The sequence below is a fragment of the Salvelinus fontinalis genome, chromosome 12 (genome assembly GCF_029448725.1).
Source record: "Salvelinus fontinalis isolate EN_2023a chromosome 12, ASM2944872v1, whole genome shotgun sequence".
Taxonomy (NCBI): Eukaryota; Metazoa; Chordata; class Actinopteri; order Salmoniformes; family Salmonidae; genus Salvelinus; species Salvelinus fontinalis.
Window position 1 is genome coordinate 38338753 of NC_074676.1, and position 121709 is coordinate 38460461.

The window sequence follows — 121709 nt, forward strand, 5'->3', positions numbered from 1 at the left end:
CAGATTTGTACCTTGTCAGCTCGGCGATTCGATCTTGCAACCTTCCGGTTACTAATCCAACGCTCTAACCACTAGGATACCTGCCGCCCCGCTTACGCGATCTAACGTTGCCCCTCCGCACTAGATTTAGCTCGAGGGAACAACATGGTCACTTGCGTGGTTGATACTACCCACAATTCAATGCAAGCTCTAGTCGCATGTCAAATTAGTGATGGGCATTCCGTCTCTTTTCAGTGAGCCGACTCTCAGCGCACCTAAAAGAGCCGGCTCTTTTGGCTCCCAAACGGCTCTTGAAAAAATACAAAACATGTTTTTTTTTAAGTCAAACAGTTTGCGATAGTTTGACTATGATTGGTGTTAAAACAATTCTAATTAAATTATTAAATGAAATCATACTCTACCTTACTACCTTAACCACAATGTATTTAAAAAGGCATTGGTTTGTTATGATACATAAATATTAAACATTTGCATTTAAAGTATAATTTTTTAATGTATATAAACAAAGTGCATATAAATCTAACCATTCAAAACGAATACAATCTGAACAGCATAATAGAATATTGCACCATATCAAAGAAAAATAAATAACAATTTGCAAAACTGCAGCATCTCATTTAAAACATTAAACTGGTCCCACTTTTTTCTCTCTTCTTGATTGCCATGTTATAACCAGCAGCACACAGCAATGCTGACCATATTTTGCTTTTATGAGAGAGTTTGCATTCAGAAATGCAAGCTGCCTCACTTCGAGGGGCTGATGCGGTTTCTTCGCTCAGTAATTATTTGTCCTGTTTTCGAGAAGACACTCAGAAGGAACGGATGTGGCCACTATGCAGAGTCTCCCTGTCATGACTTTAGTAAGCCGTGGGTAGACAGAGGCCTTGTTCTTCCACCAGCTCACAGGATCTCTTACAATCAGGTTGATTGTTTGGGCAAGACATGGATGATGGGTCCATTTTAACATTTTCATGGCTTTTCATGGCTCTGTTAGTCTGTTAGCTGCATTGTCGCTAACACAACAGACCACTTTTCCATCTACTTGACATTCTCTGGCCACTCTCAACAGTTCCTCTGCCAAGTTCTCTGAGGTGTGTCTGTCGCTGAACTCAAAGCAGTCTAGAAGACAGCTAGACATCGAAAAATCTTCAATGGAGTGACATGTAACCGACATACAAGAAGTGGTTACCCTTGATGTCCAGCAGTCAGTGGTAAGGCAAACTGCAGTAGCTTTTTGGACTCTTCCCCGCACTGAAGCTTGTGTGCTCTCGTATAGTTGTGGAATAAGTGATTTTGAAAGGGTTTTCCTGCTTGGAATTGTGTACATTGGATTTAGACTGTTGCTATAATTTCTAAAACCTCTGTTCTCCACGATCGAAAATGGCTGGAAATCGGTGGCAATCGTTTTAGCCAATGCAATATCAATTTGGCCTTGTTTTGCTACAGACAGACTTTGGTATAAACTGACCATAAAAGACTGCGTTGCTGTGGGTTACGGAGTAGGCCTACTAGACTGAGTGGATACATCTCCACGTGTGGAGGTGCTGGCTCCACCACTATCACTAGCAGGCCCTCTAGTTTCTCGAAGCTCCGCTACAGCTAGCTTCACAGTTGGGTGCACAGTTCGCATATGCCGGTGTAGGTTGTGGGTAGAACCGGCTTTATATGAGATTTTGTTTTGGTAAATTCTACACTGTGCTCTACACTGTGCTCACAGCTTTAAGCCAATCAGTCAACATTATTAAAATGCATCCAAATGCTACTGTGCTTCCGACTCTTTTTCCAGCTGTTGTTTTCACAGCTGTCCTTCCTCTCTCCTCGGCTGCTAAGTGTGTGACTGACTGTGAGTGAGTTGGCTCGGCCCTCCCACATGCCTCTTTAGTTCATTGATTGACATTGCGTGTCTGACAGGAACAACAGGTGAGGCTGTTAGTCTGAGCAAACAGTCAGGATGAACTTGAGCATTTAGGCGTATATATATATATATATATATATATATACACTGCTCAAAAAAATAAAGGGAACACTTAAACAACACAATGTAACTCCAAGTCAATCACACTTCTGTGAAATCAAACTGTCCACTTAGGAAGCAACACTGATTGACAATAAATTTCGCATGCTGTTGTGCAAATGGAATAGACAAAAGGTGGAAATTATAGGCAATTAGCAAGACACGCCCCAAAACAGGAGTGATTCTGCAGGTGGTGACCACAGACCACTTCTCAGTTCCTATGCTTCCTGGCTGATGTTTTGGTCACTTTTGAATGCTGGCGGTGCTCTCACTCTAGTGGTAGCATGAGACGGAGTCTACAACCCACACAAGTGGCTCAGGTAGTGCAGTTCATCCAGGATGGCACATCAATGCGAGCTGTGGCAAAAAGGTTTGCTGTGTCTGTCAGCGTAGTGTCCAGAGCATGCAGGCGCTACAAGGAGACAGGCCAGTACATCAGGAGACACGTGGAGGAGGCCGTAGGAGGGCAACAACCCAGCAGCAGGACCGGTACCTCCGCCTTAGTGCAAGGAGGTGCACTGCCAGAGCCCTGCAAAATGACCTCCAGCAGGCCACAAATGTGCATGTGTCAGCATATGGTCTCACAAGGGGTCTGAGGATCTCATCTCGGTACCTAATGGCAGTCAGGCTACCTCTGGCGAGCACATGGAGGGCTGTGCGGCCCCACAAAGAAATGCCACCCCACACCATGACTGACCCATCGCCAAACCGGTCATGCTGGAGGATGTTGCAGGCAGCAGAACGTTCTCCACGGCGTCTCCAGACTCTGTCACGTCTGTCACATGTGCTCATGTGCTCAGTGTGAACCTGCTTTCATCTGTGAAGAGCACAGGGCGCCAGTGGCGAATTTGCCAATCTTGGTGTTCTCTGGCAAATGCCAAAAGTCCTGCACGGTGTTGGGCTGTAAGCACAACCCCCACCTGTGGACGTCGGGCCCTCATACCACCCTCATGGAGTCTGTTTCTGACCGTTTGAGCAGACACATGCACATTTGTGCCCTGCTGGAGGTCATTTTGCAGGGCGCTGGCAGTGCACCTCCTTGCACAAAGGCGGAGGTAGCGGTCCTGCTGCTGGGTTGTTGCCCTCCTACGGCCTCCTTCATGTCTCCTGATGTACTGGCCTGTCTCCTGGTAGCGCCTGCATGCTCTGGACACTACGCTGACAGACACAGCAAACCTTCTTGCCACAGTTCGCATTGATGTGCCATCCTGGATGAACTGCACTACCTGAGCCACTTGTGTGGGTTGTAGACTCCGTCTCATGCTACCACTAGAGTGAGAGCACCGCCAGCATTCAAAAGTGACCAAAACATCAGCCAGGAAGCATAGGAACTGAGAAGTGGTCTGTGGTCACCACCTGCAGAATCACTCCTGTTTTGGGGGGTGTCTTGCTAATTGTCTATAATTTCCACCTTTTGTCTATTCCATTTGCACAACAGTATGTGAAATGTATTGTCAATCAGTGTTGCTTCCTAAGTGGACAGTTTGATTTCACAGAAGTGTGATTGACTTGGAGTTACATTGTGTTGTTTAAGTGTTCCCTTTATTTTTTTGAGCAGTGTATATATATATATCCCCGTTCTTTGAAATAGTTAATTTTATTCATTTAAATCTTTTGATTATTCATATCTTTATTTTTTTATAAATAGATTAGACTCTTCTGATATGCGAGCCGGCTCCCAACGTTCACCTACAAGAGCCGGCTCTTAGCATATGCCTAAATGGCAGTGGTGGAAAAAGTACCCAATTGTCATACTTGAGTAAAAGTAAAGATACCTTAATAGAAAATGACACAAGTAAAAGTGAAAGTCACCCAGTAAAATACTACTTGAGTAAAAGTCTAAAAGTATTTGGTTTGAAATATACTTAAGTATCAAAAGTAAATGTATTTGCTAAATACTTAAGTATTAAAAGTAAAAGTATACATCTTTTCAAATTCAAATCCCTTATATTAAACAAACCAGACCCTTTTCTTGTTTTTTACATTTACAGATAGCCAGGGGCATGCTCCAACAAAGCATGTGTTTAGTGAGTCTGCCAGATCAGAGGCAGTAAGCATGACCAGAGATGTTCTCTTGATAAGTGTGTGAATTAGAAAATGTTTTTGTCCTGCTAACCATTCAAAATGTAATGAGTAGTTTTAGGTGTCAGGGACAATGTATGGAGTGAAAAGTTAATAATTTTCTTTAGGAATGTAGTGAAGTAAAAGTTGGCAAAAATATAAATAGCAAAGTACAGATACCACAAAAAACGACTTAAGTAGTACTTTCAAGTATTTTTACCTAATGGCAGAATTATATCGTGATTATTTCAATCAATCCAGTGACCATTTGTTTTGCTAACTCCATTTCATGTGCTACAGAAGCACTTCTAAACAAACAGTGCTAAGTGGCTGCACACTTTAATTAAAGGGTCACTACACTCACTTGTTTTGTGTGGTCTCCTGATATGGTTAAGCATTGTTATAGACTTACAACATCCAATGTTGTTGTTTTACTATCAAAAAAGGGACTTGGAGAGCAAAAACCTGAGAAAAAAAATGGAAAACTCTGAAATGTATCTGTTTCAATAGTAGGCCTACTATTAGACTACTTGCACAGTACAGCTTGGTTTGGCCTGACTGTGAAAAACCAATACGGAATTTGTAATTTTAGGTCATTCAGTGTATCACTGTTTCTCATAGAATTTTTCACACAGGGGGCCTTTCCTTCACCTGGCGAGCCGTTTGTAAATATTTGGGCAAAATTAGAGTATACCCACTTCTCCAGGCACCACTACACCACTGGATAGGTGAATGTGTTCTATTGATCTAAAGTTGTGCTGTTGCAACTGCCTATTAGCTGTACAATTGTAATGTTATACAGGGGGAAATATGATAAATTATTCACATTAACACGTAGCATCAACAACGAATGAAAACATTTTTAGAACTGTATTGTTGGCATTTTGATAGCTTTGGGACACAACATCAGGAGTCTGTGTATTGGTTGGACTCCCTGAGTTGTGCATGGTGGTGGTTTGCGACTGAAAATAACCATACCATAATATAACCGGCTGGCTTCACCAACATTAATGAAATACGTCACGATGTAAGCAGGGCATAACCCTTCAACATTACTGCCTTCTTCTTTGGTATCATGGCATTGTGCATGCCCCCACTAAATGTGTGGTAGTGTTTGTTCATCCTCTTACTGTCAAGATCGTGTTGACGTGAAAGAGAGGACCAAGGCGCAACATGACTTGAATACATCTTTTTTTTATTTTTAACGACGAAGATGAACACGTAACACTTATACAAACTAACAAAAACGACAAACGATCGTGAAACTTAAAACGCAAGTGCACACACAAACTACTTACGTACGACATATACAATGACCCACAAACAGCTAAAGCCTATGATCGCCTTAAATATGGTTCCCAATTAGAGAACCGAAACCAGCTGTCTCTATTTGAGAACCCATTCAGGCAACCATAGACTTTCCTAGAAAACTCCACACAACCATAGACACAGCTAGATACATACACTCAACACAAACCCATACACTACCACCAACACCCCCTCTACCATATAATACCCCAAACACACACATACCCCATGTCACACCCTGACCTAACTAAAATAATAAAGAAAACAAATAATACTAAGGCCAGGGCGTGACATAACCCCCCCCTTAAGGTGCGAACTCCGGGCGCACCAGCCCATAGTCTAGGGGAGGGTCTGGGTGGGCGTCCTTCCACGGCGGCGGCTCCGGCACTGGTCGTGGTCCCCACCCCACCATAGTCACTACCCGCTTACGTAGCCCCCCCCAAATGACCACCCTCCACATTAACCCCACTGGATTAAGGGGCAGCACCGGACCAAGGGGCAGCACCAGGATAAGGGGCAGCACCGGACCAAGGGGCAGCACCAGGATAAGGGGCAGCACCAGGATAAGGGGCAGCACCAGGATAAGGGGCAGCACCAGGATAAGGGGCAGCACCAGGATAATGGGCAGATCCTGGCTGGATGACGGCTCTGGCGGATCCTGGTTGGACGGCTCATGGCTGGCTGACGGATCTGGCTGCTCATGGCTAGCTGACGGATCTGGCTTCTCATGGCTGGCTGACGGATCTGGACGCTCATGGCTGGCTGACGGATCTGGACGCTCATGGCTGGCTGACGGATCTGGACGCTCATGGCTGGCTGACGGATCTGGACGCTCATGGCTGGCTGACGGATCTGGACGCTCATGGCTGGTTGGCGGCTCTGGCAGATCCTGTCTGGTTGGCGGCTCTGGCAGATCCTGTCTGGTTGGCGGCTCTGGCAGATCCTGTCTGGTTGGCGGCTCTGGCAGATCCTGTCTGGTTGGCGGCTCTGGCAGATCCTGTCTGGTTGGCGGCTCTGGCAGATCCTGTCTGGTTGGCGGCTCTGGCAGATCCTGCCTGGTTGGCGGCTCTGGCAGATCCTGTCTGGTTGGCGGCTCTGGCAGATCCTGACTGATGAATGGCTCTAGCGGCTCCTGACTGACTATCGGCTCTGACGGCTCGGGACAGACGGGCGGCTCAGACGGCGCTGGGCAGACGAATGGCTCAGACGGCGCTGGGGAGACGGATGGCTCAGACGGCGCTGGGGAGACGGATGGCTCAGACGGCGCTGGGGAGACGGATGGCTCAGACGGCGCTGGGGAGACGGATGGCTCAGACGGCGCTGGGGAGACGGATGGCTCAGACGGCGCTGGGGAGACGGATGGCTCAGACGGCGCTGGGGAGACGGATGGCTCTGGCCGGATGAGGCGCACTGTAGGCCTGGTGCGTGGTGCCGGAACTGGAGGCACCGGGCTAAAGGCACGCACTTTCAGGCTAGTGCGGGGAGAAGGAACAGGGCATACTGGACCCTGGGGACGCACATTAGGCCTAGTGCGTGGGGCCGGAACTGGTGGTACCGGACTGGGGACACGCATCTCAGGGCTAGTGCGGGAAGCAGCAACAGGATGCACAGGACTCTGGAGACGCACAGGAGGCTTAGTGCGTGGTGCCGGAATTGGTGGTACCGGGCTGGAGACACGCACCATAGGACGAGTGCGTGGAGGAGGAACAGGGCTCTGGAGACACACTGGAAGCCTGTTACGTGGTGTAGGCACTGGTGGAACTGAACTGGGGCGGGGAGGTGGCGCCGGAAATACCGGACCGTGCAGGTGTACTGGTTCCCTTGAACACCGAGCCTGCCCAACCTTACCTGGTTGAATGCTCCCCGTCGCCCGACCAGTACGGGAAGGTGGAATAACCCGCACCGGGCTATGTAGGCGAACCGGGAACACCATGCGTAAGGCTGGTGCCATGTATACCGGCCCGAGGAGACGCACTGGAGACCAGACGCGTTGAGCTGGCATCATGGCACCTGGCTCAATGCCCAATCTAGCCCTACCAGTGCGGGGAGGTGGAATAACCAGCACCGGACTATGAACACGTACAGGAGACACCGTGCGCTCTACCGCGTAACACGGTGTCCGCCCGTACTCCCGCTCTCCACGGTTAGCCTGGGAAGTAGGCGCAGGTCTCCTACCTGCACTCGGCCCACTACCTCTTAGCCCCCCCCAATAAATTTTTGGGTATTACTCGCGGGCCTCCAGCCTTTTCCTCCGTGCTGCCTCCTCATATCGCCTCCTCTCGGCTTTCGCTGCCTCCAGCTCTTCACGAGGGAGGCGATATTCTCCCGGTTGTGCCCAAGGTCCCTTACCATCTAAAATCTCCTCCCATCTCCATGAATCCTTAATGCCTTGATCCTGTTGCCGCTGGTCATGTTGCTTGATCCGGGTTTGGTGGGTCATTCTGTCAAGATCGTGTTGACGTGAAAGAGAGGACCAAGGCGCAACATGACTTGAATACATCTTCTTTTTATTTTTTAACGACGAAGATGAACACGTAACACTTATACAAACTAACAAAAACAACAAACGATCGTGAAACTTAAACCGCAAGTGCACACACAAACTACTTACGTACGACATATACAATGACCCACAAACAGCTAAAGCCTATGATCGCCTTAAATATGGTTCCCAATTAGAGACAACCGAAACCAGCTGTCTCTAATTGAGAACCCATTCAGGCAACCATAGACTTTCCTAGAAAACTCCACACAACCATAGACACAGCTAGATACATACACTCAACACAAACCCATATACTACCACCAACACCCCCTCTACCATATAATACCCCAAACACACACATACCCCATGTCACACCCTGACCTAACTAAAATAATAAAGAAAACAAATAATACTAAGGCCAGGGCGTGACACTTACATTAGTGATATAAAAAGGGGAACAATTTTTTTTTTAAATTGCACACCCAACCCTACACCTATATAACACTATTTAAAAAAATAAACATCTCAAAACATCTTAGAACTCATCTGCAGTAAAATCTCGAACACCTAGGTACTTCTCTGCAGCTGCCACCTACACTCATTAAAAACCCACTACCCCATTCCACTACTTTGACCCTATTTGCTCCTTCACCATGCCAATGGCCTGGCAGGATGGGACGTCACCCCACAACACACCCTGTAACTCTTCTGTCAAATCTCATATACCCAAATACTTCTCTGCAGCTGCCACCACAAAATACATTTTCTGTGATTTACGTTCCATTTCTGCAGTAGTTGATAACCATTGCTATGAACGCTAAGAAGCCAACCATACTTAAGCAATAACGCTCGAGGGGGTGTGGTATATGGCCAATATGCCACGGCTAAGGGCCGTTCTTATGCACGACGCAACGCGGCGTGCCTGTATATAGTCCTTAGTCGTGGTATATTGGCGATATACCACAAACCCCCGAGGTCCCTTATTGCTATTATAAACGGGTTATCAACGTAATTAGAATAATACAAATAAATGTTTCGTCATACCCATGGTATACTGTCTGATATACCATGACTTTAAGCCAATCAGCGTTCAGGGCTTGAACCACCCAGTTTATAATGAAGCATATATCAGTCGTTGTTCTATCCCTCTGCTGGCTTAAATCCACTACTCACTGGGATCCTCTCAGGATCTCTCACCCTTAACCCAAGCATATGACACCTTCTGCACTATACTCTGACTCTGGCCACTTCAACCTGCCTCTAGCACTTTCGATCCCCAGCAACATGGGCAGCCCTACAGTTGACACACACAACTTTATCCACCGAAAACTACACAATCCTCTGTCCCATGCCCTTCTGCACAAGTCCCACATCTTGGAATCTCCCTCCGACACACTGCTTCAACATGACCATAAACGTTCCACCTGAAGCAGCGCAGTGAATTCGACAAAAAAGCTCTTACAGGATAACTGATGTATCCTAACATGACTTTGTCCGGTAGAGACTGACTCAACACTAAAAAGGACTGACAGTGACTGATCTGATGAAGATTCTCTGGTCTGATGAAATCAAGATTGAACTCTTTGCCCTGAATGCCAAGCGTCACATCTGGAGGAAAGTACAGGGAGATCCTTGATGAAAACCTGCTCCAGAGCGCTCAGGACCTCAGACTGGGGCAAATGTTCACCTTCCAACAGGACAACGACCCTTAGCACACAGCCAAGACAATGCAGGAATGGCTTCGGAACAAGTTTCTGAATGTCCGAGCCAGAGCCCAGACTTGAACCCGATCGAACATCTCTGGAGAGACCTGCATTGTTTCCCACCCACCACCCGCCAACCCCCTCTTTTATGCTACTGCTACTCTCTGTTCATCATATATGCATAGTCACTTTAACCATATCTACATGTACATACTACCTCAATCAACCTGACTAACCGGTGTCTGTATGTAGCCTCGCTATTTTTATAGCCTGGCTTCTGTATACAGCCTGTCTTTTTACTGTTGTTTTATTTCTTTACTTACCTATTGTTCACCTAATACTTTTTTTGCACTATTGGTTAGAGCCTATAAGTAAGCATTTCACTGTAAGGTATACATACACCTGTTGTATTCGGCGCACGTGACAAATAAACTTTGATTTGAAATAGCTGTGCAGCGACCCTTCCCATCCAACCTGACAGAGCTTGTGAGGATCTGCAGAGAAGAACGGGAGAAACAGGTGTGCCAATCTTGTAGTGTCATACCCAAGAAGACTAAAGGCTGTAATTGCTGTAGCAAAATGTGGAAAATGTCAACGAGTCTGCATACTTTCCTAAATCACTGTACACATACAGAAACAGAGAGGCAATGTTTCACTCGGTTGGATGCTTTCTCTGGTGAGACAATTTTTATTTGTCACATACGCATGTTTAGCAGATGTTATTGCGGGTGTAGAAAAATGCTTGTGTTTCTAGCTCCAACAGTGCAGTCATATCTAACAAGTAATATCTAACAATTTCACAACAATACACACAAATCTAAAGTAAAGGAATGGAATTAAGAATATATAATTATTTGGACAAGCAGTGTCAGAGCGGCATAGACTAAGATAAAGTAGATTAGGATAGAATACAGTATATACATATGAGATGAGTAATGCAAAATTATTACATTACAAAATTATTACATCACATTATTAAAGTGACAAGTGTTCCATTATTAAAGTGGCCTGTGATTTCAAATATATGTATATAGGGCAGCATCCTCTAATGTGCCAGTAATAGCTATTTAACAGTCTGATGGCCTTGAGATAGATGTTTTTCAGTCTCTCGGTCCCAACTTTGATGCACCTGTACTGACCTCGCCTTCTGGATGATAGCGGAGTGAACAGGTAGTGGCTCGGGTGGTTGTTGTCCTTGATGAACTTTTTGGCCTTCCTGTGACATTGGGTGCTGTAGGTGTCCTGGAGGGCAGGTAGTTTGCCCCCGGAGATGCGTTGGGCAGATCACACCACCCTCTGGAGTGCCCTGCGGTTGCGGGCAGTGCAGTTGCCGTACCAGGCGGTACAGAAGTGAAATTATAAAAACACAGAGACGAAAGAGTTCCTTTTATTCTTGGTACATTTCTTGGGGAAACCTTGGCATTCATGAATACGCGCCACTGGGTGAATGTGCTGCTAAAAAAGCAAAACCGAGCGAACATAAAGAACAAACCACTGTTCATGATTGCACTCGTTCGCAAAGAAGGCAAGGGTGATTAGAACTGTCAGATTAAGAATATAAGCGTTCTGAGCTTTGATCATTGCTGGGAGCAATATTTAGATGTTGACACGTAATTGATTTTCTTTACAAAATTTATATTTTGCACTATTCATTAGTTTTTCAAATTAGAAAAAAATGACGAGATCCGGACCTCGTTGTCCTCATATGTAGTTATGGCTATGAGAGCCCTTTATTGCAATAGAAGGCTCTGGTCCATAAACTATACAGACAGTCGGACCTATTTTATGAGGCAAGATTCTCTGACACAGATTAGAGACATGGTTCTGTGTCAGGTGATAAATTGTATAAACAATATAATATGTCATGTCATCTTATTACATGAATTTGCATTAAAAGATGGCTTGATGTCTGATAGGATGGTTATTGCTTGAAATACTATTTAAACAAAATTTCACCTTTATGGCTTGATCATGTTTGACAGAAGAATACCTTACATCAGTGGCTCCCAAACTTTTTATAGTCCCGTATCCCTTCATACATTCAACCTCCAGCTGCGTACCCCCTCTAGCACGAGGTCAGCGCACTCTCAGGGTATAACAACACAAGGCGAGATCCAGATGCAGACACAGGAGGCAGATGGTTTAAACTCTGATATTTATTATAACCCAAGGGGTAGGCAAAAGGCAGGTCGGGGAGGGGCAAGAGTTCATAGCCAGGGCAGAGTCAAAAACGGTACAGGGCGGCAGGCAGGCTCAAGGTCAGGGGCAGGCAGAGTGGTCAGGCAGGCAGGCTCAGAGTCAGGACAGGCAAGGGTCAGAACCAGGAGGACGAGAGAAAAAAACAGGAGCTAAGAGAAAAACACTGGTTAACTTGGTTGAACTGGCACAGACAGACAGAAAACACAGGTATAAATACACAGGGGATAATGGGGAAGATGGGTGACACCTGGAGGGGGGTGGAGACAAGCACAAAGACAGGGAAAACAGATCAGGGTGTGACACAGGGCCCAAATAATAATAACATGATAATAATGAGTAATGTTGCTCTTTATTTATCCATCTTACATATAAAACCTTATTGTTTCATGAAAAACGGTGAATAATTCACCACAGGTTCATGAGAAGGGTGTGCTTGAAAGGATGCACATAACTGCAATTTTGGGTTGTATTGGAGAGTCTCAGTCTTTAATCATTTTCCACACACAGTCTGTGCCTGTATTTAGTTTTCATGCTAGTGAGGGCCAAGAATCCACTCTCACATAGATAAGTGGTTGCAAAGGGCATCAGTGTCTTAACAGAGCTATTTGCCAAGCCAAGAACCTCTGAGCGCAGCCTTATCCAGAAAACTGGCAGTGGCTTCTGATTAAATTCAATTTTCACAGAACCGCTTGTTGCAATTTCCATGAGGCTCTCTTGTTCAGATATCAGTAAGTGGACTGGAGGCAGGATAACCAATCCAGTTGTTTGTGTCATCCGTTTCGGGAAAGTACCTGCGTAATTGCACACCCAGCTCACTCACTTTTTTAAAAACCTTTATTTAACTAGGCAAGTCAGTTAAGAACAAATTCTTATTTCCAATGACAGCCTAGGAAGAGTGGGTAAACTGCCTTGTTCAGGGGCAGATCAACAGATTTTCACTTTGTTGGCTCAGGGATTCAATCTTGCAACCTTTCGGTTACTAGTCCAACACTCTAACCACTAGGCTACCTGCCTCCCCAATTTGACATAGTCTATAAGCTTGAGTTAATTTGCACACAAAAAATCATACAACGATGACCTGTGTGTTGTCCTTGTTAATGCAGACAGAAAAGAGCTCCAACTTCTTAATTATTGTCCAGCACATTAAATATAGTTACGGAGACTCCCTGTAATCCTAGATTCAGATCATTCAGGCGAGAAAAAACATCACGCAGATAGGCCAATCGTGTGAGAAACTCGTCATCACTCAAGCGGTGAAAATTGCTGTGAAAATTATGGTAAGTAAAGAAAACTTTAAGCTTGTCTATCAATACATAAAAAATGTGTCAATACTTTGCCCCTTGATAGCCAGCGCACTTCTGTATGTTGTAAAAGCGTTACATGGTCGCTGCCCATATCATTGCATAATGCAGAAAATACACGAGAGTTCAGGGGCCTTGCTTTAACAAAGTTAACATTTTTCAAAACGTCTTTCAAGCTATCAGGCATTCCCTTGGTAGCAAAAGCCTCTTAGTGGATGCTGCAGTGTACCTAAGTGGCGCAGGGAGCAACTGCTTGCATTCGTGTTACCACGCCACTATCTCTCCCTGTCATGGCTTTAGTGCCATCAGTACAGATACCAACACATCTTGACCACCAAAGTCCATTTGATGTCACAAAGCTGTACAGTACTTTAGAAATATCCTCTCATGTTGTCCTGGTTTCCAGTGGTTTGCAGAAGAGGATGTCTTCCTTAATTGACCCCCCATAAACATAACGGACATATACCAGGAGCTGTGCCAGGCCTGCCACGTCTATTGACTCAACCAGCTGTAACGCATATAATTCACTGGCTTGTATGCGAAGCAGGAATTGTTTCAAAACATCTCCTGCCATGTCACTGATGCGTCATGAAATAGTCTTGTTTGATGAAGTCATTGTCTGTATAGTTTTTTTGGCCTTTTCCCCCAGCATTGTCCCAGCCATATCCGTGGCAGCAGGAAGAATTAAGTCCTCCACAACAGTATGGCGCTTGCCTATCCTAGCCACTCAGTAGCTCACCATATAAGATGCTTCTAACCCCTTCTTATTAATGGTATCTGTTGCTTTTATACGTCTTACTACTCGAAAGTCATCTTTATTCTCGCAAAAAAACTCCTGTGGCTTATTTTTAAAATTGTCATGTATACGTCTGAGCAAGAGTGAAAGTTTCCCTCGAGAGAGTAATGGTTAATGTGATTGGATGTTAATGATTTGACTAGGCTACCTGTATCTGACATTGTGTTGTTTTTTCGCTGAACACTAGAGGGTTTCATTTTATTTTTGGCAGTGAAATGAGGCTACTCAGGCGAGAAAAAAAACTCACCCAAATGTATAGCCCCGTTGGAAAATATAAATGTACAGTTAGAAAATGTGAAGAAAAAAAAGAAAACAAATATATATATATATTTTTTTTAAATGTGAATCACATTTTTATTTGGCGTACCCCAGTTTGGGAATACCTGCCTTACATCATCTTATATAATGAACATTAACAGCAACCTTCTGGTATATCTGCTTAGTACAACATTTAACAGTGTCACATGTTATGTAAATATATGTTTATTTTTTACATGAAAATAGATACATGAATATACAAGGCATAGACAGTTAGTGCAAACTTGGAACTATTTTGGCATGAAGATTGAGAAGACTACTACTCCAGTCTCATTTTCAGTTAATTTATCACCTGATTTACTTGACAAAAGGAACATATAAATAGGTGGTCCATCAGACCAACCCGTCAAATGGCCTACTCCATGAAGTTTGCACTGGTGTCTAAAAAACTCTAATTTGCTCAAAACATATTTTGGGTACCCTTAAGTGTGTGTATATTACTGTATTTATACGTGGGATATTGTTTTTCAACAAGAAAAGTTGATTTTTTTTAAATAGCTGGAGTGCGCCTTTAAAAAGGGGAGGGGAACTAAAACTAAACACAGTCAATGAGTGCAAATATATGTGAGGTCTGCTTTACTGTATCATAGAAAAATATGCTGCAGACCTTGACCTAGTCAGGTCTGCAGCTTGACCTAAAGTATGCTGCAGACCTTGACCTAGTCAGGTCTGCAGCTTGACCTAAAGTATGCTGCAGACCTTGACCTAGTCAGGTCTGCAGCTTGACCTAAAGTATGCTGCAGACCTTGACCTAGTCAGGTCTGCAGCTTGACCTAAAGTATGCTGCAGACCTTGACCTAGTCAGGTCTGCAGCTTGACCAAAAATATGCTGCAGACCTTGACCTAGTCAGGTCTGCAGCTTGACCTAAAGTATGCTGCAGACCTTGACCTAGTCAGGTCTGCAGCTTGACCTAAAATATGCTGCAGACCTTGACCTAGTCAGGTCTGCAGCTTGACCTAAAATATGCTGCAGACCTTGACCTAGTCAGAAATGTTGCAAATGCAGATTATTGGCTTATATAATAACGGTTTAAGGCATTTATTGAAAAAATAATATTATATTAACAATACAAATAAATGAATGACGTATGCCATTATATAAATACATATTTTTATGTAGACAGCGGCAGTATTCCAGTGGCGCATTTTCAATTCTCAAGTCCAGTTATGTTTGTTTTTCCATATTGGTGGTCCATTACTCCGCAGCAGGCCATGTCTTTTGAGGACTAGTGGGGCTTCGAGTCTTGGTCGTCCCCTGAAAGAAATATACCAATGTTTTCAGCCTGATAGTAATAAAACAGGGCAAAAATCACAATGAACAGTAATAAACTGGAGGGAAAAAATACATGGTGCTTTATAGAATATGCTCTATGGGTCACTACTGCTACACATGTCAAGACAGGATCTTTCAACTAGCAGCCGACATACCACACCCAAACTAAACATTGGAGTGTAGCCGAAGCGCTAAAATTACACACTTCAAATAGTAGCAACATTGCGCATGACACAGATATGTTGTGAGTGCGACCTATACTGGATTCAAAGTCTAACTGGCTGTTTGTCATATAAAAAAAGGCAGGCCCCTCGGCCTCCAGACCAGAGTCTGGGGAACTCACAGCTGTCTGGGCTTTGGCGTAGTTCATGTGTGCGTAAAGCAGCACAGCTGTGTCATTGTGAGAGGCCTCCAGGGCGATGGACAGAGCATTACTGCCGTCCTAGAGAGGGAGGAACACGAAAGGGAGAGCAGGCTTAGCTATAAATCCTCTGAGGCGGGATACACATAGCACTCCTGCCCATTCATAGCCACAACACACAGTTTAGGAAGATTAATAAGCTATATGCCAGAACGTAATTAGAAATAATTTGTAGACGCAAATTGACTTGAAAATCTATGGCAAGACCTGAAAATGGTTGTCTAGCAATAATCAACAACCAATTTGACAGAGCTTGAAGAATTTTGAAAAGAATAATGGGCAAATGTTGCACAATCCAGGCATGGAAAGCTCTCAAGAGACATAACCAGAAAGACTCAAAGCTGTAATCGCTGTGAATACTTTGACCTTTCTGTATTTAATTTCCCCAAATTTCTAAAAATATGTTTTCATTTTGTCATTATGGGGTATTGTGTGTAGATGGGTGAGATTTCTTTTTATTTAATCAATTTTGAATTCAGGCTGTAACGCAACAAAATGAGGAATAAGTCAAGGGGTATGAATACTTTCTGATTAGAGTATTCAACCCCCTGAGTCAATAGATGTTAGAATCCCCTTTGGCAGCGATTACAGCGGTGAGTCCTTCTCTAAGAGCTTGGCACACCTTGATTGTACAATATTTGCACATTATTCTATTTTGAATTTTTCAAGCTCTGTCAACTTGGTTATTGATCATTGCTAGAAAGCCATTTTCAAGTCTTGCCATAGATTTTCAAGCTGATTTAAGTCAAAACTGTAACTAGGCCACTCAGAAACATTCAGTGTTAACTTGGTAAGCATCTCCAGTGTGTATTTGGCCCTGTGTTTTAGGTTATTGTCCTGCTGAAAGGTGAATTTGTCTCCCAGTGTCTGTTGGAAAGCAGACTGAACCAGATTTTCCTCTAGGATTTTGCCTGTGCTTAGCTCTAATCTATTTATTTTTATCCTAGTCCTTGCCAATGACAAGCATATTCATGATGAACATGATGCAGCCACCACCATACTTGAAAATATGAAGAGTAGTGCTCAGTGATGTGATGTGTTGGATTTGCCCAAACATAACATTTTGTATTCAGGACATAACGTTAATTTCTTTGCCACATTTTAGTGCCTAATTGCAAACAGGACGCATGTTTTGTAATATTTTTTATTCTGTACAGGCTTCCTTCTTTTCACTCTGTCATTTAAGTTGGTATTGTGGAGTAACTACAATGTTGTTCATCGTCAGTTTTCTCCTATCACATCCACTCTGTAACTGTTTTAAAATCCCCATTGGCCTGATGCCTGTATCCTTGTAGTGACTGGGTATATTGATACACCATCCAAAGTGTAATTAATAACTTCACCATGCTCAAAGGGATATTCAATGTCTGATATTTGTTTTTACCCATCTACCAATAGGTGCCCTTCTTTCCGAGGCATTGGAAAAACTCCCTGGTCTTGAGGGTTGAATCTGTGTTTGACATTCACTGCTCAAATTAGGGTTTTTACAGATAATTGTATGGGTGGGGTACAGAGATGACGTAGTCATTCAAAAATCTGGTTAAACACTATTAATTGCACACAGAGTGAGTCCATGCAACTTATTATGTTAAGTTATTTAGGCGTACCATTACAAAGGGGTTAAATACTTAACATTTCTGCTCTTCATTTTATTTTAGTACTTTTACCCCTTTTTCTCCCCAATAGGTAGTTACAGTCTTGTCCCATCACTGCAAGCCCCCTACGGACTTGGGAGAGGCAAAGGTCGAGAGCCATGCTTCCTCTGAAACACGACCCTGCCAAGCCGCACTGCTTCTTAACACACTGCTCGCTTAACATCATGGTCACCTAATAATCCCCAGTTTACAATTGGCTCATTCATCCCCCCTCACCCCTGTAACTATTCCCCAGGTCGTTGCTGCAAATGAGAACGTGTTCTCAGTCAACTTACCTGGTAAAATAACGGTAAAATAAAATAAATAAAATAAAAAACATGGAAGCCATCCGCACCAATGTGTCTGAGGAAACATCGTCCCGCAGGCAACCGAGGTCAGCTTGCAGGCACCTAGCCCACCACAAGGAGTCGCTAGAGCACGATGGGACAAGGAAATCTCGGCCAGCCAAACCCTCACCTAAACTGGTCGACGCTGGACCAATTGCGCGCCACCTCATGGGTCTCCCGGTCACGGCTGGCTGTGACACATATTGGGATCGAACCCGGGTCTGTTGTGACGCTTCAAGCACTACGATGCAGTGCCTTAGACCACTGCGCCACTTGAGAGGCCTTCTGCTTTTCATTTGTTATTCATTTGTCAACATTTCTAAAAACATGATTCCACTTTGACATTATGGGGTCTGTAGGCCAATGACACAAAATCTCAATGTAATCCGTTCTAAATTCAGGCTGTAACACCATTTTTGGGGGAAAAAGTCAAGGGGTGTGAATACTTTCTGAAGGCACAGTATATATATATATATTGTCCTCAGAAAACTTGGGGCACCAAATAAAATCACTTGCGGGCCAAATTTGGCCAATGGGCTGCCAGTTGGGGAACACTGGTATATTGTCTATGTGAGGTGTGGCCACTCTTAACCTTTCAGGAGCCTCTACCCCGGGCCTGGGAGCACCCCCCACCCCCCCCCACACTGATTAACATCGCTAGCATAGCGTCACAATTAAATAGTAGCATCTAAATATCATTAAATCACAAGTCCAAGACACCTAATGAAAGATACAGATCCTGTGAATAAAGCCACCATTTCAGATTTTTAAAATGTTTTACATGGAAGACACAATATGTAAATCTATTAGCTAAACACGTTAGCAAAAATCACCATTTTTCTTTGTCCACCATTTTCTCTCAACACCAGTAGCTATCACCAATTCGGCTAAACTAAGATATTGATAGCCACTAACCAAGAAAAAACCTCATCAGATGACAGTCTGATAACATATTTATGGTATAGGATAGGTTTTGTTAGAAAAATGTGCATATTTCAGGTATAAATCATAGTTTGCCATTGCAGCCAGCATCACAAATCTCACCAAAGCTCCTAGAATTACTACAGAGAGCAACGTGTATTACCAATTTACTCATCATAAAACATTTCTTAAAAATACACAGCACATAGCAATGGAAAGACACAGATCTTGTGAATTCAGACAACATTTCAGATTTTCTAAGTGTTTTACGGCGAAAACACAATAAATCGTTATATTAGCATACCACATATGCAAACGTTACCAGAGCATTGATTCTAGCCAAAGAGAGCGATAATGTAATCATCGCCAAAATATATTAATTTTTTCACTAACCTTCTCAGAATTCTTCAGATGACACTCCTGTAACATCATATTACAACATACATATAGAGTTTGTTCGAAAATGTGCATATTTAGCCACCAAAATCATGGTTAGACAATGACAAAAGTAGCTCAGCTGGTCAGAAAATGTCCTGCACCATATTAGACAGTGATCTAGTCTTATACATAAATACTCATAAACTTGACTAAAAAATACAGGGTGGACAGCGATTGATAGACAATTTAATTCTTAATACAATCGCGGAATTACATTTTTTAAATTATCCTTACTTTTCAATACAGGTTGCGCCAAGCGAAGCTATAGCAAACAAAATGGCGGCATAAGCGTTTAACATTTTTCGACAGAAACACGATTTATCATCATAAATTGTTCTTACTATGAGCTGTTCTCCCATCAGAATCTTGGACAATGAATCCTTTCTTTGGTCTAATCTTCTTTTGGTCGAAAGATGTCCACTTGTCCGTCGAAATGCCCACTAACGTACGACCGGGACCCCGAAACGTGCCCGGAGCTTCAAAGTCTATTACAAAGCAATGCCTCAAAATCGCACTAAACGGATATAAATTGATATAAAACGGTTTAAATTAACTACCTTATGATGTTTCTAACACCTATAACGAGTAAAAAGATGACCGACGCTATATTACTGGCTAAACCAAGGCTTGGAAAAAGGCCAGTCAGATATCCTTCTTGCGTTGAGCGCAGTGTCCAAAGGAACGCTACTTCCGGTATTTGGTGATTTATAGAGCCAATGATTGCGCAATCAACTCCATTCAAATTGTCACCACTTACTGACATCTAGAGGAAGGCGTGGGCAGTGTTTGTATCCTCATAGGATTTACAGTGGCTTTAAAACTGATCTGGAACCAGAGGCCAAGAGGTCTGAAAACTCACTCACTGGGAGGAAAAGTGCTGTAGAATGAGTTCTGTTCCACTCAGAGACATAATTCAAACGGCTATAGAGTGTTTTCTATCCAATAATAACAATAATATGCATATTGTACGAGCAAGAATTGAGTACTAGGCAGTTTAATCTGTAGAGAAAATTATGCTAATGCGAAACAGCACCCCCTATAGTTGCAAGAAGTTTTAAGGATCTGCCCCTTTTTTTAAAATTTTCACCTAAAATGACATACCCAAATCTAACTGCCTGTAGCTCAGGACCTGAAGCAAGGATATGCATATTCGTGATACCATTTGAAAGGAAACACATTGAAGTTTGTGGAGAATATAACACATCAGATCTGGTAAAAGATAATACAAAGAAAAAAGCACATGTTCTTTTAATATTTTTTTTGTTCCATCATCTTTCAATTGCAAGAGAAAGGACACAATGTATTATTCCAGCCCAGACGCAATTTAGTTTTTGGCCACAAGATGGCAGCAGTGTGTGTGTGCAAAGATGTAGACTGATCCAATGAACCATTGAATTTCTGTTCAAGATTTTATATCAAGACTGCCCAAATGTGCCTAATTGGTTTATTAATACATTTTCAAGTTCATAACTGCACTCTCCTCAAACAATAGAATGGTATTATTTCACTGTAATAGCTACTGTAAATTGGACAGTGCAGTTAGATTAACAAGAATTTAAGCTTTCTGCCAATATCAGATACAGTGGGGCAAAAAAGTATTTAGTCAGCCACCAATTGTGCAAGTTCTCCCACTTAAAAATATGAGAGAGGCCTGTAATTTTCATCATAGGTACACTTCAACCATGACAGACAAAATGAGAAAAAAAATCCAGAAAAATCACATTGTAGGATTTTTTATAAATTTATTTGGAAATTATGGTGGAAAATAAGTATTTGGTCACCTACAAACAAGCAAGATTTCTGGCTCTCACAGACCTGTAACTTCTTCTTTAAGAGGCTCCTCTGTCCTCCACTCGTTACCTGTATTAATGGCACCTGTTTGAATTTGTTATCAGTATAAAAGACACCTGTCCACAACCTCAAACAGTCACACTCCAAACTCCACTATGGCCAAGACCAAAGAGCTGTCAAAGGACACCAGAAACAAAAGTGTAGACCTGCACCAGGCTGGGAAGACTGAATCTGCAATAGGTAAGCAGCTTGGTTTGAAGAAATCAACTGTGGGAGCAATTATTAGGAAATGGAAGACATACAAGACCACTGATAATCTCCCTCGATCTGGGGCTCCACGCAAGATCTCACCCCGTGGGGTCAAAATGATCACAAGAGCGGTGAGCAAAAATCCCAGAACCACACGGGGGGACCTAGTGAATGACCTGCAGAGAGCTGGGACCAAAGTAACAAAGCCTCCCATCAGTAACACACTACGCCGCCAGGGACTCAAATCCTGCAGTGCCAGACGTGTCCTCCTGCTTAAGCCAGTACATGTCCAGGCCCGTCTGAAGTTTGCTAGAGAGCATTTGGATGATCCAGAAGAAGATTGGGAGAATGTCATATGGTCAGATGAAACCAAAATATAACTTTTTGGTAAAAACTCAACTCCTCGTGTTTGGAGGACAAAGATTGCTGAATTGCATCCAAAGAACACCATACCTACTGTGAAGCATGGGGGTGGAAACATCATGCTTTGGGGCTGTTTTTCTGCAAAGGGACCAGGACGACTGATCCGTGTAAAGGAAAGAATGAATGGGGCCATGTATCGTGAGATTTTGAGTGAAAACCTCCTTCCATCAGCAAGGGCATTGAAGATGAAACGTGGCTGGGTCTTTCAGCATGACAATGATCCTAAACACACCGCTCGGGCAACGAAGGAGTGGCTTCGTAAGAAGCATTTCAAGGTCCTGGAGTGGCCTAGCCAATCTCCAGATCTCAACCCCATAGAAAATCTTTGGAGGGAGTTGAAAGTCCATGTTGCCCAGCAACAGCCCCAAAACATCACTGCTCTAGAGGAGATCTGCATGGAGGAATGGGCCAAAATACCAGCAACAGTGTGTGAAAACCTTGTGAAGACTTACAGAAAACGTTTGACCTCTGTCATTGCCAACAAAGGGTATATAACAAAGTATTGAGATAAACTTTTGTTATTGACCAAATACTTATTTTCCACCATCATTTCCAAATAAATTCATAAAAAATCCTACAATGTGATTTTCTGGATTTTTTCTCCTCATTTTGTCTGTCATAGTTGAAGTGTACCTATGATGAAAATTACAGGCCTCCCTCATCTTTTTAAGTGGGAGAACTTGCACAATTGGTGGCTGACTAAATACTTTTTTGCCCCACTGTATGTCTATGTCCTGGTAAAAAAAAATGTTACATACAAGCTCATGCCATTCGCATTAACCTCTACGTTAGCGCAACCGTCCCGCGGGGGACCCACCGATCCTTTAGAGGTTTTAAACTGCTGGGCTGGTGTGGGTACAGGCTTTTCTTCTAGGCAGCTAAGCAACACACCAACTAAATGAAGCTGGAATCAGGCTGGAACAAAACCATGCACCCACACTGGCCCTTGAGGTTGCCCACCCCCGCTCTAGGTTACACACCAGTAAAGTGTTAACCCACATCTCTGTCTGTCTCCCAGTCCTCAACAATTAGCTGTAACCAATTGTCACAGGGTTGGGGGAAAAAAGCATGTTCCCAAATACTTTCCCAGCCCCTCTCAGTCCAGCTGTGTCCTACTGAAACCCAATCCATGTGCTGTACGGCTAACACATTTTTCCCCAGATATGAGTTTGGACTGGAGGTTCAAAGTAGTCTGAGAAAAATGTATTATAAAGTCATACTGTAGAAAAACACTTGGTGTATAGATTATAAAATGATTCTCTCTTATTGTGAAAATAAAAGTGTTCATACAAACAAGAATTTATAAAATAAATAAATTGAGTATGTGTTTTTGTATTCACTTCTTGGGTGCATCTCAATAATCAATTGTGGTTTCCTCCCCTGCTCTCCTGTCCTTCATCTGCAGCTCTGATGTTAAGATGGGAAATATCGCTAAAGCCTATCAGAGCACTTGCTTTGATCTGCTTAGTTTTTTCAGTTCAGCGTGAAACGGAAAAGAAGTAGAGAATGAGGAAAGTGGACAGGAAGAGGAAGCCAGGTAAGCATATCAAGAAACACTCTGTGAGTGTACAGGGTAAACAGACAGACAGACAGCAAAGGAACTCACATTGTCCACAATGGAGATGTCACAGCCCGGCTGGTCCAGGAGCAGTGAGACAATCTCGGCGCGGCCGTGCTCGCTGGCGCACATGAGCGCCGTGGAGCCTTCGTCATCCTGCACGTTCACGTCAGCCCCGCAGTCTAGCAACGCCCGCACCATCTCCTGCCGTCCATGGCTAACAGCTAGCATCAGCCCCGTCTGGCCAGCCTAAACACAACTTAGCCCAGTTAGCATAGTGTTAGCGAAACACACATAAGCAGTACTGACTGAGGGGATAGACTGGATGTGAAGTGATTGAGAAGGACTTGCCTGGCTGGCCTTGGCGTTGACGTTGCCCTGACTGAAGAGCTTCCTGACCACCACCATGTCATCCTCCTCTTTCACAGCTGAGAGGGCCGCCAGCATGATCGCAGTGTAGCCTGCCTTGTTCTGCTTATCTACACAACACATGCCTGCACAGAGCACACACACACACCTTATTGAAACCCCGCGGCATGGCATAACTAATGTAATTTTATGCCTGTAGTTAAACCATAAATAACCAACCTTCTGAAGATTCATTATAATAGGCCCTCTTCACTAAGGTCATAAACCTTGACCCTAACACAACTTCCCAAAGACAAGTGAGGACTCCTCACTCAAACTAACCCGTGTCCAGCAGTAGCCCCACCACGGTGAAATTGGAGTGGGAGACGCTGTAGTGCAAGGCTGTGTTGCCATTGCCATCAGTCATGTTGACGACGTGGGCCAGCAAGGCAGAGGACACCTCTGTGAGGGCCATCAGGTAGTCTGAGACACGGGGCGGCTGGGCCAGCTTGGCACTGGAGATGCGGAACCATTCCAGCTGCACAGTGTGAGTGCTGGAGATCTATAGGACAAGACAAGGGAGAAGAAGAGAGGACGTGGGATAAGATCAAGGATGGAATACTACTACATAAAGGTTATCATACTAACATGATTATAAACACTTCAAGTCATGGAACTTTAAAATATCACTCTTAATACTGAGAGGGAACACTTGAGAGATTATGTGCATTTTGGGGAAAAACTAGCCGGAAATTGTAAAGGAAATGTAAGATTTCCAGGATATTATCAAACAGAGAAATTAGAGGCATGCTGAAACCCACCACTTCTTTACTCTTCAGTGTTTTGACATCATCATTCAGATGGTTCTTCAAAATGAGACAAGCTTCACGCATTTTTGCACTCAGCTCAAACCTAGGACAAAGGATTACTGCAATTAGATGTGGAAGTTATCTATGGGTTGTGACAAACGGGGATCTAACACTTGTGCAGTTAGCCAATGGATGAGGCTCCTATATAAAGTATTCAACTCATTTTTGTAAACATCTTGGCTATAATTCCTCAGCAATATTATACACATGCATAGCTTCACAGATGATAATGTTGCGAAATAACTTTGACTGCAGTAATATTAGGGTTTCATATGTTAATTCAGGACTGATTTGCTCCAATTACTTTGACATTTATGCAAACTTTTACAAATTCAGGCTACCTATAGGCTACAAACCAAAATAAAGGATTCAAGTTTTACTACCAACAGACTTCTTTCGAGGAAAGCAAACTATCAACAAAATATGAAAATTCTGTTAATTATCCCTTTAAAATTATGTTGAATATCCATTTACATTTTTTACAGTGCATTCAGGAAGTATTCACACTCCTTGACTTTTCCAGATTTTGTTGTTGTACAGCCTGATTTTTTTTGTCATTGTCCTACACATAATACCCCATTAATGTCAAAGTGGAATTATGTTTTTAAAAAATTTAACAAATTAATTCTAAGTGAAAAGCTGAAATGTCTTGAGTCAATATGTATGTTACGGCAAGACTAAATAAGTTCAGGAGTAAAAATGTGCTTAACAAGTCACATATGTTGCATGGACTCACTTTGTGTGCAATAATAGTGTTTAACATGATTTTTGAATCTCTGTACCAGACATACAATTATCTGAAATGCAGGGCAATGAATTTCAAACAGATTCAACCACAAAGACCAGGGAGGTTTTCCAATGCCTCACAAAGAAGGGCACCTATTGGTAGATGGGTAAAAAAAAAAAATTAAAAGCAGACATTGAATATCCCTTTAAGCATGGTGAAGTTATTAATTACACTTTGGATGGTGTATACACCCAGTCACTACAAAGATACAGGCGTCCTTCCTAACTCAGTGGCCTGAGAGGAAGGAAACCGCTTAGGGATTTCACCATGTGGTCAATGATGACTTTAAAACAGTTACAGAGTTCAATGGCTGTGATAGGAGAACACTTAAGATAGATCAACAACATTGTAAAAACTCCACAATACTTACCTAATTGACAGCATGAAAATAACAATGCCTGTACAGAATAACAACATCCTGAGACCAAGGCCATGGAGGAGTACACAGAGGACTCTCTGGCTGCTGTGAGCATTCGTCCTTCTGCCTTCTCTGCCAGCGCAGGGTTCTTCTTCGTGGAAAAAAAGGACAAGACCCTGCGTCCATGTATCGACTACCGGGGCCTCAATGACACCACTCCTCGACTTTCAAACCTCTCCAGGGGGCAACCATGGAGTGGAAGACGGCCTTCAACACAGCTAGTGGACACTATGAGTACCTGGTCATGCCGTTTGGACGCTCCCGCAGTGTTCCATGCCCTGGTCACCGATGTGCTCCGTGACATGTTGAATCGATTTGTGTTTGTCTACCTCGACGACATCCTTGTTTCTCCTGTTCTGCTCAAGAACACGTTCTCCATGTCCGACAAGTCCTTCAGCGCCTCCTGAGAACCAGTTGTTCGTGAAAGCAGAGAAGTGCGAATTCACCGCTCCACTATCTCCTTTCTGGGATACGTCACCGCTGAAGGGAATGTTCAGATAGATCATGAAAAGGTGAGAGAGGTGGTGGATTTGGGATTTCTACCGCCGCTTCATTCGGGGCTACAGCACCCTGGCTGCTCCCCTCTCTGCACTCACTTCTCCCAAGGTGCCGTTCACATGGTACCCAGCTGTTGACATGGCGTTTTTGGACCTTACGCATCGGTTTACTACAGCCCCCATCCTCATCCATCCAGACCCGTCCCGTCAGTTCGTGGTTGAGGTCGAGGCTTCTGACGTTGTAGTGGGGTCTGTCCTGTCTTAGCGGTCTGCCCAGGACCAAAAGCTGTATCTCTGTGCCTTCATGTCCCATCGTCTCAACCCCACTGAGAGAAACTACGACGTAGGAAATCGGGAACTTCTGACTGTCAAGATGGCGTTGGAGGAGTGGAGGCACTGGCTGGAAGGGGCAGAACATCCATTTTTGGTGTGGACCGACCATAAGAATTTAGAATATCTTCGTATCGCCAAGCGCCTTAACTATAGGCAGGCCCGTTGGGCTCTGCTATTCACCAGGTTCAACTTCACCATCTCCTACTGCCCAGGGTCCAAGAATGTGAAGCCGGACGCTCTCTCTCACCTGTATAGTCCCGTTGCCACACCTTCTGACTCTGAGATCATCCTCCCTACCTCATGTCTTGCAGCTACAGTTGTCTGGGGTATCGAGAGCCAGGTTCGCAAGGCACAACATTCCCAGCCGGACCCTAGGGGGGCCCGGCTAACCGGATGCTTGTCCCTAATTTGGTCCGATCTCAGGTGCTGGAATGGGCTCATTCCTCCAAGCTCACCTGCCATCCCGGCTCCCGTCGAACCCTGGCCTTCCTCCGACAACGCTTCTGGTGGCGCACTAAGGTTCCTGATGTCTCAGCCTTCGTCGCCGCATGCACGGTGTGTGCTTAGAATAAGCCTCCGCGGCAAGCTCCGGCTGGCCTCCTTCAGCCACTCCCTGTTCCTCTGGTCCCATATATCCCTGGATTTTGTCACTGGGCTTCCTCCATCTGATGGAAACACCACTATCCTGACAGTAGTGGATAGGTTCTCTAAAGCCACCCATTTCATCCCTCTCCCCAAGTTACCTTCAGCCAAGGAGACGGCCTAGCTCATGGTGCAGCACGTCTTCCGAATCCATGGAGTCTCTGTCGACATTGTGTCTGATTGTGGACCTCAAATCTCGTCCCGATTCTGGAAGGCGCTCTGCACCCTCATTGGGTCGTCGGCCAGCCTGTCCTCCGGGTTTCATCCCCAGTCCATCGGCCAGTCGGAACATGCCAATCAAGACCTGGAGACGACGCTTAGGTGCCTTGTCTCGACCAACCCCACCACCTGGAGCCGGCAACTTGTGTGGGTGGAGTACGCCCGGAACACTCTTCACTGCTCGGCCACTGGGCTCTCGCCCATCGAGTCAATAGGGTATCAGCCCCTGCTCTTCCCAGAGCAAGAAGAAGAGATCATCATACCCTCGGCCCAGATGTTCGTCCGCCGCTGTCGGCGTACCTAGAAGAGAGCTCGGTCTGCTCTTCTCGAGACCACCTCCAGGTATTGTCGACAAGACGACCCCCACCGGACTCCAGCTCCCCGCTATCGTCTCGGGCAGAGGGTATGGCTGCCCACTGCTGTTTATCTTCTGTTGCCCCGTACCCTCCATATACATCCCACTTTCATGTGTCCAGGATTAAGCACTTGTCTCACAGCTCTTTGTCTCCAAGCCCACCCCTCCTCCCCGTCTCATCGACAGCCATCCGCCCTACACGGGGAGACGCATACTGAGTGTTTGACATAGGGGCAGGGTTTTCCAATACCTGGTTGACTGGGAGGGTTATGGCCCGGAGGAGAGGTGCTGGGTCCCCACTAAGGACATCCTGGACCCGGTCCTCATTGCCGACTGTCAACACATGCACCCCGGTCAACCATGTATGCGCCCAGGTAGCACACCAGGTGGCGCCCCTAGAGGGGGGTACTGTCACACCTTGATCTGTTTTACCTGTCTTTGTGCTTGTCTCCACCCCCTTCCAGGTGTCGCCCATCTTCCCCATTATCCCCAGTGAATTTATACCTGTTCTCTGTTTGTCTGTTGCCAGTTCGTCTTGTCTCGTCAAGCCTACCAGCGTGTTTTTCCGTGCTCCTGTTTTCCTAGTCTCCGTTTTCTAGCCATCCCAGTTCCGGCCTATTCTGCCTGCCCTGACACTGAGCCCGCTTGCCTGACCATTCAGCCTGCCCTGACCTTGAGCCTGCTTGCCGCCCTGTACCCTTCGGACTCTGATCTGGTTAACTTCTTGAGAATACAGGGGGTGCTGTTTTCGCATTAGCATAATTTCCTCTACAGATTAAACTGCCTCTTATTCAATTATTGCTCTTATGCATACAATTAATACCATTGGATAGAAAACAATCTATAGTTTCTAAAACCGTTTCAATTTTGTCTCTGAGTGAAACAGAAGTCATTTGACAGCACTTTCCCTGACCAAGAAGAAGAATGCAAGATTCAACGCTCTGCCTATATATGGTCACGCCACCTATGACCCGAAACACACTTCATTCGTCTTCCTCTGGGTGTCAAGAGGACGTCAGAGGAGAAATGTTTTGTTTATCTTGTACTGACGTGAAATAAGACCTATTTCTTTGGCGTGACCGACAACTTCCGGTTCTCTGAATCGCGCGATTTGGAGGTGCGATTGTCTACTGTTTTGCTGCCGTTACGGATGAAAACTATCTCCGTCTCGAAGTTTGTTTGATACATGTGACCATATCATCGTAATGTATGTTTTTTCAATATAGTTTAATCAGATTATTTGAATTTTTTCGGGAGTTTTGCCGTGTTCCGTTCTGTGACTTTTTTTACTTTGGCCAGTCGACCAGTACATATGCTAAATGAAGAGGGAAAGTTGCCATTATGAATGGATTGAACGACTCATCAGGACTAAGGACACCTTGATCAACATTCTGATGAAAGATCAGCAATAGTAAGACCCAATTTACGATGTTATTTCATATATCTGTCGTGCATGTGAACTGGTCGTGGGCGCCCAGCTGGTTCTGGCTGGCGTGGCTATGCTAATTTAGCGCTACATTTTGTTTTCGCTATAAAACATTTAATAAATCAGAAATATTGTTTGGATTCACCAGATGTTGGGCTTTCAATATCTGTACGCTGTGTATTTTTTCTGAAATGTTTTAAGATAAGTAATTAGTTATATGACGTTGGTCTCTGTAATTGTTCTGGCTGCGTCGGCACTATTTCAGATTGCAGCTGCAATGTAGAACTGTGATTTATACCTGAAAAATGCACATTTTTCAAAAAAAAACTATGCTATACCATAAATATGTTATCAGACTGTCATCTTATGAAGTTGTTTCTTGGTTAGTGGCTATATATTTTTTTATTTAGTCAAATTAGTGATAGCTACTGACGCAGGAAAAAACTGTTGGAGTAAAAAAATTGTCTTTTGCTAACGTGTTTAGCTAATAGATTTACATATTGTGTCTTCCCTGTAAAACATTTAAAAAATCTGAAATGGTGGCTTTATTCACAAGATCTGTATCTTTCATTAGGTGTCTTGGACTTGTGATTTAATGATATTTAGATGCTACTATTTAATTGTGACGCTATGCTAGCGATGCTAATCAGTGTGGGGGGGGGGGGGGTGGGGGTGCTCCCGGATCCGGGGTAGAGGCTCGTTAGAGGTTAATGAACTTCTGCATGTCCTCAACCTGCCTATTGCCTGCCCCTTGTATTTTAATAAATATGAGAGACTCTAACCATCTGCCTCCTGTGTCTGCATCTGGGTCTCGCCCTGTGTAGTTATAATTCCAAAACATGCATCCTGTTTGCAACAAGGCACTAAAGTAATACTGCAAAAAATTTGGCCTGAATAAGTGTTATGTTTGGGGCATATCCAATACAACACATTACTGAGTACCACTCTCCATATTTTCAAGCATAGTGGTAGCTGCATCATGATATGGGTATGTTTGTAATCGTTGAGGAAAACCTGGTTCAGTCTGCTTTCCATCAGACACCGGGAGATGAACAGTGCATGGGTAAAATCACCAGGGAAGCCAATCCAGAACAAAAAAAGCCATATTACAACCTATGTGTTGTGATAATTGCATTGTTTGCTCTATAACCTGTTAGTTCATATGCCTTGACATCGTGATATATAGGCCTAAGGCCGAGACAATAAGACGACACAGTGGCAGAATAAATTCAACCACACATGAATTCAACCACACAAGCAAGATAATGTTTCCGACATTTCGGACTATTAAACAACTATTAATTTAGAACCACGGAGATTTACCGCAAGTCGCAAAGAAAACAGGAGCTGCCGCCACTATTCCAGCATGTAACGATGTTCGTCTGAGGAAGAAGGAGTAGATCAAGGTGCAGCGTGGTACGTGTTCATGATTTTTAATAAAGCTGAACACTAGAACAAAAAATAACAAAGCGGAACAAACGAAACAGTTCTGTCTGGTTCAGACACACAAAACAGAAAACAACTACCCACAAAACACAGGTGGGAAAAGGATACCTAAGTATGGTTCTCAATCAGAGACAACGATAGACAGCTGCCTCTGATTGAGAACCACACCAACTTGGTCATTTCCCTGACGACGTTTGTGACAGAACTACCCACCACAAACGGACCAAGCAGCGTCTTGGACATGGACATGGGAGGACATCCTGAATGGGAAAGGATCCTGGACGTGGGAGGAGATCCTGGCGGGAAAGGATCGCATGCCGTGGGAGCAGGTGGAAGCAGTGAGGAAGGCGGAGGCAGCGAGTAAAAGGGCCCAGGATTACACAGGGTCACGGCTGGCACGAAAGACCAAAATGTGGGGTGGCACACGAGGAGATTGGCTGAGTCAGGTTGGAGACCTGAGCCAACTCTGCGTGCTTACCGTAGGGAGCGTAGTACTGGTCAGGCACTGTGTTATGCGGTGGAGAGCACGGTGTCTCCAGTGCGCGTTCACAGCCTGGTGCGCTACATTCCAGCTCCCCGCATCGGCCGGGCTAGAGCCAGCCAGGACGGATGGTGCCGGCTCAGCGCATCTGGCCGCCAGTGCGTCTCTACAACCCAGGATATCCTGCACCGGCTCTGCGCACTGTGTCTCCGGTGCGCCTGCACAGCCCAGTGCGTCCTGTGCTAGCGCCCCACATTTGCCGGGCGAAAGTAAACATCCAGCCAGGACGGGTTGTGCCAGCTCTACGCTTGAGACCCCCAGTGTGCCTCCACGGCCCAGTGTATCCGGTGCCTGCCCCACGCACCAGGCCTCCAGTGTGTCTCTCCAGCCCGGTGTGTCCTGTGCCTGCTTCGCGGACCAGGCCTCCTGTGTGTCTCCCCAGCTTGGTGAGTCCTGTGCATGCTGCACGAACGAAGCCTCCAGTGATGATCCATGGCACAAACTCTCCAGTGGTGATCCATGGCACGAAGCCTCCAGTGATGATCCATGGCCCGAAGCCTCCAGTGATGATCCATGGCACGAAGCCTCCAGTGATGATCCATGGCACGAGGCCTCGTTTCTCTTGGCATTTATGAATACATGCCACTGGAGATGAATTCACCTTTCAGCAGGACAATAATTTAAAACACAAGGCCTAAACTATACTGGAGTTGCTTACCAAAAAGACAGTGAACGTTCCTAAGTGGCCTAGTTACAGTTTTAACTTAAATCTGCTTGACAATCTATGGCAAGACCTGAAAATGGTTGTCTACCTATTTGTCAGAGCTTTAAGAATTTGTTAAAGAATAATGGGAAAATATTGCATACTCCAGGTATGGAAAGCTCTAAGAGATTTTGCCAGATAGACTCACAGCTGTAATCGCTGCCAAAGGTGATTCTACTGTATTGACTCAGGGAGTTGAATACTTATCTAATTAAGATATATTAGTGTTTGATTTAGAATTTTTTTACAAATATTTGAATTTTTCTTACACTTTGACATGACAGAGTATTTTGTGTAGATCGTTGAAAAAATAAAATAAAATGCAATCCCTTTGAATCCCACTTTGTCAAGGGATCAAGGGATGTGAATACTTTCTGAAGGCACTGTATCTGCCACCACTGAGTTCTATGAGCTGTAGTCATAATCAAGCATACTTCTCTTTCACTGTATCTGGAATCTCCTCAGTGGCTCCAGTCCCTGCTGCTAAGGCCACATCATCACTATCGGTGTCATCCATATTCATGTTCCTCTCCTCATCGGAGGTCTCCTCCAGAGCGGCCGCTGCATCTTCATCATCACTACCGTCTGAGCAATCACCTACTTCACTGCCACCTGAGGAACTCCCCTCTTCCTCATCATCGTCCTCCTCTTCACTAGATGTCGACTCATACCTGGACAGAAGCACATGTCTAGTTTGTTATCTTTAAGATTGGTCATAATTTCCTTCAAATATGGCCCGTGTATTGTCAGTGTAATGTGCTATTTGACACATTCATTGATGGCAAAAGCGCCACTTACCCCCCGTTGAGAATGCCAACAAACTGCAAGCTTTTCTTGCCGCTGCTGCGTGATTCACTGGAACTACTCCCATCCTTCTTCTTCATGATTGATTTCAACATACCTATGGCCACAACGGATGTGGCGAGTGACCCAACCAGTATGCTAGTACATTGAATTCTATATTACTTTTCTACCTGCTTTATTAGTGTGGGGGAATCATTTATCTTCTATATGAAGTACTACTGTAATACAGTTAAATAAATACACTTGGCACTCACTTCCAACCATTGTTGCAGTTGTTGGAGATCTGGGCGGCATTTCCTCCTCTTTCACTTCCTTTCCTTCGGGTAAACTGACCGTCTCCTTGCCAGGGTTGACCTTGTACTCCGCGATGGTCGTCTGTCTCCTCTTCAGCGCAGTGACTGGAGCTTTCTGTTCTATGTCCTCCTCCTTGTACAGATTCTCCCATTGACTTCCAGTGCTGACCAGTACTACTGGGGTTGATTCCGCTTCTGCAGGGCTCTCCACAGAGTCAGTCTGAGTGCTCTGGTCGTAATATCCGGCTCTCAAATCCTCACCTACACATGCGTCAACCACCTCAGGACAACAGGAGACTGCAACATTCTGTAAAGCTGGTGTGGACATTGTAGAGGCTTCAGTCCCCACTTTGGCATGGGCAGAGTCTGGTTTGGCAAGGACCCCCTTTTCGGACGTTGCCTTGGGCTTCCTTTCATTCTCCTGGGCTTTGAGCGCCGCCAGGTCCTCGTCAGCCTGGCCAAGTCGCCCCTCCAGAACCGAGATGGACTCCTGCTGGAACTTGATGTTGTCCTGTAGGGTGTCGATCTCCCTCTGGGCATCGCTGCTTAGCCCCAGCTGGGATTCCATCACCCAAACCGAGGACTCCTCTGTCTCCACTACAGCCTGCACCCCCTCCTCGCGGATGGCCGGCGCCTCCGTGGCCACTCCTTTCTCGCAGACGTCCATCTGCGGCGTGCCCTCTGAGGCGTCCTTGGTGCCCAGGCTGTAGTAGAAGACCCCAGCATCCAGCAACATGTCGTCCCCGATGGCCACAGACTTCTTCTCCACAACCTTTTCCGGAACTTTCTCAGAATGTGCTCCATTTTTTTCTGTCTTGCCTTCGAACTTCTCTGTCAGCTTTCTGAGGTCCCCTAATTTACTGGGACTCTTTGGACATCTGGGACTCTTAGGGGATAAAATAGGACGTTCCTGACTCCGTGTGCCTGCGTCCAACGTGGTGGTATTAGTACTGCTGTCTACTGTTGTAGCCTGTTGTTGGGCCACCAAGGTCTTCTTCTCCTGCAGTGCCAGCAGGAGCATGTCTTTCTCAGCCCGTAGCTTGGCCACCTCTCTTTCCAGCACTGGGACACCCTTTACTCGCTCCTCCATCTCCTTCAGTTGCTTCAGGGCAGTGGCCATTTGTTCTCTCACCGTCTGCAATTGGCTGGGGGGCAGAGTAGCCATTCCGGTGCTAGAGGCCGGGGTGCTCTTACCGGAGGTGTGGGGACTGGGTCTGTGCAGGCTACTCTGAGATGGGCTGGGAGATGCAGAGGACAGGTGCAAAGGCTGGCCATCCACGCTGGCTGCTGCACTAGCTGGGGTGGCATGGGTAGGGGCAGTTCTGGGGTTTTGCTTTGGTGGGTCTGAGAGCTGGAAACGGGTGCCATTTTGGTGCTGATGGCTCTGCTCCTGCTGCAGTCTCAGGCTGGTCTCCAGGAGGGTCCTCTCTACTCTGGGGTTACGTAGTGGAGGTGGTGGTGGCACTTTGGCGCCGGCTGAGAGAGGAGGGCTGAGGACAGATAGCGAGTACAGGGGTTGCCCCTCACTGGGAGCAGAGCCAATGCGATTCCGTGGGGGCGGGGGAGGGGGCACTCGACCATCTTCGCTGGCGGGCGAGGAGAGGGACTCTGTGGAGGTCCAGCCGCTGGCGCGTCCCCCCACACTCGGGCTCCGCTGGGAGACTTTGACCCCCCGGGATGACCTGCGGGAGTTGATGGGTGCCCGTCTGACGTGGTGGCCGCTTTCTATTTCCTCCACATACTTGAGGAAGTCCAGGTCCAGCTGGAAGCCATACGGTGTCTGGACCGAATAAGAACCCTGTTGATCCGCCTCTTCCTGACTGGAGTATAGAAACGGTGCGCCCAGATCTGCAAGCCGCAATAAAACATTATAATAACAGGTAGCAATTAGACTATATCCATAATTTGTTAACACATAATGACTTGGTAAATACCAGCTGGAACTGAACGTCTAATGAAGTGAATAGTGGTGAAATGTGCTTACCAGGCAGCTTTGGGTTGACCTGCACAGACTGAGTCATGGTTGTGGACTGACACCTTTCAGCAGAAGCCCCCTGAGAATCTACTCACAACCTGGGCAGAGAATGGACACACAGACTCAGATACCTGTGTACTGTATGTGTGTTTCTGAGGATAGTTTTCAGACCCCTTGACTTTTTACACATTTTGTTATGTTACAGCCTTATTCTAAAAAGGAAATATCACATTTACATAAGTATTCAGTTTGGCACACCTGTATTTGGGGAGTTTCTCCCATTCTTCTCTGCAGATTCTCTCAAGTTCTGTACAGGTTGGATGGGGAGCATCGCTGCACAGCAATTTTCAGGTCTCTCCAGAGATGTTCGATCGGGTTCAAGTCCAGGCTCTGGCTGGGCAACTCAAGGACATTCAGAGACTTGTCCCAAAGCCACTCGTGCGTTGTCTTGGCTGTGTGCTTAGGGTCGGAGCAGGTTTTCATCAAGGATCTCTCTGTACTTTGCTCTGTTCATCTTTCCCTCATACCTGACTAGTCTCCCAGTCCCTGCCGCCAAAAAAACATCTCCACAGCATGACGCTGCCACCACTATGCTTCACCTTAGGGATGGTGCCAGGTTTCCTCCAGATGTGATGCTTGACATTCAGGCCCGTTTGGGGAGTTTCTCTCATTCTTCTCTGCAGATCCTCTCAAGTTCTGTACAGGTTGGATGGGGAGCATCGCTGCACAGCTATTTTCAGGTCTCTCCAGAGACGTTAGATCGGGTTCAAGTCCAGGCTCTGGCTGGGCGACTCAAGGACATTCAGAGACTTGTCCCGAAGCCCCTCGTGTGTTGTCTTGGCTGTGTGCTTAGGGTCGGAGCAGGTTTTCATCAAGGATCTCTCTGTACTTTGCTCCGTTCCTCTTTCCCTCAATCCTGACTAGTCTCCCAGTCAATGCCGCTGAAAAACATTTCCACAGCATGACGCTGCCACCACCATGCTTCACCTTAGGGATGGTGCCAGGTTTCCTCCAGATGTGACGCTTGGCATTCAGGCCAAACAGCTCAATCTTAATTTCATCAGACCAGAGAATCTTGTTTCTCATGGTCTGAGAGTCTTTAGGATGATCAATGGGAAAATGATGCACCTGAGCTCAATTTCAAGTCTCATAGCAAAGGGTCTCAATACTTATGTAAATAAGGTGTTCCTGTTTTTTTAATTTTTTTATTTGCAACCATTTCTAAAAAACTGTTTTTGCTTTGTCATTATGGGGTTTTGTATGTAGATTGAGGATGAAAATGTTTTATTTAATCAATTTAAAGAATAAGGCTGTAACGTAACAAAATGTGGAAAAAGTCAAGGGGTCTAAATACTTTCCTAATGAACTGTACATACAGTGGGGAGAACAAGTATTAGATACAATGACGATTTTGCAGGTTTTCCTACTTACAAAGCATGTAGAGGTCTGTAATTTTTATCATAGGTACACTTCAACTGTGAGGGACAGAATCTAAAACAAAAATCCAGAAAATCACATTGTATGATTTTTAAGTAATTAATTTGCATTTTATTGCATGACATAAGTATTTGATCACCTACCAACCAGTAAGAATTCCGGCTCTCACATACCTGTTAGTTTTTTTTCAGTCATGGCCAAAAGTTTTGAGAATAACACAAATATTAATTTTCACAAAGTCTGCTGCCTCAGTTTGTATGATGTCAATTTGCATATACTCCAGAATGTTATGAAGAGTGATCAGATGAAATGCAATTAATTGCAAAGTCCCTCTTTGTCATGCAAATGAACTGAATCCCAAAAACATTTACACTGCATTTCATCCCTGCCACAAAAGGACCAGCTGACATCATGTCAGTGATTCTCTCGTTAACACAGGTGTGAGTATTGACGAGGACAAGGCTGGAGATCACTCTGTCATGCTGATTGAGTTCGAATAACAAACTGGATGCTTCAAAAGGAGGGTGGTGCTTGGAATCATTGTTCTTCCTCTGTCAACCATGGTTACCTGCAAGGAAACACGTGCCGTCATCATTGCTTTGCAAAAAAAGGGCTTCACAGGCAAGGATATTGCTGCCAGTAAGATTGCACCTAAATCAACCATTTATTGGATCATCAAGAACTTCAAGGAGAGCGGTTCAATTGTTGTGAAGAAGGTTTCAGGGCGCCCAAGAAAGTTCAGTAAGCGCCAGGACCGTTTCCAGAAGTTGATTCAGCTGCGGGATCGGGGTACCACCAGTACAAAGCTTGCTCAGGAATGGCAGCCGGCAGGTGTGAGTGCATCTGCACGCACAGTGAGGCGAAGACTTTTGGAGGATGGCCTGGTGTCAAGAAGGGCAGCAAAGAAGCCACTTCTCTCCAGGAAAAACATCAGGGACAGACTGATATTCTGCAAACGGTACAGGGATCGGACTGCTGAGGACAGGGTAAATTCATTTTCTCTGATAAATCCCCTTTCCGATTGTTTGGGGCATCAGGAAAAAAGCTTGTCAAGAGAAGACAAGGTGAGCGCTACCATCAGTCCTGTGTCATGCCAACAGTAAAGCATCCTGAGACCATTCATGTGTGGGGTTGCTTCTCAGCCAAGGGAGTGGGCTCATTCACAATTTTGCCTAAGAACACAGCCATGAATAAAGAATGGTACCAACACATCCTCCGAGAGCAACTTCTCCCAACCATCCAGGAACAGTTTGGTGACGAACAATGCCTTTTCCAGCATGATGGAGTACCTTGCAATAAGGCAAAAGTGATAACTAAGTGGCTCGGGGGAACAGAACATCGATATTTTGGGTCCATGGCCAGGAAACTCCCCAGACCTTAATCCCATTGAGAACTTGTGGTCAATCCCCAAGAGGCGGGTGGACAAACAAAACCCCACAAATTCTGACAAACTCCAAGCATTGATTATGCAAGAATGGGCTGCCATCAGTCAGGATGTGGCCCAGAAGTTAATTGACAACATGCCAGGGCAGATTGCAGAGGTCTTGAAAAAGAAGGGTCAACACTGCAAATATTGACTCTTTGAATCAACTTCATGTAATTGTCAATAAAAGCCTATGACACTTATGAAATGCTTGTAATTATACTTCAGTATTCCATAGTAACATCTGACAAAAATATCTAAAGACACTGAAGCAGCAAACTTTGTGGAAATTAATATTTGTGTCCTTCTCAAAACTTTTGGCCACGACTGTACATATTCGTCGCCAAACCCACTGGCTCCAGGTCATCTATATTTCTTTGCTAGGTAAAGCTCCGTCTTATCTCAGCTCACTGGTCACCATAGCAACACCCACCCGTAGCACGCGCTCCAGCAGGTATATTTCACTGGTCATCCCCCAAAGCCAACACCTACTTTGGCCGCCTTTCCTTCCAGTTCTCTGCTGCCAATGACTGGAACGAATTGCAAAAATCACTGAAGTTGGAGACTTATATCTCCCTCACTATCTTTAAGCATCAGCTGTCAGAGCAGCTTACTGATCGCTGCAGCTGTACACAGCCCATCTGTAAATAGCCCATCCAACCAACTACCTACCTCATCCCATATTTGTTTTTGTTTTTTCTGCTCTTTTGCACACCAGTATTACTACTTGCACATCTGCGCATCTATCATCTATCACCCCAGTGTATCTATCACCCCAGTGTTAATTGCTAAATTGTAATTACTTCACCACTATGGCCTATTTATTGCCTTACCTCCTTACTTAATTTGCACACACTGTATACAGATTTTTCTATTGTGTTATTGACTGTACGTTTGTTTATCCCATGTATAACTCTGTGTTGTTGTTTTTGCCCCACTGCTTTGCTTTATCTTGGCCAGTTCGCAGTTGTAAATGTGAACTTGTTCTCAACTGGCCTACCTTCTTAAATAAAATAAAAGTATTTTTAAATTTTTTATTTTAAAGCCAAATGTTAGCTTGCTAGCTAACACCTTCTACAAATTAGCTAAAGTTAAGACTTTGTCAGCTATATGATATGGTAATTATTTGAACTGGCTAGCCAGCTAACTTAAGCTAACTGAACTTAACTTTAGCTAGCCAGCTAACAAGCTAGAAACTAACCAAAACATTGTTTAGAAAGTTGCTTTTAGTTGCCTGGTTTGCTAGATTGACATATACTAAATTAATCTTTAAACGGATGGGTTTATTGGTGTTAAAATAAACCAGTTATGCTATTTTGGAACACCAGGCCGCTGATGCCATGCAGCCTGTCGTTTTGTGTTTATAATTTTTCATAAGAACAACGACAAGTTTGATGTCGAACAACAATAGAATGTTAATGATGTCACTGCGACAACTGTCTACAGACATGTCAATAGAGTATAGTACTAGTATAAACCAGTATTGAAATCTATGGTTGTTTAGCACACGGCCTCAAGTGAATCCATAAAGAGACGGGTGGGGCTAAGGCTTAAGAGGGTGTGACGATGCTGAATGAGTGTAGACAAAGAAGAGCTTTCCAGTAGGTGTACCAAAATATTCAATGAACATTTTCTCAAAAGTGGTGTTACAAGTTTATCAACTTTCAAAGCAGAATTACTTTCCAATTGTTCCGCAACTGTTGTGTACGATATACCCACTTTCTAGCTCTGAGTCTTTACTGTTATCCAATGTGAAAAACACAATTTCAAATTTTTTTTCACATATGTTCTCACATGGCTTACAAGTCAGCCTGCTGGGCAAATTAAAAGTAGAGAGAATCCATTTAGCAATATTTCTGAATTCACCCCTTGTTGAAGAGCAATTTCCTACATTGGTCTGGGGTGGGGTTTTTAAAGCCTTCATAGCTAAAGTAGTATGTTTTTTCTCTCACCGACCCAGAATGACAACTCTCGTAGAAAAGCTAACATACACACCAACACATATACAGAGTTCAGAGTTGTGGGTCACATTTCCTTAGACAACTAGACTAAGAAAGAGAGATTGACGCAGGGTCAAAGCACCCTAACACACAAACACACAGATTCTGTTTCCCTATAGCCTCTGGCACATTCCACCACACTTCCCTCTCACAACTTGCTAGCATGGACCAGGCTGGAACATGTAGACCTACATGGTAGTTGTGATAACATAGAAGGATAAATAAAAAAACATCTCCAAATACATGGATTTTCTGTAATCTCTCGTTGTAATTCAAGGAGAAGCTATGCACAAAATGTTGACACTGTGACAGCAAAGCCCAGCATAGCCTACATTAATATTCCACAAAGCAAGGCGTTGGATTAAAATAAAACACAAAAACTGATTGCAGAGGCTAGTCCCTACAGCCCCTTCCCCTCACCTCACCAAGCCAAGCTTATCACAAGAGAATGCCATCCACTGTCACTGGCCATTAGCCTGAGAAGTCAAGTGGAGATTGGTCTGAGGGACTCTGGTTAGCTTCAGACATGCCTGCTGTCACCACTTCCTTCTTCCAGCCAGAGGAAAAACCCTCTCCCTCAAACACAGGGTTCTAAGGCCATCTAGCAAAAACATTTTCCTGGCTAGGGAAAACTCTGGGCCTTAGTTATAGCCTATAACTTTACTAGGGCCAGGATTTCAATTCCCAGTCTGGAATAACTCCAAGGCCTTCTTCACAACATCCAGTCTAATTAGTCAAGGTGCTGCGCAGATTAACCAATCTGTAAATCATCTCAACTTCCAAACAACTCATTTATTTTATTTAGCCAGGATAGTCCACTCAGTAACAATTGCCACTGTTGAACATATCCTTATGTTGGAAGGATTAGGTCATCTACACAGCCACAAACTCAGAACCAACGTTGTGAAAAAGCAAGGGGTATCGAGGCAGGATCGACAACACTTAAAAAACACAAAGAAACCCTTAGTCAGGTATTAGCAACCGCCAAATTCCAAGTGTCTCAGATTTGCCCTAGATGCCTGTTCCTCAGATCAGAAGAGTGTAACATAGACAGACACGTAGCCTCCATCCCACCCACTCCCTCTCCTCAGATTAGAGGAGTGTAAAATAGACATGTAGCCGAGCCTCGATGCCACCCACTCCTTCCCTCACTCCTCCTTACTTAGTGTCACCAGCTCCCACTCAGCACAAGCAGGCCAGTTCAAGATGTTTTCCCAGGTCCTGATGACAGGCACCAAATTACAACACACACACAATCAGGGGGAGAAGCCACATCCCTCTGCCTAGTGGTTAGAGTGTTGGGCCAGTAACTGAAAGGTTGCTGGATCAAATCCCCGAGCTGGAAAGGTAAAACTCTGTCGTTCTGCCCCTGAGCAAGGCAGTTAACCCACTGTTCCCCGGGCACCGAGGACGCGGATGTCGATTAATGCAGCCCCCTGCACTTCTCTGATTCAGAGGGGTTGGGTTAAATGTGGAAGACATTTCAGTTGAAGGCATTCAGTTGTACAACTGACTAGGTATCCCCCTTTCTTTCATCACCAGCAGTGAGCCACAGCCACAGCCATGTCACACACATACACCCGCAGGTGTGACCACACACGCACACACAGACACATGCAAGCGCAACAACAACTGTCTGTTACACAATGTTCTATGTTGTTGTTGCAATCTTGTAGATCATGTCATATGATCCTATAAAGGACCAAAACAAATGCCTATGGCTGTAAGTCAATATAAAACGAATAGAATGGTTTAACTTTGTAAAGCCGTCATTGGATTCGGACACAGTGGAATACTCTACAAATTGAAGCCAAGCAACTATAAACTAAGCAATTGCACATATTTCCAATAGCTGTTGATGGTTTCTATAAAGATTTGGCATCCTGTTTAACATAACGACTCTCTACCATTACCGTCATCACTGAGGTGGCTGTTTCCCCGGCATTCACCATAATTCTAACACTGAAGAATACTTTTCAGCGCTGCTTTTCAACAGGAAGTGTTCTGGACGAGGGCTGCTGGCTACATGGCAGGAGTCATGTTTTGGAAAAGTGACCTCATCCCGGCCACCACCTCCCTTTTCCCTCAACATGAAGGAGAGGGTCAACAGCAAGCCCGGCTGACAATAGAGAAAGCAAGGCTTCTAGCTCTACAGATAGACAATAGTCACTCCAGATCAGCTCACACTTATTAACCCAGATTCGGGTCTTAGTGGGCAAGGCTATTCCTTCATCCTTCCAGCCCACCCCACCACAACTACAGGCTCATTTTTACCATCAGACTACTTAACATAACAAAAGCCCCATTCAGAAGAGACACACACTCATAGGGTAGTGCCTCACTCTCGTCCTTGTATGAGTCAGTGTGGCTCAGCTCAGTACAGCTCAGCTGCTGAGATAAATCTGCAGTTTCCTGAAGGGAAGCAGCAGGGGAAACCTCCTATTGTCTCGCAGTAGGAACTCAGGGCCGCTCCAATCCTGACAGGAAACCCATCGCTAAGGCCAAAAAGCTGCTTCCTGCGACACCAGAAGAAAAATCCAGGGAGAAGACATGCAAAAACGAGGAGCTGAACAAACACACTACTGGTGTATTGCCATGCAGGATTGACCCCTGTGTTTTACCCAAAAGGCTCACTTTTCTGTTTCCATCTACACGGGCCGGTACCCGTGCCTCACTGGGCCAAAGCCAGGCTACTGTTACTTTTCAGCTGTAATTTACATAAATATCTAACTGTGAACTTTAACACCTTCTCACAAAGCAACTATTTTGGTTATGCAGAGGTTGTTGATTCTGCTCTTCACAAGTTCTCACTGTCAGCCCTAGCTTTGGAAACACAATTTCCCTAGTATAAACAAAGGGGATGTACACTAGTGTAACACTGCTGTTACTGTCGAAAAGCAGCCTAAGTTGCTGCGAAACAAGAACGCACACAGGAACGCAAACACACATTAACGCATATCCACTACAGCTCCTGGTCTTTTCCCGGCGTCCAAGCATCCCATCACGACACATAATGCAGAAATTAGACAACATGCAAATGTGTACACAGCATGAAGTGCCTGGTAAGTTTACAGAAATAACCCCCTGCCACCAGATGTTCCCCAGGTATTTAGGGCCACATCCTTATCTGTAACTCTGTCTCGTAAATCATGCGTTGATGTCAATGAGGGATTTCGAGATACACAAACACATTACAGTCCAAAGTTTAGCCCTTACAGTCTTAAATACGCTTCTAGACTAAAACCCTATCTTTTAACTATCAACTTGGGTATCAAACATCACATGCACCCCCCCCTCCCTCACACACATTCAAGCCTCACAATGAGGCATTATGCCACTTCGGTGGTGAGGCTGTTCGCAACAGTTTTCTGAGGTCTCCTTGTTCCTTGTTCAATCTCCCATTCCCGTTCCCCCTCACTCTCCCTCTCTCTCCCCAAAGGGTTCAAAATGTCACAAAGTGAATTCAATCAGGCATTGGGGAAGTCCGTGGCTTTGAATGGTGTTTGGAAGGCCAAGTACAAAACCCAGTCTAACAGGACCTTGTCTTCCCACCCAGATACCATGTTGGCTCCAAGCACCACACTCAAAGTGGAGCTATTTGCATGCAGATTTTACAATGGTCTCAATGTACTGCCCAAGCTCTTTCTAAAATGGTCTGAAGGTCTAGCTCCTCAGCAAGGGTCCTCATATAGGCCTTAGTGGAAAACAGAAATGGTAAGACATTCTGACATGTCCTGTCTGTAATGTCACCGGGGAGAAAGTGGATCAAATTAAAATGAGTGCCATGGTTCTGCAACATCTTACTGTTCAACTTCAACCCTGTACTGAGATTGAATTAACTACTTTACTTTTTCAAATTGTTTATTTTCAAACTGTTATATTGTCAACTAAGAAAACTGAGAAAATGACTTGACTGGACTTGGAATGGTCCAATAAATGATGCAGTAAAAACATAGCCTAATGTCTAGGTCTCCGGAAACATGATCTTATTGACTCATTTGGCAAGCCTAGGAGCTGCATGCAGCATAGAGACTGAACCATTTGAGACTGAACCATTTGCCTTCTTCACAACAGTAGCAAATGAAGCCTCCAGATGTTTTATTTTCATACCTCCAGTAAAAAGACCAGATGTCAGCTAGCCGCAGTTATCTAAAACCACACTCCAAAACCTGTTAATTAGTCAGTTATTTCCTTTACTGGTGCAAATTACACTTATCAATCTGTCACGTGTGCTCCCTCTCTGGCCTCTAGGTCACCAGGCTGCTCGTTATGGCGCACACCTATCACCATCGTTACGCACCTACGCGTCGTCAGACTCACCTGGACTCCATCACTTCCTTGATTACCTGCCCCATATATGTCACTCCCTTTGGTTCCTTCCCCAGGCGTCATTGTTTCTGTTTCTTGTCTCTGCATTGTTCAAGGTTCTTGTTTTGTATTATGTTCCGTTTATTTTATTAAAACACTCACTCCCTGAACTTGCTTCCCGACTCTCAGCGCACATCGTTACACAATCTATATAAAGCAAGCTTGAATAAATTCGAGCCCAGTTACTTTGCTCACCGCATCCTCCTTTGATTGTCTCGTCTGGTTGCCATGAAAAGCCCCCACCTTGGAAACAGTCAATCACATAATTGTGGAGCTGCTGATCTGCACGAAGTGTGTGTGACACTGGCGATGTACTTTGCTGGACCTGCTAGCTGTTCTTGGCTGCGCATCATCACTTCAAACGCATTCCGTCTTGGTGTTATCGGTTGGCCTACTACTACTGGTAGTACCGGTAAAGTTAGTTATGGTAAAGTAAGTTATGAATCGCAAATCACCATACAGCTGACACACTTCAATTTCATCAATCAATTTGACTTCAATTTGGTTGTCCAAAATACTATCAGCTTGCACTGCATCTTTACTGATGAATGCCCTGATCTCTGGTAGGATGGACAATAGAAAGAGTCAAAATTCACACAAGGCTGAAAAACTGCAAAAAAAAACGTTGGCTAAACTGGAACACTTGCGCGAGCCCATAGCAAATGAATGGAATCAAATGCTCGCAGAGCCTGTTTTGACTGGAGTGGTGCTTAGAATTCCATTTCGACTAAATGGCACAAAAAAATGTATCCCTTTTTATTTTACCACTACAATCTGATAGTCGGACAAAACTGGAAAAAAATAACTTTCTAAAATGTAGAAAGTAAACACCCGCACCTAGATGGTGTCAACTGTGCTTATTTCTGCGTAATGAGAAAGTAGGGGAAAAATGAAAACTTCTGACTATTTCTGGTCTAGTGATGTCACGTTCCTGACCTGTTTTCTTTTGTCTTGTATTTATTTAGTTGGTCAGGGTGTGAGTTGGGTGGGTTTGTCTATGTGTGATTTTCTATGTTGGGATGTTTGTGTTCAGCCGGGTATGATTCTCAATCAGAGACAGCTGTCAATCGTTGTCCCTGATTGAGAATCATACTTAGGCAGCCGGGGTTTCACGGGTGTTTGTTCTTGTGTCAGTGTTCCGCCACACAGGACTGTCACGGTAGTTATTTTGTATCGCTTTTTGTTAATTATTAAATCACTATGGAAACTAGCCACTCCGCGTATTGGTCCGATCCGTCTCGCCTCTGAGGAGGATTACAACTGCCGTTACAAGTGATCGATGACAAACGAGCTCGCTGCCCAGACTTACATAATTACAAAGAGGAGAGACCTGATTTAAAATGGTGCCCGACTTGAAAAAATCTAAATATACACATTGTGAGATATTTGGCGAAATTGCCCGGCATGCCTCTCCATAGAAAAACAATGGGGGGAACTCAGCGTTCCAAGGGCAAAAAGTATTTTGGGGCTAGCATTTGATGACAACCGAGCTCGCTGCCCAAACGTACGTAAATCGAAAGAGGAGATTCTCATGATTAAAATGACGTCCGACTTGAAAAAATTAAAGTGTACACATTGTGAGATATTTGGGGAAATAGAAAGACATGCCTATATTTCCCCTATAGGAAACAATGGGACAACCTCAGGGTTCCATAAGTACTTTTTTGTTGTTTACATTTGAACTATAAACAATGTGAGCAGGTCTCATTGCCAACAATAGCGAAGCAGGCATTGTGACATAGAACAATAAGCTTGGAATAGAACGTTCGGAAGGCGAGTTGGTGCCACGGTGCTCAATAGAACTAATAGGAGCTGTCAGGGTGAAAAATGCCCTAAAATAAGGCCTGTTTTTTCGTGATTACTTCAAAACGACGGCAAGCAGCTGGGAAATATGGTCATATTATGAAACTGGTCTCTACAGCGGATGCAATGAACTAGTTTTTATCTGAAAAAAGCGTTGTTAAAAATGTACTGTGTCCAACCTATTTCTGGCCAGTCAATTGGTTCAATGACATTGTTGTTTCGTCTATTAATCGCTTCTAATAGATCTGGAAATTATGCATTAACCATGAATTTAACCAAATATTTGTTTATAACGAGGGACGTCGCACGTTAAACCTGGACACATAAATAGTAGGAATATCCGCTGACCTCAGCCATGACAGCATGAGAGAGAAATGAAGCATCTGCACGTCACCTACAGGTGCAAGTGTGTGTGTTTCACTGTCCAATCTGAGGCTCGAACATGATCTGAGCACGTGATCTGAGGCTGTTTGGTCTCTTGCGCATCAACTTGGGTAAACCTCAAGGGAGAGCAGACAATGCATTATAAACAAAGCACCACATATATTGGCCAAAAAATAAAACATCTGATTTTTGTTTTTGTTTTTTTCGGGGTGTGGAGAAAAGTAAGGCGGGGCATCCGTTAAACAGTAATTCAACTTTGGCCTTAAGGTAAATCATTAAGTTAACTAATATTAAATGTAATATGACATAATACACTTAAAAGTTGGCTTTGGAAAAATAAATCAATATCAAATGTGCAATTGGCAATTTTCACTCTGAAATTGTGAAGGTCAAGGTTTCATACAAGTAGAGCTCCAATTCACCTAATTTGTAAATGCGATTGGAGCTCTGTCTGTGTGTTCATGAGATATAACAGAACACTAACTACTGGGCAATACAGTCTGTATATTCCATGAAATAAGCACTGAGAACTAAGCGATAGCTTACTCCTCAGTGTCAAACAGATCTTTCACTGTGAATAATGTAAATTAACTCAACCAACTGAACATCAACAACCATAGAGTTATGACCTGCATTAAAGTGATAATTCGGCATGTTAGCAATGAGGCCATTTATCTACTTCCCCAGAGTCAGATGAACTTATAAAAATAGTATTCATGTCTCTGTGTCCAGTATGAAGGTAGTTTCGCCATCCAATGCAAACCAGCATTAGTGCAATGACTGGACGTTTATGGGTTTTTGCTAGTATGGGTATCTAGCGCTAGTGTTAGTTAGCAACTTCAAACTGCACTCAGAGACATACAAATGGTATCCACGAGTTCATCTGACTCTCGGGAAGTAGATAAATGGCCTCATTGCCAAAATCCCAAATTATCCCTTTAAATGTTTCCAAAAGTTTCCTTGGGGAAATTGTTAGAAGCAGCTGATTGTACTTTAAGCGAGAATAAACAGCATCTCAAGGCACTAGATTCAATTAGTAAATAGGCTCTCTCCCCCAGACCTTATTAGAAAGTTTACATAGGTATTTTAAGCAAATTTATTCTCACACACTGTATTTTGTGTGGTAGGGACTCAATCTAATATCCAAGATAGATTCAATTTAATGGTGTTTCAGTGCAATGAAAGCCCATTAAGCAGTATGCTCCTACTCATATCAATAAAATCTTCTCTCTAGGACAACCAGTCCTTTTTTAGGATGGTGTGTCAATCTCCAAGTTGGCCAAATGAGGCCGTATTTATTGTAGCTGGGGATTTTAACAAAGCAAATTTGAGGAAAATGCTACCGAAGTTCTATCAACACATTGACTGTAGTACTCGCGCTGGGAAAACACTCAACCACTGCTATTCTCTCATCCGGGATGCCTACAAGGCCCTCCACTGCCCTCCGGCAAATCAGATCACGACTCCATTTTGCACCTCCCTTCCTATAGGCAGAAATTCAAACAGGAAGTACCAATGCTAAGGTCTATTCAACGCTGGTTTGACCAATCGTAATTCATGCGTCAAGATTGTTTTGATCACGCAGACTGGGATATGTTCCGGGTAGCCTCGGAGAATAACATTGATGTATACACGGACACGGTGACTGAGTTCATCAGAAAGTGTATAGGGAATGTTGATGTTGTTCCCACTGTGACTATTAAAACATACCTAAATCAGAAACCGTGGATAGATGGCAGCATTCGCGCTAAACTGAAAGCGCTGACCAGCGCATTTAACCATGGCAAGGTGACTGGGAATATGGTTGAATACAAACAGTGTAGTTATTCCTTCTGTGAGGCAATCAAACAGGCAAAGTGTCAGTACAGAGACAAGTGGAGTCGCAATTCAACGGCTCAGACACGAGATGTACAGTTGTCGGAAGTTTACATACACTTAGGTTTAGAGGTCGACCGATTATGATTTTTCAATGCCGATACCGATACCGATTATTGGAGGACCAAAAAGGCCAATACCAATTAAATCGGCCTATTTTTTTTTAAATGTATTTGTAATAATGACAATTACAACAATACTGAATGAACACTTATTTTATCTTAAAATAATACATCAATAAAATCAATTTAGCCTCAAATAAATAATGAAACATGTTCAATTTGGTTTAAATAATGCAAAAACAAAGTGTTGGAGAAGAAAGTAAAAGTGCCATATGGGCCATGTAAGAAAGCTAACGTTTCAGTTCCTTGCTCAGAACATGAGAACATATGAAAGCTGGTGGTTCCTTTTAACATGAGTCTTCAATATTCCCAGGTAAGAAGTTTTAGGTTGTAGTTATTATAGGAATTATAGGACTATTTCTCTCTATACGATTTGTATTTCATATACCTTTGACTATTGGATGTTCTTATAGGAACTTTAGTATTGCCAGTGTAACAGTATAGCTTCCGTCCCTCTCCTCGCTCCTACCTGGGCTCGAACCAGGAACACATCGACAACAGCCACCCTCGAAGCAGAGTTACCTATCGCTCCACAAAAGCCGCGGCCCTTGCAGAGCAAGGGGAACAACTACTCCAAGTCTCAGAGTGAGTGACGTTTGAAACGCTATTAGCGCGCACCCCGCTAACTAGCTAGCCAACCTAATCTCGTGAGTTGATAGGCTTGAAGTCATAAACGGCGCAATGCTTTAAGCATTGCGAAGAGCTGCTGGCAAAACGCACTAAAGTGCTGTTTGAATGAATGCTTACGAGCCTGCTGGTGCCTACCATCGCTCAGTCATACTGCTCTATCAAATCATTAATTATAACATAATAACACACAGAAATACGAGCCTTAGGTCATTAATATGGTCGAATCTGGAAACTATCATCTCGAAAACAAAACGTTTATTCTTTCAGTGAAATACGGAACCGTTCCGTATTTTATCTAATGGGTGGCACCCATAAGTCTAAATATTCCTGTTACATTGCACAACCTTCAATGTTATGTCATAATTACGTAAAATTCGTGAAAATTAGTTCGCAAAGAGCCAGGCGGCCCAAACTGTTTCATATACCCTTACTCTGCGTGTAATGAACGCAAGAGAAGTGACACAATTTCACCTGGTTAATATTGCCTGCTAACCTGGATTTCTTTTAGCTAAATATGCAGGTTTAAAAATCATCCCCCGTTTGGCGAAGTTGGCTGTCTTTGTTAGGAAGAAATAGTCTTCACACAGTTCGCAACGAGCCAGGCGGCCCAAACTGCTGCATATACCCTGACTCTGTTGCAAGAGAAGTAACACATTTTTCCTAGTTAAAAGAAATTAATTTTAGCAGGCAATATTAATTAAAATTATGCAGGTTTAAAAATATATACTTGTGTATTGATTTTAAGAAAGGCATTGATGTTTATGGTTAAGTACACGTTGGAGCAACGACAGTCCTTTTTCGCGAATGCGCACCGCATCGATTATATGCAACGCAGGTCACGCTAGATAAACTAGGAATATCATCAACCATGTGTAGTTAACTAGTGATTATGATTGATTGATTGTATTTTATAAGATAAGTTTAATGCTAGCTAGCAACTTACCTTGGCTTCTTACTGCCTTCGCGTAACAGGCAGGTTCCTCGTGGAGTGCAATGTAAAGCAGGTGGTTAGAGCGTTGGACTAGTTAACAGTAAGGTTGCAAGATTGAATCCCCGCGCTGACAAGGTAAAAATCTTTCGTTCTGCCCCTGAACAAGGCAGTTAACCCACCGTTCCTAGGCCGTCATTGAAAATAAGAATGTATTCTTAACTGACTTGCCTAGTTAAATAAAGGTGTAAAGAAAAAAAGAAAACATTTGGCCAAATCGGTGTCCAAAAATACCGATTTCCTATTGTTATGAAAACTTGAAATCGGCCCTAATTAATCGGCCATTCCGATTAATCGGTCGACCTCTACTTAGGTTAATTATGTGGATATATTGAAGCAACATCTCAAGATATCAGTCAGGAAGTTAAAGCTTAGTCGCAAATGGGTCTTCCAAATGCACAATGACCCCAAGCATACTTCCAAAGTTGTGGCAAAATGGCTCAAGGACAACAGACAAGGTATTGGAATAGTCATCACAAAGCCCTGACCTCAATCCTATAGAAAATTTGTGGGCAGAACTGAAAAAGCATGTGAGCAAAGAGGCCTACAAACCTGTTACACCAGCTCTGTCAGGAGGAATGTGCCAAAATTCACCCAACTTATTGTGGGAAGCTTGTGGAAGGCTAACCGAAACATTTGACCCAAGTTAAACAATTTAAAGGCAATGCTACCAAATACTAATTGAGTGTATGTACATTTCAGTGTCACGACTTCGGCCGAAATTGGTACCTCTCCTTGTTTGGGCAGCGTTCGGCGGTCGACGTCATCGCCGATCCATGTTTAATTTTCCTTTTGTTTTGTCTTTATCATACACACCTGGTTTCCATTCCATTAATTATGTTCCTTATTTAAACCTCTGACTTCCCTCTCTGTTTTGTGCGTTATTGTTTGTCATGTGGGTTCGTGTTGTTAGTGCTCTGGATTATTGTGTTTTTTCCTTGTTGGAACTTTACTTATATTTTGACTATTAATTTTTGACTATTAATCATATCCGTGTCCTGCGCCTGATGAAAGAAATAAAAGCTGAAATAAATAATTCTCTATACTATTATTCTGACATTTCACATCCTTAAAATAAAGTGGTGATCCTAACTGACCTAAGACAGGGAATTTTTAATAGGACTAAATGTCAGGAATTGTGAAATACTAAGTTTAAATGTATTTGGCTAAGGTGTATGTAAACTTCCGACTTCAACTGTATGTGGCAGGGTCTACAGACAATCACGGTTAACAAAGGGAAAACCAGCCACGTCGCGGACACCGACGTCTTGCTCCCGAACAAGCTAAATACCTTCTTCGCCAGCTTTGAGGATAACACAGTGCCATCGACGCGGCCCCGTAGCACTCACTTCTGTCATCATGAAGTGCTTTGAGAAGCTAGTTAAGGATCATATCACCTCTACCTTACCTGACACCCTAGACCCACTTCAATTTGCTTACCGCCCCAATAGATCCACAGACTGTGCAATCGCCATTGCACTGCACACTGCCCTATCCCATCTGGACAAGAGGAATACCTATGTAAGAATGCTGTTCATTAACTATAGCTCAGCCTTCAACACCATAGTACCCTCCAAGCTCATCATCAAGATCGGGGCCCTGGATCTGAACCCTGCCCTGTGCAACTGGGTCCTGGACTTCTTGATGGGCCGCCCCCAGGTGGTGAAGGTAGGAAACAACACCTCCACTTCACTGATCGCAACACAGGGGCCCCACAGGGAAGTGTGCTCAGCCCCCTCCTGTACTCCCTGTTCACCCATGACTGCGTGGCCACACACACCTCCAACTCAATCATCAAGTTTGCAGACGACACAACCATAGTAGGCCTGATTACTAACAATGATGAGACAGCCCACAGGGAGGAGGTGAGGGGACCGGCAGAGTGGTGCCAGGAGAATAACCTCTCCCTCAACGTCAACAAAACGAAGGAGCTGATCGTGGACTTCAGGAAAAAGCAGAGGGAGCACGCCCCTATCCACATTGACGGGACAGGAATTGTGAAATACTGAATTTAAATGTATTTGGCTAACGTGTATGTAAACTTCCGACTTCAACTGTATGTGTGTGACCAATAACATTTTATTTTATTTGAATGATAACTCCTCCAATGTCAGAAACAGCCAAGTAGAGGCTTTCTTCGCGGAATATTGGAGCCATTTGCATCATCAACAATAAACAATATGGCCGCTGTAGTGAATGATATCACTCTAGTGGTGTGGGGGCTGTGCTTTGGCAAAGTGGGTGGGGTTATATCCTGCCTGTTTGGCTCTGTCTGGGGGCATCGGACAGGGCCACAGTGTCTCCCGACCGCTCCTGTCTCAGCCTCCAGTATTTATGCTGCAATAGTGTATGTGTCAGGGGCTAGGGTCAGTCTGTTATATCTGGAGTATTTCTCCTGTCTCATCTGGTGTCTTGTGTGAATTTAAGTATGCTCCCTCTAATTCTCTATTTTTTTCCTCTCTCTCTTTCTCTCTCTTCTCTCAGAGGACCTGAGCCCTAGGACCTTGCCTCAGGAATACCTGGCCTGATGACTCCTTGCTGTCCCCAGTCCACCTGGTCATGCTGCTGCTCCAGTTTCAACTGTTCTGCCTGCGGCTATGGAACCCTGACCTGTCACTGGACGCGCTACCTTGTCCTGGACCTGCTGTTTTGGACCCTCTCTCTACCACAAATGCTGTCTCTAACTCTGAATGATCGGCTATGAAAATTCAACTGACATTTACTCCTGAGGTGCTGACCTGTTACACCCTCTACAACCACTGTGATTATTATTATCTGACCCTGCAGGTCATCTATGAATGTTTGAACATCTTGGCCATGTTCTGTTATAATCTCCACCCTGCACAGCCAAAAGAGGACTGGTCACCCCTCAGAGCCTGGTTGCTCTCTAGGTTTCTTCCTAGGTTCTGGCATTTCTAGGGAGTTTTTCCTATCCACCGTGCTTCTACATCTGCATTGCTTGAGTGTTTGGGGTTTTAGGCTGGGTTTCTGTACAGCAGTTTGTGACATCGGCTGATGTAAAAAGGACTTTATAAATACATTTGATTGATTGATTGATTGATAGAGATCCAATAGAAAGACCTCTCTATGGGAGATGGACCCAACTTGACCATGGGGATGCAGACCAAAGGAGATCAAAGGAGATGATTGTACAACTAGTGTTCAGGGAACGGTCAAACCTCAAGTGGCCTTGAATGAATAAGTCAATAGTCTAACTCAATCAAACAATGAACAAAACTCTCTGCAGATTGGATATTCAAGGTGAATGAAAGGTAAAGGGAACAGGCAGAGAAGAAAACTAAACATTTACTATGATGGCATCAAGGTTTCGGAATATAAACCTATATATTACACAATATAATATATATTTTCTTGTTTTGTTAGACGCTGAGAACATCCTCAGCATCAGACAGTTTCACTGTCCCCACAACACCCGTCACTACATTTATGGTGGTTCTATTTTTGAAGACAGACACTGTAAGTCATACTCAAGTGTACAGTTGCAGGAACCCGACCGTATCCCCCTGTGAGCTCATCAATGTTGCTGAAAGCTTAACATGTTTCCGTCCAACACGCGTAATTGTTGTGATTTGCTACAATGAATCTCAAGACATATATAGCAGAACAAGACATCAGTCACTGCTCCTCGAAGGGGTTGACAACAGGCTAAAGCAAGTGCTTTAGTTACTGTCAATCTGAGAAGGGCAATTTTATCTCCTATTAAAGCCTTTAAACCCACTTTTTTGTTTTTTTTTTCCCACATTGCGTTTTGGTTAAACATCTAACTGAATGACTGAATTAATACCAATGTGCCAACTGCCAACTTTTTACCATTAATATTTTCTTGGATAGGAGGATGTTCACATTGCTATGAAGCTGTTTCATATGGATACTTACTTACAACAACAAAGGTTAAATATGACGTTTTACTAAAACTTTGGGGTTGTTCAAATAGATCTTCAATAACAGTTTGAAAAGCATTGCATTGTTGGTGGAAAAATGTGGAGGCAGTGAAGTCATGCTTAAACATAAATAATCACACTCCAAAACTTCACATAAAACTGTTTGCATATTTTAAGAGACAACAGAAAAAAGGCCACTTATACTTTAACTCTGGAGGCTACTGTCTAAGGGCACAACAAGTCAATGCAAAGTCCTATTTACAATAGAGGCCTCTTGTTTGGACAGATATTTGCTACTCAAATATGATTCATTCTGTTTTACATCCAACCTTAGCTTAGATAATTTCTTTCCCACATAACCAGTGAAATGTTTAATTATGTTTGTCTGTATATTGTTGTAGAAATTATCTAGCCTGCATCAATGGTTTATGTTCCATTAAAATATAAACAAACAGATTTAGGAATGTACATCATGAACCAGTATGTTCTTGTAGATGCACAACATTTTGTCATCTTACAATTAACATCTACATTTCAAAGAAAGCCCGATAGTTCACAACATGTGAATTCACGATGAAAGCATATGGAAGTTACAAAACAATGATTCAATGAATCCGATCTGGCAATAAGACAGTTTATAGCATAGAATCACATGACAGACAACATGGGGATGGTTAGCAGTCAAGTGGATGAATTACAGTCTGGACAAGCCATGTCTGGGGCACAACTCACCCAACAATAAGAGAATCAATTGTGATCACAACAAGCAAATTCCACGAAGCTGTGATTAATTTTGTAATCCCCATATCACAATGTGATTATCACAATGTGATTATGTGTGTTATTATGAAGCAAGACACAACTTTCTTGTCCTCCACAGAGTGGAGCACCACAGATTGTTGCCCTAATGGGGGATGTACACAGGGGGTGGGGGGGCAGTTCACTGACAATGGAGTATTTTCATACCATGTCATGTCTTACTGTTTGATGATGACTTTGTTTAGCTACAACTCCAAATATTTTTTGCTTGGTGTAAAAAAGTTTTTTTGACTTCCTGGGTGGATTATAATCTCAAATGTACTTGTCTAAATCTAATGTCACTAATCAACAGACATCCAGCCTCATGTAATACCTTTATAACGCCTATGCGTTCAGTAGCCTATACATCTATGAAGTACTACTTTAACAGTTATCTTGCATGGGGTGTGTCAATTTCTCTCTCTTCTCAAGACTAAATTCACTATAAAAATGTATAATTAATTTTAGTTAAATTCAAACAGATGTTCTTGGACTAGCCCAGTTTTGCTCAAATGGGGCTCTTTGTGGACCTGACGATACTATCTTTATGCACACATAGGATATTATTTGTGGCTTTTCATGTGCTGTCTCTGAACAGTGAGCTAAATAAATGCACAACGTTATGAACAATTATTCGTATATAACGTTACTTAATTGGTTATACACAAATACAAACGTACAGTTCATGTTTTAAACTATGGCAGACGGTTCGCTACAGATTTTTCAGAATACAGTTGGTTACAGAAAAAATGTATCGTAGGGATATGATGGGCTTCGTACGGGTCGGTAACATTCACAACTATCTGAGCACTATTTTCAATGCACTAAATCAGAAGCGCACACGATATGTTATGTAGGCCTACGTAAAAAGGAAAAGAGATAGAAATCAATCAAGGCATGGTCCATACGGTTGATAGAGCGGCAACTTTACCTGTAATTTACCCTTTTGCTTTTACGCAAATGTTGAGCCCATTTGATAGAATATCGTTCGAGGAATATGTAGTGCATGCAATAATGTATCATTGAAATGTGTTTGTCTTACCTTTCAGACTTCCTAAGGCTTTCTTTTAACTTTCACTATAATTTCTCCGAGCATTGTTGGTAATAAAGTTAGGAAGGAAAAACATGCCACCCCTTGCGCTTTCCCACTCTTCAACAGGTTTATGAGTCAATGATAGACAGGCGAATCAACCAATCCGTGCAAGGGGATGTGTGCCCAATAGAAGTAGTAGGGGACAGAAACGGTGGGAAGTTCTTTATACCTCAGTGGAAGTGATTTATGCTACGTATTATGATGTTATAGCCATAATATAAATACTTTTTAATATGTTTCGAAAATTAAAATCAACTTTGCATATTTATCACAATATCTAAAAAATAAGTTTGTGGCCAAAATTGAGCAAAAAAAATGTTGTCATGTTGTAGTTGGCCTAGACTATTGCCAGATGTCAATGGGGAAATTTTGTTGCGGTGTCATGTACACTTTAAACATGTACATGACACTGCAACAAAATTTCCCCATGGGGACAAAAAAAGTCAGTACGTAATGAGAAATACGTTTTTATTGTTTTGCCAACAGATCTTCTTTCTACATTTTATAAAAATGGCGATAGTTTCACTACCGCTCTAATTCATAAATGTAGTCTCTGAAGTGTAAAATATACTTTATTTATTTGAACAAAGATGTGTTCATGTTTGCCTTCAAGCTATTTAGTGCATAGTGGAATGTTTTGGAATTAAGTTAGCTTGTGATAACTGTATGAAAATAATTATGAAGAATACACATTTGTCTGGTCAAATACCAATGTAAATCAGAACACATTGGAAAGCCTGCATAGGAAAGGATATTGCCTTGATTTGCCATGAAAAGGATGTCAGTGACGTTTAATATGTTCTGCTCAATAGCATTATCTATTTAGAACGATCATGCCTTCATAATAAAAAATAATACACTGAACAGTAAGGTTTTGTTGCTATGAATTACTTTTGCATGATGTTTTTATTCTATGTGATTCAATTGTGTAAACTTTAAAGCATTCATAGGATGTCTGCTCTATTGCAAGTCATTTTGAGGTGACTGTAATAGGACATTGAATCAGAATCAGGAAACATTACAGCCATGCAACAAACAATACTAGGAATTTATCTTGGTGTGTTAGCTCAGAACAAAAACATCATCAGATCAACATCGATACAGATATACAATATAACACTGTAGAAACCACCATTTACACAATACATTCACAGGAATGTCCCCAATGTGAGGTAATGTAATGAGGTAAGTGATGCATGTGTGTGTAGAAACCACCATTTACACAATACATTCACAGGAATGTCCCCAATGTGAGGTAATGTAATGAGGTAAGTGATGCATGTGTGTGTAGAAACCACCATTTACACAATACATTCACAGGAATGTCCCCAATGTGAGGTAATGTAATGAGGTAAGTGATGCATGTGTGTGTAGAAACCACCATTTACACAATACATTCACAGGAATGTCCCCAATGTGAGGTAATGTAATGAGGTAAGTGATGCATGTGTGTGTAGAAACCACCATTTACACAATACATTCACAGGAATGTCCCCAATGTGAGGTAATGTAATGAGGTAAGTGATGCATGTGTGTGTAGAAACCACCATTTACACAATACATTCACAGGAATGTCCCCAATGTGAGGTAATGTAATGAGGTAAGTGATGCATGTGTGTGTAGAAACCACCATTTACACAATACATTCACAGGAATGTCCCCAATGTGAGGTAATGTAATGAGGTAAGTGATGCATGTGTGTGTAGAAACCACCATTTACACAATACATTCACAGGAATGTCCCCAATGTGAGGTAATGTAATGAGGTAAGTGATGCATGTGTGTGTAGAAACCACCATTTACACAATACATTCACAGGAATGTCCCCAATGTGAGGTAATGTAATGAGGTAAGTGATGCATGTGTGTGTAGAAACCACCATTTACACAATACATTCACAGGAATGTCCCCAATGTGAGGTAATGTAATGAGGTAAGTGATGCATGTGTGTGTAGAAAGCGCATGGAGGGCAGGAGTGTTTTGGATAAAAGCAATTGAAGTACTTCCCACTTGAGAATGCAAAGATGTTGGATGGGGAAAGTCACCTTAATATTTACCATTCCTACAATGCCTGGCCAGCATAGTGTGTGTGTGTGTGTGTGTGTGTGTGTGTGTGTGTGTGTGTGTGTGTGTGTGTGTGTGTGTGTGTGTGTGTGTGTGTGTGTGTGCGTGCGTGCGTGCGTGCGTGCGTGCGTGCGTGCGTGCGTGCGTGCGTGCGTGCGTGCGTGCGTGCGTGCGTGCGAGCGTGCGTGCGTGCGTGTGTGTGTGTATATAGCGGAAGCCAATAAAATGAGAAACTGATTTATTTCATGAGCATCCTTCTTGTACTTGTAGCTGTTCCTTTCTGCTGACCAGCAGTTTTTTAATTACAAACAGAAACAGCTACTACAGATGTTATGTTTTCCAGACAGCAGTAACTATTTTATTGTTCAGTGCTAGTTACAAAAACTCAGTAACTGGGAATAAATTGCAGTCTGCTAGTATATGTTAAAAAAATGTAGGCTGAACTATAATCTATAAAGAATTAACCAAGTCTAGGCTTCGCAGAGTAAGAATTAACAAAGTCTATGCATCGCAAAGTGGGAGGGTCATCTTCAATGCCTTCACTCATCATGTCAACACATCTCACAATTTCCCCTATTGACCTGGCTGCAATCATATGGCCTAACAGTAGAGGGCACTATTGCATTACAGTTACTGTATTTCTCACATTGTACACTGCTCAAAAAAATAAAGGGAACACTTAAACAACACAATGTAACTCCAAGTCAATCACACTTCTGTGAAATCAAACTGTCCACTTAGGAAGCAACACTGATTGTCAATAAATTTCACATACTGTTGTGCAAATGGAATAGACAAAAGGTGGAAATTATAGGCAATTAGCAAGACACCCCCCAAAACAGGAGTGATTCTGCAGGTGGTGACCACAGACCACTTCTCAGTTCCTATGCTTCCTGGCTGATGTTTTGGTCACTTTTGAATGCTGGCGGTGCTCTCACTCTAGTGGTAGCATGAGACGGAGTCTACAACCCACACAAGTGGCTCAGGTAGTGCAGTTCATCCAGGATGGCACATCAATGCGAACTGTGGCAAAAAGGTTTAAGTGTTCCCTTTATTTTTTTGAGCAGTGTACAAAGCACTACTTACTGACCAGTAAAGCCTCTAAGGATAGGGTTAAGATAAATCTGGTCACTGAAGAAAATATTGTTCCATTTTACAAGAGCGTGACAGAGGGAACAGTGCTTGACTAACCACACACGTAGCTGACCAAAGTTTTGTAATGGCTTCCCTGCTCTGTCATGAACATTGAAAATATCTTTGGTTTGATGAATTAGCAGAATGTGTCTTCAAGTAAGAGAGACATCAGCCGTGTTAGAGAGCAGTTGCTGATCAATGATTGAGCAGACTGACTGATCTACAAATAATAATGAGTAGTTATTTAGGATGAAAGGTGATTTGTAGATCATTCAGTCTGCCGTCACCGACTGCTGTGTAGTCGATCTCTGACATAGCCACTATTTTCTAACAGGGTTTTTACTGCGGAAATAGACTGCAAGGAGAAGGCTAAAAGTGGGAAAGGGGATACCAGGGTGAGCACACAGATAGCGCTTCTTCTCTGTGATTTACCAGAGAAACCGAGCCAGTGACACTTACGGGAGATAAATTAAAGGAAAATTTCACCATTATTCAACTTCATATTCATAATCTCCAGCACCACCCCAACATCCATCATATGGGAAAACTGCATGGTTCATTAGTCGTACAACAAAGGGACAGGCAGTGGGGCTGGGGCAAACAAGCACTGATTAATATTGAGATAATTAATAAAGCATATTTTAAAAATCCCTTGGGGATGTCCTGTTGTGTCAACATCCTGAGGAGGAAAAGGAGACTGTTTTTATTGCTCCAATTCTAGGTTACTGTTGACCCTCCCTTGGTATGGGTCCAGGGGTAAAACTGACGAGCACAACATGACATTGACACAATGTAACAACAACAAACACTGGCAGAGACCTTCAAGATCCATGAGAGAATGGCATACGTGATAAATCACTTCAGCTACTAACTTCTACAGTTTCCCATATCTCATTTTAAAATGTCCCTTCCATGTTTAATCACAGTTATGTGTGCCAGTTGAGTAATACAATTAATGTAGGCTAGGTGTCAATGAAGGCCACTGACTAGTTTCCCATGTCTTTTTATTTCCAGGGTTCCTTCTGCCAAGCATTTAGATTAGTTGCGCTTCACGGTTTCATTTGAGCCATAGATATTAAAAGTCCACGTCTGTTTATTCTTATATCTATGCTCAGAGTGAAATGTTTTGAGTGCGAAAATACTAACATAATATTTCTCTCCCAGATCCTTAGTTCATTGACCTCTGAGGTGGAGTGGAGGATGCCAGAGAATGGAGCCAGGATGAGTGTTGTGGGTTTACCTCCAGGTCAGAAGCTGACCCCCGGTTGATGGCCACAGCAGAATAGAGAACTCCCAGGAGATGAAGAGTCCTGGGGTTACTGTTAGACATTTAGCTGAGGTCACTCTCTGACTGATTACCTTTCAGTGAGCCATGATAACATAGTTAGCTTCCACGCTACTGTTCACTGAGAGGCTAAATTACAACAATTACTAGTCATAATAACATCATCAGTTGACCTCTCTATTTATTTTTCCATTCCTGGGGGCCTATCATGTCAAATGACAGGCCCCCTTGCTCTGAGACATGGCTGTAGGAGTCTACCATGTCTCAGGGCAAGCAGACCCTTACAGATGTAAGATCTTCATTTGATCACTCTTTTCTTGCCGAGAATTTGCGATACAAACGTGTAGTGTATTCAAGGTTTAAAAATGCTTCTAAAGTTTGTAATTTACACTTAAAATGTCAGACTTGATTTACCCATAACGAAAAATGCATCAACCCCAACCCTCTATTTCCATTAATTAAAATCCACATAGTAATTCACATCCTGTTGCTGCAGGATTATTGTCATGCTGTAGCAAACTAGCTCAAATTAGGATCCTATATCTGTAGGAGGTTACATGTTAGTTTGCTTCACCAAGCCCATTTCATTAGTTGAATCAGTTGTGTTAGTGCTGGACTAGAACACAAATATGCACCCTCAGGAATGGAATGTGAAACATTGTTCTGTTATGTAAGTCCCTTATTGTCTATACAAGCTGCAGAAGACAGAGATAGGACATTAGAGATAGCCTATCTAAAGGAGATAAAGCTTAGTGTGGGTGAAGGTTGTATGGGGGCTTGCCATTGTCTCAGACGCACACTCTCTAACCCCTCAGGTTGGCACAGTATGTTACTGAATATATCCAAAGTTCTATTGTTTCTCTCATCTTATAACAGTAGTTGACTTAGTTGACTTAGCTCCCGAGTGGTGCAGCGGTGTAAGGCACTGCATCTCAGTGCTAGAGGCATCACTACAGACCCTGGTTCGATCCCGGGCTGTATCACAACCGGCCGTGATCAGGATTCCCATAGAGTGACGCACAATTGGTCCAGCGTTGTTCGGGTTGGGGAGGGTTTGGCCTGGGTAGGCCGTCTTTGTAAATAAGAATTTGTTATTAACTGACTTGCTTAGTTTAATAAATGTTAAACAAAATAAAAAGTTGTTTCAGCAGTGTAAAGCCTATGTAAATAGCAGGTGTGATGTGTTTTTAAATTTTTTAATGCATTTACGTAACACTTCGATTTCCTCCTAATTGTGATTTACAGACGATATATACACATAAATCATGATTACCTAGTTGATTTTGCAAAAAACGGTAAGAGGATGACCATTGGGAACAGTTGGCATAGTTGTTCCCTAACTGACTCAGATTTTCCATGAATGCGCTATCCTCAGCTATGTAATACTGAAACTGCTTGTAAGGAAACCAAATTGAGCAATTACCGGATTATCACACTCTCCCCTGCCATAGGCAGCAACCAAGCTCGCTCTGTCATAAGATTCCAGACTCTAAACTACCAACAACTATGGCCCAAACTTCTTCTTCGGAAAATATATTTTCCATATGGCCTGTAAATTAGCCAAAGGGATGACAAGGGATATACACATATTACTCTATAAAGTTCTTAGTTATAATTTCATCTGCTAAAAGTTGAAGCCTAATGGCAGAAAAAAAGCACTCTGTACGTCACTCCTTGTCCCATCAATAAGTCATAAAATCCTTTGGATGTTGTGTACTGGCAAGAGAAATTGTGTCGTATTCTACCTACTGTAAGATAAGAAACCAGTCATTTTTAAGGACATGCTAAAGTCCAAAATGGAGAGGAAAACATATTTGTTATATTTGTTGTCCTGGTAAAAGGACTCAAAGAATATTGGATTTGACAGACAGAAAGTTATTTTAAATACCTGAATGAGTTGAACATAGTCATGATAAAAAAAACTAGAGTCACGCCCCCTCTGAAATCTAATTAGCATAATATAAAAAGCCCCATCAAAATCTGTCTGTTTAAGAGATATCTGTTATCTTGCATGGGCTGCGTCTCAATCCACCACATCCACCAATGATGGCCTTCCGCATCTGCGGTGGAAGGTGGCCGAGCTACAACAGGGTTTGTCAGACCATGAGACATCCCCAAAATCGGTATTCTCAAAAAATGTCTGTAGCATCTGAATGGTTTGTCCAACAAAACTAATATGACCCCTCTATGGAAAAGTAACTTTCACGAAAAAATACGTGTAATTTGTTTTGCTATAGGACACCCACAAGCCTCATCTGAAGGTAGCCCGGTACCAAAATATAAAAAATATAAAAAATTAAAGGATGAAAGTCAAAATATTAGTTATGTCCAGTCCATTTCACACATTTTACCCTGTGGAAATATCTTTGAGTTGGGATTGGGGAAAAGGTGAATGAAAAATCAAATGACTGTTTTACCACAAGTCCTGGCTCATCAGACCAATGAGGAGTGAGGCAGAGTGATGAACCAATGAACTTTACCTGAGCAAATAGATTCAACTAAAGTTGAATGCAACAGGGGTAAGAGTTAAATACATTTCCAGGATACAGTGACTGAAATTGGGCAGAACCCATTTCCAGGTTACAGTGACTGAAATTGGGCAGAATGTAGGAGAGTATCTTCATGTCACCCCACAGTTGCAACATCATGGGAAAATCTATTTGATTAGCTGATTAAGGTTTGAACATGTGTGTATAACCATTTTTTAATGGTCACAATTTTTAATGGTCACAATGTTTGCTCCAGCAGGCATTCCACTCATGACACTTATCTTTTAAAAGTAAGAAAATTCCAGTTGAATCCAGTAGACACATAATGAGGTATTTGTTACCACATCTACAATTCACTTGGGGTGTACATTGATTTGTGGACAAGTCCATGTATGTATATGTTACCAATTGACCATGTATCTCATGGCGCATGACATTTCTGTGACATTAAGGGCATGGAAAAGTTTAAATGGAATCCTTGGGATGTGCCAACTCTGACGTCCCCCATTGAAGTTGAAATTTAAAACGGTCAAGGTAAGGGTTAGGTAAGGGTTAAGGGTTAATGATTGAGGTTGGGTAAGGGTAAGGGTAAGGGTTAAGGTCGGGGTAAGGGTAGTGGTTAAGGTTAGGCTTTAGGTTAGGGACGTCACAATAACCCTGGATAGCACTAACTTGATAGCATTTGGTCACATCACAAAATAGATTTTTCAATGAAAAGAGGCAACAAGTCAATTAACAGTGAGATAGAGAAGATAATCTAGGACACAGTTCATATAAGGCCTATAGAAAGACAAACAACATGCAGAACACAGGTGCTATACATTTGGAATCTGGGTGATGGGTCAACATGAAGGTGAATGGAATTTCAGTTCCTGCATTGAAAATAACAGCTGTGTGGTTGCTAACATAAATGTAAATTCCCCCACCACACCCCTAAAATAAACAAGTGTAACCATGTGTTTCATGGAATGGCGTATATAATAATGGTATATCTACTGTCCTCTAGTCTTCAGCTAAATAACAATTTGTGCAACTTGATGTTTTTAAGATATTGAATGATCCCTTTAAATCAAAATTAACAATGTGAGCGTACATTAATCAAAAATCATAATCAATCTTACAGCCATTACGGCCAAGGATTAACACATTTACACTTAGAAGCCTGTTTGTGGGTTTATAGATCGGAACTAACCAGTTGTAGAACACTCCAGCTGTGCATGTCTAATCAGAAACAGCCATGGTACTTCCCCAAAAAAATAAACATCCCTTTTTCAGGACCCTGTCTTTCAAAGATAATTCGTAAAAATCCAAATAACTTCACAGATCTTCATTGTGAAGGGTTTAAACACTGTTTCCCATGCTTGTTCAATGAACCATAAACAATTAATGAACATGCACCTGTGGAACGGTCATTAAAGAGGCCTTTCTACTGAGGCCTTTCTACTGACTCTGAAAAACACCAAAAGAAAGATGCCCAGGGTCCCTGCTCATCTGCGTGAACGTGCCTTAGGCATGCTGTAAGGAGGCATGAGGACTGGAGATGTGGCCAGGGCAATACATTTCAATGTCCGTACTGTGAGACGCCTAAGACAGCGCTACAGGGAGACAGGACGGACAGCTGATCGTCCTCGCAGTGGCAGACCACGTGTAACAACACCTGCACAGGATCGGTATATCCAAACATCACACCTGCGGGACAGGTACAGGATGGCAAACAACAACTGCCCGAGTTACACCAGGAACACACAATCCCTCCATCAGTGCTGACTGTCCGCAATAGGCTGAGAGAGGCTGGACTGAGGGCTTGTATGCCTGTTGTAAGGCAGATCCTCACCAGCCATTACCGGCAACAACGTTGCCTATGGGCACAAACCCACCGTCGCTGGACCATACAGAACTGGCAAAAAGTGCTCTTCACTGACGAGTCACGGTTTTGTCTCACCAGGGATGATGGTCAGATTCGCGTTTACCGTCGAAGGAATGAGCGTTACACCGAGGCCTGTACTCTGGAGCGGGATCGATTTGGAGGTGGAGGGTCCGTCATGGTCTGGGGCGGTGTGTCACAGCATCATCGGACTGAGCTTGTTGTCATTGCAGGCAATCTCAACACTGTGCGTTACAAGCAAGACACCCTCCTCCCTCATTTGGTATCCTTCCTGCAGGCTCATCTTGACATGACCCTCCAGCATGACAATGCCACCAGCCATACTGCTCGTTCTGTGCGTGAATTCCTGCAAGACAGGAATGTCAGTGTTCCGCCATGGCCAGCGAAGAGCCCAGATCTCAATCCCGTTGAGCATGTCTGAGACCTGTTGGATCGGAGGGTGAGGGCTAGGGCCATTCCCCCCAGAAATGTCCGGGAACTTGCAGGTGCCTTGGTGGAAGAGTGGGGTAACATCTCACAGCAAGAACTGGCAAATCTGGTGCAGTCCATGAGGAGGAGATGCACTGCAGTATTTAATGCAGCTGATGGCCACACCAGCTACTGACTGTTTTTGATTTTGACCCCCCCTTTGTTCAGGGACACATTATTCAATTTCTGTTAGTCACATGTCTGTGGAACTTCTTCAGTGTATGTCTCAGTTGTTGAATCTTGTTATGTTCATACAAATATTTACACATGTTAAGTTTGCTGAAAATAAACGCAGTTGATAGTGAGAGGACGTTTTTTTTTTTGCTGATTTTATGTTCTGCCTCAAGAAGCTGATACAACACTCCCGGCACATGATATCATCTTCACCATTCACACACAAATCTGCAAAGGAAAAACAATAATGAGAGTTATTAATGCTGTGGTAGAAATCTAGTCTTCACAATCCCACACCATACCAGGGCCATATGGTATTTAAATGCATATGGCTTTGCACAATACTTGGGTCGCTCCACCAATTCGGTGCCTTTTGAGAAGTGTAACTTGGTCAAAAGAGACGTTTGATTTAACCTAATTTTAACATTCAGACAAAGAGCACATGTTCAACTTCATAAAAAACAATTTTGGCTATCTCAAGAGGTTAAATAAAAATAACAAAAAAATTCTAGAAATTAACAGATTTGATCATTTTTTCTTAAACCAGCCATAAATCCCCTTGTGACAGGGGGAATGGAAGCTTGTTGTGTACAACAGGAATGCAAAATTCACACACAATTTTTTAAAATATATATATATATATATATATATATATATATATATATATATATATATATATATATATATATATATATATATATATATATATATATACACACACACACACAGTGGGCTCCAAAATTACTGGCATCCCTGACTGGCAATGCGCAAACAATACTTAAAAAATAGAAAAAAATAGAAACAATATAATTATAGAGATACATTTCAAAATACCAACATGTAAGAAATACTGTACTTTATTAATGTTTCAATGGAACCAACCAAAATCATTCAATTATTTAATACAAAATAAATTTAACCAAAATCAAGGTTTCATAATTATTGGCACTCCTCATTTAGTACTTAGTGCAACCACCTCTGGCAAGGATAACAGCATAGAGTCTTTTCCTGTAATGTTTGACAAGGTTAAGGAACACATTTGGAGGGATTTTGGTCCATTCCTCTATGCAGATCCTTTCAAGATCCTTCACATTCTTGGGTTTGCGCTTATCAACTGCCCTCTTCAACTCAGCCCACAGGTTTTCGATTGGATTGAGGTCCAGCGACTGAGATGGCCATGGCAGAACATTGATTTTGCTGTTACAGAACCATTTCTGTGTGGATCTCGAGGTATGTTTTGGGTCATTGTCTTGTTGGAAGGTCCACCTATGGCCAAGTCCCAACCTTCTGGCAGAGGCAACCAGATTGTCAGCCAAAATTGCCTGATACTTGGTAGAATTCATAATGCCATCAATCTTAACCAGTGCCCCTGGACCTCTGGAATTAAAACAGCCCCAAAACATCACCGACCCACCTCCATATTTCACCGTGGGTATGAGGTGCCTCTCCTTGTATGCATCTCTGTTTCGACGCCAAACATGCCGAATCTGACCAAAACGTTCAATTTTGGTCTCATCTGACCAGAGCACCTTCTTCCAATCATAATTTAAATGACGTTTGGCAAACTCCAAGCGCTTGCATCTGTGTTTTGGGGTCAGAAAGGGCTTTCTGCTGGCAACCCTTCCAAAGAGCCTGTGGATGTGGAGGTGGCGTCTGATGGTGCTTTAGGAAACCTGGTGACCCCAAGACGCCACCAAGGCCTGCAATTCTTTCACAGTGATTCTTGGGGATTTTGTTGATTCTCTCACCATCCTCCTCCCTATCCTGAGGGGCAAAATGCGTTTGTCCTCTACCCGTGAGGTTTTCAACTGTTCCATATCTTTAGAATTTTCTAATATTTGCCCTGACAGTGCTCAGTGGTATATTCAATCGTTTGTGGATCTTCTTGTAGCCATTACCAGATTTACGAAGGTCTATGACCATCTATCTCTTTTGAACTGCTAGTTCTTTTGTTTTTTTCATGGTGTTGGATGACAGCGGGATATTGCATGTGTGTTACCTCGTTTTTATACCCTAGTAAAACAGGAAGTGATGTAATGGCTCAATATAGTTCCTTAAGACTTAGATAAACTTAAATAAGTTGAATTTAATTTGTGGTTTAATTTTGGTAGATGTTATTTACAATAATCTTTCAGGGTGCCATTAATTGTGAAACATTGATTTGGAGGACATTGATTTTTAATTAAATCAAATTATTTTGGTTGGTTCCATTGAAACATTAATAAAGTACAGTATTTCTCACATTGGTATTTTGAATTTCTCTCTATAATGATATTGTTTATATTTACATTCCAAGATGGCATAGCAGTTCAGACGTCTTTTTTGTCCTTGTATTGTCGTGTCCTGTATACATATATATTTACACCTTTCTTCGCATATCTTTATATATTTTATTATCCAAGAACTCAACTACAAAAGCTTTCCTGCAACCCGCCTCACCAATTACAAAAAAAAAAGTATTATTTACCTCAAATCTGAAAATCCACAGTGGAAGCTAGCCAGAGGCTAACCAGAAGCCGGCCGAAACTAGCCAGAAGCTAGCCGGAAGCTACCCAGAAGCTAACTAGAAGCTAGCCAGTAGCTGATCTGAAACTGCCCAGAAGTTAGCCGGTTTGCTGGCTAGCGTTGGTGTTTCAGCTGCCCACGTTTTGTGGTCTTCAGCTATTCCTTTAGCTCGATAATCTATCGGCACTTTTGTGCAACGCGACTCGGACCGGAGCATACCGGGCCTATTTTTCTCAGTGTCCCCGGATTTCAGCCGCAGGCTCTGGACGTTTGCACCTTGATTTCGCAGCTAGCTAGCTGCAAACCGTGTGACTATTGGCTTACGTCGATCCCGGAGCAAACTTAAATTATTCCGGAGCTAGCCAGCTGAGGAGTTCCATCAGCCATTCCTGGGCTACAGTCACCTATCCGGACCTGTTTTTTTGTTGTTGTTGTTGTTGCTGCAGATGCGGAGCCCCATCGGGCCTTCACGACTGACTGCCGACATTATCTGCCCGATGGAGTTATCCAACTGGCACCTCCGTCGCAACGTTACCTGAACGCTCATCTGGGGCCCGCTAATCGTTAGCTGTCTTATCGGCTGCTATCTGAATAAGTATATCGGACAATTTTTTCTTGGGTCACTATATCTATTTTGCCAATTGGATTGATCCCCTCTACCACACGGAACCCCACTAATCTACCGACGGAAACGCACGAGGTGTCTAAAAATAGACTTCCATCCTATGCTATCTTGCTACCGATAGCCATCTACCCGGCCAGCTGTCTGGATCGCCGTGACCCCAACCAACCTCTACTCACTGGACCCTTATGATCACTCGGCTAAGCATGCCTCTCCTTAATGTAAATATGCCTTGTCCATTGCTATTCTGGTTAGTGTTTATTGGCTTATTTCATTGTAGAGCCTCTAGCCCTGTTCACTATACCATATCCAACCTTGCAGTTCCACCACCCACATATGCGATGACATCACCTGGTTTCAATTTAGTTTCTAGAGACAATATCTCTCTCATCATCACTCAATACCTAGGTTTACCTCCACTGTATTCACATCCTGCCATACCTTTGTCTGTACATTATTCCTTGAAGCTATTTTATCGCCCCCAGAAACTTCCTTTTACTCTCTGTTCTAGACGACCAATTATCAAAGCTTTTAGCCGTACCCTTATCCTACTCCTCCTCTGTTCCTCTGGTGATGTAGAGGTGAACCCAGGCCCTGCAGTACCTAGCTCCACTCCTATTCCCCAGGCGCTCTCTTTTGATGACTTCTGTAACCGTAATAGCCTTGGTTTCATGCATGTTAACATTAGAAGCCTCCTCCCTAAGTTTGTTTTGTTCACTGCTTTAGCACACTCTGCCAACCCGGATGTTTTAGCCGTGTCTGAATCCTGGCTTAGGAAGACCACCAAAAATTCTGACATTTTCATCCCTAATTACAACATTTTCAGACAAGATAGAACGGCCAAAGGGGGCGGTGTTGCAATCTACTACAAAGATTGCCTGCAGAGTTCTGTTTTACTATCCAGGTCTGTTCCCAAACAATTTGAACTTCTACTTTTAAAAATCCACCTCTCTAAAAACAAGTCTCTCACCATTGCCGCCTGCTATAGACCACCCTCTGCCCCCAGCTGTGCTCTGGACATCATATGTGAACTGATTGCCCCCCATCTATCTTCAGAGCTCGTGCTGCTAGGCGACCTAAATTGGAACATGCTTAACACCCCAGCCATCCTACAATCTAAGCTTGATGCCCTCAATCTCACACAAATTATCAATGAACCTACCAGGTACCACCCCAATTCCGTAAACACGGGCACCCTCATAGATATCATCCTAACCAACTTGCCCTCCAAATACACCTCTGCTGTTTTCAACCAAGATCTCAGCGATCACTGCCTCATTGCCTGCATCCGTAATGGGTCAGCGGTCAAACGACCTCCACTCATCACTGTCAAACGCTCCCTGAAACACTTCAGCGAGCAGGCCTTTCTGATCGACCTGGCCGAGGTATCCTGGAAGGATATTGATCTCATCCCGTCAGTAGAGGATGCCTGGATATTTTTTTTAAATGCCTTCCTCACCATCTTGAATAAGCATGCACCATTAAAGAAATTTAGAACCAGGAACAGATATAGCCCTTGGTTCTCTCCTGACCTGACTTCCCTTAACCAACAGAAAAACATCCTATGGCGTTCTGCATTAGCATCGAACAGCCCCCGTGATATGCAACTTTTCAGGGAAGCTAGAAACCAATATACACAGGCAGTTAGAAAAGCCAAGGCTAGCTTTTTCAAGCAGAAATTTGCTTCCTGCAACACAAATTCAAAAAAGTTCTGGGACACTGTAAAGTCCATGGAGAATAAGAACACCTCCTCCCAGCTTCCAACTGCACTGAAGATAGGAAACACTGTCACCACCGACAAATCCACTATAATTTAGAATTTCAATAAGCATTTTTCTATGGCTGGCCATGCTTTCCACCTGGCTACCCCTACCCCGGTCAACAGCACTGCCCTCCCCTCTGCTACTCGCCCAAGCCTTCCCCATTTCTCTTTCTCCCAAATACAGTCAGCTGATGTTCTGAAAGAGCTGAAAAATCTGGACCCTTACAAATCAGCCGGGCTAGATAATCTGGACCCTTTCTTTCTAAAATTATCTGCTGAAATTGTTGCCACCCCTATTACTAGCCTTTTCAACCTCTCTTTCGTGTCGTCTGAGATTCCCAAAGATTGTAAAGCAGCTGCAGTTATCCCCCTCTTCAAAGGGGGAGACACTCTTGACCCTAACAGCTACAGACCTATATCTATCCTACCCTGCCTTTCTAAGGTCTTTGAAAGCCAAGTCAACAACAGATTACCGACCATTTCGAATCCCACCATACCTTCTCCGCTATGCAATCTGGTTTCAGAGCTGGTCATGGGTGCACCTCAGCCACGCTCAAGGTCATAAACGATATCTTAACCGCTATCGATAGGAAACAATACTGTGCAGCCGTATTCATTGACCTGGCCAAGGCTTTTGACTCTGTCAATCACCACATCCTCATCGGCAGACTCGACAGCCTTGGTTTCTCTAATGATTGCCTCGCCTGGTTCACCAACTACTTCTCTGATCCAGTTCAGTGTGTCAAATCGGAGGGTCTGTTGTCCGGGCCTCTGGCAGTCTCTATGGGGGTGCCACAGGGTTCAATTCTTGGACCGACTCTCTTCTCTGTATACATCAATGATGTCGCTCTTGCTGCTGGTGATTCTCTGATCCATCTCTACGCAGACGACACTATTCTGTATACTTCTGGCCCTTCTTTTGACACTGTTAACAACCCTCCAGGCGAGCTTCAATGCCATACAACTCTCCTTCCGTGGCCTCCATTTGCTCTTAAATACAAGTAAAACTAAATGCATGCTCTTCAACCGATCGCTGCCTGCACCTGCCCGCCTGTCCAACATCACTACTCTGGACGGCTCTGACTTAGAATATGTGGACAACTACAAATACATAGGTGTCTGGTTAGACTGTAAACTCTCCTTCCAGACTCACATCAAACATCTCCAATCCAAAGTTAAATCTAGAATCGGCTTCCTATTCCGCAACAAAGCATCCTTCACTCATGCTGCCAAACATACCCTTGTAAAACTGACCATCCTACCAATCCTCGACTTCGGTGATGTCATTTACAAAATAGCCATTTTCCACCAAAATACACCAGAAAACATCCAAAAGACTAAAACCAGCTCATATTGAAAAAAATATTTCAAAAGGAATAGTTTCACCATATTAAAACGAGACTTCAGTTCACTTAAGTGTTATTCTTAAAATGAGGGACAGACATAAATGAATCACTAATCACATGAAATAACTTTGTCAAAGCAACTAAATAGGGCCCTACAATGATAGCGAAACTTGGAGACATTATGTGTGTTAAAATCTTCCTAGAAGTGAAACACAGTTGACATGTCAAAATGCTTAATTTTGCCACTTACGCAAATGTTTTGGGGGGGAATTCGCTATTGTTCTATTTAAGGGCACTTCATATAAGAACATTGGTACACAATTTCTACTTAAAATATCTATGAGGCACTCATTTCGTGGAATGACCCACTTATTCTTTAGAATGCTGTGACATTTAAACCGTTGGTTGGGAGCGTTTGCGTCTTGTGAATGTTTCCTAGACTGCTTATGAATGAATTTGATCATTATTAGCTACATAGGCCTACCAGAATAACGACAGTAGCTCAGTACTGGTACCCTCTGTATAAAGCCTCATTATTTTATTGCGTTACTTTTTTTAAATTTATTTTTTACTTTAGTTTACGTAGTAAATATTTTCTTAACTCCATTTCTTGAATTGCATTGTTGGTTAAGGACTTGTAAGTAAGCATTTCACGGTAAGGTCTACACTTGTTGTATTCAGAGCTTGTGACAAATAAAATTTGATTTTAATAACCAATGCAATGACCTTGAAACAATGTTGCACTGTACATTGTAAGTACCTTTATCTATACTGAACAAAAACATAAATGCAACAAATGTCCCCAATTTTTTTGGGGCCCTTTTTCCTCCCCCAATTTTTGTGATATCCAAATTGGTGGTTACAGTCTTGTCCCATCGCTGCAACTCCCGTACGGACTCGGAATAGGCAAAGGTCGAGAGCCATGCGTCCTCTGAAACACGACCCCGCCAAGCCGCACTGCTTAACATACAACAATTTCAACGAGTTACACTTCATACGTATTTTGGAAATCAGTCAGTTGAAATAAACTCAGACCGTTGTCTATGGATTTCACATGACAGGGGCACAGCACAGCCATGGGTGGGCTTAGACCCACCCACTGGAGAGCCAGGCCCACCCAAACAGAAATACTTTTCCCCCACAAAAGAGCTTTATTACAGACAGAAATACTCCTCAGTTTCATCAGCTGTCAGGGTGGCTGGACTCATCCGTTCCTGCAGGTGAAGAACCTGGATGTGGAGGTCCTAAGCTGGTATGGTTACACATGGTCTGCGGTTGTGAGGCCGGTTGGCCGTACTTCTCTAAAACAACGTTGGAGGTAGAAAAATGAACATTAAGTTCTCTGGCAACAGCTCTGGTGGACATTCCTACAGTTGGCATGCCAATTGCACACTCCCTCAAAACTTGAGACATCTGTGGCATTTTAGAGTTGCCTCGTATTGTCCCCCTGCACAAGGTGCACCTGTGTAATGATGATGCAGTTTAATCAGCTTCTTGATATGCCACACCTGTCAGGTGGATGGATTATCTTGGCAAAGGAGAAATGCTTTGAGAAACTAAACAGGGATTCAAAACACATTTGTGAACAACATTTGAGAGAAATCTGCTTTTCGTGTGTACAGAAATTCTGTGATCTTTTATTTCAGCTCATGAAACATAAGACCAACACTTTACATGTGCATTTATATTTTTGTCCAGTATAGTTTGGATGACTTTCCTTAAAACCATTTTGTAATATGCAAAACATACAATTTGCAAACAAATTCAGATTTACATAATAGTTTGTGTGAAGTTTTTTTTTACTATGAAATATTTTTTTACTATGAAATTATTCAAACTTGTAGGAAGCAATTGTTTTTACTGGGTCAGGAAAAGCGTAGGTTCATCTAATTACAACTAAGTTGCATCACAAAGTTGACCATTGTGTTCTGGTGTGCATAAAAAAACACACTTCCTGGACACTAGTGGACTAGAGGTCAACAACCACAGTATCCTGACCTACAGTATCCTAGCAGTACAAGGTGACGTGCAGGATGGCAGTCCAGGATATGTAATTTTATATGTATATATTTTTTTACTTTGTTCTTGGACATAAATGACTAAAAATCACCCACAGAGGCATATGTGATCATATCCCAATGTAATCAATGTTTGAAATTACTCTGTTTTTCTCAAATATGTATATCTGTTTAGAATTCTTTCTGTGAATTTTCAGCGCACAAATAATTTATAACTATGTTCCGGCCCGACCACCCAGTCAAGGTAAAAAAAATTGTCTGAATGGAATAGGGGACCCCTGCTTTAAAGTTTCCCTCAGATAGTTTTGGAAAAACTCTTAGGATGCATATTATGTTGCATAAACATAGATGCTTTTTTATTCCCCACAGGAACTTTTCTGGTTTCAATACAGCACTATGTTCTCTTCAGTCTCTTGTTCCAAACAATGGTTTCTAGTCAATATAACCTTGACTACGTGTCATAATAACCTAGCTTGTGAAAAAGGTTATGCAACTTGAGTACAACCGAAGATGCTGTCAAAATGCTACCATTCACTGACATATGGAACGTAAGCATCATATTGATTTTAATTAGCCAACTACATAAATACACAGTAATATGTATAAAACCACTTCATAAAAGTACTTCAAGTAAAATTCTTAGTCAAAAGTACCATTGATGGAACAGAAAAACATAGTATTAATTAAATAAATATCCTCAAATGTTTGGCATAGTGGATCTATCAAAACAAACTTGAGTGTCTAATGCAAGTCAAATGCTGTCACCACTTGTTTCATAAAATTGATATTCCCCAAAATACCACTATTCTCTGAGCCTAACTTTCCCCTAATTCACACACTGCCTCTGTTTGAATCAGCTTTTCACAACACATAATGATGATCACGACTGTCCTGCTAGCTAGACACTTGAGTGCACCAGAATAACAGGATCTAATAGGATAGGCTATATCTATGTTGTGCAACACTGCTAAACAAACAATAATGAATGTGAAACATAATTTAGTTTAACAGCAACTTCCTTTAGAGATGAGACAATTACGGAGGTGAAAACTAACTTCCTTAAAAGGAAACTCAAGATAGATACAAACACATCATCTCACATCTTCTTTCCCAAAATACTTTCAGCAATAAACATTGTTGTTGAATATGGCCCAGAGATTGGGAGGTTGGGAAAATGGGACCTGATGAGTCTCTGCTTGGCACTCAGCATTGAGATAGATTGACGGTAAGTCCTGCGATAGAATAGCATCCTATCCAGGGGGTGTACTTGTACATCAAGCTGCCTCAGGCTACTGAAACTCATTTGAGCCGTTCTGGATCACACAAGCCAAAGCTAGTTACTTTATTTTTTATAACGTCAGATAATGCATACTGGTCCTGTCAATAATGTACTATGAGGGTGTATTATGTATATTTTTTGTTCAATAGGAGGTAAAGTTTCTGATTGATATATCAAAGTTGCACAGACAGCTTATTGCTCATCAAGGTGCATGTTCCCTAAAAGAATGTGACTAGAGTGACAATGGAGAGTTAGACTTTGCTTGCTACACCCCTACTACCTGAGGAGCATCCAATCAGAACTGCCTAGTATCAGCAGCATGTGACCAACAGGATATATAAACCTCTGAGGCTGTGTAACAGAAGAAAGAACAAGACTTCTACCAAGATCAGCATTGTCACTTCGACCAAAGACACTAGTGAAAACAAAATATGAAGCCAACACTGGCATTCCTACTGCTGTTAGCAGCCATCTTGGTCCATATGGTGACCAGTTTCTCATTTGGGAGAGACAGGGCTCAGTTGACGTGATGACGTGAACGTGGTGGCCCACCGGCTTCTTCAGCTGGGCCAGGGCCTCAAAGAACACGTTGAGAAAACCAAGAGCCAGATGAGAGACATCTCCATCAAGCTGAAAGCCTTCAATGGCACAGTGGCCAACTTGGGCAGGGAGACCAAGAGCCTGTAGGAGGGTGGAGAGGCACTGAAGACCAGAGCCCAGGAGATGGTGGTGAACATGTCTGCTGAGGTGCATGCGAGTGCTGAGGAGCTGAGGGCAGAGCGCCAGAGAATCCACACCAGGATGGACAGGCTAGAAGAGCGGGTGGATGGAATGCAGCAAGGACGGGGGCTGAAGCTGAACAACAGCAGTAACAACCGCAGTGATGATGCCATCTTCATCCAGGTAAGAGAATAATCTGCCACTTTTTCACAATGCACTGTGGGTGATATCTAAAATATTATCGGGGAGTAAATCTTCCATTACTTAATCAAATATGATTAATAACATGCTAAACGGAATAAAACAAAAACGTGTTGACTCACATCATAGGGTTCCAATACATGTTTTTTTAAATACTTTTTTGTATTTTAATATTTTCGAATAATGTGGCCCAAATAAACTACTTCTATGGAAGTATTTTAAAGTAGTTTAAAATACTTTCCTATAAGTGGCCTACTAACGGAATTCAAATACAATACCAAACAGACCTGATTCATATGCACGAGAGTATTTTTATATTTCTATAAATACTGTGTATTTGAGTAATTTCAAAGTGTATTTCTAACTACATTCTAATTCCTAGTTGTTTTTTTAAAGATTGAAATACTTTCAAATGTCTTTGGAAGTCATTGAAGTACCCTAAATAGTATTTGAACCCAGGTTTCACTAACATTGACAGTTTGATCTTGTGATGGACAGATATACAAGTCAAGCTTCAATATACTGCAATTACAGAAAGTACATCCGTGTCCCACATTATGAATATAGTCGGAAGAAGAGATTGTGAACAACGAAAAACAGAAAACAGATCTCATTTCTGTCACTTCTTTCCTCAGCGGTTACTGGAGGCACAGAATAAACTGATAGATTACCTGGTGGACAGAATAAGGCAACAGCAGGACAAACTGGAGAAACAGAACATGCATCTACAGGCACTCCAGGGCGAGGTATGTACTGTACAAGAACCCCTATTGTGTGTAGGTGTGTGTACAATATCTGATGGTACATGTTTGTCTTTTCCCTCAGGTTAAACAGAGGAGAGTGAAGTCCGTTGTAAGGCGGAAACATCAGGAAATAGCAATAGCAATAGCAATGAAGCAATGAAGGATTACACTAAAGGAGACGCTTCTCTAACTGGTAAGCCTAATACATCCTAATAGAATATGGACATTGAATTATCGCTAGTCAATTTTGTTGAATTTCCAAAACTCCAATTCACACTACCTATTCTTCAACACAAAACCTTTACTCCAGTTTGTCAAAAGCCAGACCATATCCCTCTGAGTTCCTCTTCTACACCATCCTGAACTGTTACAGCTGTTGAAAGGGAGGAGAACGCTACAAAAGCTGAAAAACACTACAGTCGTGGCCAAAGGTTTTGAGAATGACAAATATTAATTTCCACAAAGTTTGCTGTTTCAGTGTCTTTAGATATTTTTTTCAGATGTTACTATGGAATACTGAAGTATAATTACAAGCATTTCATAAGTGTCAAAGGCTTTTATTGACAATTACATGAAGTTGGTGCAAAGAGTCAATACTTGCAGTGTTGACCCTTCTTTTTCAAGACCTCTGCAATCTGCTCTGGCATGCTGTCAATTAACTTCTGGGCCCATTCTTGCATAATCAATGCTTGGAATTTGTCAGAATTTGTGGGTTTTTGTTTGTCTACCCATCTCTTGAGGATTGACCACAAATTCTCAATGGGATTAAGGTCTGGGGAGTTTCCTGGCCATGGACACAACATAGATGTTTTGTTCCCCGAGCCACTTAGTTATCACTTTTGCCTTATGGCAAGGTGCTCCATTATGCTGGAAAAGTCATTGTACGTCACCAAACTGTTCCTGGATGGTTGGGAGAAGTTGCTCTCGGAAGATGTGTTGGTACCATTCTTTATTCATGGCTGTGTTCTTAGGCAAAATTATGATTGAGGCCACTCCCTTAGCTGAGAAGCAACCCCACACATGAATGGTCTCAGGATGCTTTACTGTTGGCATGACACAGGACTGATGGTAGCGCTCACCTTGTCTTCTCCGGACAAGCTTTTTACGGATGCCCCAAACAATCGGAAAGGGGATTCATCAGAGAAAATGACTTTACCCCAGTCCTCAGCAGTCCAATCCCTGTACCGTTTGTAGAATATCAGTCTGTCCCAGATGTTGTCCTGGAGAGAAGTGGCTTCTTTGCTGCCCTTTTTGACACCAGGCCATCCTCCAAAAGTATTTGCCAGGAATGCCTGCAGCTAGGTGTGAGTGCATCTGCACGCACACCTGCCTGCAGCCATTCCTGAGCAAGCTCTGTACTGGTGGGGCCCCGATCCCGCAGCTGAATCAACTTCAGGAGACGGTCCTGGCGCTTGCTGGACTTTCTTGGGCTCCGTGAAGCCTTCTTCACAACAATTGAACCGCTCTCCTTGAAGTTCTTGATGATCCGATAAATGGTTGATTTAGGTGCAATCTTACTGGCAGCAATATCCTTGCCTGTGAAGCCCTTTTTTTGCAAAGCAATGATGACGGCACGTGTTTCCTTGCAGGTAACCAGGGTTGACAGAGGAAGAACAATGATTCCAAGCACCACACTCCTTTTGAAGCTTCCATTCGGTTATTCGAATTCAATCAGCATGACAGAGTGATCTCCAGCCTTGTCCTCGTCAACACTCACACCTGTGTTAATGAGAGAATCACTGACATGTTGTCAGCTGGTCCTTTTGTGGCAGGGCTGAAATGCAGTGGAAATGTTTTTGAGGGATTCAGTTCATTTGCATGGCAAAGAGGGACTTTGCAATTAATTGCAATTCCTCTGATCACTCTTCATAACAATTCTGGAGCATATGCAAATTGCCATCATACAAACTGAAACTGTGAAAATTAATATTTGTGTCATTCTCAATACTGTCGTGGCCACGACAGTAGACATCTATCTTTCAGTCCTTTGTATATAGTAATTGATAAACATGTGCATTGCCCTAGACCAGGAATACCCAAAGTGGGGTACGTGCAATGCCGTCTGGGGTAGCAAGCAAAATATATTTTTCTTATTTTTTTATTTCTTCACATTTTCTAACAGCCCATTTATATTTTCCAACGGGGCTATACATTAGGGTGAGGTTCTATCCCCCCTCGCAGAGTAGCCTTGTTTCACTGCCAATTTTTTTTTTTAACCATCTAGTATTCAGCGAAATAACAACAATAAAAAAAGGTAAAAAAGCCTAGTCAAATAACGTCCAATCACATTAACCGTTACTCTCTCGCGGGAATTGCACTAACGGTTCGTATGTAGCCAAACGTAGTTGCTGCTCATTCTGTTTGCTCGAAAATGGATTAACGGTTAAAAAAAGGGCCTGAGTCCATAGAGCCACATACCAGCTCTACTGGTAGTACTGCTACTACCAGCAGTACTACACCTGCACCTGTCGACAACATAAGTTGTTCTATTTCCACGAGCAGATCCAATGCTAGCATCAGTAATTCTACATTTGTTGTTAGCCCAGCTAGCATGGACACTGACAGTTGTGAATCTGATGCAGCCGAAGAGCTACTGCCCCCTTACCCGGGAAAGCACCGAGCAACAGACAGGGAAGTTGAACCATCAAAGAAGCTCAAATATGAGGAGAACTACATTGATTCGGGGTTCACTTATATTGGGAGTAGTGTCTTTCCTCAGCCACAGTGTGTTATATGTGCAAAAGTACTATCGCACAACTCGATGAAACGTTCACTTTTGTGCAGATTTTTTTAAACAAAGCATGCCAATTTGAAAAATAAGCCACAGGCGTTTGAGTGAGAATTAAGACTACGTTTGAGTAGTAAGACATGGATACAAGTAACAGATAACATTAATAAGAAGGGGCTAGAAGCGTCTTATATGGTGAGCTACCGAGTGTCTAGGACATGCAAGCACCATAATATTGTGGAGGACTTTATTCTTCCTGGTGCCGCAGATATGGCTGGTACAATGCTGGGGTAAAAGGCCCAAAAAACTATGCAGACAATGACTCCAACCAACAACACTGTTTCACGACGCATCAGTGACATGGCAGGTGATGTTTTTAAACAATTACTGCTTCGCATACAAGCCAGTGAATTTTATGCGTTACACTAAATACAGGCACAGACTGTGTGTGGAAAAGGATTTAAGACTGAGACTCTCCAATACAACCCAACATTGCAGAGTTATGTGCATCTTTTCAAGCACACCCTTCTCATTAACCTGTGGTGAGTTATTCACAATTCTTGATGAACAAATTTTGTGGTTTTGTGTGTAAGATGGTTAAATACAGAGCAAAATGATTGATTATTATTATTTGTGCCCTGGTCCCAACTTTGTCACTTCCCACGAGCCGGGTTGTGACAAAAACTCACACTCATTCTTATGTTTAATAAATGTATCGTATAGAGTGTGTGTGGCAGGTGTAACAGTATTGCTTCCGTCACTCTCTTCTCCCCGAACCAAGGACCCTCTGCACACAACAACAGTCACCCACGAAGCATCGTTACCCAGCACTCCACAAAAGCCACGGCCCTTGCAGAGCAAGGGGAACAACTACTTCAGGTCTCAGAGCAAGTGACGTCACCGACTGAAACGCTATTAGCGCACACCACCGCTAACTAGCTAGCCATTTCACATCGGTTACACAGGCTTACAATGATGGTTAATTTTTTTTAAAATAAATCAGAGTGTGCTGACTCTGGTGCTAGATGGGGTACGCAGCTGGAGGTTGAATGTTTGGAGGGGTACGGGACTATAAAAAGTTTGTGAACCACTGCCCTAGACCATTATACAAGTTGCCACCGTATAAGTTTAATGAATGGTTACTGATCAACGTGTATCATTTTTGCTGTTTCAGAGTTGGCCACGGACTGCCATGAGTTGTCCTGGAAAGGGGAGAGTAATAATGGAGTGTACGCCATCCGGCCTCGCAACTCTCAGCCCTTTGAAGTCTTCTGTGAAATGACTGCTGGTGAGTGAACGGGAAACAAAATCGCCTTGTTCTTGGTTGCTCTAAACTTCTATATCGCCATTGGCTGGAATTTGTCCTTGCGGATACAGGCTTCTCCAAGAAAAGTTGCTTTGCACAGAAAACCCCATTGGCTGTGGAACAATTGGAACATTACTTGGCTAATTCCTTCTCTTCCCGTCTTTTCTTTTACAGAAGGTGGATGGACGGTCATCCAAAGACGGCAAGATGGATCCCAAAATTTCAATCAATTATGGGAGGCCTATCAAAAAGGCTTTTGCAGCCTGAATGGTGTTATTTCATTAGAGCAAATGTATATGGAAACCCTTTCAATACAGCCAATATTTATGTTTAAATAATGCACACGTTCATGTGAATAATCTGGATTCTAATTCTCTTTTAGGCGAGTTGGAGCAGCTGGTGGAGCTATCTGATTGGATGGGAGGCTCAGTCTGTGCAGTATACATTCCGATTGGATGGAAAAGAGAGTAACTACACCCTCTATCTCCCGAGAGTTCATGTGATAGACTGGAAAGTGGCTTAACTACCGGGCCCTCAGGTCTGTCCTTCTCCACTATTGACAGAGACAACGATCTTAACACAGACGTCAACTGTGCCAAGCAACTCAGGTATTTTAGTGCTTCTTGAACATTTTACTCTAAAAATTGCCTCTTTTTTTTTTACCTTACTGAACTTTTTATCTAAAAGTATGTCCTCTAACAAGTGTCTTGTTTCCTCATAGGTGGCTGGCTGTTCAGCAACTGCGGCCAATACAACCTGAATGGCAAGTACCCTAGAAAACCCAACATACTTCAAAGACAACAGCAAAGGAAGGAACTGATATTTTGGAAGACCAACCATGCCCTGAAGCCCACTGTATTGAAGATTGCCCCAGCTACAGTGGATCACGGTTATTATTAGACCTTCAGTATAAAAATAGTATACAAAAAGTGTACAATATTGAGCCTGTGAGTTTAAGAACTTATTTCCCACCGTCAACAAGATGTTAGCAGAATTACCATGAATTTTGTTGTTCATAACATCTGCTTTTGTGTAGCAATCTTGCAAGAACATCACATTCACATTGGATCAATGTCATATTTCACTCTCATTGGACACTAGTTGTCAGACCGCCTGATACATTGTAGCACCCCACACCCTTTGGAAGGGTCCAACTGTTTATTTTAGTTGTTATACTTTGTCTGTCGAATGTGAGAAACTCAACGTCATATTGTCACTTCTATACTTCCAATAGTAATATATTGTACATTAATATCAATTTTCAAAATTATTTGAATGTAACTACTTCAAACAAAATATCTTAAAGAAATGTAAAAGTGACAGTTATATTTGCAATGTTTGATTGTTTGGGTGAAATGAGTGCTTAAATCTATTATGACTTATTTTGTCTGGATCCTGCAGGTTTATAGGTTGTACTCAAGATGGCACAAAGAATCATAAAAAATACAGCTCCCCTAGTGAAATAACTGACGATACAACCGCTTCCCTTAAAATTACAGACAGATACAACCACAACCAAGTTTAGTATTCCCCAAGTTATAAATTAAGGGTTATCATGTCTCATTTGCATAAATGGCCAATGCCACATAGAAACAGAACACAGTGCATATAACATAAATTACAGACATCCTTACAATAAAGGCATAAGAATTCCAGGGGTTGTTTTTGTACCATATGACTGATAAGAGTTACAGAGCATTCGGAAAGTATTCAGACCCCTTGACTTTTTCCACATTTTGTCACGATACAGCCTTATTCTTTTTTTTTTACCCCCTTTTTCATGATATCCAATTGCCATCTTGTCTCATCTCTGCAACAGGCTCAGGAGAGGCGAAGGTCGAGTCACGCGTTTCCCAAAACATGAACTGCCAAGCCGCGCTTCTTAACACCCGCTTGCTTAACCTGGATGTTAGCCACACAAAAGAAGTATGAAACAAATCAAAATATATTTTGTATTTGAGATTCTGTAAAGTAGCCACCCTTTTCCTTGATGACAGCTTTGCACACTCTTGGCATTCTCTCAACCAGCTTCATGAGGTAGTCACCTGGAATGCATTTCAATGCTCTTAAGGATCGGACCCTTTTTTAAATTTTCGCCTAAAATAACATACCCAAATCTAACTGCTTGTAGCTCAGGACCTGAAGCAAGGATATGCATATTCTTGATACCATTTGAAAGGAAACACTGAAGTTTGTGGAAATGTGAAATTGATGTAAGAGAATATAACATTAGATCTGGTAAAAGATAATACAAAGAAAAGAACATGCGTGTGTCATCTTTTGAAATGCAAGAGAAAAGCTATGCATTAGTCCAGGTTAGGCACGATTTTGGCCACTAGATGGCAGCAGTGTATGTGCAAAATTTTAGAGTGATCCAATGAACCATTGTATTTCTGTTCAAAATGATGTATCAAGACTGCCCAAATGTGCCTAACTGGTTTGTTGATACATTTTCAAGTTCATAACTGTGCACTCTCCTCAAACAATAGCATGGTATTCTTTCACTGAAATAGCTACTCTAAATTGGACAGTGCAGTTAGATTAACAAGAATTTTAACAAAGCTTTCTGCCCATATCAGATATGTCTATGTCCTGGGAAATTCTCTTGTTACTTACAACCTCTTGCTAATCGCATAAGCCTATGTTAGCTCAACAGACCCTCAGGGACACACACACACACACCGATCCTGTATTAACAGGAGTGCCTTGTAAAAAGTTAATTTGTGGGATTTATTTCCTTCTTAATGCATTTGAGAAAATTTATTTTGTGGCAAGGTAGGGGTGGTATACAGAAGATAGCCCTATTTGGTAAAAGACCAAATTCATATTATGGCAAGAACAGCTGAAATAAGCAAAGAGAAAGGACAGACCATTACTTTAAGACATGGTCAGTCTATAGGGAAAATTTCAAGAACTTTGAAAGTTTCTTCAAGTGCAGTTGCAAAAACCATCAAGCGCTATGATGAAACGGTCTCTCATGAGGACTGCCACAGGGAAGGAAGACCCAGAGTTACCTCTGCTGCAGAGGATAAGTTCATTAGAGTTACCAGCCTCAGATATTGCAGCCCAAATAAATGCTTCACAGAGTTCAAGTAACAGACACATCTCAACATCAACTATTCAGAGGAGACTGCTTCATTGTCAAATTTCTCCAAATAAGCCACTACTAAAGGACACCAATAAGAAGAAGTGACTTGATAGGGCCAAAAAACACGAGCAATGAACATTAGACCGGTGGAAATCTGTCCTTTGATCTGATGAGTCCAAATTTGAGATTTGATTCCAACTGCCGTGTCTTAGAGACACACAGAGTAGGTGAACGGATGATCTCTGCATGTGTCCCACCGTGAAGCATGGAGGATGAGGTGCGATGGTGTTTTGCTGGTGACACTGATTTATTTTGAATCCAAGGCACACTTAACCAGCATGGCAACCACAGAATTCTGCTGTGATACGCTATCCTATCTGGTTTGCGCTTAGTGGGACAATCATTTGTTTTTCAACAGGACACTGACCTAATACACCTCCAGGCTGTGTAAGGGCTATTTGACCAAGGAGAGGGATGGAGTGCTGCATCATATGACCTGGCCTCCACAATCACCCGACCTCAATCCAATTGAGATGGTTTGGGATGAGTTGGACTGCAGAGTGAAGGAAAAGCAGCCAACAAGTGCTCTGCATATGTGTGAACCCCTTCAAGACTGTTGGAAAAGCATTCCAGGGGACTACCTCATGAAGCTGGTTGAGTGAATACCAAGTGTGTCCAAAGCTGTCATCAAGGCAAAGGGTGGCTCCTTTGAAGAATATCAATATATTTTGATTTGTTTAACACTTTAGGTTACTACATGATTCCATGTGTTATTTCATAGTTTTGATGTCTTCACTAATATTCTCCAATGCAGAAAATAGTAAAAAATAAAGAAAAACCCTTGAATGATTAGGTGTGTTGCTTCACAGCTATTTTCAGGTCTCTCCAGAGATGTTTGATCGGGTTAAGTCCGGGCCACTCAGAGACTTGTCCCGAAGCCACTCCTGCGCTGTCTTGGCTGTGTGCCTAGGGTCATTCTCCTGTTGGAAGGTGAACATTCGCACCAGTCTGATTTCCTGAGCGCTCTGGAGCAGGTTTTCATAAAGGATCTCTCCATTCATATTTCCCTCGATCCCGACTAGTCTCCCAGTCCCTGCTGCTGAAAAACATCCCCACAGCATGATGCTGCCACCACCATGCTGCACCGTAGGGATGGTGCCAGGTTTCCTCCAGATGTGACCCTTGGCTTTCAGGCCAAAGAGTTCAATCTTGGTTTCATCAGACCAGAGAATCTTGTTTCTCATGGTTTGAGAGTCCTTTAGGTGCCTTTTGGCAAACTCCAAGCGGGCTGTCATGTGCCTTTTACTGAGGACTGGCTTCTGTCTGGCCACTCTACCATTAAGGTCTAATTGTTGGAGTGCTGCAGAGACGGTTGTCCTTCTGGAAGGTTCTACCATCTCCACAGAGGCACTCTGGAGCTCTGTCAGTGACCATTGGGTCTTGGTCAGCTACCTGACCAAGGCCCTTCTCCTCCGATTGCTCAGTTTGGCCGGGTGGCCAGCTCTAGGAAGAGTCTTGGTGGTTCCAAACTTCTTCCATTTAAAAACGATGGAGGCCACTGTGTTCTTGGGGACTTTCAATGCTACAGAAATGTTTTCGTACCATTCCACAGATCTGTGCCTTGACACAATCCTGTCTTGGAGCTCTACGGACAATTCCTTCGACATCATGGCTTGGCTTTTGCTCTGACATGCACTGTCAACTGTGGGACCTTATATAGACAGGTGTGTGCCTTTCCAAATCATGTCCAATCAATTGAATTTACCACAGGTGGACTCCAATCAAGTTGTAGAAACATCTCAAGGATGATCAACGGAAACATGATGCACCTGAACTCAATTTGGAGTCTCATAGCAAAGGGTCTGAATACTAATGTAAATAAGGTAACTGTTTATTTTGAATAAATTATCAAAAATGTCTAAAAAACAATTTTCCCTTTGTCATTATGGGGTATTGTGTGTCGACTGATGAGGGGGAAAAAAATAATAATCCATTTTAGAATAAGGCTGTAATGTTAAAAATGTGAAGGTCTGAATACTTTCCGAATGCACTGTACATGTGACCCTATTGATACATTTAACATTGCGATTGAGATGAAAGTCAGTGAAAGTTTTCAAAAGCTAAAGAAGCCTGCGTCTTCTGAGGCGACAAGCTGAGCAAAGACTTGATCACTACAGTGAAATGGCATTGGAGATAGTGACTTACTACATTTAGACACTCGTTATAAAATAAGAATTCCTTTTTATTTTAATACACACTTAAAATACCAGTTGCAGGTAGTGTGTAAATTCCGTCCTCAGCGGCCACGCCATTTGGCTCACCACACAACACTGTAATCCACCATGACTTACAACAGCACAGTCCAAAGTATGAACAAACAAAGCATTTACATTTTAGTCATTTGCAGACGCTCTTATCCAGAGCGACTAAAAGTAGTCCATATATTTTCATACTGGTCCTCCTTGCTAACAGGGTGTGGCACAAAAATCCCAAATAAAAACAGAAAATCACTCCAAGATGCTAACGAGCTCTTTTTCTCAAAATGCTCAATATTTGTTCTATATTTTCTACTTCTCTCCAGTCATTGTCCAGTTAAAAACTGACAGGTGACAACCCTCTGCTCTCAGCGTGGAAAGGGGTTGGTAGCATGGGAGGGCTTCTCCAGGCTGTTATAAAAAATCTTGTTTTTTAAGAGTGGTGTGAGGGATCGGATGCAAATAGCAGATGATGGGGCACACAGTGTGTTTATCACAGGTGGCACCTTAATTGGGGAGGACCAGCTCATAGTAATGGATGGAACGGAATAAATGGAATGGTTTCAAATACATCATGTTTGATACCATTCCATTCACTCCATTCCAGCTATTATGACCAGTCTGCCACTCACCAGCCTCCTGTGGTATATGTGAAGGGGCATGGTAACATTGGGCAATGGGGGAGTGGGGCAGGGGCTCTGTTCATTCAACTGCAGCCCTCAGAGGTACTGCTGGAGGAAGTGCAGCAGCATAATCTCATAGTGCTCTCCAGACTCTGGGCAGCGGATGCTGTGTCTCTCGTTGGGGTAGATCTGAAGAGATGGAGACAAAGGAACAAATGGAGGAAAGAGAGCTTTCTTTCCCCAGAAAGGAAGCACCCGTCTTCCTCATTTATAAAATGTTTATTTTAATGTGCTCTGAAAAGAGGCCTTGAAAAATAAATGAGTCCCACACTTTTCTTCTTTGTAGCGAATGCGTTTGTTTTCAGCAACATATCAGCTAAAGCCTGGGAAAAGGTTCCACTGCACATATTCAATTCTCTCATCATCGCTCGCCATTTTATACAATGAAGTTGAATGAACACTGTGTTGTAGGTCTGTGTAAGATGGGGTACATGTACACAACTAAACCCACTGCCCTCCTACCTGTAGCTGATACGGCTTCCCCGCACGGATCAGTTGAGACACCAGGAAGTTGGTGTGGAAAAAGTGCACATTCTCGTCAAGGAATCCATGTAATATAAGTAACCGGTTAGGCCTGGGTAGGAAAACAAAATATAAAAGATTATCTCTAGAAAAGTTTAAAAAACAAATTTTTAACTTGCCCTCGCATCAGAACTTATCCTGGTCCCAGATCTGTTCGTTATGTATAGCCAACTCCTATGGTCATTGTCATAAGAGTTGCCTATACAGTACAAAAAGATCTGGGATCAGGCTAATTGAGACATGCAAGTCTGTCCCATCAGGACCATATAAAAAACAAGTGATGAACAGTATTACAGGACAGCTGCACTTTGGAGTCTCTTTACTGCTGCCTTTACTTATTGCCTGTGAAGCACCCTGAGGTTGACAGTAAACGGTAATGAATGGTGATGACTCACTCGCTGGGCAGCTTGTCGACGTGCAAGGCAACAGAGCCGGCTTCGTATCCCTGCTGGTTGTTCTCAGGTAGGTCCATGTAGCGCTCCGTGTAACCGGTGTCATAGGCCATCCACACCGTCACAGGTGCACCCGCTATTGCCACCTGGACCATACAAGGACAGCTCAAATCAACCAGGCTTTTAAATTAATGCTAAAATGACTTCATTTTAACTGATTCAGAGTGAACAGTAACCATATGTACAGTACAACTAGTCAAGACTTTGGAGCGTTAAATTCAGTTTTAGAGTCAATATGTTGAGCTTGTTGACTTAAACCAAGGCTGGGCCACATTACTACCCCTTCATGGTTCAAAGCCATAGAAGTACACAGCCTGCCGTCACATTTCATTTCTTACACAGAATGCATGTGAGGTGAAGTTGTGACATAGTCCAAAAGAATAATCCCCTAAAATTCTTCAGCGGAGACTTCAAACTTTCCTCTCACCTTGAAGACATTGGGCCTGTGGACAAGGCCCATGAGTGAGAGGAAGCCGCCGTAAGACCAGCCGTGGATGGCCACGCGACTCAGGTCCACAAAAGTGTACTTTTCAGCCAAGTACTGCAGCCCCTCCACCTGGTCCTCGATCTCCACCTGGCCCTGAGAACAGCAGACAGGGAAAGGAATGTCACGACTGGCATGAAGGCAAACAGGAGAACACTTTTTAAACATAGTGAAATGGGGATGTACTATCTGGGCTGGTCCAATAAGAATGCCGTTTTTGCTACATTGTGCCTTACTGAACACAACTCTGGTAATACAGATCGATCACAAACTGGCAATGCAAAAATCTAATTTTTTCAATACCTCAGTGTTTCCCCTAAATTAATTTAGCAGTGGCGCACTGCAAAAAAATGAAACGCTGCTGATAAAGAACCAAGGTGAAAGACTGACACCTACAACACTTGTGTATGGTTAGTAGAGTAGTTACTGTTTACCATTTTGTTTTTCAGAGCCCCCTCGAACTTGAGGCCTCTCTGACAGGAGCCTCTCCCGTCAATGACCACGACGGCGTAGCCTAGTGACGCTAGCGTATTCAGCCTCAGGTACTTCACTCCTTTGTATGTGTTATTTACTAACTGCACCTGCAGCACACAACCCCCCCCCCCCCTCAACATTAAAAACATTTGAGATAAAACCTTTAACATTATATATATATTTTTTTTTATATAACTAGCCTTGAAATCCAAACGGTCACAAACAAGACTATATTACAGAATTTAAAAAAATGTATTGAACAAACCTGGGGGCCTCCATACACAAAGAGGATTGTAGGGTGCTTCCTGCCAGGAACCAAGTTGTGTGGTTTGTACAACATGCCGTAGAGGTGGAACCCTGAATTCCCTGGGAAAGTAAAGATCTCTGGTGGGATGTAATCTCCTGGGCGCCCTGAGACATAACATTAACACCAATATGAAGTCAAATGCATATCACTATCGAGGTCAACTGTAGATACTATAGATGTTCATTCCATTGGGGGAGTTATTATTGCAAGGGCAGATTCTATTGATGCGACTGCCCTTGGGAAAGTGACTCATTCAACTATAAATAAGCAACATTGAATTTGCAGGGCCCTTCTGTAGTCTCAACATGTGAGTTAAGTGTGATGGCGACAGAGTGCTTATGGTAACACAGTTCATTGATAGTCATGTTTTTTTTTGTCAGGTGAAAAGCCAACAGAAGATTTCAATGCAGTGATGGGGGGATACTTACATATTACAATATTATTCTGGACGATATTATAAAATCGATACTTTCACACACACAGAAAATATTCAGACCCCTTGACTTTTCCCACATTGTTAATTTAGCCATATTCTAAAATGGATTAAATAGTTTCCCCCCCTCAATCTACACACAATACTCCATAATGACAAAACAAAGCAAAAACAGGTTTAGACATTTTTGCAAATGTATAAAAATAAAAAATAAATTAAAACCCCGGAAATACCACATTTACATAAGAATTCAGACCCTTTACTAAGTACTTTGTTGAAGCACCTTTGGCAGCGATTACAGCATTGAGTCTTCTTGGCCCCTTTTCTCTCAATTTCCGCCTGAATGACATGCCCAAAGTAAACTGCCTGTTGCTCAGGCCCTGAAGCCAGGATATGCATATAATTGGTACCATTGGAAAGAAAACATTTCTACAAACTTCAAAGTGTTAAAATAACGTAGGAGAATATAACACAATAGATATGGTAGGAGAAAATCCAAAGAAAAACCAACCAGAATATTTTTGAGAGAGACCATCCTCTTACAATGGCAAGTATAAGGTCACACTGAAAATTAGCTTCCACAGGGTGTCAGCAGTCTATGTTCAAGTTTTCAGGATGGTAACTTCAAAAACAAATAAGAAATAACAGTTTTAGTAGAAGGACAGTCTTGGAAATTCATGTTTGCGCACGCCATGAAGACATTACGCACCTGCTAAAATTTGCTTCCTATTGAACATACTTCTTTCCATAAGAAATATTAAAGTTTGATTACATTTTAGGGTATGAGGAGTAAATAGAAACTTATTTTGACTTGTTGAAACAAAGTTTAGGGGTAGATTTTCGGATTCCTTTCTCTGCAAGTTGAATGGGTGGACTACTCAAATCGATGGCGCCCACTTAACTGACTTTTTGGGATATAAAGAAGGATTTTATCTAACAAAACGACACTACACTACATGTTATTGATGGGACCCTTTGGATGACAAATCAGACGAAGATTTTCAAAAAGTAAGTGAATATTTAAATCGCTATTTGCGAATTTATGAAACCTGTGGCGGTGAGAAAATATTTTTAAGTGGGGCGCCGCCCTCAAACAATCGCATGGCATGTTTCGCTGTAATAGCTACTGTAAATCAGACAGTGCAGTTAGATTAACAAGAATTTAAGCTTTCAACCGATATGACTCTTATGTACCTAAATGCTTAATATCCATAATTTTTATGATTATTTATTTTAATTGCTCCCACCAGTTTCACTGGAAGTTGTCCCGCTAGCTGGAGGCCTAGCCCTAAAAGGTTAGCGTTATTCTAAAATGGATTCAAATGTCTTCCCCCCCTCATCAATCTGCACACAATACCCTATAATGACAAAGCAAAAACAGTTTTATAGACATTTTTGCAAATGTATTCAAAAAATATATACAAATAAATAAATGGAAACATCACATTTACATAAGTATTCAGACCCTTTACTAAGTGCTTTGTTGAAGCACTATTGGCAGCGATTACAGCATCGAGTCTTCTTGGGTATGACGCTACAAGCTTGGCCCACCTGTATTTGGGGAGTTTCTCCCATTCTTCTCTGCAGATCCTCTCCATCTCTGTCTGGTTGGATGGGGAGCATTGCTGCACAGCTATTTTCAGGTCTCTCCAGAGATGTTAAATCGGGTTCAAGTCCAGGCTCTGGCTAGGCCACTCAAGAATATTCAGAGACTTGTCACTGAAGAAACTTCTGTGTTGTCTTGGCTGTGTGCTTAGGGTCATTGTCCTGTTGGAAGGTAAACCTTCGCCCCAGTCTGAGGTCCTGAGCACTGTGGAGCAGGTTTTCATCAAGGATGTCTGTATTTGCTCCGCTCATCTTTTCCTCAATCTGACTAGTCTCCCAGTCCCTGCTGCTGACGAACATTCCCACAGCATGATGCTGCCACCACCATGCTTATTTGCTTGACAATCACCGGTTGACTAAATTTTGTGACCGCCACAGACCTAGCAACCACCATGCTTCACCGTAGGGATGGTGCCAGGTTTCCTCCAGACGTGACGCTTGGCATTCAGGCCAAAGAGTTCAATCTTGGTTTCATCAGACCAGAGAATCTTGTTTCTCATGGTCTGAGGGTATTGAGGTGCCTTTGGCAAACTCCAAGCGGGCTGTCATGTGCCTTTTACTGAGGACTGGCTTCAGTCTGGCCACTCTACCATAAAGGCCTGATTGGTAGGGTGCTGCAGAGATGAGATAATCTTCCAGAAGGACAACCATCTCCACAGAGGAACACTGGAGCTCTGTCAGCATGACCATCGGGCTCTTGGTCACCTCCCTGACCAAGACTCTTCTCCCCCAATTGCTCAGTTTGGGCGGGGCGTTCAGCACTAGGAAGAGTCTTTGTGGTTCCAAACTTCTTCCACTTAAGAATGGAGGCCACTGTGTCCTCCTCCATGCTTCACGGTGGGAACTACACATGCAGAAATCATCCGTTCACCTACTCTGCGTCTCACAAAGACACAGTGGTTGGAATCAAAAATCAAAAATTTGGACTATCCAGACCAAAGGACATATTTCCACCGGTCTAATGTCCATTGCTCGTGTTTCTTGGCCCAAGCAAGTCACTTCGTATTATTGGTGTCCTTTAGTAGTGGTTTCTTTGCAGCAATTCAACCATTTAGGCCTGATTCACGCAGTCTCCTCTGAACAGTTGATGAATCAGATGCGTCTGCTACTTTAACTCTGAAGCATTTATTTGGGCTGCAGTTACTGAGGCTGGTAACTCAAATGAACGTATCCTCTGCAGCAGACGTAACTCTGGGTCTTCCTTTCCTGTGTCAGTCCTCATGAGATACAGTTTCAACATAGCGCTTGTTGGTTTTTGTGAACGTTTCTTCAAGTGCAGTCAAAGTGCTTGAAATTTTCCAGATTGACTGACCTTCACGTCTTAGAGTAATGAAGGACTGTCGTTTCTCTTTGATTATTTGAGCTGTTCTTGCCATAATATGGACTTTGTCTATTACCAAATAGGGCTATCTTCTGTTTACCATCACTACCTTGTCACAACACTACTGATTGGCTCAAACAAATCAACTTAAGGCACACCTGTTAATTGAAATGGATTCCAGGTGACTACCTCAAAGCTGGTTGAGAGAAAGCCAAGAGTGTGTGAAGCTGTCATCAAGGCAAAGGTTGGTTACTTGGAAGAATCTCAAAATGTAAAATATATTTAGATTTGTTTTGCACCTTTTTGGTTACTACATGATTCCATATGTATTATTTCATAGTTGATGTCTTCACTATTATTCTACAATGTAGAAAATAGTAAAACATAAAGAAAAAGCCTGGAATGAGTAGGTGTGTCCACACTTTGTACTGGTAGACTGTGTGGCGTATGTATGTATGTATGTATGTATGCATGTATGTTTGTATACACATACGCCGGTATTTTTCATCTTATAGCTTGTTCTCCATCTTTTTAAATAGTGAGCCAACATATTTTCAGCACTTTTATTTCCATAACTGATCAAACTAATTTTCTCATGCTCTCTCGTCTCTCTGCAGCAGACATATCGTGATCAATATGTTTGCAGCACAAAAATCGCAATAAAATTGCAGCATTGAATCGCAATACATATAGAATCGTGAGAATCGCAATACATATCGTATTGGCACCCAAGTATCGTTATAATATCGTACCGTGAGGTCCCTGGCAATTCCCAACCCTAACTGACCCCCCTTTCTTACTCACCTGTGGCCTCCATCATGCTAGCCCAGAACTCAGGCTCTTTGTGCAGTGGGTCACTCTCTGGGCCCATCAGCTTATAGATGTGGACGCAGGGAGGTGTGCTGACATTACTGTAATGGCTGACAAACATGTCAAAATTCTACAGAAAGAGAGAGCAGAAACACAAGAACAGGTGAGGTTAACTAAATCTTCAAAAAGCTAAAAACGCAAAAACCCCCAAGCTTAATTTCAAGGAAAAAAGAACATGCCAGAGCTTGTCGCTAAGGTAATGTACCTACCTGGCTTACGGAGCAGCTGTGGGAGAAACCTGGCTTGGTCAGCCTGACCATGTCCCCCGGGGAGTCGTAGCTCACAGTGTATAGGTGATGCTCCAGGGGTGTGTCCCGCGTGCCTTGGAAGTACACCAGCTGGGTAGCCTCATTCACCCAGATCTGAGTTGGGAGGGGAGACAATGACTGGGATGTTTACCTTATGCACATCACCTTTCTACTGTGATAGCTGATGAGCGGTGACAAAGGGCTGTGGCACAAAAGAAAATGGGGTGATTTCCATGCTCCCCACCTTAAAATGTTAAAACCCTTTAGGTGTTCATTTTAGATAAGAGGTGTGTGTCTAGGGCTTACCTTGGAGCCATGTCTGGCCAACACCTCCCACTCCCCACTGGTTAATGTCACCTCTTCCTTAATCGGGCACTTAAAGTCCTCTGAAAGGAACAACCAGTAGACTAAATGAGTTGACCACAGGTGGCTGGAGGCACCTTAACTGCAGAGGATGTGCTCATAGTAATGGCTGGAACGGAATAAATGGAATGGTATCAAACAAACCAAACACATTTACATTTACATTACATTTAAGTCATTTAGCAGACGCTCTTATCCAGAGCGACTTACAAATTGGTGCATTCACCTAATGACATCGTGGTTTCCATGCATTTGATACCCATTCCATTCCAGACATTATTATCAGCCGTCCTCCCCTCAGCAGCCTCCTATGGAGTTGACCTCCCAATACATTATCAGAAATAGATTTGGGAAGGTGCACCTCTATTCACATCTTTACCATTAATCCATAAATCAAACAGAGTATAAACAGTGTATTCTGCTACCCTCTGTCTGCATGTAGTCTCTGGTCCACTGGTAGCAGCCCTGTTGTAACAGCGTGGTGACTTTGTACAAATGGCAGAAGCCAGTTTTGGACTCGTTCGCCCAGAGGAAGGTGATCTCATCGTCGTTTGTTTGAATGAAAGGATAAAATATGTCATGGACCTGAAACAAAGAAAAAGGCTTGACATAACATGAGCCCTAGAAGAAAGAGCATTTGCTGGTTTCAAAAGGTGAAGACTAAATCTTTTCATTTCAAAATGTATAATTGGAAGAGAATTTCAACTTAACCTGATGAGGACAGGGGGTGCTGTTTTCACTTTTGGGGAAAAACGTGTCCAATTTAAACGGCTTCGTACTCAATTCTTGCTCGTACAATATGCATATTATTATTACTATTGGATAGAAAACACTCTCTAGTTTCTAAAACCGTTAGAATTTTGTCTGTGGGTAAAACAGAACTCATTTGGCAGCACACTTTGTGACCAGGAAGTGGAAAGTCTGAAATCTATGTTCTGTTCAAGTGACTGCCTATAAATGGGCATGATACGTATGGCTATACGTGCACGTCATACACCTTCACCCGGATGTCAAGAGGAAGTGAGAAGAAAAATGAGTTGATTATCTCTGTCTGACGTTGAATAAGCCCTCTTGGAACAAGGTGTCCCCCATTTTCTGTTTTCTGCAAGGCGCGTGTTGGGACCTGTTATTGCCTACTGGAAACCAGTCGTTATGGGCGAATATGATCTCCGGCTTTGATTTGATTTGATACATGTTACAATATCATCCTAAAGTATGTTTTTTCAATATAGTTTCATTAGATTATTGAAATTTATTCGGGACGTTAGTTGTGTTGCGTTGTTTGACTTTGTTTACGTTGGAGAGCTTGCGCCGCATGGCCAGTGTGCTTGCTAATTCAAGAGGGAAAAAGAACGTTCTGAATCCAAACAAAGACGCTTCTGGACAAAGGACCAAAGGTACAACATTCTGATAGAAGATCAGCAAAAGTAGGAACCATTTTGTGATGCTATTTCATATATCTGTCGAACTGTGTACTAGTAGCTTTGCGCTCAGGTTTTGGTTAGTCTTATGTCGTAATGAAGATGTTTTTAGAATTCTAACACTGCGATTGCATTAAGAACTAATGGATCTATCGTTTCCTAAACAACATGTATTTTTTTGTAATGTTTATGAATAGCTATTTGGTCAGAATAGGTGAGAGTCTAATAGAAATATCCGCACATTCTGGGAAAAATATGCTACGTTAGCACGTTATGCTACGTTGTATAACCACGGATTTCAGCTCTAAATATGCACATTTTCGAACAAAACTTAAGTGTATGTATAACCTGATGTTATAGGACTGTCATCTGAGGAAGGTTTATGAAGGTTAGTGAAATTTAATATCTTTTGCTGGTTTATTCGCTAACGCTAACGTGCCTATTGCTATCGCTAACGTGCCTTGATGAATGAATGCGGTAGTGTGGTAGGCTATTGTAGTAAGCTAATATAATGCTATATTATGTTTTCGCTGTAAAACACTTACAAAATCGGAAATATTGTCTGTATTCACAAGATCTTTGTCTTTCATTTGCTATACACCATGTATTTTTCAGAAATGTTTTATGAGTATTTCGGTATGTCACGTTGGTGTCTGTAATTATTCTAGCTGCTTTCGGTGCAATTTCTGATTGTAGCCACAATGTAAACTATGATTTATACCTGAAATATGCACATTTTTCCAACAAAACATAGATTTATTGTATAACATGTTATAAGACTGTCATCTGATGAAGTTGTTTCTTGGTTTCTTTGGTTTGTTCTAGGTTAGTTTGGTTGATTTTGTGCATGCTACCTGTGCTGTGAAAAATGTCTGTGCTTTTTTCTATTTGTTGGTGAGCTAACATAAATATATATTGTGTTTTCCCTGTAAAACATTTTTTTTAATTGGACATGTTGGCTGGATTCACAAGATGCGTATCTTTCATTAGCTGTATTGGACTTGTTAATGTGTGAAAGTTAAATATTTCTAAAAAATATCTTTTGAATTTCGCGCTCTGCCTTTTCAGTGGAATGTGGGAGGAGTTCCGCTAGCGGAACCCCGGGGCTAGTTAACATTCATGTGACTACATATTAACCAATAAAAACTACAGTACAAGTAAAAGCCATATCAAACAAAGGCATGCAACAACAACTTCGTGCAAATAAAGGCACTGCAAGCAGTAAGGATGATTTCTATTACATTTCGAGTTCCATGCTTAGATCTCAAGTCAAAATCTAGGCCTTAGAGCCGAAGCCAGAGTTATTTTAACTCACGTTGATCCAGATGTCGGTGATCTCCTCGTAGATGATGAAGGGGTGGACCCCCTCTGGCACAGCCTCCACACTCTCCTCCCGTTGGGCCTGGTCCTGGGTTACAGGGATGAACAGGGCCGGGGGCAGCAGGACCAACTGGAGCCTCTGTTGACTCCTGTCCAGCAGTACCGCCCATGCACTGCACAGAGGAGTAGTGGGTTGTCAGGGTCAAATAATTAGCTGGCTAATGTTGCTAAATAGCCTCAATGAATTCCATATTTCCTAGTTGATGTAGAGAAAGACGGCCTTGAAATTGAAAGGGTATATATACTATTTTTATTAAATGAAAAATAATTTGTTACAGTATATCTGAATTTCAAATCAAAGTTAAATGTAGCTGGCTAACTTTTTGGTCATGCTCTAGCTAACTTTTTGGTCATGCTCTGTGATATACCCCTCTGGAGAGAAGAGATGGGTGCTGTTCAACAGATAAGCCCGCATAACCAGCCCGCATTAAGATTGATTGGCTATTGGTTTCTGGATGCGGTGACGTTTGCCTAGCGGAGACCTCAAGACAACTGTCGCCCACCAGGAGTGGTTAACTTGCCATTTCAGCCCAGCTGGTAGCACAATGGTGTGAGAAGTAGTCCAGATTGCTGGTGAGTGTGGGATGGAATAGAACTTTAGGTGGTTTTGACCAACGTAACACGATCGGGCTGTCATTGTAAATATACATTTGGTCTTAACTGACTCGCCTGGTTAAATAAAGGCTAAATTAAAAAATATCTGAGATGAAACCACAAGGCTTGGTGCAGTTTTCATATTTACAAGGACTTTGCTCAATGATAGGAACAATTACACCTTTACATCGCAGATATAATCCGCTCCACGGCATAAATAGCTTTGCTTAATTGTGTCTGTTCCAGTTTTGAACTCACTATTTGCCGTCTTTTGTCCAGCCGGCGCGGGCGATGTACTCGACCCCAGGGAACAGGGTGGTAAAAGGCAGGACCAACTCCTTGTCCTGGGTGCTTACAATCTAATGATAACAAGGACTCATAAGAATAGGCAGATAGGCATTGAATGCCATACAGAAACATACGGAACACATAAAAGACCACAAAAAGGGAACAGAAGGCAACATACAAGTAGACATGCAGAATACAAAACCAGACCAATACAGTTCAAAACCATGAGAACTCTGTTCTTACTCTGCCAAGGTGGTCGGTTCTGATTTCTACCAGTTTGAAAGTAATTTGAGGATTCTTACTCCCTGAAAAGAAAAATGGAGAGGAGAGCAATACAAGTTACACGTCTTAAATATCACATCTTGTCTGGCACTCCTGTCTAATAGCTCAAGATACTCAAATGTACAGTACCAGACACACCTACTCATTCAAGGGTTGTGATTTATTTTTACTCTTTACTACATTGTAGAAGAATAGTGAAGACATCAACTATGAGATAACACATATGGAATCATGTAGTAACCAAAAAAGTATTAAACAAATCAAATATATTTTATATTTCAGATTCTTCAAAGTAGCCACCCTTTGCCAAGAGTGTGCAAAGCTGTCAAGGCATTCTCTCATCCAGCTTCATAAGGTAGTCATCTGGAATGCATTTCAATTAACAGGTGTGCCTATTTAAAAGTTAATTTGTGGAATTTCTTTCCTTCTTAATGCGTTTGAGCCAATCAGTTGTGTTGTGACAAGGTAGGGGTGGTATACAGAAGATATCCCTATTTTGTAAAAGACCAAGTTCATATTACGGCAAGAACAGCTCAAATAAGCAAAGAGAAATGACAGTCCATCATTACTTTAAGACATGAAGGTCAGTCAATACATAACATTTCAATAACTTTGAAAGTGTCTTCAAGTGCAGTCGCAAAAACCATCAAGCGCTATGATGAAACTGGCTCTCATGAGGACCGACACAGGAATGGAAGACCCCAGAGTCTGCTGCAGCGGATAAGTTCATTAGAGTTACCAGCCACAGAAATTGCAGCCTAAATAAATGCTTCAGAGTTCAAGTAACAGAGACATCTCAACATCAACTGTTCAGAGGAGACTGCATGAATCAGGCCTTCGTGATCAAATTGCTGCAGAGAAACCACTACTAAAAGACACCAATAAGAAGAGACTTGCTTGGGCCAAGAAACACGAGTAATGGACATTAGACCGGTGGAAATCTGTCATCTAATGAGTCCAAATTTGAGAATTTTCGTTCCAAACGCCTTGTCTTTGTGAGACACAGAGTAGGTGAACGGATGATCTCTGCATGTGTGGTTCCCACCGTGAAGCATGGAGGAGGAGGTGTGATGGTACTTTGCAGGTGACACTGTCATGATTTATTTAGAATTCAAGGCACACTTAACCAACATGGCTACCACAGCATTCAGCAGTGATTTGGTTTGTTAAATGTGATACGCCATGTGTAATATCAATTTGTATGGTTTACTTAGCTACTTGAGTCATCTCTCGCCACTCTTTCTCTCCGTGCCACTTTCCACACAGACCTAGCCACGCCCCCTGCCACTCAAGGAGCGCATTTGATGTTCCTCAAACACGACACACTTGCGTTCAATCTGCATGGTCAATGCAGCACATACAACAATGTTGATGACAACAATGCCGTTTAAACTTTGCAGCTTAATATAATGACACTATTAGTTTGTGTTTCTTACATCAGCAAACAGCTAGTTTGTCTTTACTTAGCAAGTTGCCCTGAATCTTGTGAGATGCTAATTGTTAGCCACTAATACTAATAGCTAGCTAGTGAGATGTACTGAGTAAGAGCAAATGTTGCTAGCTAATACGGCCTGATAATACCAGTGATGGTGTAGACCTAAATCAGCATGTTGTTTGTGCAACAGTATCTTCCAAATCAGAGAGGGATATGCAAAGCAATAATATGTTAGCTACATGAAGTAGCTAAGAGAAAACATGTAATGTATTTAAAGCTTATAGGGTCCCCTAGGAAACACTTAGGTTCCTACCCTGTCACAATAACTCCTCAAACACTATTCAAAGTGCACACTATTATATTCTAACTATAGAATTAGAATAGAAATTCTATTTCCATGATTCCAACCGTTTTGCTCTACTTCTCAAGTCAAATCGTAATTGGTCAAAAATAAGTCCTAGATTATTTGCCCATATCGTGCAGCCCTACGTGGCAGTGTGGAAATTCTCAATTGAGCAGTGGTGTAAAGTACCTAAGAAAAAATACTTTCAAGTACTACTTAAAATTGTTTTTTTTGGTATCTGTACTTTACTATTTTTGACAACTTTTACTTCACTACATTCCTAAAGAAAATACTGTACTTTTTACTCCATACATTTTCCCTGACATCTAAAAGTACTCTTTACATTTTGAATGCTTAGCAGGACAGGAAAATGGTCCAATTCACGCACTTGTCAAGAGAACATCCCTGGTCATCTACTGCCTCTGATCTGGAGGACTCACTAAACACAAATGCTTTGTTTGTAAATTATGTCTGAGTGTTGGTGTGCCCCTAGCTATCTGTAAATATTTAAAAAACAAGAAAATGGTGCCATCTGGATTGCTTAATATAAGGAATTTGAAATGATTTCTACTATTACTTGATACTTAAGCACATTTTATCAATTACATTTACTTTTGATACTTAAGTATATTTAAAACCAAATACTTTTACTCAAGTAGTATTTTACTGGGTAACTCACTTTTACTTGTGTCATTTTCTATAAAGGTACCTTTACTTTTACTCAAGTATGACAATTGGGTACTTTTTCCACCACTGCAATTGAGTGCAGGAAATGCAGAAATGATAAAAGTGCTGAAATTTGTTTTGGTTGAAGTTGAATTGAACAGTATAAAACAATCAGAATGGAGAAAGACTCATTGAAATCACTTAGAATGTATGTGCTGCCACCCTAGGATCATGTAGAACTTTTACTTTTCAAAACCCCCAAAAATACCATGATATAATATTTTGGCCATATCACCCAGCCCTAGCTCAGCATATATGGGAACTCCTTCAAGACGGTTGGTCACTTTTTAGCTTACTACATGACTCCATATGTTATTTCATAGTTTTGATGTCTTTGCTATTATTGTACAATGTAGGAAATAATACAAATCAAGAACAACTTTTGACTGGTACTGTATATTGAAGTATAAAACCCAACTCTGCCTAGCCACAATAGTCACATGAAAATGTAGATAGTAGCCAATACAGTTTAATAAAAAGTTATGAATCAGTACTACTAATACTTAAAAAAGGCCATTTGGGGTGGGGATGAGGGTGAGAGCGGACCTGTGCGGGGGTATCTGTAAACATCAGCCTTGCGCTCCTCCAGGGCTGGGGAGGGAACGTGAATTAACTCCACCTCTGACTCATCCACCTCCTCATACAGTAACTGGAGGGTCTTCCCTCCATCTGGGTCTGAAAGAGAAACTTATTGAGTTGGCCATTTTATTCAAAAGCAAGTATGTGCTAAAGTTTTTTTGGGTATCTGTATTTCACTATTTATATTTTTGCAACTTTTACTTCACTACATCCATAAAGAAAATTATGTACTTTTTACTCCATACATTTTCCCTGACACCCAAAAGTACTCATAACATTTTGACTGCTTAGCAAACCAGGAAAATGGTCTAATTCACACACTTATCAAGAGAACATCCCTGGTCATCAATACTGCTTCTGATCTGGCGGACTCACTAAACACATGCTTCGTTTGTAAATTATGTCTGAGTTTTGGAATGTGCCCCTAGCTATTTGCTTAATATAAGACATTTGAAATGTTTTGTACTTTTGATACTTAAGTATATTTAAAACCAAATACTTTTAGACTTTTACTCAAGTAGTATTTTACTGGGTGACTAACTTTTACTTGAGTCATTTCCATTAAGGCATCTTTACTTCGACCCAAGTAGGACAACTGGGTACTTTTCCCACCACAATGTGCTTTGTGTTTGAATGGCCTAACCTAGTTGAATTTGTCTTCAGCAACCCAGTAAGATTTAACTAACCTTTTTTAAATTATTATTATTAAACTTAAAGTAGTAATGAAAAACAAAATGCATTTTATTGATAAGATAGAGAAATCTGGAGTCCCTGTTCAGTCAAAAGCTACATCTCTGGTAGAGGGAAAGGAAACATAAGGACAAGCATCACAAAAACCATCCAGAAAAGACTAACCTTCAGGAGCAGCTGGCGACCACCAGTAGCCCGTGAAGCGGTCAAACTCCTCCTGGATTACAAAGGTGGCAATGCCTGCAGACTTGGGGTCCTCCTTCACATTATTCAGCCCTAAGAAAGGTAGAGAAGGATGCACTGTCAGGAGACCGCTCTCTGCTTTCCATTTTACGTTAAAAGATGATGCCCTTTTTTATTTTTTTATTTTATTTTACCGTTATTTTACCAGGTAAGTTGACTGAGAACACGTTCTCATTTGCAGCAACGACCTGGGGAATAGTTACAGGGGAGAGGAGGGGGATGAATGAGCCAATTGTAAACTGGGGATTATTAGGTGACCATGATGGTTTGAGGGCCAGATTGGGAATTTAGCCAGGACACCGGGGTTAACACCCCTACTCTTACGATAAGTGCCATGGGATCTTTAATGACCTCAGAGAGTCAGGACACCCGTTTAACGTCCCATCCGAAAGACGGCACCCTACACAGGGCAGTGTCCCCAAACACTGCTCTGGGGCATTGGGATATTTTTTAGACCAGAGGAAAGAGTGCCTCCTACTGGCCCTCCAACACCACTTCCAGCAGCATCTGGTCTCCCATCCAGGGCCTGACCAGGACCAACCCTGCTTAGCTTCAGAAGCAAGCCAGTAGTGGTATGCAGGGTGGTATGCTGCTGGCACCTTTCATGAACAAACTTAATTTAAAAGATTCAAATAATTAAAAAAAAAAATGGTTATCACCACTACAGGATACAATTTTAAAGAAAACCTTTGCTAGTATATATATATATATTTTTTTTTTTTACCTTTATTTAACTAGGCAAGTCTTAAGAACAAATTCTTATTTTCATTGACGGCCTAGGAAGAGTGGGTTAACTGCCTTGTTCAGGGACAGAACGACAGATTTTTATCTTGTCAGCTCGGGGATTCAATCTTGCAACCTTTCGGTTGACCAGTAGGCTACCTGCCGCCCCATATGATGAAAATGAAATGCAAGCCTGTATGCATCTTTGGTATTAACCCAAAAGAGCACCCATTCAGATACATTGAAGAGCGTACATTCAACGGAAATCTATTCAATTGAGAAATAACACAACTCTGAAAGCTGAACAGCATCAGTCTCAAAATAGTTTGCTCTTTTAGTAGCATGCCAACCTTTAAGGCTGTAGGAAAGTCTATCCTCCTAATTTTTGAAAGTTCTAATGTTACTGTCCCCACTACAACAAAAATACATGTAATTTTGTTCTTGAAACAGTTAATTGAAAAACTGTACAATTCCATTCATTCCTAAGGAGGACTGCTTCTTCTGGGGAGTGCCAATACGGCGGACCGGTATACAGTGGTCACCAACCAGTCGATTGCGATATACTGGTCGATCTCCAAGGCATTCCTCGTAAATTCGCTCTGGGAGTGTTCAGAGCGCACACTGGACGCTCTGGCCGAGGAGTAGAGTTGATCCGAGCGTTCTGACCACACAATGGCAGTCAAGCACCCAAGCTAACTGGCTAATGTTGGCTAGCTTGCTAGCTACTTCCAGGCACAAATGAGAGAACACCTCACTCTGACCATTTTTCACACCCTAGCAGAGCTGGTTAGGCTGTTCTCATGTTATCCAGAGCGTTGGTGACTAACTGTGCTGCTGGCAACAATTTAAATAATTTTTTTTGCCAACGTTTACCGACACCGGTCATATTCAACGGGTGCTGAGCGTTCGTAAATGAATCCGTTATTCTGCACCCTGGCACACTCAGACGAGAGTGCTCTGAAATCGGAGTAGATAGCCAGAGAGAATTTACGAACACGCCCCTAGTCAATCACCAAACATTTCTGTAAAAAAAACAACGATGAAGCCTTGCGTTCCTATTTGTTTTATTTATTTGTTTCGCGCTATTGATAGTATATATGCCTACTGTTGGCCAATCAGATAGCTCGGATCACCTTGTCGGCAGTTTCCTTGAGCCATAGACTGTAAAAAGAAACCTCAAAGTAAAGCAAAGTTGATACTGTGACCAGGGCCGAATTAGCGTAGTGGCTTATCGGGGCTGAAGTCGCTGGGGCCCAAGAGGCAGCAAAACAAAATAAGTAAAACATGTAATATAGCGTACATATACTTTTTTTTTTACTGCAACCACCAACCACAGGAGGACTCAGCAGCCTGCTCTCAATGAGTTTAGACAGCCTTCTGCCGCTCTGCTAATCATCAGATGGGAGAGGAGAGGAGGTAGTGGGCCCACGTGGGTAACTGGGAGGCTCTGCTTTGAATGGGTAACTGAATCATAAAAAAACATCTACTGCAAAATAAATAATGCAACTGGTCAATTGTGTGAGTCATATGTCTTTCATATTCCAATCAGAAAGCGGTTCCCAAATATGGCATGACATGTACTCGGTTACAAAGATATTGCTAGCTAGCCTACCTACTGAAAATGATGGCCTGTGTGGGGCCCAGAATATAAAATTACAGATAAGAAAGCAGCAGGACCAAGAACTTAAACCAGGATATTGGAAATTGAATCAAAGCCTACTAGATGATAAATTGTTTAGAACTAGGACAGAAGAATTTATAACTGACTTTTTCAGACATAACATAGGTACAGCAGATCCCCTTATTGTATGGGACACTTTTAAAATGTGCCTTTAGAGGCCATGCAATTCAGTACTCATCTATAAAACAAAAGCAATTTAGATCAAAAGAGTCCATATTAACAAAGGAAATTGAAGGACTAACAGTACAGTTAGATAGCAATAAAAACGGTACAATAGAGGCAGAGAATAAGTTAGAGGAAAAACAAAAAGAAATGGAGGTACTTATTCAAGAAAGATCCAGTGTAATATATTATAAAAAATAAAGTGAAAGGGATGGAATATGGGGGAAAATGCACCAAATTCTTTTTCAATCTTCAATATAGAAATGCTACCATTTTTTTTATTAAAACTTGTTACAAATGATGGAGTCACGCATGATTCACTAAATTATATTTTGAAAGAGGAAGTAAAGTACTTTAAGAATATGTTTTCGTTTCAGGCTCCTCCATCTCCACTAACTGAAACTTATTGTATGGATTTTTTTCCTAACATCTGTACAGAAAGACTCATGTGAAGGCCAAATTACAGAGGAGGAACTGCTTGATGCAATTGGGGCCTTTAAGGATGGGAAAACTCAAGGGCTGGATGGCATACCAGTGGAAGTATACAAAACTTGTTTTGATATACTCAAAGGACCATTATTAGCTTGTTTTAACCACTCCTATATAAATGGTAGATTATCAGACACGCAACAAGAAGGTCTGATATCATTATTACTGAAACAGGACCCAAGTGGTATATATAAAGATCCAGTCCATTCAAAAAAATTGGAGACCTCTTATACTTCAGTGTTGTGATGCAAAAATCCTAGCAAAATGCTAGGCGCATAGAATTTAAAAAGTATTGTCAGATATTATTCATCCTAATCAGACAGGTTTTTTACATGGATGATACATTGGAGATAATATAAGACAAGTACTGGAAACAATAGAACACTATGAAATAATCGGGGACACCAGGCCTGGTTTTCATAGCTGATTTTGAAAAGGCTTTTGATAAAGTACGACTGGAGTTTATATATAAATACCTAGAATATTTCAATTTTGGGGAATCTCTTATAAAAGGGGTTAAAGTTATGTATAGTAACGCTAGGTGTAAAATAGTAAATAATGGCTACATCTCAGAAAGTTTTAAACTATCTAGAGGAGTAAAACAAGGTTGTCCACTATCGGCATATCTATTTATTATTGCCATCGAAATGTTAGCTGTTAAGATTAGATCAAACAATAATATTAAGGGATTAGAAATACGCTGCTTAAAAACTAAGGTGTCATTGTACGCCGATGATTCATGTTTTCTTTTAAAACCACAATTAGAGTCTCTCCACGGCCTCATAGAGGATCTAGATACTTTTGCTATCCTCTCTGGATTAAAACCAAATTATAATAAGTGTATATTATGTATTGGATCACAAAAAAATGCACATTTTACATTACCATGTAGTTTACCAATTAAATGGTCTGACGGAGATGTGGACATACCCGGTATACAAATCCCAAAAGAAAGAAATGATCTCACTCCAATAAATTCTTATAGAAAGTTAGCAAAAATAGATAAGATCTTGCTACCATGGAAAGGAAAATACCTGTCTATTTGCAGAAAAATCACCCTGATTAACTCTTTAGTGATCACAGTTTACCTATTTGCTTATGGTTTTGCCTACACCTAGTGACCTGCTTTTTAAATTATATGAACAAAAAATATTCAATTTTATTTGGAACGGCAAGCCAGATAAAATGAAAAAGGGCCTATTTATAACGAATATGAATTCGGAGGGCAGAAATGATTAAATATTAAAGCATTAGACCTCTCACTAAAGGCATCAGTCATACAAAAGTTACCCTTAAATCCAAACTGGTTCTCTAGTCAATTGGTACGAATGTCTCATCCTATATTCAAGAAGGGCCTTTTCCCCTTTATTCAGATTACACCTGCTCACTTTCGGTTGTTTGAAAAGGAAATAATCTCCAAAATATCTTTATTTTTTGAACAAGCCTTAGAAAATTGGTTGCAATTTCAGTTTAATCCACCTGAAAGGACGGAACAAATAGCACAACAAATATTGTGGTTAAATTCAAATATACTAATTGATATTTTTTTTTAAAGGTATAATTTTAGTGAATGATATCATAAATAGGACTGGTGGAGTTATGTCACACATGCAGCTAACACAGACATATGGAAATGTCTGCTCTACCCAAATTTACAACCAATTAATTGCAGCATTACCACAAAAATGGAAGAGGCAAGTAGAAGGGGAAAAAGTAAGGAACTTGTATGTCGGCCCTGTATTAAAGAACATAAATGGTTAAAGAAAAGTGTGATAAATAAAAACATATACCAATTTCATTTAAGGACCAAAAAACTGACAGCTGTGCCATATAAATTGCAAAATAGTTGGGAAGAGATTTGCGATGTACCCATTCCATGGCACATGGTTTATGAATTGATACAACAAAATTTCTATAGGCCTGAGGTCAGGGCCTTGTGATGGCCACTCCAATACCTTGACTTTGTTGTCCTTCAGCCATTTTGCCACAACTTTGGAAGTATGCTTGGGGTCATTGTCCATTTGGAAGACCCATTTGCAACCAAGCTTTAACTAGCTGACTGATGTCTTGAGATGTTGCTTCAATATAGCCACATCATTTTCCTTCCCATGATGCCATCTATTTGTGAAGTACACCAGTCCCTCCTGCAGCAAAGCACCCCCGTAACATGATGCTGCCACCCCTGTGCTTCACGGTTGGGATGGTGTTCTTCGGCTTGCAAGCCTCTCCCCTTTTCCTCCAAACATAACGATGGTCATTATGACCAAACAGTTCTATTTTTGTTTCATCAGACCAGAGGACATTTCTCCAAAAAGTACAATCTTTGTCCCCATGTGCAGTTGCAAACCATAGTCTGGATTTTCATGGCGGTTTTGGAGCAGTGGCTTCCTCCTTGCTGAGCGGGATTTCAGGTTGTGTCGATATAGGATTAGTTTTACTGTGGATATAGAAACTTTTGTACCCGTTTCCTCCAGCATCTTCACATGGTCCTTTGCTGTTGTTCTAGGATTTGCAATTTTCGCACCAAAGTACGTTCATCTCTAGGAGACAGAACGCGTCTCCTTCCTGAGCGGTATGACGGCTGCATAGTCCAATGGTGTATATACCTGCCTACTATTGTTTGTACAGATGAACATGGTACCTTTAGGCGTTTGGAAATTGCTCCCAAGGATGAACCAGAATTGTGCAGGTTTACAATTTTTTTTCCTGAGGTCTTGGCTGATTTCTTTTGATTTTCACATTGTGTCAAGCAAAGAGGCACTGAGTTTGAAGGTAACCTTGAAATACATCCACAGGTACACCTCCAATTGACTCAAATTATGTAAATTAGCCTATCAGAAGCTTATAAAGCCATGACATCATTTTCTGGAATTTTCCAAGCTGTTTAAAGGCACAGTCAACTTAGTGTATGTAAACTTCTGACCCACTGGAATTGTGATACAGTGAATTATAAGTGAAATAAACTGTCTGTAAACAATTGTTGCAAAAATTACTTGTGTCATGCACAAAATAGATGTCCTAATCGACTTGCTAAAACTATAGTTTGTTAACAGTAAATTTGTGGAGTGGTTGAAAAACGAGTTAATGACTTTAATGACCATCGTTGCAACTACTACGGACTCGGGTGAGGCGAAGGTCGAGAGCCATGCGTCCTTTCAAACACGACGCTGCCAAGCCGAACTGCTTCTTGAAACACTGCTCGCTTAACCCGGAAACAAGCCACACCAATGTGTCGGAGGAAACACTGTCTTGCTGGTGACCGAAGTCAGCTTGCAGGCGCCCAGCACGCCACAAGGAGTCGCTAGAGCGCGATGGGACAAGGAAATCCCAGCCGGCCAAACCCTCCCCTAAGCCAGACGATGGCTGGGCCAATTGTGCGCCGCCTCATGGGTCTCCCAGTCACGGCCAGCTGTGACACAGCCTGGGATCAAACCCTGGGCTGTAGTGACGCCTCAAACACTGCTATACAGTGCCTTAGACCGCTGCACCACTTGGGAGGCCCTGTGCAGTCAATATTTAACTTTTGCTCCAAATCCACTTGGCGTGGCAGACTGCGATATCAGGTTTAGAACCAAATGAAAACAGTCTAATTGAAACCCTCAAATCTCTTTCCGGTACGAGGTGGCCTGCCCATGCACAATCAACAAAAGCATTATGCCTCAATTATGCCAATGTTAGTCAGTCTCTTCTAGAAGTATCTGAGGATGAAAATCTAACAAGGCTCTACCACTCTACACCCAAATGGATAAACTTGAAATAACTTCCTCTGTAACTTGTGAAACATAATACTCCAACGTTTTCAGAATACAAGCACTACACTTAATTAAGGTAGCCCAACCGGACCTGTCTAAGTGTGCTTGTTGGGTGGCCTCCTTTAGAGATTGTGGCTGTGCTCCGGGATCAGTTTGATAGCTTTGAGGCAAAAGGAAAGGACATGTCACCAAGCGTTCTATCGCTTTACAGACCTAACACGACTGAGAAGATGACAAAAACACACCGATAAGTCATGAGGCAGAGCCTGACTGTCGTTAATCAATGACAGGTTAGCAGAAATTTGCTGTCGGTGTTCACTGTTGTGATTGACACACTTATTGATGAGTTGGATGGGAGGTATGACTCATACAAAGAGCTAAAACAACTGCTTTGGATTTTTTAACAATATACCTTCACTTTCCACATAAGACCTACATTGATCTGCACTCAACCTTCAAAGTAAATATCAATCTGACTTGCATCATGATTTTCCAGATGAAATTGTCCAGTTTAAAGAATGTATTAAAAGTAGAGGGGGAAATTAATTCACATGTTCTAACAGAGCAATCTACAAGCAGTCTTTCACAATGTTGACATTGCCTTGCGAATATTCTTGACTTTACCCGTTACCTATGCATCAAGCCAGTGGTGCTTTTCAAAGCTTGCTCGCCAAAAACAGACAAATCAACGATGGGACAGGAAAAGACAAACATTTTAATCTTATGGCTCTTGGGAATGATCTACTCTGGGCACTTGATTTCAAGGACATAGTTGCAGATTTCGCTGCTTGGAAAATAAGGAACAAAACCATTAAGATAAGCCATGATGACACTTTTTGTAACAGCAAAAATGCTTGTCCGCTGGAGAGGCTGTCCAGGCAGCTGGTAGTGCTGAAATGGCGGAAGCCGGCTCTTGTTTTCTTTGCGAAGGCTGTCTGGATGGTATCTGTCCATGGTCCTCCTGAATTAAAATTGTGACCATGCTGTGTAGCCTAGGTTATGCAACTGTAATAATATGCTTTGTGGACTTTAATGTTGCACTCTGATTTTAACTGTGATAATTATGAAACGCAAACATATAAAATGTTCTGCTTTACTGTGCTGTATTGTAGCCCAGGCCCAATTTATTTAGTTTATTTCGAGAAGACACACACGTATATAATCCCGTGCATGAGCGGCACGTTCATCCACCTTGGGGAAGCTAAGCTCTCTAAATAAATGTTATTAATTTGCCAAAATGATATAGCTCATGAGTAGCCTACTCCTGTCTATACAGAAATAAAATAATTCTAAAAAGGCTACTAAAGCATGATTTGGCCACAGAGAATCATTAGACTCTTAAAAAAATAAGTTGTGGATTGTTTTACGTCGCATTGCCTACAGTCAGAAGGAAAGGCAGCACACACAATATGGGCAGATGATTGTTGAGTTGTGACTGTCAGTGAAAAGTAGAAGCCCAGCCAGGCATATAGCAATATTTAAAAATACAATCATTGGAAAACATAGTTTGGAAAGCAAATGGTTATTGGTGTAATGAGAAGGCAATGAAAAGACTAAATCTGTCTTTTAGTTATCCAAATTCTCAACTTAATTGAGGGAACAACAGTATAACCCATCTTATTGGCACCAGTGGAGAGCATCGGCCATATCCCCGGTGAGTGTGCACTACGTATATTCACACTCTATCATTGTTGGGTCAGTGCAAAGTTTGTTTTTGGACAATTTCCTCCTCCAGTTGAGATGGACATTATATTCTGTTTGTGTCTCCCCTTCTTGTAGGCCTAATTATATGGACATAATTTATATTGATATATGTTTGTCAGTGTCAGTAAAGTAGGCTATTGGTAATTTGTCATACTAAAAAAGATTCTGCCAATGCCTCTAGTCATATAGAGTGTAGTAGAATTACAGGAAATGTGTTCATAAAAAGCCAAAAAAAGAAATTCTGTGCAAAGAAAGGTAGGTAGGCTATCTGATATAGCCTAGGCCTACTCTACGCTATACGTGCTCAGCCATGCATTGAACGGTCTTCTTTGCAAACAGTGAATACTGGCCCTTTTTTCGAAAAAAAAAAAAAAAGACCTATTTTTTTGCCAGGCCCTCTTAACAATTTGTCCAGGTAAAAATGTACTTGAACACGCATTTCACAATCTGACATAATGGTCTCCTACCTTTTGGGCTTTACATTGCAGATAGTACATTTGTTCATGGTTCTAGGTCGTTTTTTAAGCATTTTGAACAAAGAGCCGTTTGGGAGCCAAATTTAGCAGTCTCTTTTACGTGAATGGAGCCAAATGAGCCGGCTCTCCGAAAAGACTCGGAATGCCCATCACTACCCTCCCTCCCCTCACACAGACTATCAGATGCAGGCCTTCAGTCCAGTAAAAAAAAAATAGATAATTATGCTCACTCAGCTGTGCCTCACAAATAATACAACAATTGATCCATTACGTGTGATCATATACCTAAAATGTTGAATAATATTGTATTGGACCTATAGTCTACTGCACAAACCTCATTGCTATAGAACTATTTTTATATGATTAATGTTGCAAAAGCTTAAGTAAAGTATTTATTTATTTTTTTAATCTGAGAGGTAGATCTCGGCTTGAATTGTGACTCAGAAAGTGATCTTGAATCAGTAAAGGTTGGTGACCACTGCTATACATCATTTGTGCAAACCTTTATGGCAGTAGGTGAGTCTCCTCTCCTCCCCAGTCTCGATGCTGGCCACCCACAGGTCGTTGCTGTTGATGAAGGCCATGAAGGTGGGGTCGCCTGGAGAGATCTTGGGGTCCATTCGAGTGCCTGAGCATTGGGTCTTAATCTCTACAGGCTTCATGGGGGACGCCTGCTAAACATCACACAGACTTTCAGGCATAGAAGTTACCATGCAACGGACAGGTTGGTTACCAGAGTGCCTACATGTCAAAGCCTTTTCTGTCACAAACACTTGTAGGTGACCACTTGGTACACTTCTTTATTTTAGAAGTGTATAAGGCACTTCGTATACTTCACTTTAGCCAAGTACAGTCGTGGCCAAAAGTTTTGAGAATGACACAAATATTAATTTCCAAAAGGTTTGCTGCTTCAGTGTCTTTAGATATTTTTGTCAGATGTTACTATGGAATACTGAAGTATAATTACAAGCATTTCATAAGTGTCAAAGGTTTTTATTGACAATTACATGAAGTTGATGCAAAGAGTCAATATTTGCAGTGTTGACCCTTCTTTTTCAAGACCTCTGCAATCTGCCCTGGCATGCTGTCAATTAACTTCTGGACCACATCCTGACTGATGACAGCCCATTCTTGCATAATCAATGCTTGGAGTTTGTCAGAATGTGTGGGTTTTTGTTTGTACACCCGCCTCTTAGGATTGACCACAAGTTCTCAATGGGATTACGGTCTGGGGAGTTTCCTGGCCATGGATTCCCTTGGCTAAGAAGCAACCCCACACATGAATGGTCTCAGGATGCTTTACTGTTGGCATGACACAGGACTGATGGTAGCGCTCACCTCGTCTTCTCTGGACAAGCTTTTTTCCAGATGCCCCAAACAATCGGAAAGGGGATTCATCAGAGAAAATGACTTTACCTCAGTTCTCAGCAGTCCAAACCCTGTACCTTTTGCAGAATATCAGTCTGTCCCTGATGTTGTCCTGGAGAGAAGTGGCTTCTTTGCATCCCTTCTTGAAACCAGGCCATCCTCCAAAAGTCTTCACCTCACTGTTCGTGCAGATGCACTCACACCTGCCTGCTGCCATTCCTGAGCAAGCTCTGTACTGGTGGTGCCCCGATCCCGCAGCTGAATCAACTTCAGGAGACGGTCCTGGCGCTTGCTGGACTTTCTTGGGTGCCCTGAAGCCTTCTTCACAACAATTGAACCGCTCTCCTTGAAGTTCTTGATGATCCGATAAATGGTTGATTTAGGTGCAATCTTACTGGCAGCAATATCCTTGCCTGTGAAGCCCTTTTTGTGCAAAGCAATGATGACGGCACGTGTTTCTTTGCAGGTAACCATGTTTGACAGAGGAAGAACAATGATTCCAAGCACCACCCTCCTTTTGAAGCTTCCAGTCTGTTATTCGAACTCAATCAGCGTGACAGTGATCTCCAGCCATGTCCTCGTCAACACTCACACCTGTGTTAACGAGAGAATCACTGACATGATGTCAGCTGGTCCTTTTGTGTCAGGATTGAAATGCAGTGGAAATGTTTTTTGGGGATTCAGTTCATTTGCATGGCAAAGAGGGATTTTGCAATTCATCTGATCACTCTTCATAACATTCTAGAGTATATGCTATTTGCCATCATATAAACTGAGGCAGCAGACTTTGTGAAAATGAATATTTGTGTCATTCTCAAAACCTTTGGCCACGACTGTACAGAGCACTTTGAACAATTCTTTCCTTTAAAAATGCACAGAGCACTTTGACACTTCTTCATTTTCACACTGTACAAGTTTCGACTATCGTATATATATTTGAAGGACTTTGCTTTCATGACCACCTAAATAACCAAGATGCCAAGATAACTGTATTGGGATAACAACAGTATGATCCTAACTTTAACACGAATGTATGAGCTGTGTCCTGTAAATAATACTCACAATGAAGCCATTATGGCCTCCGTCCCGACAGTAGAACAGGCTGTTGCTGGCCTGGAACAGGAAAAGGCCGCTCTCGGCGTGATAATCATACGATGTGATCCCAAAGACCCCCAGACGCTTTCTCTCCCTCAGCAGCTCCTCCTCCCGGGAGTACACCCCATGATGAGGGGTGGCCTGACGGTCAGGGAAGATACGTAGCAGACAGTGAGACAGCGATGCAGTGAACACCAGCGTGTTCTGGCTTTAGCCAAAGTGCCGTTTTCTGGGCAACAATAGCGTTACCTTCATTTTGCCACTCGTGTTTACAGGGGAAATTAATTATAAAATGTTTTTTGAGGGGGCATAGTATTGATGGCTGTGTCATCTACAGAGCATAGACAAACATAGGCACTCCCAAATGTCGGAAGTACAGTAGTATTCCATTAGGTGCCAACTGAGCTGACCCATGTATGTCCTCCTCTACATAGTACAAATCAGTGCTGTGGATGAGGACATGCATGCAGAAATTCCTTGTGAATGTGTGACGAACTTCTTGAGGTGAACAACATTTATGTTTAGATTTCCCAGAAATCCGACAAGTGACAAAAGGGAGCCCAGGGGAAGGGGCTGAGGGTTCATTACCTGAAAGTGATCTAGCATCTGTTTCCACGACAACACCAGTAGGGCCTCTTTCCGAATCTTCTTGGGAATCTCTGAGTAAAGTAACGAGTTTTCCCTACTTCCATAGGGCATTCCTAAATTAACATGGAGTGGAAGAAAAGGGTTGAGTTAAAGAATATATTTGCATCGCTAAGTCTGTTTATCTTTTGTCTGTGTAACCACAAAGTTCCCAAGGATATTGTCAATGATATTGGTTGTTCTGAGGTTGTTCCTTTCCATCGTAATGTTCCCTATAGCCTACCTTCTAACATTAATGGTGCAGAGGGAATCAAACACAAGTGAAGAGATCAAATATACACGAGATTCCACCATTTCCCACCCCTATTCAGATTAGTTAATTATGATACACCGTACTGTCACCATTGCAGTGATGTTTGTTGACAGAAATTATGACGACTCCTCAAAATCCATAATGGGATTTCCAGTGAGGGTGTGGAGGTGACCTCACCGAGATAGTAGAGTCGATGGGAGTATGGGCCTGACTCGTCCTGCCTCTGGACAAACTGGAAGTCGTGTGGGGCCTTGTTGATGACCATGCCCGTGTACTTGCGGCTACTATGGATGATGTTCCGCAGGCCGTCCCACGAGTGCTTCTCCACAAAGAACTGGGAGGGCACGTCCTCCATCTCCACTACCTCCGTGCTGTCAGAGAGCTCATCTACAGCGGTCATTCTGAAAGCTGAATAACTGACCCATAACAATAGAAGTCACCAACAACATGATACAAAGCTGAATATAAGTACATACATGTAACTGAGTATTGAATACAAGTAAATGATGAGAACAGACGGACCAGCTAGTTGTATAGGTTAAAAAGGTCAAACATGTAACATTAAGCCACATTTTACCAAATGAGCACTGTAGAATGCAAGATTAGTTACGCACCTTTTCCAACTACCTTCTGTTTCGTCTTCAAGTTTCACCCTCTTAACTCTATGCATTAACCGGCCAACAAGCCTGAACCAGATTTGGAAACCTAAAACAGAGACATTGGATTTCTTGGATACTATAATACATGCCCATCATCTTAAGGCACATTACAGTGTGAAACAATAGCAAAAAAAAATAATAATAATAATCACATTAAGGTACAAAATAGAATATGTAGGAGACTGACACCAGACTGAAAATTCCCTGCATGAAAGAGGATTATCGTACAAGGACAAGCCAGAGAAACAGCACAGAATCTGCCATAAACATCCCAGATGAACAAGACTTCACATAACAATTCCCTAAAAACTGCTATACCGAAGAAATCTCCACACCATTGTTCTTTGACCTGCTTCATTGAGGCACAGCTCAGCGACTCACTTGGGAAAAACCTTTCTCCTGCGATGGTCTAACTATGTGTGACTCAGGACAATGCTAGAGAATGCTACATGCCTCTAATGTCTCAACACGAATATATCACCAGAGTGAGGAATGTTTGGCTATTACTCTACAATTCAGAGGCTAGTCAGGCTTGTTGATCTGCCCTCATTGTTTAGGCCTAAATGAGGTCGTTCACATAGCCTACAGTACATTAACATAACCATCCACTTAATATTGAAATGAAGTAGGGTTGCAAAGAGTCAGAAATTTTCCCAGAAAATTTCCATGGGAAGTTAAGCCTGGGAATCTTGCTTAAATTCATTTTTTTTTTTTAAAGTTAGCTTATAACAGTGAACCTTTTTTGTGTGATACAAAAGGCAATTCTAGGTCTTCTGGCATATTTTGGTTGAACTATCCCCAATTCAATGGAATTGCAACCCACTGCATGCACGGTGCATGCTTCCATCACATGTACAGCTGATTCTCAAGATCTTGCACACTAATGAGATGCTATTGAGCCCACACTACTACACCGTCTGAGCCAAGGACTAAATGCGTTCTGTTAAGTTTTGATTACAATACTGGGTGCGGTGAATATATTTTATATGACATACATGATTTTATGTTAACAGCTACCATGTGGGTTTTAGCTTGCTTGAGCCTGCTAACAGTGTTAATTCATTTATAAAAAATGGATCTTACAAAGGAGTTGTTTAATCTAACTGCTTAACTATTTATCTGTGCATGGAATTGTATTTTTATTTATTTTTTATTACAATCTTTACAGGAAATTGCCACGGGCACTATCTGATGTGTGGAGACATTTCACTGCAGCTAATGTAGAAGGAAAAGCTGTGTACATTTGCAAATACTGTGCCAAATCATATGTGAAGAATGCAACAAAGATGCAGAATCATCTGTCCAAGTGCATAAAGTACCCTCAGCGCTCACAACAGGCAACCTCTGACAAAAGTCTGTCTGCTTCTATTTGAGGTGAAAATTATGAATCAGATACCTTATCAATAGCAACAGCTCATGGTCCTCCTGGAATCAGAAGTGTTTTTGACTCAATGGAGGGACGTAGTCAGAGAAATGCTGATGAATGTCTTGCTCGAGCTGTGTATGCAACTGGTTCACCTCTGATGGTCACAGGCAATGTGTATTGGAAGAGATTTCTGAATGTTCTTCACCCAGCATACACCCCTCCAACCAGACATGCTTTATCTACTCATTTGCTGGATGCAGAGTTCAAGTGAAGGTCAAGCAAATCATAGAGAAAGCAGACTGTATTGCTATCATCTCTGATGGGTGGTCGAATGTTCGTGGGCAAGGAATAATTAACTACATCATCTCCAACCCTCACCAGTATTCTACAAGAGCACAGACACAAGGGAAAACAGACACACCGGTCTCTACATTGCATATGAGCTGAAGGCGGTCATCAATGACCATGGACCACAGAAGGTTTTTGCACTGGTGACTGACAATGCTGCGAACATGAAGGCTGCTTGGTCTAAAGTGGAGGAGTCCTACCCTCGCATCACACCCATTGACTGTGCTGCTCATGCATTGAACCTGCACCTCAAGGACATCATGGCACTAAAAACAATGGATACACTCTACAAGAGAGCCAAGGAAATAGTTAGGTATGTGAAGGGTCATCAAGTTATAGCAGCAATCTACCTCACCAAGAAAAGTGAGAAGAGGGGGTTGTCGAGGACTCCGGCCACCCTGGTCGTGGACTGTTCTCTCTGCTGCCGCACGGCAAGCCAGTCTGGGTCCAGGAGGCTTCTGGACAGCTTCTACCGACCAAGCCATAAGACTCCTGGACATCTAGTCAGGTGGCTGCCCCACCGCCACTCTGTTGTCATCTATGCATGGTCGCTTTAATTGGCTCTACCTACATGTACATACTACCTCAGCTGGCCAGTGCCCCTGCGCATTGACTCTGTACCGACGCATGTGACTAATAAAATTTGATTTGAATAAGGGCACCACATTGAAGCTGCCCACCAACACCTGTTGGGGTGGTGTTGTCATCATGTTTGACAGTCTCCTGAAGGGGAAGGAGTCTCTCCAAGAAATTACCATATCACAGTCTGACCTGCCCACTTCACTGTTGCTCCAAGCAGAGGAAACTGCAGTTCTGAAATACATCAAAAAGCGTGAAAACTTCTGCCTGAAGCCCATACACGCCACAGCGAACATGTTGGACCCCAAGTATGCTGGCCAGAGCATCCTGTCTAGTGCAGAGATCAACAAGGCCTATGGTGTCATCACTACCGCGTCTCGCCACCTAGGCCTGGATGAGGGCAAGGTTCTTGGCAGTCTGGCAAAGTACACTTCCAAGCAAGGGCTTTGGGATGGAGATGCAATATAGCAGTCGTACCAACATATCTCATCAGCCACCTAGTGGAAGGGACTTTGTGGATCTGAGGCTCTTTCCCCTGTTGCCTCCAACATCCTACAAAACCCAGCAACATTAGCCACCTCAGAGCGCAACTGGTCCTTGTTTGGGAACACACACACCAAAGCATGCAACAGGCTGACCAATACAAGGGTTGAAAAATTGATCGCCATCCGGGCAAATTTGAGGCTTTTTGAGCCTGACGAGCCATCATCAACAAGGATGGAAAGTGACAGTGAAGATGAGGCCTCAGAGTCTGATGTTCAAGAGGTGGACATTGAGGAGGTCCAGGGAGAAGACATGGAAGCCTGAGAGGAAGACAACCAAAGCTTTAGTTTCTAGACTATCATTTTACAGATGTATGTTGAAACCGTTTTTGGGAGATGTGATGGATCATTGGGGATCATTCAATATTCCCTTTCTTTTGTTGTTCAGTGAAATCATCCCATGTGAAGAGTCAACTAACTTAAAGTTATTTTTATTTCTATTAGGATTTAATAATTTGCAATTATGTCTACTTATGATAAGGTAAAAGGTTTATGTTTCTGTCTCAATATGATATGGTAAATATCTCCAATGCAAAAAACAAACATTTAAACAGTATTAATATTAATTTGCATATATTTCCATTAATTCCCATATATTCCCATTAATTCCAATGGAAAGTTTCCACCTATGAATATTCCCCAAAATGTGCAACCCTAAAAGGAAGAATATGTATACTTTTATCCTCAATGAGCTACACAATCCCCTTTGAAAGCTGAACATGTAAGCATATCCAACACTGAAAAGGCAACAGGTTAGTGGGTTAACAGCTTAGTATGCAGCTCTGTCTAAACCCCTCATGGTGGTGTTTTTGATGGTGACCGTGGCGTGAACTAAACTATTCTCATGAAAATTTGAATATCTCCATAGAGAGACTGAAACAGCCAGAAGGAAGAACCCCAACTCTCAAAAACCCAGAAGAGCTTCAATGACTGTAAGTAAACAATGATGGGTTTGTGGTGGTACTATGGGCTTTTAGCAAAGTGGGTGTATTTACACTAGCGTTGCTTTCAATTGTATTGGGTTGCACAAAAACAGTCCATGGGAAGCCAGAATTTAAATACATTTCAACTGAATTCTTATCAATACATCGCCTGCGCTACTCGCTCATCATTCTTCTCCTCCGTCCTATTGGCAGAAACTTAAACAGGAAGTACCCGTGGAAAGGACTGTTCAACATTCGTCTGACCAATCAGAATCTATACTTCAAGATTGTTTTGATCATGACGACAGGAATATGTTCTGGGTTACCTCAGAATAACATTGATGTATACTGACTCGTTCACTGAGTTGTGCACCCACCCACTGTGATGATTAGAACTTATCCAAACGCCATGGATAGATGGAAGCATTTGCACAAAACTGTAAGCATGAACCACCGCATTTAACCACAGAAAGGTGACTGGGAACATGGACGAGTACAAACAGTCCAACTTTGCCCTCTAAGGCAACCAAACAGGCAAAACGTCAGTACAGAGACAAAGTCGAGTCGCAATTCAACTGCTCAGACACAACATGTATTTGGCAAGGAGTTCGGACAATCACGGATTATAAAGGAAAAACCAGCCACGTCAAGGACACCGACACCTTGCTCCAGTACCAGCTAAACACCTTCGCCTGCTTTGAGGAAAACAGTGATACTGATGGGGGGCCACCGCCCCTCACGAAGTCTGTGAGCTCTCGTTATCCATGGCCGACTTGAGTAAGACAATTAAGCGTGTTAACCCTTGCAAGGCTGCCGGCCCAGACGGCATCCCTAGCCGCGTCCTCAGAGCACGTGCAGACCAGCTGGCTGAATTGTTTACGGATATATTCACTCGCTCCCCATCCAGGTCGGTTGTTCGCACTTCCTCCAAAATGTACACCATTGTTCATGTAGCCAAGAAAGCAAAGGTACCCTAACTGAACTAAATGACTATCACTTCTGTCATCATGAAGTGCTTTCAGAGGCTAGTTAAGGATCATATCACCTCCACCTTACCCACCACCATAGACCCACTACAATTTGCATACCGCCCCAACAAATCCATGGATGACACAATCGCCATTGAACTGCACACTGCCCTATCCCATCTGGACAAGAGGAATACCTATGTAAGAATGCTGTTCAACTACAGCTCAGCTTTCAACACCATAGTGACCTCCAAGCCCGGTCTGAACCACACTCTGTGCAACTGGGTTCTGGACTTACTGACGAGCCGACTCCAGGTGGTGAAAGTAGGCAACCTCCGCTGATCCTCAACACGAGCCACACAAGGGTGCATGCTCAGCCCTCTCCTGAAATATATGTTCACTTGATCACACGTCTCAACTCAACCATCAAAATTGCAGACGATACAACATCGACGAGACATCCTACAGGCAGGAGGTGAGGGCCCTTAAACAGACATCCCAAATGTGGGACCCACTTCCTCTCTGCTTACCTCATGTCAAAATAAAGTCCTGCATGTCTGCCATATGTGGACAAAAAAGGAATAACTTGTTTTTGACATGAGGTAAGTAGAGAGGAAGTGGTTCTACAACAGACTCATGTTTGGAAGTCTGTTTAATAACAAAATCCTTTAGATATTTTGTCTCAAATTCCCCCAATCATAATGACCAACCTAGAAAGTTGAAATAGAATTGCATTTAACATCTGGCTTACCACGGAGTGTTTTTATGCAACCCAATACAATAGGGAGCAACGCTTTCAAATGTAAATACCCCTGCGTTGCTAAAAGCACCTACCGTGGTACATGGCCTTTGATCATGACTCAGTTCCATTACACATAAGAGTCATTGGACGGAGGCATCTACTGTACCGGGGAGTTTTGTTAAGAGCTGCGACGCTCGGTCTGAACATTAACAAGCATCGCTTGCAGTACGGTTTTTGGTAGCATAAGAACCTTATCAAAAAACAAAAAGGTTCAATTGATACACACCTTTATAGGGTTAGTGTTCCCACACGGCCATATATCTATGTTACAGTGCGTGTTTACTGAAGACAGAGGTGCTAATTAGCATGCTCCGAACAAATCAAAATGTATTTGTCACATGCGCCGAATACAACAAGTGTAAACCTTACAGTGAAATGCTTACTTACAAGCAATTAAATCAACAATGCTCTTTTAAGGTAAAAAATAAGAAACAATTAAAAATATAATAATAATAATAATAATAAAGAGCAGCAGTAAAATAACAATAGCGAGGCTTTTTACAGAGGGTACCGGTACACCGGTGTTTAACGGAAGAAGGCCGCCAGAAACGTGTTGTCACTGAAAAATACTGTCCGCTGCAACTCTGATAACGCCGGGAGTCCATAGTTAGCAACGCTCCATTGTTATTTTTATTATTTAAAACTCCTAATGTTAGGGGTTGGTGGCATTGGCAGTGTCAACACAGCCCATACATTCACTTACATTAAACATGCCCAAGTGTGGATTGTAATCTGTCCAGGTCCATAAAACGCTATTTTATTAACTAGTAAAAGTTACATAGATTCATCCTCGGCTACTGACCATGACGAATGGGGATAGGTAACGTTAGTTGGTTCTATGGCTAACTAGCTAACGTGAACTAGTACGTTTTATCGTTAACGTTATATGTCACGCCATTAGCAATCGAACAAACTCTAAACTTAACGCAAATAAAATCTTTTAACAAGGACCCGTTTTCAGTAATTCATTTCAGGACAAATTTAAGCAATTGTCGGAGCTTTACTAGCTACAGCAGGGGGCTGTTCTGGCTAGCGAGTTAGCCTCAGCGGCTAGTAAGCTAACGGTTAGAAACTGATCTAGAACTGTCCGTTTACTGAAATAACATCAGTGTTGGTACTTACAGGTTCAGCCTTAGATTTTCTCTCACACGTTTCTAACTTCTGCTTTAATGGTGCGATTAAATGTTAACCAGTTATAACTGCCTCCATGACCTGTAGTTCATGAGAAAAAACAATCACGGAAACGAATTTAGGAAGTCTTAACGAAAGCGACCCTTCAACCGGAAATCATACATATTTCAGCATCAACCAATGATAATATCAGAGACGGAAGAGGAAGCGAGACACCCCACAGGCTGCGTTCTTTTTTTTTCTTAAAAAAAAAAAAAACAGGCTGCATTTTCTTCTTCTGGTTCAATCAAAGTCGATTGACTAAGTAGACCAGACCCAGCTGATTGCGTTGATGGGTTGGTTGTTTAGCAACAAAACTTTAGGTTACGACTGTAACACCGTTCTCTGATAGTATGAGTGAGGTATGTATTCGTCAGAAGCCTTTAAGAAGAAGCCTTTAAGCCAGCATGATTGGCTGGACGTCGAGACGTGTGTGTCAGGGAAAAGTGTCTATCCTACCCTAAAAAGGT

General features: G+C 42.4%; 2 protein-coding genes and 1 pseudogene across 7 annotated transcripts; 1 reads left to right on the forward strand and 2 right to left on the reverse strand.

The window, feature by feature from the left end:
* Window positions 1-12100: 12100 nt before the first annotated feature.
* LOC129867339 (KN motif and ankyrin repeat domain-containing protein 2-like) lies at window positions 12101-55819 on the reverse strand. 3 transcript variants are annotated; one of them, XM_055940677.1, is made up of 12 exons: window positions 55669-55819; window positions 36328-36387; window positions 34906-34994; window positions 32883-34769; window positions 32623-32725; window positions 32259-32495; window positions 24410-24500; window positions 23931-24150; window positions 23592-23734; window positions 23289-23489; window positions 15802-15900; window positions 12101-15440 (listed from the first exon to the last, which is right to left on the reverse strand). In XM_055940677.1, the coding sequence occupies exons 3-12, from the start codon at window positions 34940-34942 to the stop codon at window positions 15381-15383; spliced, it is 3078 nt and encodes a 1025-aa protein (XP_055796652.1). In that variant the 5' UTR covers window positions 34943-34994; window positions 36328-36387; window positions 55669-55819; the 3' UTR covers window positions 12101-15380. The 3 variants fall into 3 exon arrangements, with proteins under 3 accessions (XP_055796652.1, XP_055796651.1, XP_055796653.1); XM_055940676.1 differs by lacking the exon at window positions 36328-36387; XM_055940678.1 differs by lacking the exons at window positions 36328-36387; window positions 55669-55819 and adding an exon at window positions 41670-42118.
* Window positions 55820-75181: 19362 nt separating this feature from the next.
* Window positions 75182-81830, forward strand: LOC129866554 (angiopoietin-related protein 4-like; annotated as a pseudogene).
* Window positions 81831-85757: 3927 nt separating this feature from the next.
* LOC129867341 (dipeptidyl peptidase 9-like) lies at window positions 85758-121366 on the reverse strand. Of its 4 annotated transcripts, none has more exons than XM_055940682.1 (21): window positions 121192-121366; window positions 114497-114587; window positions 114060-114298; window positions 113573-113685; window positions 112952-113125; window positions 111024-111192; window positions 101457-101567; window positions 100569-100697; window positions 97480-97541; window positions 97207-97307; window positions 96290-96467; window positions 93979-94138; window positions 93497-93576; window positions 93152-93304; window positions 92877-93012; window positions 88672-88817; window positions 88367-88513; window positions 87876-88028; window positions 87392-87534; window positions 86937-87048; window positions 85758-86603 (listed from the first exon to the last, which is right to left on the reverse strand). In XM_055940682.1, exons 2-21 carry the CDS (start codon window positions 114550-114552, stop codon window positions 86511-86513), a joined length of 2655 nt encoding a protein of 884 aa, XP_055796657.1. In that variant the 5' UTR covers window positions 114553-114587; window positions 121192-121366; the 3' UTR covers window positions 85758-86510. The 4 variants fall into 4 exon arrangements, with proteins under 4 accessions (XP_055796657.1, XP_055796654.1, XP_055796655.1 ...); XM_055940679.1 differs by having other exon boundaries at window positions 111024-111195; XM_055940680.1 differs by lacking the exon at window positions 121192-121366 and adding an exon at window positions 115938-116967 and having other exon boundaries at window positions 111024-111195.
* Between the last annotated feature and the right edge of the window lie 343 nt (window positions 121367-121709).

What these genes read in the sequence shown, in the direction of transcription:
- LOC129867339 (XM_055940676.1), bottom strand. Translation starts at nt 34,942, where the DNA reads ATGACTCAGTCTGTGCAGGTCAACCCAAAGCTGCCTG. An exon ending in GGTCAACCCAAAGCTGCCTG is followed by an intron (nt 34,770 to 34,905) that starts GTAAGCACATTT and finishes TGCGGCTTGCAG; the next exon opens with ATCTGGGCGCACCGTTTCTA. An exon ending in CCAGATACAGTGAAAGAGAA is followed by an intron (nt 24,501 to 32,258) that starts GTATGCTTGATT and finishes CCTTTGTCCTAG; the next exon opens with GTTTGAGCTGAGTGCAAAAA.
- LOC129867341 (XM_055940679.1), bottom strand. Translation starts at nt 114,552, where the DNA reads ATGCATAGAGTTAAGAGGGTGAAACTTGAAGACGAAACAGAAGGTAGT. An exon ending in GTCGCCAGCTGCTCCTGAAG is followed by an intron (nt 100,698 to 101,456) that starts GTTAGTCTTTTC and finishes TTTCTCTTTCAG; the next exon opens with ACCCAGATGGAGGGAAGACC. An exon ending in TGGCCAGACATGGCTCCAAG is followed by an intron (nt 93,305 to 93,496) that starts GTAAGCCCTAGA and finishes CTCCCAACTCAG; the next exon opens with ATCTGGGTGAATGAGGCTAC.